Consider the following 144179-nt stretch of genomic DNA (forward strand, 5'->3'; position numbering starts at 1 on the left):
CGTTTTACAGATGTGTATGTAATATTATTAGTCACAAAAATTTTCCGTTGTTCCCATGTCATTTTCCAAAACTTGTTAAATATTTCTTTTCTCGTATCTTCTAAAAAGTTGGAACAAGCACGTGATTTACTTTTTATACACTGATTTGAATCACACCGTGGTCCCATTTTTTCACAGGTTTAGGAGCAATTTGTTTTTATACTTTTGTTTCAGGATCTTTTTGAAAACCAAGATACACTTTACCGCTTTCTCGTAGTCTTTTGTTTGCTTCTCTTTTCCAAGATTGCCTCTCCGGTTTCCTCTTTCTAATTTTACCCATTTGTGTGCCTTCAAAATCACTGGATACACTTCTTGCATGTTCTTTATTAGTAGTATTTTCATTGATGTTCAAATCTAATTCTTGATTTGATTTTGAAATTTTGTATTGTTCTTTATTCGGCAATTCTTGTGATATTTCTTCACTTATGCTGGCTGCGTTGGTGTCCGTTAAAATTTCGAAAACTTCTCCATGTTCTACACCTCTTACATTTTCTTGATCGATAGCATTTTCATAGATATGCAACTCTAATTTTTCACTTGACTCAGAAATTATGTATTGTTCTTTTTTCGTTGCTTCTTTTGGTATTTCTTCACTTGTGCTGGCTGCGTTGGTGTCCTTTAAAATTTCGAAAACCTCGTCATGTCCAGACATTTCAATCACTATATCATCAGGATTTTATACATTACTATTATGGACTATAGCTTGGTTGGCAGGCTGAATAGTTATAACTATAAGCGGGAAAATAGAATCAGAACTTGAACATTTTCCCTTTTGCTTAACATTTACATTAGAAGCAGCAGTTTGATCTAAAACAAACACGCTGCTTGAGTCCAACCCTGCGTTTAGTTGATAAGGTGCCGATTAAAATCTGCTCTTACTAAAACTAACTTTTCAGCGGTTTATAATCAAGAAACGTAAAATATTGTTAGCTAAATAGAGTATTTAAACAACAAAGTTTCTTCACACAAAAAATAAACTGTGAGTACTTTACCAATTTAATACAAATTCAATATTATTAAATATTATACATAACCCATAATTCAATACAACACATCAATTAATCCAGTTTCTGGTTTTTTGGCAACTTCCACAAGTCGAACTAATTAGCCGATACAGGACCGGCTCTAGAAAAATTTCATCAAATGAAGAAAACAAAAATTAAAAATGGATGATTCTGAAAATATTAGCATACCTACTACATCATCAACATCGACATACTCCAATGCAGTAAGCAACTTCAATTTTCCTTCAAAAGAACAAGCCATTATTCTGTCAGCTATCCAAGGTATTAAAATACATGAATACATAGTAGCCATAGGGTCTCTACTCACACCAAAAAATGTTATCTTTGCATCACGAATAGCTAGCAACAGAGTTTGTATTTACTTGAACAGTACTAGCATAGTAGATACCTTACTAAACAACCATAAAACAGTAGTCATTCAAAGCAATGAGATAGAAATTCGAAGACTTATTACACCAGCAAGGAGACTAGTAATATCAAACATCTGCCCCAGCATCCCGAACAGTATTCTAGAAGACGAACTGAAACAACTAGAAAAGTTGGCATGCCCGAGTCTGAGTATAGTCATGTCTTAAGCTTTAGGCGGCAAATATTTGTCTCTCCGATAATCACCAAACCAATTCCAAATACAATCCTAATAACCTATGACAACACTCCTTACAGAATCTTCCTATCCCTAGATGGTTTAAATTGCTCTAGATGTAATACTACTGGCTACAAAGACGAAAACTGCACATCAACATCAACTGGTACAGAAACACTTAAAGATCCATATACCTCAGAACTCGAACCCATGAAAGTAAATCAGAATAATTCAGCAACAAATATTTCAGATGATACAACCAACTGTTCCAACCCTATTTCTGCAGATATCCCAATGACAAATGATTCGCTTATAGTACACAGTATACCTTCAACTACAGCTAACAGCAATAATACTAAAACAACCAATCAAGCAAAAAGGCAAATTTCAACCTCTCCTGAAATCTCAGAAACTAAAAACCTAAACGAAACTTTCATAACTCCAAAAAAATCCGCACCCAAAAAAAAAAAAGAAAAAGGCTTTAGATGTCGAAGCCACATTAAAACCAATTGAAAACATTTTAATGACAGCATCTCCTTCATATACGCTAAATTTCTCTGAATTATGCGACTTCGTTATAAACGCAATAAGATCAAAATTTCCTGAAGTCACAGCTAAAAACTATACAGAAGATTTTGACGGCTTATACACCTTATTAAAAATGGTTCACTTAAAATTAAATGATAGACGCATGAAAAATAATATCACAAGAATTATAAAGAAAATAAATCCAACAAATGAATCTTCCCTCACTGAAGAAAGCGACTACGATTTATCTCAATAGTCCAGTTATATTCATTCTTCAATGGAACTTGAATGGCTATTATAGCCACATTGAAAACATTAAAATGCTAATCAATGAACTGTCACCACTAATAATATGTCTTCAAGAAACTCGTCTTTTCAACAATCAAGCAAAACTAAAAAATTATATGCCCTATACAAAAAATCGAGCAGTACAGCAAATATCCAGTGGTGGAGTCGGAATTTTTGTAGCTGGAAGCAGTAGCAGTTTCGATAATACATCATTTTAAAATCAACATATGCAACGTATATTTACCACATCCTGACGAAACTACTCTATTAGAACTTCAAAATGTAATTAAACAAATTCCATCTCCAAAATTAATTTTGGGTGAAACAAACTGTCACAAAATCGCATGGGGATCACAAAGAATAGATAAAAATGGACGAATATTATTAGAAGCAATTAATAACATAAAACTAGTTTTGTTAAACACAGGAACACCTACTAGATTCAATGCACATAATGGCACTTTTTCCTCCATAGACTTATCTATCAGTGATTCAACTTTAGCTCCATTTTTACAGTGGAATACATTGGACCACCTATACGACAGTGATCATTTTCCAATAATAATAATTACTCATGACAAAGATGAAAAAATCTGTACAACACCATATGAAACTTGGAAATTAAAGTCAGCTGATTGGGAAAAATACTCGAACTTAGTAAGCATACGTATACCAAATCTCGTTATATCAGATAATATAGACACTACTCTAGCATCTTTCAATGGTATAATTTTAGACGCAGCCAGAGATTCTATAGGAAAAACCAAAAATATCACAAAAGCTCCTCTTCCTTGGTGGAACACTAAAATCGCATTCGCTTTAAAGCAAACAAAACATGCTTTTAATATATACAAGAAGTTTAACACACCTAATAACTTAAACAATCTTAGATCTTTAAGGGCCAGATCTAGATTTTGAATAAAGCAAGCAAAAAAAGAGAGCTGGATCAATTACGTCTCGTCAATTGACTCGTCTACGCCCATAAGGGATATATGGCAAAAAATAAGGAAAATAAAAGGTTCAAAAACATTTAACCATATTGACACAATCACTACAAATGATCTAACAACTTCAGACAAACACGAAATCTCAGAAACTTTAGTAGAACACTATCAGTTGTATTCAAGCAATCAGCAGTACCACCCAAATTTCTTAGAACACAAAGAAAGAACAGAAGCATCAAAAATTAATATAGAAGATACTGCTGATCCACTAAACACTTCCATAACACTTGATGAATTAAATGAAAGTCTTAATAACCTCAAAAATACCTCACCTGGACCTGATGACATACCACCAATTTTCATAGAAAAACTACCTATAAGCGCGAAGGTTACTTTAGTAGAGATCTTCAACAAAATTTATTCGACCCATAAATTTCCATCTCTCTGGCGCGAAGCAATTATAATACCATTTTTAAAAGACAATAAACCAAAAAACTTATCTTCTTCGTATTGACCAATATCTCTTACCTGTAGCATCTGCAAAATAATGGAAAAGATTCTAAGCAAAAGATTAAAATGGTACTTAGAAAAGAAAAATCTCCTTACATCCATCCAAAGTGGGTACCGATCAGAACGGTCTACAATAGATAACATTATAGCATTAGAATCTGAAATACACGAAGCTTTTATACATAAACAAAAATTAATAGCAATTTTCTTTGACATCACAAAAGCATTTGACATCACGTGGACATATCACATCTTAAAAACAATGAAGAGTTGGAAAATAGATGGTAAATTCTTAGCCTTCGCCAAAAACTTCCTGGAGAACAGAAGTATAAAAGTTAAAACAAACGGTGTCATGTCAACTAAGAAATCACTGGAAAATGGTATCCTTCAAGGATCTGTATTAAGCCCCCTGCTATTCTTAATAGCAATCAACAACGTATCTAACCATTTTATGCTTCCAGTAAAAGCAAACCTTTACGCCGATGATCTTGTAATATATATGAGAAGTAAAAACCTAAAATCAGCTGCATCAATATTACAAAATACACTAAATAAATTAGAAGGGTGGTCTTTAGATATAGGCTTGATATTTTCAACCGAAAAAACTAAAGTAATAATATTTGACAAAAGGAAAACACAACACCACTTAAAATTAAAACTAAACGGAAATACTCTTATAACAATCAACGAAATCAAATTTTTGGGAATGACATTCGACTCTCAACTAAAATGGACATCGCACATAAATGAACTAATTAAATCATACCAACAGAGAATAAATCTTCTAAAAGTTCTTTCCAATCACAAATGGGGCGCAGACACAACTATTCTTCTGCGATTATATCAAGCTCTAATTAGAAGCAAACTAGATTATGGATGTATATGCTACGAAACTGCTACTAAAAGTCAAATCAACAAACTGGACATCATCCAATCCACAGCATTACGCATAGTTTTCGGAGCTTTCAGAACCACGCCAATTAGCAGCCTTCAAGTCCTAACAGGAGAACCGCCATTAACTCTCAGAAGACAATATTTTGCAATGTGTTGTGCTACTAAATATCGCAGTGCAAAGTAAAACCCGTTTATAACAAGCCTAATAAGGAGCAACCCTCCAAAGCTATACTCAAATTATTGCCCTAGAAACTTACCTTTCAATGAACGAATAAATCGATTTGAATTCGATATACATCAATTGAGAGCCACTTCTACAAACAGATGCCAGTCTCCTCCCTGGACAGTTCACATACCAAAAGTAGATTTTACCTTACTTAACTATCCCAAACATTCACACAATCCTTCTGAAATACAACAACAATTCCGGTCTACCATCTCCAGATACCCTGATTTCAAACTAATTTTTACTGATGCCTCTAAACGCAGTAATGGTGTAGCTGCTGCAGCTATTTTTAAAGACAACACCTCTGTCACCCGTCTAGCCAAGGAGTGTAGCATATATACTGGAGAACTGCAGGCAATCTTCAACGCACTGAACCAATGTACCAGCATTGATACAAACTTTCTTATTATATCAGATTCTCTAAGTGCCTTAAATGGTGTCAAGCAGATGTATCCTACTCATGCCAATTTAGCATTAATAAAAGACATGCTATACAATGCCCAAACATGTGGTAAAAACATAACATTTTTATGGGTACCATCCCATGTTGGGGTAAAGGGTAATGAAGCAGTTGATAAAGCAGCAACAGAAACTATCAATAACATGACAATTCCTATTATGCAAAACATACCAATTTCAGACAAAAAAACATTAATAAAAACTTACATGAACAAAACCTGACAAGTATAATGGAACCAAACAGAAGCAAAATTAAAAAGTATCAAACCAGATGTTACTTCTGCTTTACTACCGCTCCCAGCTAAAAGACATGACCAAGTAGTTATTAACAGACTGCGGCTAGGTCATACAAAATTTACACATGGATACATCATCTCCAAGGACCCTCAGCCGATTTGCCACACCTGTCAAATACCATTTTCAGTGCAACATAATATAATGATAGACTGTCCAGTGTACTCAACAGCAAGATCGACAGCAAAAATAAAACACAATTTGAAAGAAACTCTAAAAGAAGACATCAGCAATACAATAAATTTTATCAAAAATTGTAAACTGTATAACAAACTGCAACATAACAAAATGTTTGTATTTTCCAAAACTGTTACGTAAATTTTAATAATATACTAAGTGTAACTTTTCCTAAAATAAAGATATACCACCCCGCTAATAACCCTAGGGGTTGATGCGGTAAAAAAAACACGCTGCTTAAAATCGTTTGAATATATGTATTTGTAGAGAAATGCATATTATCGTGAATTTAAAACAATAGAATAGGTAAAAACCAAAGACCACGTTCAATGTATATATATATATATATATATATATATATATATATATATATATATATATATGGGCACAATGTAAAACTAAACATGATTTATCGTCATGATGAACTAAGCTTGATTAAATCGTTTTAAATAGTTAAAAGTTTTTAACTAAAAACCAATTGATAATAAACGTCTTGGATATGTGATATTATAACAGTAATCTAAAACGTTTAGAAACCTTAATATTGTCCATATTCATTTTAATTTGCACAAAGTTTGCTTTTCAGTACTGCGGTATTTAAGAAATAATTTTAAGTTTAGAAACATTTGAGTTAAGTAAAACAAGTATCCGATTCAAAAGCTTGTAAGCCATATGCGCACCATTGTATGCGGGTTATCAGGTTTTGCTTAGAACTGCAATACCTCATATTCCACATAGACTAGATGGGTATGTGGTTTACGAGATGTTGCAGTAAAATATGTGGGATGCGAGTTTTTTGCATCCTAAGCGATGATATGCTTCAGAAACAAGACGCGACAGAGCCACAACACAAAGGCTAATGGAAACGGTACAGATGGGAGTACTGAGCAGGATTACAGGAAGACATCCGAAGAAAATGTAACGTACAGTGTGTAAACAAATGGACACTAAATAGAAAAAGGGAATGGCATAACCACATAAGCAGAATGGGGAAGACTCGTGTCGTCAAAATAGTGAGAGATAGGTCACCAATCGGCAGAAGTATCGGAGGACCGGGCAAAATATGGAGTGCCAACTTTCCATAGAGGTATTAATCTTCCAGGGAATAAGCAGAATTGCTTATAAAGAAGAAATCACAAAAATCTAGAAAGGTCTAGTAATATAATTGCATATATGTCAATGACATCTGTACTGCTCAAGGATTAAGATAGGAAACCAAATACATTACATTCTCGTTAACAAAAGATTTAGAAATGGGATTAAACGCGTGAAAACGTCCTAGTGCTGTTTCAGACTCCGACCACAATTCACTTCCTGCCAACGTTAACATTAAACTGAGAAAACAACAAAAACGTAAAATTGGGACTATATTTGTCAAAACTTGAGGGTGAAAAATACAACAACAAATAAATAAAGCAATTGCACCAGCATTCACAGAAACTCCAAAAAAAGATAACAGATGCCTGGAAAGAAATGAAGGTGGCAGTACTTAACGCAGGCGAAACATTTGTGGATAGAAAAGAACCAAGTGCCAAAAAAGACTGGATGACACCAGATATTATAAAACTTATAGAAGTAAAACAAAAATCCAGAAATACAAATGAAGAAAAATACAAGTAAATGAAGAAGCTAGTAGAAACGCAGATCAAGGAAGCTTAAGATTACTGGATGGATTAAAGTTGCAAGGAAATAGCAAGAATTTGTTATGAAACACGACTCACATATCCTACATAAGAAACTGAAAGAAGTTACAGGTTATAATGGAGATCTCCAATTATCAGAAGAAGAAAAACAACAAACTTGGAAGAAATACATCAAGAACTTATCTATAGATAACATCAGAGGTGAAACAGGCAATTAAAAACTCAAAAGTGTTAAAGCGTCAGGTCCTAATGAAATTTCAGTAGAAATATTAACAATCCTGAACGACGAATATATTGATTATCTAACTAAATTATTTGAAATCAAATTCAAATTCTTGATGAATGATTAAAATCTATCTTTTTACCCCTACCCAAGAAAAATAATCCTAAATCATGCGATGAATAGCGATTAATTTGCCTCATGAGCCACACTATAAAAATGTACTCAAAGTTATTCAACAGCGTATATATAAAAATGTGAAGAACAGCACGGTCAGAATAAAGATGGAATGGGACAAAGAGAGGCATTGTGCACAATAATGGTACTATTACAAAAATGCAGGGAATATAATTAAAACTTATTCATATGTTATATAGATTTTCAAAAAGTGTTTGACAGAGTTCAACATGGTACACTCATACATGCATTGAAACCAAGACACATAGATCCCAAGGATATTAATTTAATCAAAAATCTATACTACAATCAAACAGCGGTAGTAAGGGTGGAAGATAGTGAGACAAACTAAGTAGAAATTCAAAGAAAAGTCAGACAGGGATATGTGCTATTGCCACAATTATTTAATGTATACTCCCAACTAATATTTCAGGAGGAACTGAGAAAGAACTGAAGGTGTAAGGATTGGAGGGAGCAGCATTAATAACATAATATTTGCAGACGATACAGCAACCATATCAGAAAATATAGAAGATTTACAAATTCTTATAGAAATCGTTAACAGAAAGCAAAAAGATGGTACTAACAATGAATATAGATAAAACCAAATACATGGTGATCTCGAAAACCCCCGTTGACAACATACATCTGACATTGGATGGTAAACCGTTAGAGAGAGTCGACAAGTATAAATACCTCTGAGCAATTATAAACTCACAGTTAGATCAAGATGAGATAAAGTTCAGATTTTTTTTTATTTAGTTTATTGTGTCTCAACTACAAGGTTATTGACACTGGGTCAATTTTGTTGATACATACACTATACATTTCACATTACATGAGGTATAATTTATAATAAAGAGACTACGTGAAAGAGAAAGTAATAAAAAAGAGTACACCAAATTTTATAATACAAGTTTGTTTCTCGAAGGAAATCTAGTACATTCTGAACAAGTTCTAATTGGCTTAGGATAACATTTGTAACAAATGTAAGAAACCAGATCGACTTCATTGCCATACCAGAAAGATTCAGAAACTCAATCACATCAGTGAAAACCTATCCCGGGGCTGACGCTCAATCGGATCACAACCCAGTGGTGGGTAAACTGGGAATCAAACTAAAACGTATAGAAGGGAAGCCTAACAAAACCAAGATAAACATTAGGAAATTAAAGGATCCCAACATTAAACAACAAGTACAGGAATCCTTAAGAAGAAACATTGGAAACTTGTGTGAACCCGCACAAGACGCAGTTGCTAAACGGGAAGAAATAAAAAGAGCTGTTGAAATGACAAACAAGACACTTTTGTTTCAGGAGCGCGTAAAGAAGAAAGAATGGATGACGGATGAAATCCTTGATATGATAGAAGAAAGAAGACAACACAAATGCAAAAATCAAGTGAAGTATTAAGAAACAAGTCACAATATAAAAACAAAGATAAAGGAAGCGAAGGAACGCTGGCTGAAGGAGAAATGCGATGAAATCGAAGAGTGCGACAGAACATATGACTACCACAACATGCACAAAAAGATCAAAGAATTAACAACTAAAAAGAAAACCAATAATCCCCACCCGACACTAATAGACGCAGACGGTAACCTTATATCAGATGACTTGAAGCTCATTGACACATGGAAAGATTACGTAGAACGACTTTTTAACGATAAACGCAGAGCGACAGTGGACCAAGATGACGACATGACTGGACCCGAAATACTAAGGTCTGAAGTGGAAAAAGCCATTTCATCGCTAAAAAACGACAAAACACCAGGTCCCGACAACTTACAGGGCGAGATCATAAAACTCCTATGCGAAACGGATGATCACTTCCTCGATTTTCTGACAGGCCTTTTTAACACCTTTTGCGACAAAGGGGAGATTCCGGAGGAATGGCTTCGATCGATCTTTGTAGCCATACCTCAAACACCAAATGCAAAACACTGTGATCAACACCGATTAATAAGCTTGATAAATCACATTACCAAAGTTTTCACCAAAATCATACACAATAGAATATATAACAAATGCGAAGCAAATATATCGGAGTCAAAGTTCGGATTCCGAAGCGCATTGGGCACAAGAGAGGCGATCTTCAGTCTGCAAGTTTTAATTCAAAGATGCAGAGACATGCACAAGGACGTCCACTTGTGCTTCATCGACTTCTCCAAGGCGTTTGACAAGGTCAAACATGATAAACTCATGGAAATGCTCAGGAAGATGCATATTGATGGCAAGGATCTGCGCATAATAACCAGTCTCTATTGGAACCAAAAGGCTGAGATAAAGATGGACAACTTACACAGTGGGAAGATAGATATTAAAAAGGGTGTACGATAGGGATCCGTCCTCTCGCCGCTCATGTTCAATATATACTCTGAACAAATCTTCAGAGAAGCACTGGGAGAAGTTTCGGAGGGTATCAAAGTAAACGGAGAGGTAATCAATAATATTAGATATGCTGACGACACAGTTATTATCGCAAATGACTGCAAAGAGCTTCAAAGACTCATGCAAAGCGTACACACAGCAAGTCAAGAATATGGTTTAGAACTCAATACAACCAAAACTAAATGCATGCTCATCAGCAGAACACAACAACCCCCGATGCAATTGACTAGAATCCTTTGAGCTGTGGATATATCGCCGTATTCTTCAGATATCCTGGACAGACCACATCACTAACGTAGAAGTAATGCAGAGAATAGGCAAAAGCAAAGAAATAATCTTCACCGTAAAGAAACGAAAGCTTGAGTACTTCGGACATGTCATGAGGCATACTAAGTACCGGCTGCTACAGTTAATAGTCCAAGGAAGAATCGACAGTAGGAGGGGACCGGGAAGAAGACGACACTCATGGATGCATAACCGGCGACAATGGTTGGGACAAACATCGACCGAACTGTTCAGAGGTGCCGTAAACAAAGTCAAAATAGCCTTGTTAATAGCCAACGTCCAAAACGGATAGGGCAAAGGAAGAAGAAGAACATTTGTAAGACCTTGTATAGAATATTTTGTTAGTTCTTGCTCGTATTTGATACACTGTGTAAGAATATGTTGAACGGTTAATAATTCACTACACTTTTCACAAACAGGTGATTTCTCCGAAGCCATTAGGTGTTCATGTGTCAGCCGTGTGTGACCAATTCTTATGGTCTGTTTTTTAACCAGGAGGAGTAATTCAAATTTTCCGCGCCGTAATGCTTGTTTGTAATTGGTCCAACCGCAGGCAAGTTTACTCCACTAAATTATGACATTTTGACACTAATGACATTTGTGAAATTTTAAAATTCAAAATTTATATCGACGATTTTTTGTTTTCTGCGTTATTCCTTACATTTTTAGATATTTCTTTTGTATTTATATAAAAAACAGTCCTTTTCAGAACTATTTAGCGATATATTAGTGTTATTAAGATAACAATATGGATTCGATGCCAAGTACTAGTGGTAATTATTCCTCTCCACTTAAAAGATGCCGTGTAGATTTGGGTCATTTATCTTCAAATGAGAAACAATGCATTATAACCATGTATAAACAAATCAAAATTGATAATTCTGGAATGAAAATAACAGCCACGGTAGCAAAAATAAAACAGGCAACAGGTTAGTTTTGCAGAATAGTTATTGTTAAAATCAAGACTTGTAGCTTGTATTAGAATATAAGCAGACTGGAAAAGTAATATTGTAAAATTCCATTGGATTTTAGATATCATTTTATCACGAATATATCGCTTTCGTATACGTTCCGGACGATTTTCTTCTATAATGTGATAAATAAACTCTAAAAATTCTTCAACTTCTTCATAACAGTCCAACATTTTTTTATTGTAATTAGAAATACTAAATAATATATATTGGAAGTTAATTCGAAAAATTATTATTCAACCATAAACAATCAAAGTTATGTTAGAATCAACGTGTGAAGGTGTCCGATACTGATTACTGGATTACCGCAAGGCCGAGATATTCAACAAAAAAAGAAGATGTATTTGGTGACTTTTCTAGTAACTTTCTTGGGTGTGAATCTGTCTTTTTAGTTTACTCCTCCTGGTTAAAAAACATAGTATAGTCTGCAAATGATTAATTTGTCTCTTCTACTTAAGTTAGGTAGCTGAAAGGTTTCTATGGTAGGTTGTAATTTGTGTAATTTCAAGGTTGAATTCTTCCATTGGTTTTGCCAGGACTTTTTGATTTGGGACCTGAAAAGTGGTTTTAGATCTGATGCTAGTTGAGCAGATTTAATGTCTGATTTGGTTGTAAGTAAGTTGTTCCAGAAGAAGTGAGACAGGTTGTTGCTTCATGTATGGCATGAACTAATGGATCTTCGGAATATATTTTTTTAATCGAGTCGATGGAAGACATCGAATATGTAGATATTACAGTGTTCTTGGCTTTAGTTTGGTTACAAAAGCCTTTTAATGCTTGTAGGATTTCACACTCCTGTATGGATAGAGGTGGATTGTGGATTAATGATTAAATTTGAGCCCGATCTAGTTGAGTATCAGGATGGTGTCTGTGTGCTACCAGCATTCTGAATACTTTAGTCACGGTGCTTTATGACCTAGTCTGCTCTTTAGAGCCTCTTGGTTTCTTAGCAACTCTGTTACGAGAGGGATGATGGTATACTCCCGAAGTCTCTTTTCATCCTCGAGTGTTGCTGATTTGTTTTTCTTGGGATTCGCTACGGCCCATTTCCCAGCAGCCATTTTTGCTTTTTTTCCCATCTTCGTTTGTTGAGCTCTAGTGAGGCGTTATTTGTTAATAAACAAAAAGTGTACTTCACAATTTCGAATTTTCAAATTGTAAAAAATAATTCTTTGAGAGAGAGTTTTAATTATATTATTTGTAGATTTGTACATATTTAAATTAAAAATTTGAATCATAATATTTTTTCTAAAAAGGTTCATTTATCAAAAGTTAAAATAATATTTTATTTTCTTAAAAAAATTTTATAAAACGCCAAAATTTAATGCTATTCTACGACCACGCGGCATCTACATATACTTCATCTAATTTACTTACCGTTGCACGTCATCCGCGTCATAGCCCGAAAGGTCACATGATAACACGAAATATTTAGGCGTTAGGTGTGTACTTTTTTAGAATCACTTTGCCGACTACACTGACATTACAGCCACTAGACATATTTTATTATATACGCGTAGAAATAATATTGATTTCTATTAATGTTAACTTAAAGAAATACACAATAATATGTTTAATTTAATTTGTATAAATGCATTATAAAGCGTTTTTATGAAGAATATTTGTTCGGAACACACTGTAACTGTAATCGAACGAAGGTGATATTTTGGCATAAATTGGTAACACTTATTTGACAGTTGCGGTGTTGACACTTTTTATTTTACATTTTACATAAAATAAAATAAATAACTATGTATTCCATTTTACTTCTTTTTACGACGCATACAAGCGGCTCAAATTGTTTTTAACAAGATTATTTTTTAATGTTTTGTTTCTATTTATTTACATTAAATATTAATTTGATTTGTTGTATAATCCATTTTTGTAATAATTATGTGACCTATTTGATTTAAAATATATTCAGAATTTTTTTATACCTTGGCAACTATGTCAACTTCGATCTCTATCAATGATAATGACGTGCAACGGTAAGTAAATTAGATGCACTGTATGTAAATGTATGCTTTGTATATTATTGTAGATGCTTAAAACATACATTCTTGTTTTAGCGTGTAGCTGCAGCTTTAAATTTACATATTTCAACTATGAGTTCTATTTCGCAGACCGTAAAAACTAATACACTTCTATCACAAGTATACAAGCGGCTCAAATTGTTTTTAACAAGACTGTTTTTAACTCTTGTTTTGTTTCTGTTTATTTACATTAATTGTTAATTTGTTTTGTTGTATAATCCACTTTTGCAATAATTATGTGACCAATTTGATTTAAAATGAATTCAGGATTTTTTTATACTTTGGCAACTATGTCAACTTCGATCTCTATCAATGATAATGACGTGCAACGGTATGTAAATTAGATAGACTGTATATAATTAAAAATATCTAAAGTTGCATTGTTGCCCCACTCTTTCTTATTTTAGAAGCAATAATAGCGCTGACATGATCGCTCCCTAGTGGTAAAAATAAGGAACTAAAATCATGATCAACTTCTGATTGTTTAGTGTATAACGGTATAACCAAAGAATATAAATATTTGGTCTATATTCTTTGGTATAACCTTTGCCGACGCTAAAAAATGACAGTAAAAGATTCTTCAACATGCGTCTATGTTCTTTGATATAATTATCATAACTATTCACGCTTCATTATTTTTGAACTACCTTAATCCTAAAAACAACTAAATAACCGACCCTACAAAACGATTTGTTAGTTTTATGATAACCTACAAATTATTTGCCATCTATTAGATTAGGTTTTATTTAAAACATGTAATGAGTTTTTCTTCGATAATAATTAGTCTGGAATTCAGCTAGTAGATGGCGCAATCATTTAATTGTTTTTTTAATTATTTAATCCTGAAATCAACTAAATAACCGACCCTGCAAACGATTTGTTTTATTTATAATAACCTACAAACGATTTTTTATCTATTATATTAATTTTTATATAAAAATAAGTAATTTGTGTCGGCCATGGACGTATAAACACATGGTGTCGGCTAACGTCATGGCAAAATTTCATGAATTATATGTGAACTTATTAATTGGCCTACAAAAAAGTGGACATATTACAATCATCTACAAACGATCTACAATCGAAATACTATGTAGTATTATTATTATTCTTATCCGAATATTTGCCCACCACATGCAGGTTGAAGAAAGGTTATTTACTACATACACAACAATGTCATCCACTATGTTACCATTCACAAACAAATGATTTTTGAAGTCACCATTTGCCAAAAACAAGATTTTTTCTGAAAATCTGAAAGTGTCTTTTGTGGTAATGACTAACCCCCATTATTTTTTAAATTTACTAACCTGCTAAATTCCCCAACAGAAGTATAAATAAGAATGATCGAATTGTGCTTTAAATAAACATTAAATACAATCTAAACACTTTAGGAACAATTTTTCTAATAATAAATCCATACTTGAATCCATGTCAGCTTTTATTTTATTATATGTAAAGAATATTATTTTCCCTCTTCTCCACTCTATTTGCAATACATTTTGCGCATTATCATTGTCATTTAGACTATTTCATACAATAAAATTGGAATCAGGATAGAAAGTTATATCATTATAATGTTAAAATAAACTCGTATAAGAAACAATTATTCTTTTTAAGGAAGGAGATTATCTTACTTAAAACCACTCACACAAAATTCCATATAATTATTATGGGAAACAAGTGAAATTTCAAATTTTTAAATTTTTTTTGCCCCCTTATTTGTGTCCACCTAGCGGAATACTCACGCCAAACTTTAAAAAATCGACTTTACTTATTGTCCTCCAGTTCTTCATCTACCATCTAGTTTATTACTGCATCTATATACCATACAAAGAACTAATAATTAGTTTTGTAATAACCTGCAAACGATTTCCTATCTATTCAAAGAAATCAAACTAATATCGGTTTAATATCTCTCTATATATTACATAGTTTTTAAAGAAAAATCTAATAAATTAATAATCGATTATTAAACAGTGAGATATACAATCGATTTTATATTCAGAATATTTTGTTTTCTATCACTAGAGCCATGATACTATGAATAACAAGATAGGATCTTCCCGTAGCACAAAATCGGTCGTGTTCGCGCATGCCGTCATTGGAGACCAGAATTTGAATTCTTGTTAAAGTTAAATGGGATTTTTATGCATTCTGTGATGAAATTATTCGATTAGCAAAATAATAATATTAAAAAAAGGTTTAATAATTACAATAATCGTACACAAAAGGATATTTCCAAACTATTTATTAAAGATTATTTATTGACACATACAAAAAACTGACATTACGAACGTGCAGGTCTCCAATTACGTCACGACTTATGCGCAATATCTTATCTTCTTAATCATAGTATCATGACTAGAGCCACAAACCATCATAGATCTGCTTTACTAAACTTTTTCTTTTAGCATTGGTGCCAATTTTATAATACGTACTCTCGCTGTGAGAGATGTTATAGCGTTATTCCTCGCCGACCAAGGTTAGTAAACGACCGCGCCGATGATAAAACAGGTAAAACAGCTATGTTTTAACTAAAAATAGGCATTATTTAGACAAGCTGGCAACATTGCCATTTGCCATAGTCACTCTCATGGTCGTTCTTCATTCAATTTCCGGTTTGATCTGATCTGATCTGAACGGCTTAACGATCGTAACCTTAGAACATAATACCAAATAATACTATCGTATAAAAAAGAATTAAAATGTGATAATACATAAAAAAATATATTCTGATCCTAGAATCAGAATGATCTGCTGAGTCTGAGGTGAGATCTTATTGGTTATTGGTATTGATGTCGTAAGAACATGCGCCGGCGTGCCGGAAATAGACCTACACGACAGTCGACAGGTCGACACGACACCCATTTTGTTTTTGGCAGGGTAGCTAGCTGGCCTCTGGCGTGGCGTCATGGTAAAGTGGATAATATGTTACATTTGTAGTCATTATTCTCTCTAAAAGATAAATCTATAATCGAACTCTTGAATTTATATTTAACCACATAAAATGTATCGTCGACGACAACTAAGGAATGTAAGTAATATGCTTAGTTCATAACTACGTTTTAATCCTAATCTTAATTTTTCTCTATACTTTTGCCATATATTTAGACAATCATAGCTAAAGTTATAGCGGACGCTTCTATGCGCTGTATTATAGTCGATGTATGAGAGAAAGTTTTCAAAATGATGAAATAACAAATAATAATATAAAATTTGTTATTTCATTACTTCGTAAACTTTTTCTCTCATACACCACATATAATACAACGCATAGAAGCCATCTCCCACCGGCATATTTAGAATCTGTGCACTGTAAATGATTTTGAAAATTTAAAAATAGTTGTAACTATTCTTGCTTAAACTTCAGTTGATATGTTATCGTAAAATGAATGGAAATCCTTGGATACACTTAGCTTTAGTTCTTAAAGGTGGTTAAACTTTTCTCCTGGTATCTTTTGTCTGGCTTTATATAATTGGGGAAGTTAAAGTTAGTAACATTATTACCTTCGTCAGAATCAGTTTTTAATTTACTTGAATTTGTAGTTGATTTCTTTTGAGCCTTATTTTTTCTATATAAGGCATAATAAGCTCTTTGTTGTTATCTTGGTAATTTAATTTGAAATAAATCTTGCCTTCAGTATTCCCAGGCCTTATAGATTTATACTTCATGCCCTTGCTGAAATCCTTAAAAAAAGAATAGTCTAAGTATTTCACTTCATAAGGTTTAGGATGTTTTCTAGCATTTTTACATATAGTGATATAATCTGCTGGAACATTGATATCTTTATTTTTAAGATGCCTTTCATAACGGAATATGTCACCTTATGTTTTATTGCAAGATGTAACAATGCATTTGATAATGTAGAACATCTGTTTTGATATCTACAATTGTCACTGTAAATTATAAATTTCTTAGGAATAATAGAGAGAACTTTGTTTTCAAGAAAATCGAAAAGTATGCTTAAAAATTTGTTTGATGATAGTTTACCTTCACTCTCGTTCCATAAAAATTAATAACCTTCGCTTTGCAAATTAAAAATACAAAAGTTGTGAACTAAAAGTTTGCATCTATAATAGAGTGCAGATGCATTTGACTTTGGACATAGTAGTAAATATTGAAGGTATATAGTAAAAACATGTTCTTCTGCTTTATCTTTTATCTTTTTCTCTCTGAGCCTCATCTTTTTTCTTTATGTGACATTGATAGTCTTCTTCACTTATATGTTTCATTGAATAGGCCCTACACAAATTGCACTGGTCCTTTTTGGGTTGAAATATAGCTAGATTTAAATCTTCAAAAGACTTTTGAAATGAGCATTGAGACAAAGATTCACTATTCTTTTCTTTGCACCATTTTGTAGTGTAGTGCTCGTAAATCCCACTTTTTGAAGGCCAAAAAGGTTCTAGGATAAAGTTTAGTTGACAATTTATGATAATAGTGTGATTATAGAATAGAATAGAAAAAAGCTTTATTCTCAGGATTCATAAGTTACACACAAATATAAATTATCAATAAAGAGAATGGTGTCAATTACAATTTATAATGGTTGCTGTAACAACCTATACATACCATAAAAGTAATATTAAAATATAAGGATAATAACAGTGACATTTAGATTCAGATAAGAGCCCTCAGTTTCCCTTAAGGTCACCTTGAAGGTATTCTTCCACTTTGTATAGTTCAAGGTGTATGAGCAACTGTTGAACAGACTTTCTATATTTATTTATGTCAGTTTCTATTTTGATGCTGTAAGGTAGTTTATTAAAGAATTTAATACAGGCATATTCTGTGATTTTCTCAGATGCTGTTAGTCTATGTATTGGTATATTATAGTTTGAGATTGTTTCGTGTATTAGTATGATGGTTTGTTAGGTGTTTCAAGAATTTATGTCTATTTTTAAAAATGAAAAGTAAGCATTCATATATGTATGTTCCAGCCATTGTTAGTATGTTTAGTTTTTTGAAATTACCTCTACATGAATCCCTGTATTTCAAGTTAAGTAGAGTTCTGATTGCTCTTTTTTGTAATATAAAAACCTGTTCAGTGTTACCACTTCCCCCCCAGAAGATTTGCTGTTATTCTGAAAGAGTAGCAGATATATGCTAACCTGTTACAGATCTCATTTATATGCACTCCAAAATCTAAATTTTGGTTAATATGTACCTCCAGAAATTTTGTGCTTTGGTTTAGAGTAACCATTTGTGATTGAATTGAGACAGTTTCTGGTAAGGTACTATTATTTGTTTTAGTGACGAAACAGATATAATTTGTTTTTTCTCTGTTCAGTATGAGTTTATTCATATTGAGCCATCTCTGTGCTGTATCTAATCAATTATTAGCGATATTCAATAAATTATTCAAGGATGACCCTATAGTTAAAATGTTAGTGTCATTTGCAAATTTCACAATAAGAGTATTCTGATTGTTATCTGTAATGTCCAAAGCTAAATCATTTACATAAAAAACAAAGAGAAGAGTACCCATAATACTTCCCTGAGGAATTCCTACCGAAATGAGTCCTTCATCAGAGAAGCAATTTCTTGTCTTGTACTCAAATTTTTCTTTCTTTTTTGTGTTTGATAGGTATAATTTTATCCAATTATAACCTGGCCCTCTAATACCATATCTGTAAAGCTTTTCCATTAGTATTTTGTGATTTAAAGTATCAAATGCCTTTGATAAATCTAAAAATATGCCCATGGATATATCTTTGTTTTCATAACCCTCATTTATCTTTGTTATAAAATCATAAATGGCAGTCTCTATAGATTTTCCCTTAAGGTACCCATGTTGTGCATGGCATAACAGTCCCTCAATATAAAAAAAAAACGAGAAGCCTGACACACATGACTGTTTCATTTGTTTACAACACTGTTTTATTATATTTGTAGGTATCCCATCATAACCTGAAGTGAATTTATTTTTCAATTTTCTAATTAATTCACTTACTTCATTTATAGTTACTGGTGTTAGAAAAAATGAGTTTTTGTTGAACTGTATTTTGGTGCTGAATTCTATTTTTGGTATATTTTCAAAAAGTTGTGTAGCAGCATTTAAAAAATATTCATTAAAATTATTACTTACCATGACTGGATCTCCTAGTATAGCTACATTATTATCGATACAATTTACCTGTGTGATTTCTTTAACGATTTTCCATAGACTTTTTGACTTATTTTGACTATTAGGTATTTCTTTCCCATACTGCATTTTCCGTGAATCCACAAGCATTTTTTTATACTGACCTTTTTTTTTGTTTGTACTCATCTTTGTAATGGTCATCTACTCTACTTAACATTAGCAGAAGGTCTAAACGACATTTATATTGATTTATTTCATTTGTATTATAGTATTTGATACATTTTCTGTTTATTTATATTTTTTTCTGGAAAGCATTGGTCAAATAACAAAGAAATGATTTTCATAAATACAACCCATTGCTTTTCTATATCCCAATTTGGTACTGAAAAAAGCTCCTCCCAGTCTTCATCTTGCAGCATTTACCTAAAATTTTCTTTACTGTGGGAATCAAAAATTCTTTTCCTAATTTTTATATTTTCTTTTTGTTTACATTAATACTGAAAGTTATTTTTTGACCAAGATGATCATAAATATGAGTATCTAATACTTCTGCTACATAAAGTTCACAGTTTGTAAAAATGCTATCAATGCACGTCTTTGTAGCTCTACATATGCGAGTATATTCAGAAACTGATGGCAATATATTAAATGTTTGTAATAAATAGAGAAAGTCTGTTTTATCTTTAGTTTGACTCCTCAAATCTATATTAAAATCACCTGCAATAAAAACTAGAGAGCTCTCACCTGAAATATACATTAAAACATTTTCTAGAATATCTAAAAATTCCTGCACATAAGACTTTGGAGTACGATATATACAAAGAATTCAAATTTTGCAATTTAAAAAACTTCTACACATGAACATTCAAAAACATATGTTTTTGCCTTAGCACTTACATCTTTTCTGATCCTCCATGATAAGCTTTCTTTTATATAGATTGCTGTGCCCCCATGTTCGCCTTCATCTCTACCGAAGGCAGAGACTAATTTGAAACCCATAAAATTGTGATTTTGTAATTGGGTATTTGATTTCCAATGTTCACTTAAACAAACTGCGATGCACTCTTTATGGTGTAAGATTTCTTCTTGTATTGTATCCATACAATTTCCCACTGATTGAGCATTTTGATGGATGATACTATAACTGAGGATCCTCCTATATTGGTGGCATCCTCTTTTTCATGAAAAACCTCGAGACTACTGCTCCATTTGGCCAAGCCTCTCGTTTCCATGCTTCTCTACAATCGTCTTGTCTGATGGTAACTTTCATTGAGGCATAATGTTCCGGGTGGGATGATGAATGCTCTTCACATTTTACGCCTGGGAAATTTGGCTCCAAAAAGGACTTCAGTTGCTCAGGTTTAGTTCCTGGAGTAAGCCTAGTGACATGAAATGATATAAATTTTGGAACTGCTTGAACCTGGGAAGTATTTTCATTTCGGCCCACCACAAAGCGACGGGTTTTACGTTTGGCTTCTTGCCACTTATTTTTATTAGGTGTGCGTACCTGATTCCCTAATTGTTGGATATCTTTCATGTTATTTGTAATCTGTGCCTGTAAAACTGGACTGTTTACTTCTTGCCGAATGAGAACTTTATTTTGATGGTTATGTTTATGTACTTTATGAGAAGAGGACGATGAGGATGGTAAGGTTTTAGGTTGTTGTACTGACTTAGCTTTGTAGCTATCATTTGCATCTATATTATCTGTAGCATTTACAACAGTTAAAGACTCTTTTGAGTTTGCACTTACGATTCCGGCCATCGTGGCAGTATTTACTCCTTTGTTTACAGTTTCATTTTTTTCCATAGTTTTAATCTTTTATTTTATTTTATTTTATTTCCATTTTGTATGATAATTTTGCCTCTTCCAAGTTCAGCACAACTTTTATGATAAATAGAAAAACATATTTTACAGACATATACTGCACACGATTTGTTACAGCATTTCATTACTACATTTTATATATGTTATTTTTAGATATATTATTGGTAATGACAAGACTCTTTTAAGCTGTTCTGTTTAGCATTAAGTTGTTTTTGTCTAGATGATCTATTCTTCTTCTGTTTCTTACCTGAGTTGCTTAATATAATATTATCCATTCCATTCCCATTTTCTTTCACTTCATTTAAATTATATTCATTTTTATAATTTTTTCCCTTGAGCCAACAGTTAACTTTCCAACCTTTTATATCAAGTGTATCAAGAAAAGTCTGTCTACACACCCTCATTTCCTTTTTATCAAAGCTTAGGTACAACTTGTAAGAAAACTTTCTTCTTGATATATTTTCTACCTTTCTATGTCGTGGTCTTGCTGGTAAATCTATTTGTGTTAGTCCTGCTACATAGATTTTTTTTTCGTTCCAGGTCATATTCCAAAACTTTATGAACTGCTGTTTCCTGTCATCTGACAAATGACTAGAACTAAAAGTTGGTAACTTACATTTACATTTAATGGGCAACATTTGTTTGGGAGGTCTATCTACCACAAATTTTGATTTACCATAAGTATTTGACCTTTGTACTGTTCACCCTTCTCTCTTAAAACTTTAGCTCGTTTATAGTCCCAATCATTATCTCTAACTTGGTGCCTCTTCCTCCTTATTGGATTTGGGATAAAATCAGTTTCATCTTGATTTTCTTCATTGAAGTTGATTGTTTTATTGACTTTAGCAGAATTAGAGGAATGGCCTGTCTGTTCTACTGATTCCAATTTTATTTCTCTCCTCAAGTCTATTTCAACATTAATTTGTTCTGTTATAGCCATGCGTTCTTTAATAATCTCAGATTGTTCTGAAGTTTTATCTCTTTCTGTGTCACATATTTGAAACATGTGTGTCATGTGGATCAATCCCACAAATACACATTTCATCAAAGTCATTACCACTAAATAGGTGTACTTCATTTGACAATATTGGTAAAGTTTTCTTATTTTCTACAAAGGTTTTAATTGGTGTCAACTCGCCACCTTTACTTACAATAAATATCAATGGTTCATCATCCGAATTGTTGAGATTAATACAAATATCTTGGTCAATGACATTTAAAGATGTTTCATATACTTCATTTGATACTTTGAAAGTGTTCTTACTCATTTCAGATATTTTGATATAGTTCCTGATGAATCTCCAAGAATATTATTATTAAAGGTTACAGTTGTTGAACCACAGGAAGTTGTTTTTTCAGGATCTTCAACCTTTGTTGAAGTGTTGCATTTTTCTGAACAATGTTTCATCAGACACATTTATTTTCATTTTACTTTTCACATCTTCAAGCCCTGTCTTTTGATTGTTTGTTGTTAGTCGAAGCTTCTCAAAAACGAGGTCTGCTCTCCGTCGCATTCTGGAATTAATACTTTTGTTTGATTAACTTTTAGCATGTTAGAAGAAAAATGATAAATATACTAAACACATAACTCCGAACTGAATAGGTACAAAACTAGAAAGCAAACCACCTACCTCCTAGTAACAAATCAGCTTACTCAGTAGCCTTATAAATACAAAAACCAATAACTCCCATATTAATTATTTTATTGAGATAAATCTATTATTTTATACTTGGTGGAGATGCTACAAAGATACAAAAAACGAGCATTAAACAACTTAAAAATTTATTATAATAATGTAACTATCAGTCAGTTTATAGCTATCTATTTTCAAAACACTTAACTCCCATTTCGTAACACATATAATAAAGAACTACAGTTATTCATAGCGAAACATTACAGTGTTTAACCATGTTGTCACGCAATGCAAATGGCTGGAGATAGCAGGTTTGCAAATATAAAAATCCCACCGAAAATATAGGTGATTTGTAAAATCCCATTTATCTCTCGAAATAATTTTTTTAGAGTTATGTATTTTTAATAGGTTGTACAAAGCTGGCCTCATAAAATGGAGAAAAAAAAACTAATTTCGAGTTTTTTTGAGTTAGTTGTTTTTACAATTAGGTCGACGATACAATATATATTATCATTGGCTGGACAATCCTTTGAGTTTTAATTTTTCTAGTTTTTTCCTCATTCTTCCAATATTTTCCTCAATTGTGATCTGTTTTGCTTCTTCCCATTATAATTTTTAAGGTACTCAGTCTTGCTCCATGCAAGTTTGGGTCTTCCATTTAATTTTTTCCTACTGGTGTCTGGCATATTTTCTTTGATGTTTCCTTCTGCACCCCTTGAACATTATACAAAGTAAAGGTCCAATAATCTTTATTCATGTTGTGATTTTATGTTCTTTGTATGCTGTATATAGTTCAGAATTAATCATCTGCACCATACATTATTTTCTTTTACTCCTCATGTAAGTAAATGACCAGTCATTGCCACTATAAGAAAGTTAAAGCCAAAAACCATATAAAGCCAAAAATCCAATAATTGCCACACAATTTTTCAAAATACCAATTATTGCCACCCAGTCATTGCCACACAGAAATAATTCTACATTTTACTGAAAAATCTTGTTTATTAATAGAAATTCCACAGGTTTTAGGCCTCAAATACATCCACTGGCAAAGTAAATTCATAACGGATCCGTTCACCATTGCTGAATAATTTCTTCATTTATCTGATTTAGTGACTTTTCAAAAACATAGCCAAAATGATATTTCTGAAGTTTATTGCCATCATTGTCCATTCTCCACTTTTGAACTTCATTTTATATGCCAATTTTAAGGGCCTAAACACGATATATCCATAGGTTGTAGCAGATGGGTCGAGTTGGGATACAAAGCTATCAGTTCTATTCCATTTTCTTTGCAAAAGTTGCAAAAGACACATGCAATGTAAGATGAGAAACATGCCCATCAGCAAAAAATAAAATAGGGTTTTTAATATTTTCTCTAATGAGCCACGGATTAAATATATTGGTGATGTATTCATAAAATGTACTAGAACACATCCATCCATTATCTGAAGTTCCCAGAGCCCAATCTTTTGGAATACTTTGTGATATAGCTGATGGAATTCTTTCATATGCCAACACAATCATTGGAGGGGCGATTTTTCCTGCAGCATTAGCTGTTACCAATACTGTTATATTTTCCTTGTCATCTCTAGCAGAGCGATAAATATTTTTATCACCTTTCTTAGCCAAAACCTTTCCCTCTTTAGGTGATAAATAAAATACACTCTCATCGGCATTAAAAACACGATTGGGTTCTTTTGTTATATCAAACAAATCTGTTGACTGAAGTATTCCTCAATTTGACTGAACCACTCTCTCAAATTGTATTCACTTACATTTTCCCAACTGGGAGTTAAATTGTGTGACACTCATTGAGATATTTCTGGATGTCTTCTCAAAAACAAGCGAAACCATTTGTCACTGGGACGTCTATGAATAAATGATTTCTCTCTTTCTGTAGAATTCATTATTTTCTGAACTGTATCCAAAAGCTGAACTTTTGAAACAGGAAAATGTCTTTCTGATAAATGTAAAATCCATTTCACTAAGACTGTTTCCTCTTCTTTGGTTAAAATTGTAGAAGGGCCCATAGAACAAACTAATGGTGACTTTCCATCCCTCTTATGCCTCAAAGTACTACGAGGAACTCCATGAATTTTTGCTGGTGTGGTTGCTGGGATTCCCTTTTTCATGTCCTCTAGGGCTTTGGCCAATTGCTTGTTCGAATAATTCCTTTTAGGTGCCATTTCTGGAATGAACAAAATACTTGTAATACCAAATATTAATGTAACCAATGATTGCCACTTTAAAACCAGTCATTGCCACCACTGGCAATAATTGGTAAAAGTAAAGTTTTTGCAATAAAAAAATAGTGGCAACACCGTAATTTTAAATAGTAAATTTACACATTATAATTAATTAAAAATAACCCAAACCAATAATGGCCACTTGTGGCAATGACTAGTATTCATAAAATATTTTGCAACCAGTCATTGTCAGGTACATTTCTTTAGAAATATGTACCCTTAACTGAATTTAAACAGCAAACAAATGTATTTTAGAGTATTTAAGAGGAGCACATGTGTAAATAAGTTTATAAAACAATAATTTACAAAAGTGAATAACAAAAAGAAAAATGTACTTACCTTAATTTTTTCATAAGAAATCACAAAAAATAGGAAGAAATTTTAGACAACACTACTCTAAGGGGTATACAACAAAAATGGATGAAGCTTGGGTATTGCACAACAGTACACAGTTGCCAAACTTAATAAGGTATTAGTACTTGCAAAAAATGTAATTTGATTTCAAGTCATTTTCTTATTTTCTTAGAATTTAAGGGTCAGTGGCAATAATTGGTAGAGTGGCAAGGACTGGTTGTTTACCTTATGCTGTGGTACCAGGATTTTTATTTGGTTTTTGTGTTATATCAGATCTTAAGTCATCAATGAGACCATTATATTTTTTTTTGTTTGCAATCTGTGCCTTTCTTTTAATCTCATCTGACATTACTTCGGCTGGTAACTAGTGAACCTACATCATGCAAATTGTTTTCACATTTTCAATGTTATAATCTCATGGTTATGTTCTGTAGATATTTCAATCATGTGGATTTGTCTACATTTATGTATTTTGTTTTCAAGTCATTAATTTTTGCATTAATTTTTAAATGCTTCTATCATATATTTCTTCTGTGTTTGGCTGTGATATGGATATCATCTGCAAATGATGTTTTGCAGCCTTGATTTTTTTAATTACATTTTTTAATATCCATGCCTCAGCTCTATAATCATCATTATGGCTCAACAAGCTTGTTTTGGTATTGGCCTATTTCAGGTTTCTTCTCCATTCTGGACTGTGTTATGTTTTTTTTTCTTCAATTTTTTATATCTAAGGTTGTTCTATAATTTTCTATCCCTACTCCTAGGGTAGAAGAGAATTGGAGGATTTCTTATTATTTTTCCTATTGGCACTTATTGGCTTATTTTTTCTTCCATTTTTCTTTCCACATGCCCTATTCCAATGCAGCTTTCCCATTTAAATAAATGTTATATCTGGATCCTGGTATATTTTCTACAGTTCAAAGTTATATCTTCTTTTCCAAACTCCATTTTCTTTTGTGCCTTTGTACATGTCGCAAGATTTTTCTTTCAAATGTAGCTATAATCTTTGCACACTTTTAGAGAGTGGACAGATTTCTGAACCAGTCTTAAAGGATTTTTTATATTTGGCATTTTGTTTTTCTTGTGACAATATCTGATCTGAGTTGCATAATTGAGCTATGGTAACATTTGTTGGCAATGGATATTCCCCTCTTCACTTCCCCTACAACATTGTTATCAGATGTAACTAAGGATGCTAAGTATTAAAGTTTTTTACCCCCTCAATCTTGTAATCTTATATTGTTAGAATATCTTCTAGCTGCCTTATTGCTGTGTTTTTACTTTCATGTATATATTTTGTTTTGGCCTAATTGATTTTAAGGCCACTATTTTGTGCATTTGATTGAGTGCATCTATTATTTCTCTTATTGTCCTTATAGTTAATATGCTAGTATTTGCACACTTTTATTAATTATTGTTCCTCAAGGAATGAGCCATTGCCTTCCTCAGCTAAGCATGGATTCCCATATTTCTCATAACTTCATTGTTGTTATCAAGGAACCTTGTTCTGGGTCTTTTTTCTTTTCTTCTCTGAAGAATTCTGTTTATATTGTCATATGTACTTTTGAAGTCATGATGTGTAGATGTTAAATTAACTTGTTTCTTGTTGTATATTGTTTTCTGCCTGCAGAAGACATATTGGTATTTGCCAACTATGTTTTCAGCGTTTCATCAATAAAGTTGGACATTTTTTTGTATGCTGCTTTCAATTGCATCATTGATATCACTCTGCTGGAAACTGTTTATTCAACCACACCTTTGTTAATTCTGTTCTAATCTCAGCTATCGTTGATGAACTATTTTCCCTGTTGTCTGCTTGATCTAGTTGCATCCTTTACAGTAGTACATCATTTGCTTCTGCCCTATCTGTTTCAAGGTTTTCCTTAAAATGTTCTGTCCATTTTCTGTGCATTTTTTGCTGTTCTGTCAATACATTACCCTCCTTATCTCTACACATCCTTGTTCTCATTTTGAATTATTTTCTGTTTACTTCTTTATTTATATTTTCTCTCTTCTTTCTTTAGTCAATTTTCTTCTTTACATAGTTGTTTATATTCCTCCTCTGCTTGTCAGTTTCAGTGCCCCTGTTGCATCAGTAAACAGGCTGTTTATCTTTCTGTTTGATGTTTTACTTTTTTTATAGTCTCTTTTTTTCTTCGTATCCTTCACTCCTAAGTCCATATAATAATATTGAAAATATATAGCCTCAAATGGTGTTCATTCTTTTCAAATTGAGATGCACATTAGCAGTGGCTTCAACACTCAATACTGTTTATTCATATAAAATCTTACGTATCTCAAATGTGTACAAAACATCAATTAAAATTAAAATTATTTTCTAAATATACATGAATTGAATAAAAGGAGTTTTTTATCAATATTTTTTTAATTTTACTTTCAAATTCCTTTTCAGGCAAGTTTCTGATATTTTCAGGCAGAACATTTTATTGCCCAATACTCTGGTCCATTTTGACACCTTTTTAAATGCCAATATGTGGGTATCATATTCTGTTTGTGTCTAGTATTGTAACCATGCTGATTCTTGTGACCTCTATAAGGATTGGTATTCCTCTTTATGAATTTTCTAAGTGCTGATACAGTAAGAATTCCCAATTTTTCATAAGCCTAACAGCAGGTTTCCCTAAATCCCAAACGAGCAAGGACCCTCACTGCCTTTCTTTGCAGACCAAACACCCTGTAAGTGTCAGCTACATGATCACAGACAAGGATAGAGTATGAAATATGTGAGTGGAATATGGAATGATACAGTGAGACGCATTTTGAAAGATTTCTCAAAATAAAGAGGCTTATTTCTTATTACTTTTGCATAAGTTAATAATATGTGGGCCCACTGTAATTTTGGGTCCAAAAAAACTCCTAAAATCCAATCTCGCTGACTGTTATTCAGAACCAACCTATTTTTAGTAAACCATTGCTGTCATCTGCCATGCCACCATAGAACCCCTCCAGCATATCTTCAATATTATCAAAAATAAAATAGGGCACAGTATTGAACCCTAGGGTACTAAAATATTTAACACACTCTCTGACGATAACACCCCACCAATCCTCACAACCTGCACCCTATCTTTTAGATATGATTTTATAAGCTCAATACTCTCGGAACAAAAGTTATATTTTTCTTATCTCTACAGTAGGATTTCATGACTGACCAAGTCAAAAGCCTTGCTCAAGTCACACAAAAGAGTTAAATTGAAGCTTATGAAATGACTCTGTAATATATAATATAAGGTTCAAAATATTGTATTTTTTATTCTTGCGAAAACTAAATTGACATTCAGAAAAAATACCATTGTCCTCAAAGAAACCTTCTATTTGTAGTGCCATGCACTTTTCCACAATTTTCGAAATAATTGGCAGTAGTGAGACTGGTCGATAATTTTCTGGCAGGTTTGAATCCCATTTGTTGAAGGTTGGACAAATTATTGCTTTTTTAAAGACATGAAAAACATGTTCTTTGATGCAGATACTGTATACGTCTCATAAGAAGATCCAACCTCACGCATGTGGCGTGTGCCGATGGTGTTCGAAGAGGTGGACAGTGGCGTGATTATGCTTTTTATATAATTACGGCACCGAACGGTTAACGCTGCGCTACTGAATTATGTAAACAAGGCACTCGGATCGAATCCGTACGAAAATAAGGAGTTGTGCTGGTTCTTCGTAACTGGCGCCTACTGTATTAGATTAGGAAGTGGAATTGTTATATGTTTTGTTTCTTTGATAAACTTTACATTAAATCCAAGATTTTAACGGCTGTTTTTATTTTTTAAATTATTTATAATATCTCGTACTGTATTGAAAGTCACTTCTGAGAAATAAGAGTGATTTAATATATTTACCTGAGTTATATCTATTTGATTTAGATTTGAAACTGTGATATTTTTGATCAAGTTGGATGCTATCTGTGAAAAGTAATCAAGAAAGATCTTTGGACTGATATTAAGAGGCTAGTATTTTTCTTATTACCATAATGTTCATTTGTGATTTTCCACATAGAGTTTGGATTACTGAAATTCCTGATGATGTTGTTATCTTGTTATTTGCCATGCTTTTTGCATTCTCTATTGCATTTTTAAGTCTTTAAATGTCCTCTCAATGTCTGGTGATAGATACTGGTTTTTAAGCTGTTGTAAAAAGTGCAAGTTTTAAGTTGATTACGCATAGCTGTTAAAAACCAATTAATTTTATTAGTTTGATTGCCCCTTACGTTATACTTCTTCTTTAGGAAAGATTCCAAATAAGCTTCTTCCAGAACATTCATAAATCTGTTAAACTTCTCATTCACATTAATTTCTCTCACATTCACAAAGTCAAAATTTATACCAAATAATTTAGTCCAAATACCCTTTCTGTGTAATTGTCAGAAAGTAATTTTTTCTTCCAATCTGTTGTTGTCCTTTGTGGTCAGAGAAACCAAGTTCACATACTCCGGACATCTCACACTGTATCTCAGAATACAGGGAAATGTTATCAAGAAAGATTTCTCCTCGAGTCGGCTCAAAAATGGATTGATTTAAATTGTAACCTTTAAGTACATCTCATATCCTAGTTGTATTGATCTCATTTGTACAAAATTTTACATTGAAGTCATCTGCCAAGACCAAAACTTTCCAAAAGTCCATCTAAACATGTTAAAAAAGTGTCAAAAGGACCAGATGGGCTTTGATATAAACATATATTACTTTTAGTTACCTTCTTTAACACAATCATACAGTATTCAATACACTTTCTAAATTAAAATTCACATTACAATTAAACACATTAAGATTTAAATTCTCCCTAACAAAAATACATGTTCCTCCTCCAACTGAATATAATGTGGCTAAAAAAGCTGCCAGTTTAATTCCCTGTAAGTGGACTGCTTGAATCTCCTCTTCCTTCAGCCAATGTTGTTATATAAAGAACATCAATTTTTTGTTATATAACACATCAATTTTCTTATCTGCCATAAAAGCCTTCAGTTCATCTACTTGATTCATTATGATTGCACATTTCCATGTAGAATCCTTAGGTTAACGTTTGTTTCATCAATCAATCCTAGATTTTTCTGAACGACTTTGTGAAAGTATTTCGACAGTATATTAATTTGTATTGGAAATAATCATTGGCATTGAAGTAGTCTATGGGATCATTTCCACTTGGATCTACTTTAAATCCGGCTACTAACAACAAATGTTATTTCACGATATTGTTTTAGTTCTGAAGACCATACAATGCCAGCTATTTCCGGTTCATTTTGATTTTGTTCTCCATAGGGTAGTTGAAAAAAATTTTGTATTTGCATCAAATCATCATCATCGGTTGCGGTAGTATCGCTATTATCTTGCCAATTAGTGTCACTTCCAATATTAAATCTACATCGTCCTTGTCAGATGCTTTTAACAATTATTGTATGGTCAGATATCTAGCCTTTTTAGATGTCGGGCAAATCTGGACACAAGAGGTTTGTTCCAACACAACAAAAAACAGTCACGTACCGGTTACGCTCCTGCGCACTAAACAAAATACGTTCCAACAAAAATATGATCGTTCATCTTATCGTCCTTCCGACCGTTCCAACAAAAATGATGATCGCCCAGTGACAGTTTCGTGACGATAATTTCAGTAATCTGGCAAATGCATAAACTGGATGGGATGACTTGCGCACTGGGATTTTATTCTACGTCTTTAACTTTGTTGGGCCTAGATTAACTTAGATTTTGTATTAAAACAGCAAATTTGTTCAGAAAAAAGAAGTTAGGTTCATGATTTTATCACGTGCTTATGATAAGACTTATTTTATATATTTGTTTCTCGTTATTTATAACTTTATAAATATGACTGACCACGAAGGAATTAGTGATTTTTCTGATTATTATAGTAGTGAGGATGATTTGGAGCTATTAGCCGAACCTAGGGTGAAAAACCAGAATTATTTAGGTAGATTGGTCTTTATTTTAAATTTGTGCAAACTACTGATTAATAATCAAATAAATAAAATAAAAAAATAAATTGTCACCAAATTATGTCAGTTGTCAGAAAATCGTTCCAACATCAGTTTCCAAATTACCGTCATCAGACGATACAAATGGTGAACATGCGCATTAAAAACGGTACCAGTAGTTTCGTGACGGTTTTCGGACCGTACAAAAATTGCGTGTTGGAACAAACCTGGTATCATTTCCGAATTACTTCTTTTTGGACCAAATAATAAAACCAACATTAAGTCCAAGTTTACGTAGGCATAAATTATATATTATTTTATGTGGCAGTTCATTTTTGTTCTGTTTTCTAGTGTACTGGCACCCAATAAAGCAAATAAATATAAAAGGGTAAAACGCGTTGTAACTAGTTACGGAGATGTTGAAGAAGTACGACAACAAAGCTTAAAAGCAAATAAAGCGACGAGATCTCTTAATGACACAATCTGGAAGAACAAACACCTAAGATAAGACACAAAAACAAGAATCTATAAAGCAGCAGAGCCTAATATTGAAGAAGACACAGGCTTTAAAGGAAGAATGTGTTATCTCGAATCTCGCAAGTTCTTCAACCATGAGGTTCTTCTTGCTCACTCACATTACTCACCTCAATCACTTTAATCACTCTTCTTCTTAAGGTGCCCTCTCTATTACTCAAGTTTGGCTATAACTACAGCAAATTGCTCTCTATCTTGAGCTGTTCTTAGTATCGAATGCGTGTCCATACCTCTCTAGTCTTACACTTTTCAGCCAGGAGCATTTTCTTCTTCCTGGACCTCCTCTTCCTTCCACTTTCCCTTCCATTATCAGTCGTAGGAAGTTGTATTTTTCTCCTCTGTAAACATGTCCTAGATAACTCGTTTTTTTGTTTTTTACCATATTTAGGAGTTCTCTCTCCGTCCCCATTCTTCTCAGTACCTCGTTGTTGGTTACCTGCTTTGTCCAAGATATCTTCAGCATCCTTCGGAAAAACCCACATCTCACAAGGTTTCTACACGTCTCATACTTGTAATTCCGAGAGTCCATGTTTCCACTCCGTATAGCAATATGGAATAAATAAATGTTTTTACAAATTGGTATCGGATATCCAACGATAAGGTAGAGTTTATTAAGAATTTTTTCATTCTTTGAAAAGCGGACCTAGCATACTCTATACTTATTTTACCCGTATTTCAACTTCGTAGTCAAGATTGTTTGTTATCCAGGAACCCAGATACTGGAATTTGTGTACGGGTTCTGTTTAAATTTAAATATGGTTGTATAAATTAATCAATACATTTGTCCTCCCTGTATTCCTACGATCCCTATAAGTACCGCCATCGGGCTCGTGGAATGCGTCCCTTTGAAAGAGAAGAGCACCAGTCGTTGAAAAGAAAAGACGCAACCCGGCACGGGAACCCATGCACGCATATTAAATTGATTTCGTTCGTTGTTTTGTAGTGCAACCCTGGTAATTAGACCCAGCGGTAAGTTTTTACCTAGTTTTACCTAAACCTATAAATTGTTTTTGATTGTTTATTGCAACCATTTAAATTTTAATAATTATTTGCACCAATGAGGAAAAGTCCATTTTTCTCGCCAGAGTTATCGAAGGAATAGTTCTGTTAATTTAAGTACTACTAATTCGTAATAGTACATTTGTTTGTTAATACACCCACATTGGCCTATCTAGCCGGATTTGAACTCATTTATTGAAAAAATATTTTTTGTTATATTTAAATTTGAATGGTTGGTTTCGTCTCGTCGTATTTTTTATCGTTTTGAGGGTTCTTATCTTAAGTTTGCGTCTCTTGTCGTGGCTCGAGAATAATTTATGACCTTTTTGTAAAGTCGACCATATGGGACTTTTTAGAAGGGAATTATCGTCGTTTTAATAAAGTATCGAATTACAAATCGGTAATTTCGGGGTTTTAGACCACATTTTTGTACATTTTCGTTTGTATAAATATTATTGGAACTTGTTAAAAATTTAAAATGGAAAAACTTGAAGAAAAGAATAGGAAGCTCAAATTTTTAAGAAAAACTGCTTTAAATGATATTCAGTTAATTTTCGATTTAGGTTTTAAGGCCCTTTCAGACGTTTCTATTCGCCCTTTATTTAAAATTAGACTGGAAGAATTAGATTCGATTCGCGAAGAGTTCTTAAAACATCACACTAATATTATTAGTAATATTCTTTCTGTACCAGACGCGGATACGAGGGTTGAAGAAAATGTTCGGGAATTATTTTTGGAACAATTTTATAAAATAAAACTATTTAGTGCGGAATTATTTGAGCCACAATTTGAAACTCCAGAACCATTTAGATCGGTAGTAGTTCCACAATCAAATATTCGCTTGCCTAAAATAGAGCTGCCTAAATTTAAGGGTGATTTTAAGGAGTTTAGTTCATTTTTAGATTTATATAATTCGGTTGTACATAATAACGCAGGCCTAGCAGACGTAGAAAAGTTTAAGTATTTGAAAGGATGTTTAGAAGGGACTCCACTTAGTTTGATTCGTAATTTGTCAATAAATAGCGATAATTATCAAATTGCTTACGATCTAATTGTTAAACGCTACACAAATGTTCGTCGTTGTGCGACCGCGCATTGGGATGCGATCTTGGGCGTACAGAAAATATCGGTAGTTAATTCGAAAAATCTGGCTAAATTAGTAGATACGTTTTTAGAAAATTTAGCCGCATTGAAAACATTAGGTCTTCCGACAGAACATTGGGATTTTATTATGTTTAATTTACTTTTGTCGAAATTAGACGCGGATTCAGTAAAGTTATTTGAGTTAGAAAATAAATCGAATAAAATCCCGTCATTTCAAAAATTGGTAGAGTTTATTGAAACTCAGTACATTGCTTACGATAATTTGAATAGTAGCTTAAGTGAATCTAAGAAATCGTCGAGGGCTCCAACTTATACGGAGCCAAAGTGTAATTATAAACATTCCAATGAGTCAAGGCATAATAGTAGTTCATCCTTTGTTACAAATTCGTCGTCAATATGTTGTGCTTTATGTAAACAAAGTCATTTTCTTAACCATTGCTCGTTGTTTTTGAAAAAATCTCCAAAAGAAAGATACCAATTTTGTAAAGAATCTTCCTCGTGTTTTAGGTGTCTTAATCAGGCTAATCATTCTGTCAAGTCGTGTCCAAAGGCCTTTAAATGTAGTAAATGTAATAGTCAGCTTCATAATAGTTTGTTGCACTTTGATAGAAATCTTTCCAATAATCAGTCGTCCACAGAAAATACTAATAATTCAGGGGCATCGGGAGTAGAACAAAATTCGCCTGAAATATCACATTGTGCTGCTAGTTTTGTAGGGAAGAAAAACGAGACAAAAAAGGAAATCTTGCTCGGTACTGTTTTAGTTCACGCGATTGATAGTAAGGGGTGTAAACAGCCCTTGAGATGTCTTTTAGATTCAGGTTCAATGAGTTCGTTCATTAGTCGCAAAGCTGCCAGTAGATTAGGCTGGCCTAAAACTCCTTGTTCATTTGAAGTTAACGGACTCAATTCGATGCAAACGAAACTGAATCAAGGTCAAATAAGTTTTTCTATCCAACCTCGTCATCAGGAGTCACCGGTGTTTCACTTGGAGGCTATTATTACAGATCGGGTTTGCTCGGATTTGCCGAGCACCAAAATTGACATATCGACGTGGAATTATATTAAAAATTTGAAGTTAGCCGATCCCGAATTTAACTGTAGTCAATCTATAGATTTGTTAATTGGTTGTAGCATATTTTCGAAGGTGTTGTTAGAAGGTAAAATTGAAGGTAAAGCGGGACAACCAGATGCCCTAAATACCGTTTTTGGTTATATTTTGTTAGGACCTACTAGCACACCTAACCTTTCGTCGACTTCGCTTGTTTGTCTTTCAAATATTGAAGACCCACTAAATTCTTCGTTAACGAAATTTTGGGAACTGGAAAACGTACCGGAAAAGCCAGTTTCAGAACCAGAAGACGTTCTGTGTGAGAACATTTATCTGGAAACGCATAATCGGGACGTCTCGGGTAAATATGTTGTATCTTTGCCTTTTCGTGAATCGCCGCCTTGTTTGCAAGATAGCTATGATATTGCTTTAAATAGATTGCTATCATTAGAACGACGCTTATCTCGTCAACCAAGTTTGAAAAAAGAATATTCTTTTCATATGCAGGAGTATCTTGATTTAGGTCATATGCAGTTAGTCTCTAATGCCGAAAAGAAAAGGGGAAAGTATTATATTCCACATCATTGCGTTGTGAAACCAGATAGTGTTTCAAGTAAAATTCGAGTTGTATATAATGCGTCTCAGAAAAGTTCCAGTCGCGGTAAATCTTTAAACGACTATTTACTGGTCGGTCCTAAGCTGCAACAGAACATAGTCTCACTGTTGTTGAATTTTAGACTTAATCGTTTTGCGCTGTGTGCGGACATTCGTCAGATGTATCGTAATATTTTAGTCGCTCCTGAACACACGGATTATCAACGCGTGTTATGGAGATTTTCTAGCGCTGAGGAAATTCAGGAATATCGTTTATTAACTGTTACTTTTGGAATAGTATCTTCGCCGTATCTCGCTTTAAGAGCTCTCCAACAATTAGCATTAGACGAAGGCTCTCGTTTTCCTAACGCCGTCTCGCTTATTCGTCACGCTTCGTATATTGATGATTTTGTTTTTGGTGCTTCGACTCTCGAAGAAGCACAAACTTTAGTTGACGAATTAGTCGCTTTGTTAAAGTTAGGAGGCTTTGAATTACGGAAATGGTGTTCGAATGAATCCAAATTGTTGTCGCAATTTCCTGAATCCCATATTAATCCTCACTCCATTAATTTTGATCCAGAAGCAAATGGTCCTTCATTAAAAATCCTTGGTTTGAAGTGGATTGCACAGTCCGACGTCTTTCAATTTTCAGTCAAATTGCAAGACGTCCCTTGTACTAAAAGATCGTTTTTGTCCGAATTAGCTCGAATTTATGATCCTTGTGGTTACTTAACACCTATTACCTTTTTTATTAAACATTTAATCCAACAGCTTTGGGCAACCGGTCTTAAATGGGATGATCGTCCTCCTTCGGAAATAATTCGGGTATGGGAACAATATAAGAGTGAACTATCTCTTATTTCACAGTTCAAAATTCCTCGTTTTTTGAATATTTCCTCATGTCCCATCTTAGAGCTTCATGGATTTGCCGATGCTAGTGAAAAGGGATATGCTTGTGTCGTTTATATTCGTAGTATTGATACTCGTAACCTAGTTCAAGTTAATTTACTGTGTGCCAAATCGAAAGTAGCTCCTATAAAACAGATTACTATACCTCGATTAGAATTGTTAGCTGCTGTTCATTTGGTAAAACTTATGTCGTTTGTGTTAGAGTCGTGGAAGCATATAATATTTCAAAATGTGTATACTTGGTTAGATTCTCAAATCGTATTGCACTGGATTAAAAGCTCCCACTCGAGATTCAAAACTTTCGTCGCAAATCGCATTTCGATAACCATGTCTCGTTACAGGGGAGTTAGAACTCAAAAGGCCTATTTGTGTCTATTTGTATGTTGCGCTACAAAGGCTTTAAATCTTGAATTAGCTAGTGATTTGACCGCGGAAGCTTTTTTGGCCGCTTTACAACGTTTTTATTAATTTTGTTTTGTTCGACTTTTGTCAATATAACCGCGACGAAACCACCATTTTAATTTTAATTTTTTTATTGTAGTTTAAGTTTTGAATATTTGTGTAAGATTTGTATAGGAATTGTTTGTATTAATTATCGTTTTAGTTGTTTAAGTAATTATAGTATTTGGAATTCGTTTTGTTTTTAAAGACCTTATGGCCTTTAAAGGGGGGAGAATGTTTAAATTTAAATATGGTTGTATAAATTAATCAATACATTTGTCCTCCCTGTATTCCTACGATCCCTATAAGTACCGCCATCGGGCTCGTGGAATGCGTCCCTTTGAAAGAGAAGAGCACCAGTCGTTGAAAAGAAAAGACGCAACCCGGCACGGGAACCCATGCACGCATATTAAATTGATTTCGTTCGTTGTTTTGTAGTGCAACCCTGGTAATTAGACCCAGCGGTAAGTTTTTACCTAGTTTTACCTAAACCTATAAATTGTTTTTGATTGTTTATTGCAACCATTTAAATTTTAATAATTATTTGCACCAATGAGGAAAAGTCCATTTTTCTCGCCAGAGTTATCGAAGGAATAGTTCTGTTAATTTAAGTACTACTAATTCGTAATAGTACATTTGTTTGTTAATACCCCACAGGTTCTATCTGTTTGTTTTAGATACGAATATTAATGTCGGCATTTGGTTCATATGTAACGGCCATTACTTTTGTTTTATTTGTGTTTATGTTCAGCCCCAAGCTATCTCCCTCTCTGGTTATGACATTTAAAAGTCTTTGCAAACCCTCAGCACTGTTCGCAATAATGACGTAGTATAATGACGTAATACGCAGACTGTGTCGTCTGCGTATCTTATTTTGGAAGATCTTTTCGGAATATATATTACACAATAGTGGAGAAAGTACACAGCCCTGACGAACTCCCATTTTTATTGACATTTCTGCTGTCATACGATTGTTTATTTTTATCGACGCCATTTGATCCCAATATAGGTTTTTACTAAGAGCCACCGTGTTATAGTCTATAGCATGATGTGTTAGGATTTCTATGAGTTCTGCGTGTTTTTCTCGAATCAAACGCTTTTTCGTAGTCGATAAAACAGATTTAATCACTCATTTTATTCATTCACTCATTCACGTTACTCACTAACTGCTAAATGACTATAGCTCCATCAATTTTGTCCCGATCACTCTGAAATTTTAATTGGATACTCTTGAAGAGTTATACTGCCGAACAAAAAATTCAAAGAAATCCTTTAACCCCTCTTAAAGTGAAATTACTGCTTAATATTGGCTTGGGGTGGGGGGGACAATGATGTTAAAAAATATTCATGTTATTCTTAATCTACACATTCGTTACTCCTTCCGCCAATGGTGCAGTTTAAAGCTTATTAAAGTTACGAAATGTTTTAAAAACTTTTATTGAAAGAATTGCACAAATCTGCTGATTATCAACGTTAAAAGTTCAGCCAGGTCATTTTATACTGATCTTCGTTTTTGTTAATATTTGAAACATAATAGATGTTGATTTACTCTAATTCTATTTTTTTTTTCAGGTTAACAGTAGAAGCCATGATGACTGTCTGAATACATATAAATGGATTTTTGGTGATTAAGGAATGCATACATCATGAAGTTATGTTTGCTGGTTACCACAAAAGCTTTTCACAAAAAAGAGACAACGGCAAATAGCATTCCAAATCTTGATCTAACATAGATATAGTAATATACTTGTTAATAATAAATGTTTTGTTGTGGTGTGTTTTTTTACAGCCAGTTTTCCTATATATCTAAATTGTATTATTTTTTCATAAGTATTAATATTTTACGTACTTTATCAACACAAATTTGTGTGAAATTACTTGACCAGACACAAATGTATGTATATAATCCAGATGTGGTGGGGAACTTCGACAGTCCACAGCAAAGTAGCTTTCGAATTAAGTAGAGAGCTGCAGAAGAGTTTGTTGTGGAACTCTGAGGACCTCATCGTCTTGTTTATATATTTTTGACTAAATGAGACTGGTTCAAGAACAATCTGCAAGTAAAACTATTTTACTAATATGTAATATATTTATTATGCTCATGGTGTAACGTAGCGATGATGCTCAACTAAGTCTGACTAATTGGTCGTAACCAAAGTCATTACTACCAGAAAAAACCTTTTTAGTTTATTCGTAATAATCATTACGTTAGTGTCTGCTTTATATTTAAAAAAAATCTGTGTATAATTACACAATGAGCAATAACTAAAATTCATACAAGATATTGACTGCATTTCTATGACGTGAAAAGTGGTAGATCAACATCAAGGATTTTCAACACTAAGTACGGCTTACTATACGTATATATTTGTTTATAATAATCATCAGCTTAGCATTGACTTTAAATTTTAAAAGTCGATTTATGATTATTATAAAACAAGAATTTGGAATTATATCTAGAAGCAAATCTAACGTCCTTTGTCCTCTAAATCAGAGGTAAAAAGAACAAATTATTTCATATCTCGTGGGCGTTCTGGGAAAATCAACTAACTCACAAAATTAAAGTTTTGAAGAAAACACATTTAACCCTTTAACGGGCAGAACTATTTTTTTTGTAAAAATATACTTAAATAGTAAAAGTAATTCATTATGCATCATTAAAAAGACAAAAAATGTTTGACAGGTTAAGAGGCCAACACGGACTCACATAAAAGTATATACGGGCCGCGTGATGCCAACGTGGACCCACGCACTAGTTCGTCAGAAAATGCTGACTCTCTCAACAGCGGCTTGTCGAACTCATTTAAAATACACGGGGACATTTCGAGCCTGGCCAGATGGTCTATAAACTATATGTTTAAATTCAAATATGGTTGTATAGATTAATCAATACATTTGTCCTCCCTGTATTCCTACGATCCCTATAAGTACCGCCATCGGGCTCGTGGAATGCGTCCCTTTGAAAAGAAGAGCACGAGTCGTTGAAAAGAAAAGACGCAACCCGGCACGTGAACCCATGCACGCATATTGAATTTATTTCGTTCGTTGTTTTGTAGTGCAAACCCTGGTAATTAGACCCAGCGGTAAGTTTTTACCTAGTTTTACCTAAACCCATAAATTGTCTTTGATTGTTTATTGCAACCATTTAAATTTTAATAATTATTTGCACCAATGAGGAAAAGTCCATTATTTTCTCGCCAGAGTTACCGAAGGAATAGTTCTGTTAATTAAGTACTATTAATTTGTAATAGTACATTTGTTTGTTAATACCCCACATTGGCCTATCTAGCCGGATTTGAACTCATTTTTGAAAAAATATTTTGTTTTATTTAAATTTTAATGGTTGGTTTCGTCGAATGTCGTACTCTTTTATCGTTTTGAGGGTTCTTATCTTAAGTTTGCGTCTCTTGTCGTGGCTCGAGAATAATTTATGACCTTTTTGTAAAGTCGACCATATGGGACTTTTTAGAAGGGAATTATCGTCGTTTTAATAAAGTATCGAATTACAAATCGGTAATTTCGGGGTTTTAGACCACATTTTGTACACTTTCGTTTGTGTAATATTATTGGAACTTGTTAAAAATTTAAAATGGAAAAACTTGAAGAAAAGAATAGGAAGCTCAAATTTTTAAGAAAAACTGTTTTAAATGATATTCAGTTAATTTTCGATTTAGGTTTTAAGGCCCGTTCAGACGTTTCTATTCGCCCTTTATTTAAAATTAGACTGGAAGAATTAGATTCGATTCGCGAAGAGTTCTTAAATCATCACACTAATATTATTAGTAATATTCTTTCTGTACCAGACGCGGATACGAGGGTTGAAGAAAATGTTCGGGAATTATTTTTGGAACAATTTTATAAAATAAAACTATTTAGTGCGGAATTATTTGAGCCACAATTTGAAACTCCAGAACCGTTTAGATCAGTAGTAGTTCCACAATCAAATATTCGCTTGCCTAAAATAGAGCTGCCTAAATTTAAGGGTGATTTTAAGGAGTTTAGTTCATTTTTAGACTTATATAATTCGGTTGTACATAATAACGCAGGCCTAGCAGACGTAGAAAAGTTTAAGTATTTGAAAGGATGTTTAGAAGGGACTCCACTTAGCTTGATTCGTAATTTGTCAATAAATAGCGATAATTATCAAATTGCTTACGATCTAATTGTTAAACGCTACACAAATGTTCGTCGTTGTGCGACCGCGCATTGGGATGCGATCTTGGGCGTACAGAAAATATCGGTAGTTAATTCGAAAAATCTGGCTAAATTAGTAGATACGTTTTTAGAAAATTTAGCCGCATTGAAAACATTAGGTCTTCCGACAGAACATTGGGATTTTATTATGTTTAATTTACTTTTGTCGAAATTAGACGCGGATTCAGTAAAGTTATTTGAGTTAGAAAATAAATCGAATAAAATCCCGTCATTTCAAAAATTGGTAGAGTTTATTGAAACTCAGTACATTGCTTACGATAATTTGAATAGTAGCTTAAGTGAATCTAAGAAATCGTCGAGGGCTCCAACTTATACGGAGCCAAAGTGTAATTATAAACATTCCAATGAGTCAAGGCATAATAGTAGTTCATCCTTTGTTACAAATTCGTCGTCAATATGTTGTGCTTTATGTAAACAAAGTCATTTTCTTAACCATTGCTCGTTGTTTTTGAAAAAATCTCCCAAAGGAAGATACCAATTTTGTAAAGAATCTTCCTCGTGTTTTAGGTGTCTTAATCAGTCTAATCATTCTGTCAAGTCGTGTCCAAAGGCCTTTAAATGTAGTAAATGTAATAGTCACCTTCATAATAGTTTGTTGCACTTTGATAGAAATCGTTCCAATAGTCAGTCGTCCATAGAAAATACTAATAATCCAGGGGCATCGGGAGTCGAACAAAATTCGCCTGAAATATCACATTGTGCTGCTAGTTTTATAGGGAAGAAAAACGAGACAAAAAAGGAAATTTTGCTCGGTACCGTTTTAGTTCACGCGATTGATAGTAAGGGGTGTAAACAGCCCTTGAGATGTCTGCTAGATTCAGGTTCAATGAGTTCGTTCATTAGTCGTAAAGCTGCCAGTAGATTAGGTTGGCCTAAAACTCCTTGTTCATTTGAAGTTAACGGACTCAATTCGATGCAAACGAAACTGAATCAAGGTCAAATAAGTTTTTCTATCCAACCTCGTCATCAGGAGTCACCGGTGTTTCACTTGGAGGCTATTATTACAGATCGGGTTTGCTCGGATTTGCCGAGCACCAAAATTGACATATCGACGTGGAATTATATTAAAAATTTGAAGTTAGCCGATCCCGAATTTAACTGTAGTCAATCTATAGATTTGTTAATTGGTTGTAGCATATTTTCGAAGGTGTTGTTAGAAGGTAAAATTGAAGGTAAAGCGGGACAACCAGATGCCCTAAATACCGTTTTTGGTTATATTTTGTTAGGACCTACTAGCACACCTAACCTTTCGTCGACTTCGCTTGTTTGTCTTTCAAATATTGAAGACCCACTAGATTCTTCGTTAACGAAATTTTGGGAACTGGAAAACGTACCGGAAAAGCCAGTTTCAGAACCAGAAGACGTTCTGTGTGAGAACATTTATCTGGAAACGCATAATCGGGACGTCTCGGGTAAATATGTTGTATCTTTGCCTTTTCGTGAATCGCCGCCTTGTTTGCAAGATAGCTATGATATTGCTTTAAATAGATTGCTATCATTAGAACGACGCTTATCTCGTCAACCAAGTTTGAAAAAAGAATATTCTTTTCATATGCAGGAGTATCTTGATTTAGGTCATATGCAGTTAGTCTCTAATGCCGAAAAGAAAAGGGGAAAGTATTATATTCCACATCATTGCGTTGTGAAACCAGATAGTGTTTCAAGTAAAATTCGAGTTGTATATAATGCGTCTCAGAAAAGTCCCAGTCGCGGTAAATCTTTAAACGACTATTTACTGGTCGGTCCTAAGCTGCAACAGAACATAGTCTCGCTGTTGTTGAATTTTAGACTTAATCGTTTTGCGCTGTGTGCGGACATTCGTCAGATGTATCGTAATATTTTAGTCGCTCCTGAACACACGGATTATCAACGCGTGTTATGGAGATTTTCTAGCGCTGAGGAAATTCAGGAATATCGTTTATTAACTGTTACTTTTGGAATAGTATCTTCGCCGTATCTCGCTTTAAGAACTCTCCAACAATTAGCATTAGACGAAGGCTCTCGTTTTCCTAAAGCCGTCTCGCTTATTCGTCATGCTTCGTATATTGATGATTTTGTTTTTGGTGCTTCGACTCTCGAAGAAGCACAAACTTTAGTTGACGAATTAGTCGCTTTGTTAAAGTTAGGAGGCTTTGAGTTACGGAAATGGTGTTCGAATGAACCCAAATTGTTGTCGCAGTTTCCTGAATCCCATATTAATCCTCACTCCATTAATTTTGATCCAGAAGCAAATGGTCCTTCATTAAAAATCCTTGGTTTGAAGTGGATTGCACAGTCCGACGTCTTTCAATTTTCAGTCAAATTGCAAGACGTCCCTTGTACCAAAAGATCGTTTTTGTCCGAATTAGCTCGAATTTATGATCCTTGTGGTTACTTAACACCTATTACCTTTTTCATTAAACATTTAATCCAACAACTTTGGGCAACCGGTCTTAAATGGGATGATCGTCCTCCTTCGGAAATAATTCGTGTATGGGAGCAATATAAGAGCGAACTATCTCTTATTTCACAGTTCAAAATTCCTCGTTTTTTGAATAATTCCTCATGTCCGATCTTAGAGCTTCATGGATTTGCCGATGCTAGTGAAAAGGGATATGCTTGTGTCGTTTATATTCGTAGTATTGATACTCGTAACCTAGTTCAAGTTAATTTACTGTGTGCCAAATCGAAAGTAGCTCCTATAAAACAAATTACTATACCTCGATTAGAATTGTTAGCTGCTGTTCATTTGGTAAAACTTATGTCGTTTGTGTTAGAGTCGTGGAAGCATATAATATTTCAAAATGTGTATGCTTGGTTAGATTCTCAAATCGTGTTGCACTGGATTAAAAGCTCCCACTCGAGATTCAAAACTTTCGTCGCAAATCGCATTTCGTATATCCAGTCCCATAGTCAAAATTATTCTTGGCATTATATCGAATCTCGAAATAATGCAGTCGATGCGCCTTCGCGAGGCATGCTACCGGCCGCTTTTCTATCAAAATTAGACTGGTTAACAGGTCCTTCGTTTTTGTATAATATTCCATTAATTTTTCCAGAGGTTCCTCCCTCATTGCAGGAAAAATCCTCTTTGGAAGAGATAAAGAAAGCTTTAGTGTTTGTTTCCACTCGTGAGGAACATTTTCTGTCTTGTTTGCTGAAAAATAAATCGTCTTTTACCTCGATCCAAAGAATTTTGGCTTTTATGTTGCGATTCGCGCACAACTCTCGTTATAAAAGGTCGAAACGGTCAGGACCCTTGACTTTCGTAGAATTAGAAGACTCGTTGATTATTCTTGTCAGATTTACACAAGAAAAGTATTTTGAAGAACATCTTCAATCAAATTCTTTTCCGAAACCATTTCGTAAGTTGGGAGTATTTTTAGATGATAGTACTCAGTGTTTAAGAGTAGGTGGTCGTCTATCTCAGTCTTCGTTATCGTATGAAGCAAAACACCCGTTTTTGTTACCAAAAAAATCTCGTCTTACTACTCTTCTAGTTAGTCATTATCATGAGAAGTATTTACATGCTGGATTTAAGAGTACTCAGTTTTTGGTTAGTCAAAGGTTTTGGATAATGTCTTCTAAACAAGCCATTAATTCGGTATTGTCCAAATGTATTAGATGTTGGAAACAATCTCCTAAAAACTTACAACCCCCTATGGGTAATTTGCCTAAATTTCGTCTCGGTGCCATTAAACCCTTTTCGATTTGTGGGTTAGATTATGGTGGACCGTTCTCGATAACCATGTCTCGTTACAGGGGAGTTAGAACTCAAAAGGCCTATTTGTGTCTATTTGTATGTTGCGGTACTAAGGCTTTAAATCTTGAATTAGCTAGTGATTTGACCGCGGAAGCTTTTTTGGCCGCTTTACAACGTTTTTATTAATTTTGTTTTGTTCGACTTTTGTCAATATAACCGCGACGAAACCACCATTTTAATTTTAATTTTTTTTATTGTAGTTTAAGTTTTGAATATTTGTGTAAGATTTGTATAGGAATTGTTTGTATTAATTATCGTTTTAGTTGTTTAAGTAATGATAGTATTTGGAATTCGTTTTGTTTTTTAAAGACCTTATGGCCTTTAAAGGGGGGAGAATGTTTAAATTCAAATATGGTTGTATAGATTAATCAATACATTTGTCCTCCCTGTATTCCTACGATCCCTATAAGTACCGCCATCGGGCTCGTGGAATGCGTCCCTTTGAAAAGAAGAGCACGAGTCGTTGAAAAGAAAAGACGCAACCCGGCACGTGAACCCATGCACGCATATTGAATTTATTTCGTTCGTTGTTTTGTAGTGCAAACCCTGGTAATTAGACCCAGCGGTAAGTTTTTACCTAGTTTTACCTAAACCCATAAATTGTCTTTGATTGTTTATTGCAACCATTTAAATTTTAATAATTATTTGCACCAATGAGGAAAAGTCCATTATTTTCTCGCCAGAGTTACCGAAGGAATAGTTCTGTTAATTAAGTACTATTAATTTGTAATAGTACATTTGTTTGTTAATACCCCACACTATATTTGGCTATTTTCCATAATGACTGGTGTGACAATAAAATCTCCTAATAGACCTCGAATTACCTCTTCCTTGAATTTGGTTATCGTCATGCTTTCATTGGCAATGCTTTGATGGGCGACATAGGCATTTATAAGTGCTGTTCCAGTCAAGAGCTCCATCGATAATTGTCTGTACCATTTTAGTCCTTTACGTAATGGCGAATTATAGCTTTTCATTTGATCTGATATATCAGTGAAGCTTTTGAATTTATTATATTCGATGACATTCTTTGGCTTTACAACATCACCGCGTGCCTTCTGCATTGCCACCATTTCGTCTGCGAATTTGGTACTAATCATCAGCACATCTCGCTTGTCCTTCCACTTCTGAATAACGACGCCCGAATTACTTTGTTCAGCTACATATTCGCCTACTTTTAATTTTTTGGAAATGACATTATTGGGATTATATTTGCGGTTTGCACGCAGCGTACCAATCATATAAGTTTTTCGGAGTAGGAGTTCATGTGCAAGTGTGACAGAACTGTAGTAGTTATCAATCGCAAGTGTTCGTCCTTTGTCAAGCAGTCCATCCATACGTTTCATCACTACATTTGTTGGTACGCTACTACCTTCAGCATATTCTTTTCCACAATATACGTTAAAATCGTAGGTATAACCACCTTCCAGACAAAGTTTGAATAATTTTATCCCAAATTTGTGCCTCTTGTTGGTTATATACTGCTTGAATTTTAGGCGCCCTTGAAAAGACACTAAAGTTTCGTCATTGCACACGTTTTCCTTTGGAATGACGGCAGCCTTGAATTTATCCTTTAGTCTGCTAACCAAGGGAACAATCTTCTGCAAAAGGTCATCTGTTACTGAATTGTCATTGAAGTGCAGCGTTTGCCACAATAACTGGAAGCGATTCCTTGACATTACTTTTTTGATATTCATATAAAGATCATTATTTGACCAGTAGGATTAAAAAGATGGAAAATGACATAATCCCATCCATATAACTATACCCAGGAATCGTTTTATCTCGGCGACGTCAGTGTTGTGCCACGCGGTAATACGTGCACTTTTTTTCTGATTATTTTCCTGACACTGCAGGGCATAACGATTTGTGTCTTCAACCTAAAAATTAAAAAAAAAATCAAAATCAGTTGAACAAAATAAATTGACATTTTTACCATCATGGATAAAAGATCATCGTCTACAAAATATTCGTAGAATTGAAAGGGCGATTTGTTGTAGAAGTTTTCGTATAATTTTTTTTTTATTTAAAGGCAGCCGCATCAAACATATTGGTTATTAGCGGATGAATTTAATACAAACAATAATGATTACAAATAACAAATAAATAACATACTTATATGTGGTTCAATATGTTACAGTCTCTTAAAAATTTCACAATATTTTCACTGGTACACTCACTAAAAATGTCCCTTATAACTGATGGGATTTTATTAGTTAGTCTTTCAGCACTATATTTGGGACACTCCGTTAATACGTGTTTCACTGTTAACGGCACGTCACAACTCGTACATTTTGGTTGAAGTTCCTTCTTCATGAGGTATTCATGGGTGAGTTTGCTGTGTCCTAATCGGAGCCTGGTTAATACAACCTGAAGGAAACGGCTAGGGGCGTTGTTAGTCCATCGTCCAAAATTTGGTTTAATTTCTTTTAACTTTGAGGATTTTTCTTCCCAACATTTAGTCCAATTACATATCAGCTTTTGTTTAAAGTACGGATTGAGATCTTTTGCTAATGGTTTTATTATCGGTCTGATATTTGGCGAATTTGCTATTTCCCGAGCATTTTTATCAGCTAGTTCGTTTCCTTTAATGCCTATATGTGATGGTACCCACACGAAGACTAATGTTTTGTTTTCCAGCTGCTGCATCTTGTTTTTAATTAATTTAGCTATCGGGTTGCAAGTGTACATTTTTGACAGTATATGAAGGGAATTGATTGAGTCAGTAATAATAAGGAATTTATCTGGTTTGACTGTTTGTATGTGAATTAGAGCTCTGTATATTGCATACAATTCTCCAGTTATCACAGTGGATTCTGTGGGCAATTTGAAACTTTTTATTATGTCTCTTATAACAAATGATGATCCTACACCAGAAGTTGTTTTAGATGCATCTGTGTAAACTTGGGTATATTCAGGGAAAGAAGAAAGTATTCTATTATAATTGCTTATAAATATTTGTGGATTAGTTTCAGATTTATGATATGATGATAGTTCTAAATTTAAAGTAGGCAAAGGTATTAACCAAGGAGGTGGCGTGTTTACGTTTGCTGAATGTGTTGAGGGAAAGTTAAAAATTTCAATAGAGTTTAAAATGTTTTTGATCCTTAATTGAAATGGTAAATGTGTTCTTATATTGATATTTGATAACGATGGCTGAGTAAGAAAATGGTTGTCAGGTTGTAGTGATGAGTGTTTTGAAGCGTAAGATAGACTAAGTAATTTACGTCGTTCATGTAATGATGGCTCTCTAAGCTCCCACTCGAGGCTTGCAACAGGAGTTGTTCTATAAGCTCCAGAGATTATGCGTAATGCATTGTTGTGTATAATGTCTAAGATTTTTAAATTTGACTTCGACGCTGAAGAATATGCAATGCATCCGTAATCCAATTTTGATCGAATTAGGCTTCTATACAACAGTAATAATGTATCTCCGTCAGCACCCCATTGTTTGTTGGCTAAACATTTAAGAAGATTTATACCATTTTGACATGATATCGCCAATTGTTTAATATGTGGTTTCCAACTTAAAGTTTCGTCGAATGTTATGCCTAAATATTTTATCTTTGTACTTCGTTTTAAAAACTTTGTGCCGAATTTTAAGGCAGGTATGTTAGTGTGAATAGGCTTTTTGGAAAAAATAATATATTGTGTCTTGTCAGCTGAAAAATAGAATCCACTCCTATTAGACCACCTTTCGATTTTATTTAGTTCTTCTTGTAAAAGTTTGACCATCGAGTTAATATTTTTTCCTTTGATAAACATTATCATATCATCAGCATATAATCTAGCCTGTGCAGGTCTCTTGAGATTTTTTATAACATCATTCATTGCAATTAAAAAAAGTGTAGGGCTAATTACAGATCCTTGTGGTGTTCCATTGTCTTGAGACTTCATACTAGAAATTTCTCCATTACTACGTACAGAAAATTTGCGTTCATGTAGAAAGTTATTCAAAAATGCCAACATGTTTCCTTGAATTCCCCAAGTCTGCAGCTTTGTTAATATTCTGTGTCGCCATGCTAAGTCAAATGCTTTGTGGATGTCAAAGTAAACAGCTACGCATTTCTGTTTGTTACAGAAGGCTTCATTAATTTGACTTTCTATAATCTATTTCTAATGAGTGTAGAGTAATAAAATCTCATGAAGTATTCAAAAGCGCTACAGGGTAATCCGTCAATAAATTCCGTCCGCATTGCAAAATTCTGTCGTTTCATAAAGAGCAGGTAGGTATCACCCTGTTTTAAGGGATTAGTCCATTGTTATCGACAGATAAACACTGAGCCAGAGGCGCGCTAGTGGGTTAATTGACAAAAGAATATGCATTCTTAAAAATCATATTAAAGGAAATAAAAATGTAATACAGCAGAACAGTGTTATTAAAAAAATATAAAATGTAACAATAAAATATATACGAACCGAAATCGGGAAATACTCACAAACACACACGAATGAACTTTACATATTGAAACACTTGTGGGGAGTTTAAATCAATTTATTCACAAAAACTTTACTGGATACGTTATTACAATTCTACATCACTATAGTCTTCATCCGAAGAACTGTCATCATCCCCTGGTGTTATAATTATAGGGTCAACCACCTGATCGACCAAGTTGTCCAGTTCCCACATTTTATCTTCCTCTTTTAAAACATGCTGGATTGCTTTTTGCCAGTTTTCTGATGTGATTTCCATAATGGCTTGATCAAACAATACCTTGACATCTTTCATTTTAAATGTGGTATTGTGCCTTGCAACATATCCTTTAACTTGTGCCCATATAAGTTCTATGGAATTTAATTCGCAATGATATGGCGGTAGGCGTAGCACAGTTACTTTATACTTTTCTGCTACATCTTCTACGGCATATTTTATGAAGCGAGATTTATGTTGTTTTACTACGGCTAGTAGTTCCTTCTTTATTGAATTCGTCTCAAACTGAATACCTTTATTTGACAGCCAGTTAATAATTTCTTGCTTTCTCCAAGCTGAAGTTGGTACCTTCTCTATGCGCCTTGAATGGTAGCTTGCATTATCCATAACCACGACCGAATCAGCTGGAAGAAATTTTAACATTTCCCCGAAGTAGTCTTCGAAGACATCCGAATTCATGTCCTCATGATAATCTCCCGTCCGACACGACTCAAAGCTTAACAAACCTTCTTTTAAAAATCCTTCTTCGCTTCCAATGTGAGCAATTATAAGCCACATTTCCCGAAGGCACTTTAATACCCGTCGAAAGGCCTTCTATGAAAGCTTGGCGAGCACTTGTTACATTTTTATCTTGCCACATTTTTTGGACTATATAACCTTCGTTTATCCACGTCTCATCAAGATAAAAAATTTTCTTGTGCTCTCTGCGGTACTGTTTTATAGTTCTCAAATATTTTCGTCTCCAGCAAATGATTTCATCACTTTCCAGTAATAGTGCCTTTCGATTGTGCTTTTCCCAGGAAAAATTCATACTTTTTAAAGTTTTCCATAAAAGTTTTCTGGATATCAAAGGAATATCGTTATCTTGGCTTATCTCCATTAGTATTTTGTCAAGGGTGGGTATTTCCTTTTTAAAATAAAACGAATGAACTTTTCTTCGAATGTCACGTTTGGTGTCTTCACCTAAGATTTTTATTGGTCTTCCTGATTTTCTCTTGCATGGACTTAACTGGCCTGATATCTTTCTTTCTCGCAATAATTTAAAAATCGTGGACTGTCCAATTCCAGTCATTCGGGCACATCGCTCAACACTTTCTTGCACAGACAAACTAGGGTGATCGTGTTTTATGCAATCATATACATTTAAAATTATAACTTTTTCACTAACAGATAGCGGAGAATTTTTTACACCTCTTTTCTTTGGAGTAAATGTCGCCATTTTATAACTTTTTCACTATTTCTATATCACAATATTACTGTACGTTTAATTGGTGTAGTAACAATTACTAACTCGAATGTCGAATGATAATAATAAAATAAAAGAGGGATTATAATGAAAGTGTAAGTAAAACCTCATTACGCGTTATTAGTCTTCATGTTGATTTATTTTAGTTCTTAGTAATATTAGGAGGTGCGTCATACCCTTATCAGTTTCTTCTAATGCTTTTATTCGTTCAGTAAGGAAGTGAATTTGTTTTTATAAATAAAAATGTAATTAGCTTTAATGACCATATAATGGAATACGAGTTTGAAGAATAAGTTAATCGAAAAATTAAATAAAATTGGTTATCACAAAATATCCAAAATATGATATTTTGAGGTACATCAATTTTTGACGACGAAGTTGACATCCGTCCATTTGCCTACGCCCATGACGACACCGAAATTCAGGCAAATTTTATGACACTTCATGATTTATTACTCTACACTCATTTGAAACCAATTATAAATGTAAAACATTATCTATAGTAGATCTCAAAGGACGAAATCCAGCTTGTTCCGGTATAAGTAAATTGTGATGTTCCAAATGCCACATAAGCCTATTATTTATTATTTTCTCTAGCAGTTTGCAAGTAGAACATGTAAGTGATATTGGCCTATATGATTCTGCCGCTGTAGCCGGTTTGTTAGGTTTTAGTATAGGGATGACAATAGCTTGTCTCCATAAGTCAGGAAATTTATGTTTACACCAGATTGTATTAAAAAGATTCAATAGAAAGTCTAAAGCTTCGTTAGGTAACTGTTTTAAGAATATTGCGGGTATGTCATCTGGACCTGGTGATGTGTCTTTTAACATTAGGATTGTTTCTAATAGTTCTGTTTTATTAATTGGAGTATTTATATCATCGTTATTGGCTATAATTTCTATTGGATTTGCTTCTTCTTCTTCCCGATATCGTAAAAAAGTATTGCTGTAATTTTCATTTGTAGATTCTTGTCTGTATGTTTCAGCTAATTCTTCTACAATTTTCTTGTTTTCATTAATTATGTTTCCATTTCGTTCTAGGTATTTTATTCCATTTTGTGTACTGACGCCAGAAATCTTCTTAACTTTTTTCCATGCTGATGACATGTTTGTATTCCTGTTAATACTTTGAACGTATTTTTTCCAGGACTCTTTTTTAGATCTGGTAGTAATTAATTTTGCATATGCACTTTTTTTCTTTAGCTCTATTAAGTTCTCATTGGTTTTATGTCTTTTGAAAGTATTTAAAGCTTTTTTACTTTGTTTTATTGCCAATTTACACTCTTCATTCCACCAGGGAACAACTTTGTTTTTTGTTATATACTTTGTTTTTCCCATTGCAATTGTGGCGGCTTCAGTGATTAATTATTAAAAAATTTTAAAGTTAAGTTTATGTCTTCTTCAATTATAGGGATATTCGGTATTTCTTCAGTAATTTTTGTTTTATAAATGTTCCAGTTGGCTTGCTTAATTTTCCACTTTTGCAAAGGATTGGTTTTTGTTGGGGGGTTGGAAATTTTTGTTACTATTATTGGATAATGATCACTTCCATATAAATCGTCTACGGTTTGCCATGTGTGATTTAGTAACGTCGATGGGTCAGAAATAGACAAGTCAATAGCTGAAAAATTTCCAGTAGCTGCGTCGAAACGAGTTTTAGCTCCATCGTTCATTATTGTTAAATTCATGCTATTAATTACGTTTGCTAATACCTTTCCATTTTTAGTTGTTTTTCCGGAACCCCATAGAAGATTATGGCTGTTAAAGTCCCCGAGAATTAATTTTGGTGATGGAATTTGCATAATTAAGTCGGAAAGTTCATTTCCTTGGATATTTTGGCTCGGGGGAATATAAACGTTACATATGTTCATTTTTTGATTAGTACCTATTGTTACTGTTACTGCTATTGCTTCTAAGTTTGTTTTAATTGTTATTCTGTTTACTTGTAAATCGGTTTTAGCATATATCGCAACACCGCCACTAGCGTGATTTGTTTGTCTATTTTGGTAGTAAACATTATATGACCTCAAGTTATACGCATTGTTGCCTTTAAAATTAGTTTCTTGAAGACATATAATATCAGGTGAATATTTCTTAATAAGGACCTGAAATAAGGGTAGGAGGGTGTAAAAACTGTTTAAGTTCCACTGTAAAATATTATTATACATGAATTTATTTTTATTTAAATAATTAGTTTTGAGATATATCGCTGTCTACGTCAGATGAGCCAACATGTTCGAGCAGTTGTTTGGTTAATTTTTTACTTAGTCTAGTACATTTAATTTTCATATTTCGATCTTCAGCCTGGGTATGTATTTCATTTATCATTTCTATAAGAGATGGAATATGTAGGGTATAGTCTTTAGCAATGCTTAATGCATCATTACTACCGTGAGTGTTCTCTAACAGATCAGTGAATTGTTTACTATCGAGTGGGAACTTGGGATTGTGATTGTCAATAAAATTGGTTATCTTTTGGGGCAATTCTGGAAATTCTAATGAGGGTTTATCTTTCGACTTCAACTTTTTCTTTGGAACTTTTGGAACAGGTGTTGGAAAGTAAGATTTTGGTTCTGAGGAAGTAGTAATATCTGGTGTATCTTCTGGGCTAGGTGTTGCAATTTCAGATAAATTTCGTTTGGAGGTCTTAGGTTTAGTTATCGGAGTTGTTTGAAATTCATTAGAAGCGGGTATGTCAGGATTGGGCTCATTAAATGTAGGAGTAATTGGTGTTGGTTCACATATCATTTCAGGGTTAGTAGTATTTGATATAGACTCACCTACATTATTGCTGTCTAAGGAATGGTTTAGAGAGGAACTTTCTTGTTGTGATCTAGTATATGAAGAAGTTGAAGTTTGGAGTTGAAGGCCGGCACATTGAGATGCAAAATGTCCTGGTTGCTTGCACTTATAGCATAATGAATCTGTTGTAAGAAATATGCGATATTTTAAGTCATCATGATTAATTTCTAGTGTATCGGGAATTTGGAAACTATCTTCTGGAGGAGATATGTACACCTGCCTTCGAAAACTAAGTATGTGACTATACGCTGGATCGGTTGCTCCAATTCGTAAGAATGTAAGGGGTGACATTAGCTGTAATCCAATGATTTTTAACTCTGTTTCCAATAAATTATGTGGAATTGTGGGACTTACGTTGGATAGAACAAGTCTTTGTGACGGGGTAACTAGCTTTCGTACTGGTATTACTGTGTTATTAATCTTAATAGAATTATGTTCTTTTAAAAATTTGTCTACAGCTGATTTACTTGATAAGTATACACAAACACGGTTGTTTGAAATTCTGGATGAAAAAATTATGTTTTTTGGATCTACAAGTGGTCCCAGTTCTAATAAATAATCTTGTAATTTGAGGCCCTCTATTGCAGAAAAGATAATTGCCTGATCTTTGCTAGGAAAAGTTGTTGGTGAGTGAATCAATGCTGTGGAGTATTTTTTAGTGTTTGGTGAGTTCTCAGTCTCAATAATAACATTGCCGTTATTACTATTCATTTTGGTCGTTTTCGATTTTTCGGTTTCATCAATTCGGCTGAGTACGGATCTGTTTTATTTAAAAGTTGACGAGCAACCAGATTTTGATAATTGCTCTTTTTATTTTAACCAAATTGTTAGGTTAGTTAGGACAATAATTTATTCAGTTTATTATCATGCAATCAAACAAAATCAAAGTTTTCTTTACTCACGTATGATTTCCTGCACTTAAACAATCACTATAACTACTTTAGTAATAATTTTAACTTGTTAATTATCGGTTTTTACTATTAATATTTCAGAGCTGTTTGTGAAACCAGTTGCTGGTAGCACGATCAGGTCAGGAATTTTTCGTATAATTTTGTATGAAAACCTGCAGAATCATAGTCCTCAAATGTAAATTTTCGCTGTTAACCGGCCCCCAGACTATAGCTGCATTCATTTCATTAGATACTATTGGTCCTTCTAAAATTTCCTCCTCAGAGACTTCAGAATGTTGGGCACTGACATTCTATAGCAGCATCAACATGTTCTCCGATACTCGTATATTCTTTTCCTTTACTGGTGGACGCCGATACATCTTGTCCCAACGGTTTGGTATTTCCGGCCACTCATTTTCTTTTTGGAGCACTCGATTCATTTTCACTATCACTAGAATCAGTTGGTTGGTACTCGTCCGAAAGATACTTGTCGCCAAACTCATCCAACTCTTCATCTGACAGAATTTCTTGCCAATATTTTTCAAGTTTTTGTTGCTCTTTCTCGTACGACTGTATCAAGTACTGACAATACCCGCAAGCCACGGCCCGGCGCCTTCGCTTGTTAGATTTGCCGATACGTTATCAACAGGAATAGACAAGTCAAGGCGTCACTCCACGTTGGACTCACACTGGCATTTTGTGAAAAAAGTCTTGCTGGCGGCCGCGAAACTCCAACGTGGAGTCACATTTTGAAAAATGAAATTTTGAGCAAAATTCGCATTTTAGAGTGTTAGTTTTTGATGTGAAAGTTAAAGAAAGTAATAGAAATACTTTTTAAAAAAAAAAGTGATTGGCCAATGGAGACCGTAAAATTTTTAATATGGTGGCACTTAACCTGTTAAAAAAATATTTTCTTTGTCAGAAGGGCTGGAATGGGTGGTAGATATAGCTAACAGTGTGCATTTTGACAAACGACTAATACTTATTGGGCAATGGTATATATAGCTACCGGTAAAAACAATTAGAACATTTTTGAAAAAATTCTTTATTTTTACAAAACAGTCTTTGCATAGAGCAACGTTACAAACTTGACAAATCAAATTGCTAACCAGCAATTTGGTAAGTGTGAACCAGCATTCAAAGTTGAGTTTGATGGAGGTCCAGACTTTTTTCTGAAAGTAAAAGTGCTAATCAAATTATCTGCTAGTTCACTGCGGAACTGTAATGCAGTCATAGGCTTAGCACTTGAGTTATTTTTTTTTTCAGAGTCTCCATATATAAAATATAGTATATAAAAATATAACTATAAATAGTCTCCATATATAAAAAGGTAGTAAAATATTTTTAGCCACCAACGTCTTAATTTCCATGCTGCCGAGTAGTTAGCATGATATTGATCAAATAGATCTACTCCACCCATGTATTTGTTATAACCGGCTATTGCCTGAGGACATGGTACTTGATCTCTGTTGCCGGTTTTATTTGTTCTCAAAACCTGAGTTTTTTCTTGAAAATTATGTAGATTGCTGACAACACTTTTAGGCCTCTATCTTTCCACTTTACACAGATATTTCCCCAGAACTAACCGAATCTGACTGATTTTGGGAAAGCTCTTTATCAACACATAATATTTGTTTTGGAAAATGTTTTCTTGTTTGCCTTATAGTGTCACAAGCAAAAGTTTTCTTTTCCAGTAGTTTCTGCATCAGTGGTATTTTGGTGAAAAAATTATCAACGTATATGCAATAACCACGATTTTGATATGTCGACGTAAGTTCTAAAACAACACGTTCTCCTAACATATCGGACGTTGATTCAGTGGCTTTTCCTTGATATATTTGAAAATTTAGAAGGTATCCCGTTTTAGCATATGCCAATGCCCAAATTTTAAAGCCTCTTTTTATTGGTTTCATTCTCATGTACTGTTTTAGTGATGTACGTCCTTTGAAAGCACACATGCTTTCGTCAATAGATAGGTGTCTATGCGGCGTAAAAGCATTTTGAAAGGTTTCTGTTGCGAACTTTGAAAAGTTGCGAATTCTTCTGGGTAGCGTAGAGGTTCGATTCTTTGCAAATTGTTTGACAGATACTCTCACTAAAGAAAACTCTGATGAAGTCGATTGGCTTACTTGAATTAATGTCAACATTGACGCTTGAAGACTCAGTGAAATTAAATGATTCGTAAAGGAGATTGGGGACGTTTTTCTTGGACCACACAAAAGATTGTTGCTTGAGGTAATATTAACAGTTGTTCATCCTCGCCTTCTTCACCAGAAAAAATGTTTTGAGGAAATAACCTAGCTAACTTATGTTTGAAACCAAAATCATCATCTGGATAAAAGTCAGCCAGTCAGATAAAAATTCCGCTAGAATTATTTGTCTTTCTTGTAAGATTACATTGCCGCACTCTTTTCAAGTTTTGTACAGAAGTACTGGAACATGACGGTTGGCTGTCGATACTAGTAGTCGAGGATTGTAATGGAGTTCTGGAAATTGAGCTTGTCTCAAGGAAATTGTCGTTCGCATCCTCATCACCATCAAATTCGGAAAGACAATACTCTTCATCACTTACATGGTCCACTATATACTGGAGTTCAGCTTCTGTAAGCGGTCGGTTTCGAGACATCTAAAAAAACAAATAATGTACTGAAAAATTTTTAATGACAAATAGGCCTAATTAATAATTTAAAGTCTTATAAAACATTGTCTAGCAAATCAATACTAAACTTTGCTTTAATGTATCCGTAAAAATTTTAGTACTGTGCGTAAACTACGGTCTCAACATTTTTTTGGTTTAGTATGTGAAAAATAACCTTTTATTTGGTGCAATCCTCAAAATGATTAAAAATATTTTCCTAGCGCTAATGTCAAACAAGATTTTTATAGAAATTTGTTGCCACACTATTGTGTAATAACTGGCATAAGTTTCATAGCTAAGAAATAAAAATTGTTTTTATGCCAGGATAAATAAAAATAATGAATTTTGGGGTTAGAATTCTTATAAAACATATTTCGTCGGGTTACAAGCAAAATGCACTAAGTCAAAAAAGTGGCTTTTGAGTTATTGCATTTTTAAATTTGACTCATCTTCTTATTCATAATTTAAGGATCCGCGTTAGTTTTTTTAATAAAATCTCCACTCTGTATATCTTCACACATGTTTTAAGAACAATCTTTTATAAAAAAAATATTAAATCTAATAAAGGAAGAACTATAATAAACTAGTTTTTGTTAACCTCGCAATGACTTAATGTGTTTTACCTGAAACTGAAAAATTAATGTATTTTGCTTGTAATTTTTAATCGCATTGTTGACTTATTCGTACTTTAAAGTTTGGTCTTATAGAAAGTACTTAAATAACCTCATAGAAAATTAGTGAAAAAAATTAAAAAACGATTTTTTATTAAGTAAAATATGATAGTATAAAATTATTTAAAATGTTGATATTTTAATTTATAGTATTTCTTCATCCTCTGAATCACTAAGAGATGATGGTTCGGCTGCATTGTCCCTTACTAAGGTTGAAGTTGGTAGACTCGTACCAACAGTGAAGAGCAGGAGGTACAATATTTTTTTTACAAAGTTTCACCAAGTCCCTTTTTTTTGCTTCAGAAATTGGCAACTGCTTAGTGTACAATTTAGGAATAGTTAGAATTTTTGAAACGTCCTCTTTAACATTTCTCTTGCTAAGGGTTCGTTTAAAATTAACATGTATACTTTTATACTCATCTGCAAAATTATATTTATAAGGGAAAGTAGCCTAATTTCGGATACCATTTACAATTAGTGTCATATTTTTCACCTAATAACACATTTTAAACTTTTATCTACTCAAGAGTACTTGCAGAGTAATATAGAAACTAATTTTATTATCATACACAATTTATTGAAAATCTTTTTTACAAAAAATATTGTTCAATAAAATTAGTGCTTTTGTATGTCAAAAATTTTAGGGCTCCTAATTTCGGATACCCTATCCGAAATTAAGACACCATTTTGTTCATCATAAGAATAGTTACACATCTTGACAAAAGTCGCAAATATAGGTTTTCTTCTTATCAGCATTGGCGCACATCTCATGACACCACTTGAAGCACTTTATACACCTTATCCACTTCTCACCGTGTGTATCTTCGGAATATAAACTGTCACAAAACATACATTCTGTGTCTCCATCTTCATCGTTTACATCCATATCAGAATCATCATCCAAAATAAGGTCATCACCAGGATGTGAAGTGTCACTACTACTCGATTCAATTTTTTTCTTTTGCTTTTTTTGGCGTGGAGTTTTTTTTCTGTTGACTTGATTTAATTCGTTGCTTATTTTTGGTTTCTTTTCTTTCAAAGACTTTTTTCTTTCTTGTTCGGCTACACTTCGTTCAAGTTCATCTTTATAAGGTGTACTAGTTATTATCCAACTAGAACCTTTTCGAGGATTTTTTTGTTTGTTTGTTTGTGAGGTATAACTGCAAGAAGGCAGTGGACTAATATCCTCAGCTCTTATCATAGTTGCCGTAGTTTCAGTTGCATTTCCATTGGATGATTTATTTGTTAAGTTATGTTTTGGAGGTGTTCTTTCGATAATGCTTTGTGGTTCTGGTCTTGACTGACCTCTTGTTGGTAATACTTCCCCATGATTTTGATTTATGGGTGGTGGTGTTCTTTCTCTTTGTCTCTCCATTATAAAATCGTGATCAGAAAAGTTATTTTTATTAAAAGGATATATTCTTTATTAAGTTAACTTTTTCCATTGACGTTTCTAAAAGATCATAGAATCTGCTGACATTTTCTGGGGTAAATCCCTTAATTCGGGCTTTCGAGATTCCTTGTGGTTTTCTAAGGGACAAAACTGCGTTTCGCCTCATAAATCCCCTTAACCATTTTTTACCGGCAGATTCGGCATGGGCAAATGGATGACGAAGACCATTTCGTAAAGCTATTTGATATGCAAGTCTCTTGATATCAGCGGTCCCAATTCCGTAAAATCGCCGGTCCATTTCTAGGCAATACGAGACTAAATCTGCTTCCATTTCTGCAGAAAGTACTGGTCTTCTTCCAATTTTAACAGCAACCAACTACTCCGGAGTTTTATTTTCTTGCTTAACATAATCTTCCAGAGTTTATTTCGGAACAGCAAATAACTTCGAGGCTTTAAGATACCCCATTTCCTTTCCCCTGACGGCACGGATAGCACGTATCATTCGGTCTGGATCCCATTGTTTATGTTTTTTACTTGTTTTTGTCATTTTCTTCTGAAAAGAAACAAAAGTTTTTATGCTAACATGATCATCAATTTAAGGTTCCTAATTTCGGATATCCGAAATTATGGGACTTGTACTATCCGAAATTAGGAATTTTTTATTTTTAAGGTTAGGGCTCTCTAATTTATATGTGATTAAAATCTGCTTTAAATTAGTAGCAAAATCAAATAAAACAGGTTTCTAGCTTACCCCTGCCAAAAGATCAAACTTCAAACAGGAATAAAAACACGAAAAAATAGGCTTTGAAATACGACCGAAAAAAAACTGCACAATAAGGTTTGGTGGTTTCGGCACTGCCATCTAACGGGGAGCAGCTCTACTACCTAAACAATTTAAGATAATGTTCTCTGTGGTATTCAGCGTGACATACGTATAGGTTTCTGTTCGCAAATAAAGAAACTTTTTTAGATACACCGCTATCCGAAATTAAGACACTATCCGAAATTAGGCTACTTTCCTCTATTGAATGACATTGGGCAACTGTTTTTGATACCTAAAACATTTCACGTTTAGCCAATTAACAGTATTTCCTTCAAAGTCTTTGTTTTTATTTATTATCATCATCTGAGCCAGTTTCTTCAAATCCAAAAATTCGTTATGTTCAATTTCTCTTGTTTTGTAAGCAGATTTATCACCTTTTCTGTTTTTTCTTGCCATTCTAAAGATATTCTCGTATTCATGTACACTAAAAATATCTATTTTGTGCTTGGCGGTTTCGATGGAACTATGCATAGAATCCACTTCCATGTAGGAATGCCCACTCTCCATAAACTTCTGTTCAATGACATCAAGGGTTGGGTGGCATTGGACAGTATGAAGCAATACAGCAGCTACTTGAATGTTCCGATTTTGGCCACCACACGTATCAGAGAAGATAGTTAAATGCATCACATTTTTTCTATTCTCTGTTAATGATTGTATATAAAGTGACAAACAGGTGCCAATTTCACAGCTACCCCTTTTTCCATTTACTTCTGTCCAAAAATAACAAAATGCGTCATTGGGTGGAGCAGATTCATAAATTGTAAAATTGTATAAGTTTAGTTTCCTTAAATAATAAAGCAAACTAATTTCAGATGTTGGAATATGTAACACACTTTGCATGTCACAGGAAATGGATATGAAACCATTTTCATCAGTTGCTCTCTGTTTGTCGGCTTCTTTTTCTTTCATAGCTGCATCCTTTCTTTCTAAATGCATCTGATACTTTTGTTCCAGCTTTGTCCTCTCCTCTGGAGCGGCCTTTTCATATTCGCTGCAAGTCATGCATTGATCCTTCTTTGGTTTGAAAAAGGAAAAATTATATTCCTTACAGAAGATTCGTCTGTAAGTAATGCTGCTTACTTTTGGCATATTATTTCTTTGGCAATCTTCTAAAAAGAGACCATGCATCTTTTTTATATTCAGATTTTTATCTAGGTAGAGTCTTTTGTTGACTTCCTTGTATAGTGACTTTCCATCACTGGGAAACTCTCAATATGATTTTTCACTCTTAATCTAATTTCATCCGATGTTTTGTTGCACGGAATATGTTTACCTCGATTGTCTTCACCTCCATATTCCCCACTCTGACTTTTATATTGAAATGCATTGATGATTGGTAAATTTGAAATACAGAGTGTTGCACAGAAAAACTTTTGGCATACTTGTATCTTATGATTGTTACTTAAAAAGTAGTTTTTAGCATTATTTCTTTGTTTGCTGTCATTGCCCTTTCTAGGTCTACGTGTTTTCACTTCTTTAGACAAAACGTTCATTAATATAAAATCTCTTTGCCTGTTAAATTCTAAATTCCAGTAAGTACGACATAATTCAGTACGATCCTCCGGTGAAAAATTGTTACTGCATTTATACCTGCAACGAGAGCAATCAACAGGTTTAGGTAGCTTTGGTGCCTGCGTTTTTTCTGTTCTGCTTTTATAAGGTAAACCTTCAATCTTCTTTTTTCTTTCTATGCTTCTTTTCCAAAGCGCTGGTTTCGCTTGGTTCCACCTTACTCGTTTCTCTTCTGTTATTGGGTTTTCTCTTTTTTGACCTGCAACGTTTTCATCTACTATCAAATTTTGTTCTTTCTTTAGACTCACCTCCCTTTCCGAACAATCACTTTCATTGTCTGACGAAACAGGCGGTATCCAGTCTCTATCTTTCATGGAATCATCGGAGTCGTACACATTCGCTACTTCTTCATCCAATTGGGACGACACTTCTACTCGTGATGTGCAAGGAATTGGTAAACTGTGACGTATATCTAAAACACAATTGAATTTTATTGACAACAATACTAAAACTTACATAGAAGTAAAAAACTTCAATTTGTATAATGGCATAAAATTTTATTAAAAACTTTTTAAAAGTGTCGTCCTTAACTATTTTTAATAACTCTATTACTGAATGAAAGGTGAAAGTATTAAAATAATTAAAATAAAATTTTGCAACTTGCAACTGAAGCTATGACATCATAATAAGTAGTAGGAAAAATAAATTTAATTATAAAACAAAATGAGTGAGTATTGTTTTAGAGTAATCGTAAGAATGTATATTGAAGGATGAACTATGAACGTAATAAAATGTTTTAAGAGAAATTAAAAAAAAAATAGTTTACCTTTTGTAGTGTTGACAAGTGATCCAGGATCCACAGGTGTTAAAGTTGCAAAAGTTTTTTGATTTTCATTTCCATTATCATTATTTGATGGTAATATTTGAAGTATTTCTAAAATAATTTATTTAACTAACATTAGAATAAACTTTTGTAATCAAATCTAAACTAACAATAATAAACTATGTGACTCACCGTTCTCCAATTTTTTAACGTTGGCAAATATTTTGTCAATACGTTTCATAATGAACTTTTCGTTTCAAGTTCTGGGACACAACTGACTCATCAATAACCACACATAAAGCGAGGAAGAAATATTTTGCAAGCTGAAACTTGTATAAAAATTTTATACTAAATACTAAATCGTTTTTAACGGGAGTTTTAAAACCAAATTTAACCAGTAAAATCCACTATGTCAAATAATTGCCTTCAGCAAAATACACTAAGTCACTTAATGGATTTTGCTAGTACATAAAGTAAACAAATTGCAATATCAATATGTAATTAAGTCAAAAATGACAAAAACTGACTTAGTGTATTTTGCTTGTAACCCGACGATTTATTCCTACAATAACTAATCCAGTGCTTTTAACCCTTTAAGGCGCAGAACTCATTTGTTATTTTTAAGACGAATGTTTTTTAATATTATGAAATCAAATAGAATGTAATAAGTAGACTTCGGCAAATATGCAAATAAAAATGTAGAAAATATGCGCATAAATATGCACGTGTTTACCCGAAAATATGCAAAAATTTTACAAAATATGCATACACATAAATGAAAAAATCGTAAAATAGTAACAATTTTATTTAAAAAAAAAGTGTACATAACTAAATATTTCCTACTATTCATTAAGATTTACATTTATTTTAAGTAACTACATCATTTTTAAGTATGAATAAACTTATTTAGAATTATGGTAACAATAAATGACCAAGTGGTGTTCAAAATTTTCTAACAAAAACTTGTGGCTTCTGTCTGAGTACATATATTTATATATGGAAAAACTTCGTTCAACATCAACTGATGTAACGGGAGCATTTTTCAAACTAACCAAAACATTTGGTTCTAAATTAATTGTTTCCGAAATATTTCCAGCTAGAACACTGACTACTTCAGAAAGAATATGGTAACCTTTATTTTTTTCCATAGTAGCTTCAAATTTTTTTAAAATATCTTTTCCAATATTTCCTCTAACGTTCCGACAACATGACGCAAATTCTTTTATTAATGCTGTACTTTCGAACAATGACAGTTTTGGTGATTCTAACTGAGTAATTGTTTTTTGGACAAAACTAAAATTTGATTTTATAAATGAAAGTTCTTGTTAAAGCAAGTTACTCTGAAAAGTTTGTTTAGAATCCAAAAGAGATTGGGAACTTTCATCTGTTTACGTATCAATTATGTTCTTTATTTTAACAAAATGATCTGCATAAAAATTAGCTGCTTCTAACCATGTTCCCCATCGCGTTAAAATAGGTTGTGGTGGAAGAGGAATGTTAGGTAACATTTCTTTATAAAGTTGAATTCTTATAGGAGATTTAAGAAATACTTTTTTGACACTGGATATCATGGTATTTACAAGAGGAAACTTTTTTCGTATTTCCTCTGCAACTCTGTTTAATCCATGCGCTACACAAGTAACATGTATTAAATCTGGGAAAAATATTTTTAAATTTTGTCCTGCTTTCACCATATAAGGAGCAGCATCCGATAAAATAAGCAGTAATTTATTAGAAGGAATAGTTGTCGGAAGAAAAAAAGTTGCTAATGTTAGTAGAGGGCAAATGAGAGTTCTAGCCGCACCGTTCGTATACCCCCCACCACCAACCCCCCACCATTATTATACCCCCCTCCAATGGTAAGGTAAGGGGTGAGATTTCTAGCCGCACCGTTCGCATACCCCCCACCACCGACCCCTACCCTTTTGTATACCCCCCACCACATCGCATACCCCCCACCACATCGCATACCCCCCACCACTGACGAGGTCAACGATCGGTCAAGGGGTCAACGAAAGGTCGAGGTCAAGGGGTCAACGACCGGTCAAGGGGTCAACGACCGGTTAATGGGTCAAAGACCGGTCAAGGGGTCAATAGCCGGTCAAGGGGTCAATAGCCGGTCAAGGGGTCAATAGCCGGTCAAGGGATCAACGACCGGTCAAGGGATCAACGATCGGTCAAGGGATCAAAGATCGGTCAAGGGATCAACGATTGGTCACGGGATCAACGATCGGTCAAGGGGTTAATGAACGTTACACACAAAGGATAAAAATATACATTATCAGTGAAAGTCAAACAGGTCAGGTATGTAAAAACAAGAATTAGCAATAGACAACTTTATTTTTATAAGGTAAAATAAGGAAAAAAACAAGAAGTAGGTTAATAGTGAAACAGAATAGTGAAGTACAATAGTGTTTTAAACACGGTAGCTTTATTTGGATAAATTCATTATATAGAATATGTGGTGGAAACAAGGTATATTTTACACTCACACCATATTAATAAATGCTAAATACGTAAATAAAACAATTATTATTAGTACAGAAATGCTTTTATTAAATACATTATACCGTTAATAAAATAAAGTCTAAATATAGGATTATTAAGTTGGTGATTTACGTGAACCATCTTCAACCATACCATCAATGTCTTTATCAATAACTTCATTACTGGAAGTATCATCTTCGTTATTTTCTTCTTTTTCGTATAAAACAGATGGAAGATAGTCTTTTATTCGAATTAAATAACCATCCAACTTTACAACTTTTAGTAACGATACAAATCCATATAAACATATTTGGTTTTTAAGATACAAGTCACAGATTTCAGCACCTTTTTCATATTTTTTAGCTAATTCTGTACAAAATTCTGGAGAATAAGATGATGGACGCACTGCACCATAAACGGCTTCATGAGAAGCATCAAACTCCAGATTTGAAAAAAGTTGGTGTAAGTTTTGAACACCACTTTTTAAATCCGTAACTTCAATTTCGGTAACGTAACACATCCACATTGTAAATACTAGCAGTAAAGCTGAAGAAGAACTGTAGGAATTAGCTCTACAACGTGTTATTAAACAAACACCCCACCAACAAACTCTCCCACTACGATAAAAAATCCATTTCAAAACTATCTACATAAAATTTATCCCCACCATCATTTTCTGCTTCTGGTAGAAGTAGTTTAGCTTGCTGGATTAAATAATCGAGATTTTTTTGTTGTTGGTTAGGTATAAACGTATCTATTTTGTAATGACCCCACGCTAATGTGTTAATAGTTCCGGGTATAACATATCTCTTATCATCGTGGGAAGTTAAAGCAACCTTATTTTTTAATTCAGTATACATTTCATGTAAATGTGACTTAAATGTATACATTTTACGATAAATCTTTGCATTAGTATTATCTACTACTTGTTTATAATCCGTAAATGTTAAAGATTTATTTATAACGTTTTTGGAAATTCCCTTAGCTTTTTTAAGGTTATCATTGTTACTTAATGTCACACAATAAGCTTTGGCACCAGTACCACAAAAATTTGTAATTGGTTTACCTTTAAACTCATCCTTTAATTTACCAACCACTGATGGTGTTTTTGGTATATTAAAGATATTATCGGCGGGGTAATTGGATGTATCAAATAAATGAAGGTTTTCTTTGATATCGCGGTAAACGTTTTCTGTTTGAATGTGTAAAATTAATGAATCAGTGTCGGTATACAAAAGTGCGACATTATCTACATATTTAGCTTTAATATAATTGTAGAAAAAATCATACATACGAATTTTGGATATTTCTAAAATTGAAAAACCGACATATACCGGTTTGTCGTAAATTATTTTTAGGATATTCATTTGAATTGCAACTAAATTATCAGAAAATATTGAAACAGTGAAAATTCGGCATACTAATAAACCCTTCAGCACCGACGCTCCCAGGCAAGTTTTCCCAGTGGGATAAAAGTTTAATATCAACCCTCTTATCAACGTTTTCCATAGTTTTCCCGTAAATAGAGTTTGTGTAATTTTTATATGTACTTTTATCAAATTCATTATTTGAAGAATTACGTAAATTTGTGTTTAATTCAATATAAGGTTTTAACCACGGTGATTGAGAAAATTCTAGAATTCGATGAATTTTAGTCACCTTTAAACCTTGTTCAGTACACTGTTTCAAATTTCTATAACGGATAATATATTTATTTTTCGGTAACAACGTTAATACAAGCTTGGGATCTTTACTATTAGGAGGAATCAGATTTTCAGGACAAAACGGTAAGTCGTTATGGAAATCATGTAATGTTTCAGGATAAGCTAAATCAACTTCTAAGACATACCCCTTTGGAGATTCATCATCGACTGATAAACAATCAAAATGAGTGATTTCTACATCATCTAACCATCGAAAATCACCATGCGGAAGGAATTGGCTCATAGCGTAACCACAAAGGGTTGTAGCATCTAAATAAAGAATATATGAAGTAGGTTTAGAACAATCATAATTCCCACAATACTGATTATTTGCAGCAGCAAATCTAGTGCTACACTGACTTATACCTCCACGTATACCCTTTTTAAAAAAATGGAGCATGTCTATATCCGTCAATAATTCAAGCTGAACATTAGTTTTACGTAACATAGCATCCCAGCTAAGTGATGGAGCTGTTAAATATTGAGCAGGATCTAGTTTATAGTTAAATAAACAATTATGTCGAAAGTTTTCGAACACATCAGCTAATAATAAAATATCTGATTTTAAATAAACATCTGAGTACTCTCCTAAAGTGTTACAATTAAAAACTTCCCAAACTCGCTTAGCTCGTAAGTACTTTTCATCGGAAATGCCTTCACCTTTTAAAACATCGAAAAATTCTTCTTGTGTGGGTAAAGATACCTCATCAAGTTTTGAAAAGTTATCCAGGTATGTGTTGCCGAGAGGGGGCATTTGGGCCTGTAGGACCCATCGCCGGCTCTGCGGACTTCTTCCTGTCCTCGGAATTAGACCGGGTGTTGACCATCTTTGCTTGTCACTGATAAAATGGTTTAATACTTCTGGTATAAAATAACGGTTACCGTGACAAGTATCTGTTATAGGTAACAGTTCCAAGGAGCAGTTACAAAATAACAGACCAAAAATAGAAAACAGAACAGGTAAAATAGTCTAAGTATTCCTTGACTTACGGAAGGAATAACTTAGTAAACAAGAAAAATAAAATGGTATAAAAGTACAATGCAAAGAAAATGTTTCTAAGTGTTTCTTGACTTACGGAAGAAACAACTTAGAATGGAAAAATAAAATACTCAAAATATAAAACGAGAAATGCAAAAATGAAACAGATTATAGAAATATGTCTAAGTGTTTCTTGACTTACGGAAGAAACAACTTAGAATAGAAAATAAACAAGAGAATCAAATATAGTAAAATAAATGCACAAATATTTATAAGTGTTTCTTGACTTACGGAAGAAACGACTTATAAAAGAAAATAAGAAAAATCAAATATAGAAAAGATGTGAAAATATTGCTAAGTGTTTCTTGACTTACGGAAGAAACAACTTAGCATAAAATAGAAAATGAAAGAAACAAATGTATTAAGTATTTTCTTAACTTAAGAAAAATATCTTAGATAAAATATCGGAAATAATAATGCAACAATAATTATGAAAATATTTCTAAGAGTTCTTTGACTTACCGGAAAAGAACGGCTTAGACAAACAATTAAAATAACAAGTCAAATATTCAGAGAAATATTTCTAAGAGTTCTTTGACTTACCGGAAAGAACTACTTAGACAAACTACAAATCAAAACATAAAATAGGAAAATCAAGATAAATATTTCTAAGTGTTCTTAACTTACAGAAGAACAACTTAGACACAAAATACAAGAAAAATAAACAATCAAAATATCAAACAATCAGTACATATGAACAAATATTCTAACCTGAAAAGGTCTGAATATACAATAATGCTAAAATAAAAAAAATGGTATATAGGAAATCAGAAATAAAACAATAACTTAGTTGGGACAATAATAGCACCGACTAGGTCTACAGTAGAAGAGGCAAGCTCGACTGATCGATGAGAGAAAATCTACCTGCTTTTATGTAAAACAAATCCTTTGTTTTACGTAGCGAAAGTGGAATTTCCCTGCATCGAATCAATTAGAAATTTGGATTTGGCCAACCTTGGAATTCCCAAGTATTTTAACCGATATCCAAATTCTTTGATGCGTCGAGGACATATGAATAAGGGAAAACACCTTTTTGTCGTAACAATCCGAACTCTTCATTTGATCGACAATATTTTTGTAACTCTAGACATTGATTATCATTTAGGGTTTTACTTAAATTATCCAGTGAATGAGGTAAAAATCTAAAAGAATCTACAAACCTTAATTTTAAATATACATTTCGCTCTAAATCACCACGATCAACTAAAAGTAGTTTGGTGAATGATATATATTTTTCTTTAGTTTGTGCAATAACATCAATTTTTTCGTTATTCTGAGCTAATTTTGTTATAAACAGATGCGAATCGTAATTGGTTAAATTATGCATGAAAACAGGTATGAACTTAGGTAATTTATAATTTAAATTACAAGCGTTATGAGCCGCGCCAGAAAACAACCCTGTTAGATGTGAATGATCTCTAACTTTAATTTCGTTAATATCGAACGGTTTATCACAAATGTGACAACACTTACTAGTAAAAAATTGTAATTCCTCTTCTGGTGTGAGTTTTTTCATAGGTTTAATATGTTTAAGATATTTATGATAAATAGTGTAAACTTTTTCTTCTAGTTTTTGAATAAACTTTTCAACCACGTTGTCACCGCGATAAATGATAAGTTGTGATAAACTGTCATCAAAATAACATTTAACATAAAAACCGAATGAATATGGTGTATGCTGATAGGTTTTGACAGTAAACGAGGAATTATCAGAAGGTGTTGCATATTGTATCGGTTGCAGTATACTTTCAAAATCAGCATATATAACAAACGGAACTTGCATTTGTTTCTGAAAGTTGGAAAACTGCAAGATATTTTCTTTTTGTAGATGTCCATATTTGGAAGCTTAGTATATACAAAGTTGCAATCGTTGTCTTCATGTTTGCGAAGACGTTCTAAGGATGAGAAAAATTGTAAGCAACCATTACATAGAAAAGTCTGACCATTATGGTGTGATTTTTGTTTTGATATTAACCGCGATAAATTTTTAATGTAACAATAATGACTATTCCCGTACTCATCAAAAATAATTAATAAGTTAACATGTGTAGCTTTTTTAGATTTTGTATGATACAACGGTCCAACGATTTCCAATTGTGTGATATTATGTTTAAAACATCCACTAATCTAAAAAACGTTAATCAAAATATTATTTAGTAATTCAAATTTTGGTATATCTGAGAGTTTCATAGGGAATTCTATATTATGGAACTTTAAGAGACTAGTATAATGCGGATAAGAAGTAGTAAGATTGGATTTACCTGTTGGGTCAAAAATTGATGCGTTTACCGCCCAACCAAAACATGCTTCATCTTTATTCATTATATTGATAATTGCTTTCTTAATCTCGATTTGTCGTGGTAACCTGATATATGAAGAAGATCGTAGAGGGTTGTACTTATTAATGTTAACTTCTAATGATTGGATTTGTAAAAGACTCCATCCAGATTCCTTTTCTTGTATTTCCGAAACCTTGGGTAATATCTCCCTAATAAAATCTTGATATGCTTGTTTCAAATTAGTAGAAATAGTAATAATCTGATTTTTTGTATTAAATGATTTTAAATCATAAGTATCTTTTTCAGGTATTGTGTACATAGAGCAAAGTTCGAAATTAACTTTTAACACTTTAAATTTATGTAAATAGTTATGTAGGAGCTTCAAAACGTTACCTTCAATTTCACTAAAAAATTCCAAGTGATCAGTATGATGTTTGTTGCTAGAAAGACGGTAACTACCGATACGATTTTTAAACGCACTTGATAGTTTCTCAACCCCACAATCATTACTAATAACACTTTTGTGTGAATTACTACGTAAATGTCCTGTTAGTCTTCTCCCAGAAATTTTTTTATAACAATCTTGACATTCGATAACATTGGATGTAGTGGTAACTGGATGAACAATAGATCTAAAGGGAGTTGCTTCTACAATGGTTGAATTGTAATTATTAGCGGATGTAACAACATCTAGGTCATCCTTAAGTTTCACCTTTTTCCCTTTATTGAATCGTTCCGGACAACTTTCCCGTTTATGCCTACTTACACTGCTTTTGTTGGATAAAACTTTTAAACCAAAGTTACACTGCATGGTTGTTGACTGAAGCTAGGTGACTGTACGACACGAAAATGAACAATAACGAAAGAAGTGTGGGGTATAAATATAAACTTGTTTTGATTACCGGTTTTAAACTGGAAATACCGGTTTTAAACTGGAAATACCGGTTTTAAACTGGAAATACCGGTTTTATGGTATTATTAGAGTAAATAATTACAAAAACTAACAATATATCCCAAATATAGATAATTACCGCATTTATAAGCGTGGTTAAAAGTAAAAGTAACAAAAAATAGTTTTTTTACCGCTTTACCGCTATATACGTAATTTTTTTAAAAAATAATAACATATTCGTATTCCTGGCGTCAATACCTTTCATTAGAGTGGTTGAAAGGTGATGTAGGACTAAAAATACGCTTTTTAGCGTTTTACCGCTTTACGCGTTAATTTTTTCTCAAAGTAATAACATATTCGTATTCCTGGCGTCAAGACCTTTTATTAGAGTGGTTGGAAGGTGGGTGTAGGACTAAAAATAAAGAAAAAAAAACCTCAAAAATAAAAAAAATGAAAAAAAAAAAAAAAAAAAAAAAAAAAAAAAAAAAAAAAAAAATGAAAAAAACTTGATGTGAAAAACCAACAATAAGCGCAAAGCTGTGCAGACATACATAAACTCAACCATAGCCGGTCAGTACCCTTTCTTTGTTGTCTATGTAGGTCATGTAAGAGTATTCACTTCATTTGCGAGAGCTTACATCGCCTTCGAGTATTCACCTTTCTTTGTTACAGCAAGTGTAGATCCTGTTTCACCCACCATTTCGCGTTGCTTGGCTTGGATTCGGTTTGTTGTATATAACCCCGTTTAAGTTATGCAATTTCAAATAGTCGCTTCTTTTCGCAATGAAAACCGTACAACGTTCTGCGCGTCGCGAGCCGGGGTTGTTGGCTAAAAAAAGAGTTTTATATAATAGTGTGCCAGATACTGAGTTTGAGGAACCGTTAGCTAAAAGACAATTAATTAACACGGTTCCTCCTTCAATCGAGTCGCCGCCGCCGGTGTGTGAAAATTCGATTCCGTCCGCGATCGCACCGTCGTCACCAAGATCGGTCCCGTCTTCGATCTCTTCTCCGGTCTGTAAAATAAGGGATAGGCAGCGTGCACCGTCGGAAGAGAGTGTTGTTTTTGTAAATTGTAGAAAAATTAGTGAGGCTCAGCGTCTTATTTTTAAAATAAACAACCAAAAAAAACTAAAAACTAAAGCGACGGTGCACTCCGCGGTTAATGAGAATGTCATTCAGTCATCCACATTTATTAAGGATGACATTCTTCATGCCGCCGAAGAGGCTGCATGCAAACATAAAATGGTGAAGGATCGAGAAGAAGGTTTCGAGGATATATCCGACTCTGAAGAGGAAACACCCTTAGGTGAAAACTTATCCTCTCTCGAGGATATAGTAGATATATCTAATTATGGATCACCACCAAGAGAGAAACCGTTGACGGAAACCCAAGTATGGGAAAAAAAATTATTATCGAATTCAGAGCCGTCATTGATTAATGTAGCCGCAAGCGCCCTACAAATCCCGAAAAAAGTAGAAACACACCATCAGGCGTTTTGCTTGAATTACAAGGGGGGAGTTGTGTCGGCTCTGGAGCAGCATGCGGAACGTCTCCAGGAAAGTTTGAACGAAAGTATAAAAAATAGTGAGCTGCTTAAGAAAGCCACCGAAAATATTTTAGCATATGCTGAAAAAATTATGGTGGCTTTCCACGAAGAACAAATCCGGTTGTCACAAGACATAAACAACACCAAAACTTTCCTGGCCAATACTGTAAGAACGGATTCTCGAGGTAAGAATTTTTATTACAATATGTTGCAACAATTTTACTAACAAAATTTTTCGTAATGCTATTAATGATAATTACAATACTGATAATGTTTTTTGTTTGTTACAGACTTTTTCAACAAAAATGCTGGTGGTGATATCCTGCGATGCTGGGGGATGAGTAAACCGTGAGTAATCCAATTTTTTACCTTAACTTTTACTTTTTACAATCATAATTAAAACAGTTTTCCACAAATTTTTACAAACAAAAATTTAATTTATTATTTATTACAGAACTTTAATTTATTCTTCATTAAGTACTACTTTTAATTTTGTACACTAACCTTTCCTTCTTTAGGATCATAATAAAACAGTTTTCCATGAATTTTTACAAACGAAAATTTAGTTTATTCTCTATTGTGAAATTTTAATTTTTTCTTCATTAAGTGTCACCTTTAATTTTATATATCATTATGATATTTTATGTAGTTCTACATTCTGCTATTTCTTTGTTACAGATCCCACCCCGACGACCCTGTTACGTAAATTTAGTTTTAGTCTATTTTTGTATATAATATTTAGTTTTAGTTGTGTATATAGGTATATATAGTCTATATAGTTTATTTTTAATTGTGTTTAGATATTTATATAAATATATTATTTATTTTTGAATAAAAAATATGTAAAAATTGTTGTTTCTATATTTTCTTCTTCTTCATTTTGTGTATATAAGTATATATAGTTTATTTTTAATTATGTTTATATTTGTATATATTGTTTATTTTTTAATAAAAAATATCTAAACATTGTTGTTTTTATATTTGTATATATTGTTTATTTTTTAATAAAAAATATCTAAAAATTGTTGTTTTTATATTTTCTTCTTCTTCATTTTGTGTATACATGATTTTTATTGTGATTTTCTATATCGTTTTTTAATAAAAAACATCTAAAAATTGTTATTTCTATATTTTTTTCTTCTTTCCGTTTTTCAATGCTCCTCCAGTAAGTTGTCGCTCCATCGTTTTCGCGGTCTTTCCGCTAATCGTCTCCTCATTAGGTGACAGTCTCTTACCATCTTTACTACTTAATTTGTTGTCATTAGACTCATATAATCATTCCATTCTACTCTTCTATTTCTACCCCATTTCTTGATGTTCTTTACCCTACATCTCCGTAGTATATCTATACTTCTAGCACTGTCCCATAGCGTCTTACCATCGATTTTTCTGAGGGTTTTTATCTATGTTTTTTCTAGCATTCTTTTCAACATTTAGACTTCTAGCTCTATCCCATAGTACCCTACCATCGATTTTTCTGAGGGTGTTCATCTCCGCTAACATTCTTTTTGTTCTCTCTGTGTCAGTTCGTGTTTCTACTGTGTATGTCATTATTAGCCTGATGACTGTTTTGTAAATCCTACCTTTCATTTCTTCCCTGATATTTTTTTCTCCATATTGTTTCATTCAGGTAACTTGCAGCTCTGCTCTATTAACTTGATCTCCCACTTCTGTTTTAAGCTTTCCATAGCTAGATAGTGTGTCGCCTAGATAGTAAAACTTCATCACTTGTTCTATTATCTAACCCTCCAGCTCTAATTTATAACTTAGTAGATTTGTTGTTATAACCATGTATTTTGTTTTTGTATGTAATAAAGGAGAAAACGGAAAAGCATTAAGGCATTTATTTTAAATTTTTAAATACAGTTATTAAAAAGAGATTTCAATAAAACTTCATGGTAAGCATATGGTTATAAGTATATAATTTGAGTACAAAAATAACTAATAAGGATTTGCAACATAATTGAATTACAAATATATTACCATAATAAAGTACTAATATTTAAACGATTAATAGATAATTATTGGTTCATTAATTAGTTCGAATGGTGTTATCTCTGCTCCGCAAAACATATTATTTCCCGATACATCCTCAATCAGTTCGGGTGGTGCTATCACAGGTCCCAAAAACACATCATCTTCCAAGACATCCTGAAATTCCACGTCACTATACAATAAACTATCATTTTCTATATCTGACATATCACTCTCCGACAAAGAACTAAACTCCTCTGATAGCTCGAGTGTTGACAAACTCCATACAGATAGATTACAATTCGTAGTAGAATCGCATGGACCATCATCACTAATGATGCTATAATTATCCCAATCTGTACTAGAGTCACACACACCACTCTCTACAATGATACTTGAAGAACCAACTTCCATGGTTGAATGTGTAAGGCTTACTGTCTAACAAATATTTTTGGATAGAACTCAACCGAAAGTAGCATCTTTAAGACTGAGCTAAACAGGTTTAACCACAATGGGGGTAATTGCCCCGTCAAGGTCTTGTTGGATTTTTTCTTTTTATTCTATAGTCCGACCATAGACAAGAAAAGGTGAATATGCGGTCACCAAACCGGTTCAAACAAAGATAGGTGAATAACCGGTCAAGGTTTTATTCTTTTTATCCTATGAACGTGGGTAACAAATGTGAACAAACGGTCAAGGTCTTATTGGTTTTTTATCTTGTTGTCAATCTTTTTTGTTAATATAAATTTTTTTTTTTATAGCGCGCAATTAGTGTTATTAATGTGATAATTGTTTAAAAATTTCAAGCTTATACCTCCCTCCAATATAAGTTTACATATATAGATTATTTTCCGAACTAACTTATTAGTTAAATATGTGTCTTGACGACGGTAACAATGATAGTATATCCCGTACTGGGTGGCAATTTGAAGACCGTTTACTTTCTTTTAAATATTGGAAGGGTACAGTTGAACCCCTGTTATTAAGCAAAGCTGGGTTTTACTATACAGGGGTTAGTGATATAGTTCGGTGTTTCTACTGTAATACTGAAATATATAAATGGGAACCTTCCGATATACCGATTGAAGAGCATTTAAAGTATAGCGACTGTTTTTTTGCAAAAATGTTGGTGACAAAATATCGAAGTTCAAAAAAAAAATGTGTTCAACGAAGTTTTAACAATATAATACCATATATTTTAATAATATGTATTATTAATTTTTTTATTTTGTTAATAAATAATTAAAATATTTTTATATATATTTCAATTAAAAATGTGTCTTGACGATGGTAACTTTGGTAGTATACATCTGTTTGAAGATCATTTACCATCCTTTAAATATTGGAAAGGTGCTGTTAACTCGTGTTGTTAAGCAAAGCAGGGTTCCAGCATATAGGGAATGTCGATGTCGTTAGCTGTTTCTACTGTAAGGTCGAAATACACAAATGGGAGCCATACGATATACCTATTGATGAGCGCATAAAGCATTCTACATGTCTGTTTGCAAGACTGATGAAATGTAATTCTATCTTTTTATATATAATTTGTAATAAATTATAAAATATTTTTGTACTACTTATTATAGAGTTGAATATATTATTGGTAACAAATAAAGGTGGGGATATTAGCGACACGAGCTTTAAAAACCGATTTCGATATGGTTTAGTGGGGGTCGCTGGTATATAACTTCGTTAATGTAATTCCAAAATCAGTTTAGACTATAATCATGTTTCAAGAAAATATTAAATTTACTATGGATAAAGTGAAATTACTTAGTGAAAAATCAACACCTAATTTAACATCTATTGGATATTATACCAACAAAAAAAAATTGAATAAAATTTGTGTAAACTGTTGGGTGGAGGCACTTTGTGAACTCGGTCAAAACAACATATTTGATGATGTGTGTCTACCCTTGAAATTACGTCTGTATATCAACGAATACCCGACAAAACGTTATCTGTTAGACACAGCTTTGGAAAGAATTTTCAAATTTTCCGACGTTTGGTTGTGGGTGGACCAATTCTTAAAAAAGACGTCAACTTTCGACACTCTTTTTCCAAAACTTGTCCAATACCAACAATTGGAATCTCTTAAGCCTATAGAAGACCTGCTACCACCAAGGATTCTGAAACGGTTGCAGTGTAAGGGGTATCAACATCCCTTCAAATGTGAAGGTTGTTTAGGTTCTGTAAGCTCATGGAACACCTGCTAGCACCAGGGATTCTGGGATGATTGAAGCGTGTCAACATTCCCAAGAGTATGAAGGTTGTTTGGCTGGAACCTGTAGGTGCAAGTAGGTTATAGATAGAACTTATTATTGTAGTTTGGATCAAAAAAATAAAAAAGTGAAAAATATATTGTTTTTATTCAAATTTACTCCATTACAAAATTTTCATAAATAAAAAATACATTTGAAAGGGCGCATATACATTTTTGTTTAGAGTGGTAAAAACATTTTGCTTCTGATATTGGTAGTGGTGGGAATTCGCCTACTTCAATTACAGGTGTGGAAGAATATTTTCTTATGTAATTCGCTTTTTCCATCCCTTTTACATAAACAATTTCAGCTTTATCTGTTAATTCCTTGATAATTTTTTTAAATTCGTATAAGGGGGTAAAACCTTCATTCCAAGAGATGCAGTGATGGTGTTTGCTTAACCATACAGCTTGCTGAATTAGATCAGGAGGTAACATTCGTAATGGGAAAGGTGGTTTAAAAATATATATTACAACTTTATCACCCGAGTAACACGCTAATTCTTTACAAATAAACCTATTATTCTCAATTTTAAAACCTTGGATATCAATAACAAGTTTCATATTTTTAACTGTTGGAGTTTTTGGAGAACTTGTTTGAATGCTTCGTATTGTTGAATTTGTTTTTTAAGTTCTTTTAAATTGTTTATAAATTTGTTTATCGTGTTTTCGTGTGAACGTTCCATCATCAACTAACGTTTGTAATTATTACTATTGAATAATATACAGTTAAAACGCATGCGTATTAATACTGTTTTACTATTTTTGTTAATGGATTATATGTAAATTCTTTCTCGTGTAAAATTAAACAATATGCGGATACATCAGTTGTTGATGGTGTTCACAAACTCCGACGGAAGCTGATAGCCCCAGCAACGGCCTACGTGGGTAGCTTTCTTACTGGACCACCCACTATGCCTACACTGTGACCAACAGAATCTCCGTGAGAGAGTGCAAAACGCCAAAAACCAACAGAAAACACAGCACTTACCTTATTTGCCTCCAAATGCGGCCACGTGGTGACCACGTGGTTGGTTTCACCAGGTTATATTCTCTTCGATACCGTTATCCAACGGTTTTTCTGCTTCTTGGCGGCTTCCAAGCGGTCAGAACTATGGCTTTGTCTAAGACAGCCGTCTGACCCTTTGCTATCGGAAACCTAAAAGCACCAAAACACTGCACAACGGACCGAGTTGCCTGTTACGGGCACGCGCCTTTTACATTATGCTAGAGAGGTGTTGCCAAACTGCATTGGAAATTTTCTAAATTTAAGGAATTGTTCATCATGCCCCGGTGCTCATTTTGCCCCGGCTTCCCCTACGTATTCTTTGTTAAAACTCTGGGACTTTACAATACTTAATAAATCTTTCTTTAAAAGGATTCTATTAGGAAGGCGTATTTTCTTATCGCTCAAAAAAGTTACAATATCATCTTTCTTAGTACTACTGTTGGGTATTTTTCTTAAGAGTCTTGAATGATAAGAAGCATTGTCCATGACAATTACAGAATTGGGCGGAATATTAGGTAGAAGTTGTTCCTTAAATCATTTTTCAAATAAATGAGCGGTCATGTCTTCATGATAATCGGCAGATGATTCGTTGATGTTTTTGACAGACAGTAACAATGCATTTTGTACAAATCCTTGTTCACTACCTGCCTGCAAGATTATTATGCGCTTTCCCCTTGAACATGGCGTATTTAAACTGCAGCTCTGAAACGACGTCGTGTGTGTCAAACCACGTCTCGTCTAGATATATTATTAATCTATTGGACTGTCGATATTCTTTGATTTATGATTTATTATTTATTTTCTTATATCTAAACACACAGTCTATCAAAATATTTCGCAATGTCGCTAAACATCGGTAGTCATAATCAGGGTATTCTCTTAGATCATCCTGGATCATATGCAGTGTAGGTACCTTGTTTTCCTTGTAAAAATTATAGATAGTCTTTCGAATAACATTCTTATCCATATCGTCTATTTTTCTGAATTTTTGATTCGTTCGTTTTCGTTTTAGACAGTGATTTATTACGTTTCCTTCCCTCACAATATTATAAATTGTTGATAGTGATAGTTTGGTAAGTTCACGTATTCTATTTATAATAGTTGTGTCAGAGTTTTGTTCATTTTCTATTTAAACACTCATATATGTTCAAAACAATACGTTGACACTGCATATGTAGTTCTTTGTTCTTAAGTTCTGAACTATTTTCAACACAATTCGATTCGGGGTTAATGTTTGCCGCATTTTCAAATGGTCGCCAAAAGGCCATATTTACAGTATAATAATTATTTAACACTTATAACAATAACAGGTCGCGTCGTAAAATACTAAACTAACATTTAGTTGCACAGCACTGGCATAATTCAATAGCTGTTTCTTATCTACCTGCATCATTGCCGGCGGTAGCAACCGGTACCGAACGTCCAAGCAGTATGTAAAATATTGGTGATTTTTGATAACATGTCAATGTCCAATATTTATTTGATGGGATGTAACTTTCATGCTGTTTTTTCCATCTCTCTTATACGGAGTACAGGGATTGTTCAAATACGTTCGAAACATTGACACGTGTTATTTATAACTTGATTTGATTACCGATAAATGTGATATTGAACTCCCCTTATAAATGGCATCCAAATAAAATGTTTCAACTGACTTTATAAATACTAACTTCATTTTTTAAGTTTTCGAATAAAGCAAGATAAAGTCTTGATTAGCGCAGACAATCAGGGGTTCTTATTTATTAAATTCTTTTTATTTATCCATTGTGTTTACCGTATTGTTCCATTTGTGCTTTTAAACATGTCAATTTTGTTTCTTTATTTTGATTTTGAATGAGTTTGTACAGTATTCGCTGGAAAAAAATCGGGAATATAAATAATAAATACCATCGTTCTGTGAAATTGTATTTATGATTAAAGTCTACATCGAAGTTAAATTACAAAATATTATAAACAAACGTTATTACAGTTCTTCGCCGTCACTGCTAGCAGTGATTTCATACTTTTCTGATGTATCAGAATGTAGACTTCTATAGAAGCCCTGATACATAGTAGGATTTTTCCAGTATCACAACGCCATAATAAGCCAGTTCACTTCTTATCTATTGGCAAAATATACTTTAGATCAGTTGTTCCCAAACTTTTAATCTCGCGTACCACACACGAAATTATAAAGTAGTAGCGTACCACTGAACTGTGGTAATCTTTAAAAAACCTTGAAAATGGTAAAGTAATAAAAACTGCAACAACTGTTTATGACAACATTATTATTTATTAATTATAGGAAAAAATACAATATACTCAGTGCGAAAAATGATGCTGCATGTTCGAGACAAGAGAGGAAATATCTGGCTCAGTTGTACTTAATTTCAGGCGCAAATTAGTGTCTATGTTAAGCTTGTTACGATATTTATTTTTTATTATCAACATAGCAGAAAATCCGCTCTCACAGAGATATGTGGTTGTAAATGGAATTAGAAACAGTAATGCTTTTCTGGACAGCGATGGATATTCATTTTTAACTTTTAGCCAAAATTCACACTGCTCTTCTTTGTTGAATTCCACTTGCAAAGCTCCATCGCAATATAACTCTATCAGAGATTCCTTTTCAGTTACACAAAGTATTCTTCAAATATTTCAACGATCATTTGGCTGTGATTTTTGATGTTATTGATAACAATTTCACTCACTGTAAGTTCATTTTTAGTTATAAAATTTTCTAAATTAGGAAAAGATGCTAGGTTCTCATTCGACAAGCTCTTTTCAATCATTTGAAATTTTTTGATAAATGCTTTTATTTTGTCATTTACTAAAAATCTATTTGTAGATCTACCTTGCAAACTTAGATTTAAGTCGTTGATGCGATTGAAAATGTCTGATAAGTAAGCCAATTATATAAGCCAGTGTTCGTCTGTCAGTCGATTGCGTAATTCAAAATCAGTCCCCATCAGGAACAGCTGCACCTCAGAACGTAACTGGAATAATCTGTTCAGCATTTTGCCTCGCGAAAGCCATCTAACCTCTGTATGTAGCAGCAACTGAATATGGTAACTGCCCATTTCGGAACACAAGTTTTAAAATAAACAAGAGTTAAGTGCCCGAGATTTAATAAAATTTACCACCTTGATTGCATCTTGGAGAACATTTTTAAATTGTTCGGGCATTCGTTTTACTGCTAACGCTTGTCTGTGTATACTGCAGTGCATAAAAGTACAATTCTAAGCAACAGATTTTACTTTTGTGTTTACACATCCGAATCTACCTGTCATAGCTCGAGCGCCATCAGAGCAGAAGCCAACGCAAGTCATCCAGTCAAGTCCATTTTCAGCAAAGAATTCATCCAGTTTGTTGAAAATTTCATCCGCTGTAGTTCGTGTTGATAACGGTTCACAGAATAAATAATCTTCCCTAATTGTTTTATTTTCATGTATATACCGAACACGTAAACCATAAGTTGAGCATAGTTCGTTACATCTGTACTCTCATCAAGTTGCATCGAAAAGAAATCGCTACTTTTTACATGATTGATGACTTTATTTTTAACATTTGATGCCATACTGTCGATCCTACGTTGATCGGTATTATTGGACAGTGATATCAGTTCTAGCTTTTTAGCTGACGCCTCACCCAACATACAGGTAACCATATCTTTTGCTGCAGGTAACAACTATTCGCCAATTGTGTGAGCTTTTCCTGACTTTGCAATTCTTAGGCTAACTAAGAATGATGCCTCTACTGATTTTTCGGTACTACCAGTAAATGAAGACATGACTTTGTTAGTGCTTTTCATTTCTGTTAATTTTCGGGTGAAAAAATCCTTCGGTTTGCTTACTAATTAATGTAGAATATTTTGTGTTAAAATGACGATTCAGTAATGAGGGTTTCATACTTTGATTTGATAAAATTTCAAAGCAGATGACACACTGAAGGCGTGGCTCATTATTTACATCCGTCACCGTAAATCCAATATTTATGTATTCTGGGTCATCTTTTCTAGTAATTTTTCGAATTTTAGTAGGTATTTTATCTTCTTAAATTACCGCACAATCTGGCTCCGAAGTGGAACTCGATGGTAAAGAATTTTTAACATCATCTTGAATCACTGCACAATTTAATTCTTGAGATGAACTTGGTGGTACATTATTTTGAGCACAAGGTCTTTTTACACTACTAAGCCACTTATCCATGTTAATTCAAATATATTAAACTTGACTTAAAACAAATTAGATAGGTAATTTGACGAATGCTAGCTGGTTGGACGTGCGTGCGGACGCTCGATAGCTTTGTCACTGTTTGACTCGCGTCGCGGCCGCCGAAAGATGCGCTGGCCATCAAAATAGGCGGAGCTTAATGCAAACTAGACGTGACGGCGCCCCTACGCGGCGTGGGGTTATTAACCCAGTAAATTTTACTGTGTATGTCCTATGGCTGCTTGCGTACCACTTTAATAATCGTCGCGTACCACAGTTAGGGAATCGCTGCTTTAGATGGAAATGGATCAATACGAGATGGACGTCTCCTTGTTGCTATAATAAGATCACACCTGATAGAATCAGAACTTAAATCATACTTAAAAAAAAAATAACATTTGGCGTGTTATACGAAGTACTGATTTCCTTTATTTTACTGATTTTGATCATTCCGTTTCCATTGTTAGTTTTCCAATTTTTGTTGCCAACAAGGCTTTTGAAATCTAGAAAGTCTTCTTGTGACATTTCTGTTACATTATATACTTTTCCGACAGTTTTGGCCATTCTTATCAAAGTGATCCATTGTTCAGGAACATACAAGACCGACTGACGTTTTTTCGCCGTTTTCAATTACAGCATGCATGCTGTCTCCCTCATTTTGGGTATGATCCTTTTCTAAAAATCTATGAATAATACTAACTTGGAAATAGACAGCTGCATAAGATAACACTTAAAAAGTTTCTGTTTTGCCCACCATAGTTATTCGAATATAAGATCAGTGATTTAATTGCTTTCTTAAGTTTGTATCATTTGTATATTATATAGAATAGTAGGTAATAAATGTAAATAAAATTTTAGTAAAAATCCTTTATAAAAGATATATTGATTTAAAAACCCTTTCAAGCTAAAGTACAGAACGTTAAATTGGCATTCGATTATATATTTGCTGCTAATTTTATAGGAGGTTTAAAGTAGGTACCCAAGATCCGAATGGACAATACATCTCTAGACTAGTAACTCATGTGGGAGTTTACGTTGCCATGAAGTGAATTTACTTAAAACTTATCCTTATTATTAAGATCCTATAAAATTATCAGCAATTATGTAATCTAAAACCAATTTAATAACATTTAAATCTATTTTGTGGTTTTAAACATGTATACCTTGTAGTAACACTGAACATAGAATATTTATTTAAAAAATGTTCTGTAATTTAGCCCAAAACATTTTTTAAATAATAAAACTCATATAAAAGATTTTCACTACAAATTGTTTGGGATATATAGTATATAGTCTATTACAGGAAATTAATTGTTCCTTGTGGATTTTAATAACGGTATTTCAAATGTGTTTTTACTAAATTTGTCAACTGAATTAAAACAATTCCTAAGTTATTTTTGTTTTACTTCTTTGAAAAATAATTCCTTCTCTAGTTTGTATATAAGACAATCTATATTGATAGTTTAATATCATTCGGACCAACCTCAAGTCCTAACAGAACTAGAAAGGGCTTATCTCCTATGCCATGCTCTACTTTTTTAAATATAGAAACAACCAGCTTATTGTAATTACTCAAATGTTTAGTTCGACATACATTGAACACTATTAGATATTAGCAACTATAGTATTGAGGTAAAATGATATTAAATCTTACCTTGGATACAATCAGAAGGGGTAGTATTAGCTGTTGCCCAATCCCTTATTTTTGGGGTTGACACATTATCTATAAGTAAAAATTATTAGACTGGCGTTTATAGTGCTTAAAATTATATTATTACCTCTCATTACGATATTGGGTAAGACACTGCAGGTGGAAGTGCAGGCAATCTCCTCAATACTGGATAGTGGTATTGCTGAGACACTATCTTCTTCGCAGTTGCTTATATCACCTGTAAGCAAAATAAGGATCAATGCATTTATATTATTAAAATCAATTTGTAATTGCAGAAACAATGTGAACATAATTGTGGCATGTATAGTGTTTAATTGGTTAGATGTTATTTAATCTTGACTATTTTATTTTCTCAAATAACATTAAATCTTACCTTGATAAATAACATCAGGTATTTTATTACTATCATATATGTTTTCAATTGGGACTAGTTAAAGCCCGATAATGGCAAGAATGCGTTCATCTTGCGGTTTTATAAGTGGTACATTCGTACCACCTCCTGTGATATATGTCTGAACATGTAAAAATTGCAATTTATTATCATATATAAACAACAAATAATTTTATACTACCTACCTTATCATCAGCTTTTTGTTTTTTAAGCTTCTTTTTCAATCCCTCACAGTTTTAACAGTTTTAACTGCGTTCCACGTCGAATGCCAGTTTTACATGTGCTGTTATATTCACTAGCAATTTTCTCCCATATTATATGCTTTTGTTTAGACCAAACACTGTCGTTTTTTTTTTGTTTTCAATAATATGCATGGTCTTTTCTATTATTGAAATTAAATTCTCTTTTTCCTCCTCCAAATAATTTTTGCTTTCCCTAAATGTTACCTTCTTCATTCTTTAGTAGATTGGGATACTTGTATATTAGTTCCAACGCTAAACTATAGGTAATAGGATTAACAAACTTTATAGGTTCCATAATACTAAGCGCTGCAGTAATTACATCTTCTACATTTTTAACTCCAAGTTCAATTATTTTGAAGGTACCGAAAAAGTGCTGCTCCTTCAGTGATTGTAGATTGTGGTTAATTATTGGAAGTAATCTCCACAGCTCTGAAATGGAATTGCCACCTAACCATACCGTAGCGTGACCACTTAATATTTTTAAGGCCTTAATGTCTTGAAACATTTCAAAACTAATCCAAAAATTTTTGACATCGATCAAGTCTTGATTTTCACCATTCACTATAAATTTATTGATTAAATCTTGATATGATAAAAACTCACTCCATTCTGCTTCACTAAATAAAATATAATGTCCTTTATTATCCAGTATTTTGACGCACGGCGCAAAATTTAACTCATTTGCTAAGCAGACTGATATAAACTTTGTGTTTGAAAAGTTCAGACTAAACTTTTTTTCACCTATGTATACATTTTGCTCTACACAAGACGACATTATGACTGTTAATGACTTTGTGACCATTGGTCCTGTGCAGTCTCGAGCTTAACTCGGCCCCAAAACCAGTGTATTGCACTGTAATTTTGTAACCAAGTGTGCTCGTGAGTGGAGGCGCCTCGGCTTTCGAGAGTTGACCTGTCGCATTTCGCTCTGTGTGAATGTGTGTGTAAATCAAACAGTGACGGCCGCTACCATTTCGATGTTACTGAGTCCGTCGAATCACCTAGATTTTCTCCGGCCACCCACAAACTCCGTGTAAAGTAACGGAGGCTGCAGATGGTCGGAGGTCCCGGTGATGAGGATGTTTCTGTAGCAGAAAGAGTGCCCCTTTCACTGTTTGATTTGTGTGTGTGTGTGTGTGTGTGTGTGTGTGTGTGTGTGTGTGTGTGTGTGTGTGTGTGTGTGTGTGTTATGTGAATTTGAGCTTAGTGTGCATGTGTACTAATCTGAATCGACAGAAACTAGAACCGTGATCTCTAGTGACCATTGTTCCTGCAGCCGTTTATGCGTTTGCAACCGACTTCAGAACTAGTGTATTGCACTATAATTCTGTTATCGGTTGCTCACGCTAACGGCCAGGCCTCGTCGGAGTTCGATAGACGGCTCCAGCAGCTGTCGATTCAGTTGAGAAAATAGTTGCGGCTATTTTCTCAGGGACGGACAGGTATCATTGAGTAGTGAGATTGGGAAACCGCAAAAAACGAATCTCCCCCTGTCCGGGGTAGGGAAAAGGATATGGCATGTTAGAAGGTTCTGTAGGCTATTGGAGTGGCCTCGAGAATGTCAGAATATTCATCCGGAAGTTCGTCTATGCATGTTTGCAATAGAATTGATGGTAGGCGAGGATGTTTGATTTTTGGCTTTCGGGTGGATATGTGACCTAGGAAGGAACAGGAACTTTTTAAGGTGTTTTGTGTTATTGAGAGGGGGCCGTTGATTGTTTTAAGGGTAACGTTCCTGTTGAGAGATTTTATTCTCTCGATAACGGGAGTGGTATTTGCTGTTTGGTGGATTTCACGGGAGGGGAAGTGCCAACGTTTTCTGCACGTTCTACGCAAGATTCCACGCTCCGCAGCAGACAGTTTGTTCCTTTGATAACTTTTAAGAAGGCAATATAAGCTTGACTTATACTCAATAACGGGTCGAATGAATGTTTTATAAGTGTGTGTGAGAGTTTTGTTATTAGTTTTGCCAAACGTCCCTGATAGTGGAACTAGGAGTCGGGCTCGGTTTCTGACCCTATCTAAAGTTGCCTTTAGATCAGGTTCCCAGTTAAGTGTTTTAGTGAATAAAACACCCAAGTAGGAAGCTGTCGGGCTGATAACGAGTCTTTTTCCCATTAAAAACAGGGGCGTTTGGTCGACGCGATTGCGTATGATGCCAGATGATGAATTTGGGCTGCGAAACACAATAGTTTGCGTTTTCGCAGCGTTTAGTGTAACTCTCCACTTATTACACCATTCTTCGACATAGCTTAAAAGAGTTTGTGCTCTTCTAAAAGTTGTCTCAGGGGCATATCTATTTGCTGTTGTTAGGAGGGCTGTGTCGTCTGCATAGAGGTACATTTGCATGTGCGGTAGGTTTGGGATGGGGATAGAACTGTTGTATGTGATGTACAACAGGGGTGCGAGTACTGAGCCTTGAGGTACTCCCGCTCGAGGAGTAAATGGGGTGGAAACTTTGTCGCTTATTCTCACTCTCACTGTTCTATTCGATAGGTAAGAATGAATGATTTTTGTGAATTGTAGAGGTAGCCCGATGTCCATTAGCCTCCGAATTAGTCCTTCATGCCAGACTTGATCGAAGGCTTTTTGTACATCAAGAAAAGTGGCTATGGCGATACCGTTGCTGTTTATTGACTGAATGACTTTAGAGGTGAAGTCTATTAATGCATTTTTTGTGGATCTATTAGGTTGGAATCCGTATTGAAATTTTGGGATGATATTGTGAGTGTCGAGAAAGTTGCTGAGCCTCTCTTTTAGGATTAGCTCAAGAACTTTCCCTAGTGAATTTATTAAGGAGATAGGTCGATATGATTCCACGTTAGTAAGGGGTTTACCCTTTTTGGGTAACATGATTGTGTTTGCTATTTTCCAAGGAGTAGGAAAATAGTAGTTTTTGAGACATGCATTAATAATTTTCGTGAGAAGTGGGATTATACTCTCAGGAAGTTGCTTTAGACACCTTCTACTGATATTGTCAGGTCCGGGAGAATTATTTTTGCCTATTTGGCAATAACTCTCCGTTTCTCTGTCAGTAATAGGGTCCATAATTGGGACGTGGTTAGGAGTTTGATGCAAGAGAGTATTTCTTACTGCAAATTCAGTTTCGAGTTTGAATAAGCGATCAAAGTTAGGGTTGTCTGGGGTGCGAAAATTTTCGTTGAGTGAGTTTTTGAATGCCTCAGCTTTTAGTTCGGGAGAACTAATAATTTGGTTGTTAATCAACGGATGAGATTGTTGTGATAATTTTTGTTTTGTTAGGACTTTAAATTTGTTCCAGAATCCACTCCCATCCCTGTAATCCAATTTCGAGGTAGTATCCTCCCACTGGCGAGCCTGTAGGATAGATATTTCTCTCTTAATTCGAGCAGAGATGCGATTGTATTCTGTTTTGACGAGGGGGTCTCTGTTGATTTTGTATTGGCGTAAAAGCCGCCTTTTTTGATGTATTTTGGCAATGATGTATTGTAGAAGTGCCGGTGAAAATGGTAGAATAGTTTTCATTGGAATTGAGTGATTGATTGCCTCGGTTCGGAGGTTTTCGATTTGGATTACACTCTGGTCGATGTTTTCGTTTGTGTTTAATTCGCCTAACTCAGGAATATTGTTGTTTATGAAATTTTGGAATTGTGGCCAGTTTGCGTGACGATAATCTCTTATTTGTCTGGGAGGAGGTGGGATTTGTGGAGACATGATATTAGAATTAACTAATATCGGGAGATGGTCGGACGTTATTGTATCGCCTATGTGGCACCGATCGTCGAACCTATGCATTACGCTACCTGTAACAATGATGTGGTCCACAATAGATGCCCCATTTGCGTTCAAAAACGTGTAATTAGTGTTGGTGATTCTTATAATTGGAAGGCCTAGAAGTATATCAGTTAGTCTGATGTCTTCCTGATTTGTAGAATGATCGCCGAATTGGGTGTGTCTACAGTTTAGGTCGCCCATGAGGATTGCTTTATTTAGAGTAGAGAAATACTCTAGGAGTTCTAGAGAAAGCGGTCTTGCTGGATGCCTGTAGTAAGAGATTATCGTAAGGGTTTGGTTGTTAGGGAGATGCAGATCAATTGCCAGGAAGTCCACGTTGGGTGGAGGGACGTTTTGTGGAAAAACGTGGGGGGAGTGTGGTAGTCCGTGTTTGATAAGGATACCATTCCCACGGGAAACCTGACAGCGGCTTCGGTAGATTGTTGTATATCCTGCAAAAGTCGGAGTATTTCGACAAAGTGTGTCAGTTATGGCGAGGATTTGGATGTTGTGATTTTACAGGATATGTTTGATTTGGGGTCTCTTGTTAGAGATCCCTTGGCAATTAACTGCACCGATTGTGAAATCCATTAACAGAGGGTTTAAAAGTTAGGATGGAAGGATATGTCGACGTTGTTACTGTGACCAGACAATACAATTGTGTGGTCGAATATTTTTTCAATCACAGAGCTCGTGATTGAAGTTATAAGGTCTCTTCTTTCAGGAAGGATATTTAGGAGCACAAGGGTGCTGAGTTTAATTGTGTTTTTAAGGTCGGTGGTTAGATCGAAGGGAGGAATTGATCTCTCGATCGACAAAGGTTGAGTTTGTCGGGAATCTGTGGGTTTTTCTTGCCTTTTCGGGCATTTATTGGAATATGCGGGGTGATCGCCGCCGCAGTTAGGACATTTGGGATTTGTTTGGGTAGGACACTCACTGGACTTGTGGCTTTGTCCGCAATTAGGGCAGACGAAGGTTCTGTGACGGCATTCGGAGAGTATGGCCGTTTGTGCAGCATTTGCTACAGTATTTTGCAGTTGGAATAACGGGATTTGCTCCGTGAAGGAGCTCAGTATAATGGATGAGTCCATCAATAGGGATGCCATAGTTGAGCACGTGTGAATATTTATCAGACGAGGGTGTCAGGACTTTTATGAGACGTGTGTCTTTTCCAGTCTGTAAAGATTTAACTCTCCACAGTCTGGAGACAGGAATTTCTTGCTCAGTTAAGATTTGTTTGATTTCTTCCTCAGTGTAATCGTGCGAAACGTTCACAATGAGGAATAGATAGTTGGTTGGTTTGGGGGCTTGATTTGTGGAGCTGTGATTTCTAGATGTAATTTTGATCTGGGTTTGTCCTGTTGCTTTGTGGACTTTTTGTTGCATTTCCTCGGAATTCAAGGAGTGTAAGCTTCTAAGGTGAGCGATGCCGTGGCTAAGAACTTTGAGAGAATGTATCTTTTGATACAAAAGAGGTATGCAGTTTAGGATTCTAAAAAAGGTGCGCTGGTTGCACAAATCTTGAGGGATGTCCTTAATGAGGTATTCGAAGGTTTTAGGATTATTTATGGAGTTTGTGATGTTAGGATTTGTTTTTGGTTTAAAAGTTGAGGGTGCCTTAATTGCGTTGGCGAATGATTTTGATGTAGTGGGTTGTGGTTGTGTATTAGAAGTATTAGGTTGGATTTGTAGTGATGAGGTGGACGTATTTTGAGGGACTGAGGATTGTTTTGATGAAGATTGTTGTAGAGATTGTGATTGAGGGACTGTCGATTGTTTGGTGGATTTGATTGATAGTTTTTTGTGCGAAGAGGGTAGAGGAGGGTATTCGGAGTCAAGTTTGCTGAGCATTGGATGGTTCGGATCATTTAATTCAATCTCCCTGCGCTTCATGTTGAAGCGAGTTTGAAGAATTAAAATCTCCGTCTGGAGGCTGGATAGTTCATGAGCGGATGCTACAGGATTGTAGCTAGATTGAGACGGTCCAGGTTCGGGATCGTTTTGTAATAATGGTGCATAGGGGTTGGCAGACAGTGCCGCGGTCTGTGATCTAGTCACAGACCGGGAGGAGATGGCTGACCTGGTTGAACCAGGCATTTTAGATGGGATTAAAAGAACGCAGAATGCAGACCGCTTAGCAGGCCCGCAGCCTCACGGAAGCCAGGGGGTGGTAAAACCCCCCGAAAAAAAGGCTTGTTCTACTAAACGTGCACTCTGTTGAAACTAGATGTTGGCCTTACTTACCGCGCGTTTTACCACGCTGCTATATGGTCCCTCGTTGAACGTCTTATAACGGAATATTATAATCGTCGTTCTCACCTATTCGCCCTGCGATTTTGCCAACAAAAGGACAATTTCCGGGGCGAGTATATTCTACTGAAACCCCGTACTATCGAACTTTATTGCCTACCACCAGGTTCCTAGGCTTGTCTAACGATTATTTCCAAGACAAACTGTGCTCTGCTATTTTCAGAGTATAATACTCTCTCAAACTTCCCGCCGACGTTGTTTAGAAGAAGGTGTGTTGCCAGTGACCTACTTCTTCAACGTCTCGTACAGGAATCGTTGACTTGTATAGCGGCTTAGATGTTTTTTATACAGTTTTAAAGTGGGGGGAAGGGGAATATTTATGTTTGTGATTTTCTTACTGATTTTTACTTATTACTTCTGTTTATTGATAAGTTCTTCACGGTTTTTCTTATCTTAGACTTCCATTCTTATCTAACGGATTTCTATTTTTAAACCTCTTATCTAACAGACTTCCTCCTTATCTAACGATTTTTTTATCTGAACGGCTTTTCTATTTACCAAATTTTCTATTAATAATGAGATCATCCCCATTTAAGATTTTTATACCTGCTTATTATTTTAAGTAGTTAATTTCAGAATTTTTTTTTGTGGCATAGACTTTCGTCATTCAGCCAGTCTCGAAAGGTTATAATATTTTCCTTAAAAAAGTATACACAGATAAGTACAGATTATTTCTCTTAGACAAATGCACAGCGATATCCCTAAAACGAAATAGACGAATAATTAATAGAAGAACACGTCGAAGGAAAATACAAGGACACTCGCTTCTCGTCTCGTCTAGGGGTCCGTCAAGACATTTATTTTAACAGACAAACAATACTGGACCACGAATTAGGTATTGTTACATATAGGATAAACAAAGGGTACAAGTCTAACCCTATACACGCTCATGAAAATTTTCATGAACGAGTACCAGATTTATAAAGCTATGCATGTGTCTGACAAAAATTCTATAATTAAATTATATATTGTTACAGAACCTATGGCTAACAACGACTGTATATTATATGGAGCGTATGTATTGCATTTAGTTAATTTTATATACAGGGAGTTTGAATGCTGAATAAATTTAGGACATTCAAAGAAGATGTGATCGAGGTCATCTAGCTTGCCGCAATGTTTGCAACTATCATCATCGATGACTTTAATTTTAAATAAATGGATGGGTAGCATGCATGTCCAAAGCGTATTCGATTTATAGTAGTAATATATTTACGAGGAGCTTTGAAATTCTGAAACCAGGTTGTTTGAGGTATAGTTGGTTGTAAAGAGGTATGCCTTTTATGGTTTGTAGAACAGTAATGTTTCCATTGCTCTTTCCGTCTAAGTTGCTGATTTTTTTTTTGAAAATCGTAGTAACATCTGATGTATTAAGCATATATTTCAACGTAGAGCCAGTTGTTACACTCATTTTAGCCAAATGATCTACATATTCATTATGTTTGAGACCAATATGTGCTTTGACCCAAATAAATTTTATGTTGACTCCAGTCGATGATAAATGATACAATCGGTCTTTTATTTTAAATATGTAGGGGTTGCTAAATGTTGAGGGCAATTCAATGTTTTTTATGCTCTGCAAAACTGAAAGGCAATCTGACAGAATTAAGATATGTCTATTGTAGGTGTTTTTAACATACTTTAGAGCTTCAAGTATAGCTATTGATTCCGCTGAAAAGATTGAAAATTCATATGGTAGTTTATACTTGAATTCTACGTTTGTAGCAGGTAAAAAGTATGCGCATCCAGTCCCTTCTGTTGTTTTTGATGCGTCCGTGTATATTACTGTGGCTTCCCTATAATCCTGCAGTAGAGATATTAGAAGATTGCTACTCATAATGGTGTTCTCACTATAAGTGGGTATTATAACCTGAGTTCTGTGGAATAAAAAATAGTAGTCTAAGCTTCTATCAACCGTGTCCAGTTTCTTGAAAAAAATAGGATTATTCTGTAATGCCATGCATAAATACGGGGAAGGTTTTTTCTCCCAATATTTGTTTGTAAGATCTGACTCGTTAAGTTGACAGACGCTTGAAAATAACTGGGAGTTAGTTAATAGAATTTTAAAGGCTTTTTTCATTTAAAAAGTTTCTTCTATTTTCCAGGGGTAGCTCAGCGGCTTCAACATATAAGGGTTGTATAGGAGTTGATCCTATATCAATCTATAGAATAGATCGTATATATGCGCGATAAAACAACAAGGATGTTACTACATCGCAACCCCACCACGTTTTAGTTGTCATTCTGAGGAAATTGCTGCCTTTGTTACATCTATCAAGCATGTACTCTATGTGTTGTCTCCAAGTTAACTTCTTATCCAAAATAAGGCCTAGATATTTGACATGATTTTGATGCTTAAAACATTGATCGTTCAGAATGGTATTTTCATTTGTAGGAATGTTATGTCTTGTAAAGATAGATACTACTGATTTTTCTATAGATAAATTGAGCCCATTCTCTAAGAACCATGAAAAAAGGGATTCACATATTTTGCTAAGGCTTTGTATACAGGTTTCATATTTTTTGTTTTCTGTATAAATGCAGAAATCGTCGGCATACTGTACGATTTTGAATGAACTGTTATTTATTTGGATGTTATGTATGTCAGAACTGTATATATTGAATAAGATTGGAGATAAAACTGAGCCTTGTGGTATACCTTGATAATTATATCGCGGTCCAATTAGCTTGTTATTATGATCTCTTACATAGATGATCCTCTTTGTGTAAAATCCAATTATTGCATCCACGAATGCGGTTGGTATATGAAATAAATTAACCAAGAATAGTCCTGTTAAATATCCAAGAATAGTCCTGTTAAATAGTTGGTTCTGGTTAAGGTATTTTGTACATCTACTACAATGGTTGTTAGAGCATCTAGTGTTCCAAAGCTTCTTTTATAACCAAACTGATTTTCTGGTAGCAAATTATTTTTTTGTAACCACCAATCCAGTTTAAATTTTATGAGTCTCTCTAGAGTTTTAAAAAACACGGGAAAGTAACGATGTTGGTCTGTATGAATTTGCAATATTTGGATCTTTACCAGACTTTAGGATAGGAACCACAATGGCGTTTTTAAATGAATCAATAACGATGTTATTTTGAATGATGTCATTAAATACCTGTAACAGCAGATCTTTAGCGGCTCTTGGTAGGTCGATTAACATAGGGTATTTGATTTGATCAATCCCTGGGGAGGTATTATTGCAATTTTTGAGAGCGAAATCTAATTCAGATTTAGTGAAAGGTTACAACAAAAAGTGATTGGATTGGTGACTTTGTTCGGATTGGTTAGAGAAATATTGAACCCAGGGAGGAGAAACTTTATTAAAGAAGTCATCTAAAACTTCATTGCTGAAAGGTTTTATAGTATTCTGCGGTTTACGATTCATTTTGTTGGCCTGTGACCATATTTGCTTAGAAGAGGTATTTTTGTTTAAATTGGAGCACCATTTGATCCAACTGGATTTAGCTTTTTGCTTCAACTGCTTTTTTGTTCGGGCAGTAACTTCCTGACATTTTAAGTAGTTATCAAAACTCGATGAAAGTTTGTAAGCTTTTAATGCCTTTTTTCTTTCATTAATTATTATATCACATTCAGGGTCCCACCATGGTGGTGGGGGACGATTTTTGAGTTTAAGAATTTTATATTGAGGGATAGATTTTGAAGCAGATTCATTAATACAATTAATAAGAATATTATAAGTTTTGTAAGTGTTTAAAGAGATACTATAGTTGACAAACATTTTTTCTATTAAGGATGTATAAAGTGACCAATTGGCTTTATTGATATTCCATTTGCTTTTTGGATAAATTGTTTCATGTGATGTGTTAGTTGTGAAAAGGTTCATGGTTATAGCAAAATGATTTGACCCTAAGGTATCTGAAGATACGGACCAGGAAACTTTACTGGCTAGATTAGCTGTACAGAGAGAAATGTCAATCATAGATTTCTGAGTACCATATTTGGAAAGATATGTGTGTTCCCCATTATTCAAAATAATAAGATCTAGGTCCTCGACACTGCTGACGATTTGATGACCTGCAGCATCATTGTGCAGTGAGCCCCATAAAGAGTTATGAGCATTCATATCCCCTCCAATTATACAAGGTGATGTAACTTGAGAGAAGATATTTTTCCAATCATCTTTAGAAGTATGGACTTTAGGTGGCCTATACACAGACAAGAAACTTAATTCTAAATTGTTAAATTTAACGGAGATGCCACAAACTAAAATTTTATCATTGAAATTTTTAGTAATATTCACTTGACAGAATGAGATATAAGTTTGAATCAAAATTGCTACTCCGGCATATCCATCGTATCTATCCTGGCGGATTATATTATAGTCTTTAAATATATAATTTTGATTTGGTTTGAACCATCTTTCACTTAACAACGCTATATCAATGTTTTCAGCTGTTAAAAAATGAACTAAACTATTTTTATTGGATGCAACGGACCTTCCGTTCCATAAAATTCTGAGTTGTTTGTCCTTGGAAAACCTTATTTACTGAAGATGTCCTCCAACATCTGATTCTAACGAATAAGTAAAAAGTGGTAAAATAAAATAAGTGAAAACATTTTTTGATTTATGATCTCATTATCTACAGATTTTAAATCCTCAAGTGTGTGAATATTTTTTAAAAAAATAATGACACACTCCGTCACTGCCTGCGCAATATCTTTATTATCACCTTCTGTGGGTTGAAAGGAAATTAGAAGGACTAAAAAGAATCGTCAGAGTCTTCTGAAGTCGAATCGTTCCCAGGTTGGATAACTATTGGTGCTATTGCCGGTAAAACAGGATCTTCGTTTTCTATTTTTACAACATGAGCTTCGCAATTTTTCCACACATCGCTATTAATGCCACTAATTACTTCTCGAATATTCTCAATGGCCACTGCGCTTAATGTTGGTGACTGATTATATTTTCGCAATCGTTTTTTTACGGTACCCCAAACCATTTCAATTGGATTAAAAATGCAATAGTATGGGGGTAATCGCAAAAGAGTATGACCGTGCCTGCTGCAAAGGGTGTCAGTAACGTATTCGTTTTTAAAATTCTGACTTTTGATCATTCTAATTAATTCTTTCTTTACTGGAATCTTTTTAGGAACAGTGATGTTTTTAAGTTGCATAAATTTTAAAATTTCGTCCTTTTTCGTGTTATTAGGTATTTTATTTAATATGCGGGAATGATACGACGCAATATCCATAACAATCACTGAATTCGGCGGAATATTGGGCAAGAGTTGTTCAACAAACCACTTTTCAAATAAATCGGCTGTCATATCTTCGTGATAATCGGCAGAAGACTTTGTTATATTTTTGGCCGACAATAGCAATGCATTAGATACAAAACCATCTTTGCTTCCGGCATGAAGAATAATAACACGTTTTCCTCGTGAACACGGTGTATTTAACGCACACTTGTTTGTGTTGTCAACCCAGTCGTACTTGACATCATGCGTATCGAACCAGGTTTCGTCTAAATAGATTATGTTTCTGTTTGAATTACGATACTGTTTTATTTTACTAAAATACTCTCGTCGAAGTTCAACAATACACCGAGATTCCATTATTACCATTCGATTATTTAATTTCTTATATTTAAATCCACAACTTATCAAAATCTCGCGCAATGTTTCCAAAGATGTATAATTATATTCAGGTAAATCTCTCAATTTTTCACGAATCAGTTCTAAAGTAGGCACTCTATTTTCTTTGTAAAAATTGTAAACTGTTCGCTGAATAACGTCTTTTGCAGCAGTGTCAATCCTGCCCAATTTTTTGTTTGGTCGCTTTCGTTTTAAGGAATGATCTGTAACTGTGCCTAATTTAATAATTGTATATATCGTCTTATACCCGATTTTTGTTAATACATGAATTCTCGAAACAATTGCATTATCAGCCATCCCAATATTTTCTTTTTTCAAACACTCATACATATTTAAAACTATTCTTTGGGATTGTACGTGCAAATCTATATTTTTTAATTCGGGGCTGTCATTAACATAATTGTCATTATTTATTGATAACAGATGTTGATGCATCTTGATCATTCGTATCAAATTGTCTCCAAAATGCCATCCTAGAAAAATATAATATTACTTACCTTATAATAAGCCTCCGCCTCTGATAGCTGGTTGCAAAATGAAATATTTTAGGGTGTCACATAGCGAGACAAACAGGTGTTCATTACGATTTATGGCTTTGCGCTTCGCTGTTGCCATAATGCATGAGTTTAAAATTAGTGAATGTAACTTTAATACCATATTAATATATCTGCAATTTTTCACGTTTCCAGGTAAGGTATAAAATCAATGTAATTTGGAAAAAAAAATAATACAATTCTTGAAACCGTTTTTGAGAACTTGGATTCTTAAAAGTTGTCTGATTTCTTAAAAGTCGATCATTATATATATATATATATATAAGAGTATTACCGCTAAATTCACCAACATGGTAACTTCGATATAGACCGAACGTCCAAATTCTCTCCAGACTACAATGTTGCCGATATTCGAAAATTACTTAGAGTATAAATAATATATACAAAGTTCACGGTTGCTTTAATTCATTAGTGAAGAGTCCATGGAAATATTAGTACCTAGTTAATTAATTTATAGATATATTTTTTGATAATATGTTCGTATTATTTTTTAAGAGTGTCGTTCGTTGACTAGCAATTGAATAATAACGAATAGAGAATAGAGAATATTTTTTAAATATAACCTTAGGAATTTTAGGAAATATGTCTGACAACCTTGATTTGAAAGGCGGTCTCTTTGATACCAGAATGAGGCATGTTTATGTTGGAAAATTATTAGTGGATGTACTCTACTTTTCAGTACTGGTAACGATTAGTTACTTTGTGTGTTAGGACTCGTTACTTTGTAACGGTTACTTCTACATAGTTACTTTTGTTAAAGTATTAGGTAATTAGGTATATATGTTTTAAAAAAATAGAAGTAAGCTCATAACTATAAAATTTAAGATAAAGGCACGATAGCCTGTTTTATGTGTAAGAGTATTATAAACAAAAAGACCAGAAATTTTTAATTATCAAAAAGTATATTCTAAATATAAAAAATAAAATAATTAACAATAGCAATGAAAAAAAAAAAAAAAAATAAAAAATCGGTTGCCTGTAAAGTCGGTTTTACGGGCGAAGATTTTACGTGACAACGTCTTTTTCTCGGTAGAATATTTATTGATATGAATATTATTAAATTGCACAATAGGAACAAGGAATTGAATGAAAATAAGAATTGCACAAATTTTAACTATAGAAATATATTTTGTTTACTAAAACATTGTACATGTAAACTTAAACTTAACTAATTTCTATTTGAGTGATTTTGTTGAGGATAGGACGATGATAGGAGAAATATGAAATGACACAGCTGACGATACTTTAACCACACGTGTGAACTTGTATTATGACGCTTTCTCGGTTTTCCAACGCCAAGAACGCTCGAGAAAGACAGAGACACAAGCACGCACCCATTCAACGCGCCTTATTCTCTAGTGCTGCGCGCGCAGCGGACCGATCATGTTTGAGTGGGAGAGAGACGCAAGGCATTCGGCGGGCCTCTCTCTCGTTCGGTGACTCATCGTAACAGACGTGAGCGGGCTTTACACTATTTCATGAGTGACTCCGAGCCACAACCTAATTTAAGACGTTGTCACGTCAAAAATTTTTAAAATGTACTTCACTTATTATAGGTTTTCATTGCAGTTTAAAAATAAAATAGTTTCAACATTTTTTGATTTCAAGCGGTTCCTTGGTTCCGTAATGACTTGGCCTGCCTTAGAAAAAACACTCTCACATGGAACGGATGTAGCAAGAACTGACAAATATTTCTGTGCTAATACCGCAAGCCATGGATATATCTTTTCTCCTTCCACCAGAGCAGATGATTTTGTTTTCTTTCTAAATTCGCCTCTTCTGAAAACATTTTTAGTTCAGCAATAGCCACTGCCGTTGGGCTTGTTACAGTGTTTGAAGATTTGATTAAGTTGTCAAAATCTTGCCAAATAATGTCGTCAATTTCTGTACTTGACTTCTCCGTCAACGGTAACTGATATGTATCATTGGAAGGCTCTGGGGCCGTATCTATCGTCTTGTTCACTTTTTTTAATTAGCCCAACTAATTCTTCTTGAAGTCTCTCTTTAACCTTTTTTAAACAATCATGGTTATTGAATCCCTTAGTTTTAAATCTTGGATCCAGAAAAGAGGATTTTCCCATTATTATATTATTTTCAGGGTTCCCAAAACGTGTAGTTATTGAGGCTAACAATGAATCTATTAACTCTCTTCCTAATTGACTTTTAATTTGAACTCTTATTCGCTCTAAAGATGATATTACCCCCTTAATAATAAGAATTACTTTGGACAGAGTTATTTGTTTTTCGGAACTCATTTCTACAGTAACAACCTCAAATGGTTTTAATATTTTACAGAATTTCTGTAATAGTAACCATTCTTTTTCCGTCGGTAAACTTACTGGATTATGCAAAACAGCAACTGTGGCAGCTAATGGGTTACATAATTTAATTACCCTGTCTAACATATAATATGTTGAATTACACCTTGTTTGTACATCATTAATTAGTTTTAAAGGAGTAGCAGTGGGATTCATTTGAGACTGAGTTTCAAAAAATTTAGCGGTGGCTTGAGAACTCCTATGAAAATGTTCGACTATTTTAACTTTTTTTGCAGCTCCTCTATGTGCACCAATCCATTCCTAACGATCAGATTGATAGAGTGTGCAAAACAAGGAATATGCACCCAACCAGTTATTTTTACTGCCGCATTGTCGGTAGTTATAGCTTATACTTTGTCAGAAATACTCCATTCATCTGCAACTCGCCGTAATTCACGAGCTATATTTTCAGCAGTATGCCTCCCATCATATTTAAAACATGACAGTAAACACCCATAGTACTGCCAATCAGTTGTTATAAAATATGCTGTAACTGCTACATATCCTTCTGTATTAATAGAAGTCCAACTGTCGGTACTTAATGTGATATATTCAGCAGTTTTTAGGAGAGCTTTAACTTCGAGAACTTTTCTTTCATATTTAGCTGGCATTAAAGATTTGCTAAATGTTGTATCTGTGTGGTAAAACATAAGACGGTTCAAGTTCATTTAAAAGCTTACGAAAACCCCGATCCTCGACAACTGAAAAAGGTTGGAGATCGTTTACGATCATATTTAATATTAAATCACTAATTTTTGTTGACGTGATAATGAAATTGGTCGTGATACATATCATTCATTGCAGACTTGACTGTTTTTGTTTTTTAAAAATCGAATTTTTTTACTTACAGGTGTTGTATGCTTCTCCTCTTCAGTGTACATCGTCGGTGTTACTATATTTTGTTCCAACCTTGAAGTTGCAATTGATATAGATGGACCTAAATAAAAAATATACGTATGTATTAAAATAAATTGTGCACCTAAAATAAACATTACCTGCTTGCATTACTTCTATGTTCAAAGGATTAGTGCTTTCAGGATGACTGCTTCTTTTTTCGAGAAATTTGATACATTTCCGCCTTTATAAGAATACATACCGTTGCAAAAATTGCATTTCGCCTTTATCATTAGAAGTGATAGCAAAGTGTATCCAGATAGCGCTTCTTTTTTGACTTAAAATAAATCCATAATTAGACAATTATTGTGCTAACTACTATAAAATAACTTTCACAAAATTAACGGACCAGTATCTAAACAAAATTGCACCGAATGAACATCAACGAACTTATCTGTGGATTGTCGAAGCGGGGGAAGTGCACTGTGCACTATGGGCGTGGTACGAGGTAGTAAAGTTATTTTAGTTACTTTGGTTACAGTTTCCGTTCCGCTGACCGTTCAGTTACACACTGGCTCAGGATATACTACAGAACAATGTAACGAAATCATGAAGTAACTAGTAACGAGTCTTTTTTCAATTTAATCATCGTTACTTAGATATTCTAAAAGTAACTGTTAACGATTACTTACTTTTTTCGCATTACTAGCCATAAGACTCACTATAGGGTGAATCTAAATAATGCTTTGTTTTTTTTTTTTGACGTTGGTTTTATACAATTTTTAAACTTCCTGTAAAATTACAGCACATCTCTATTAGGCGTTGTGAAGCGCGCAGAGTTGGGAGCGAGTTTAGTTACTAATGAATAGAGTATATCAAGTTTTGTTTAAGGTTGTAGAAAAAGTAGTTGGATAATAATGGAACATTATCTCGACCCTGAAGAATAAATAATGTGTCCTTATGACAGTGCTGATCTAATACGAAGAAAACTATTTAATTCGCATCTGGTAAAGTGCCAGAAGACGAATCTAGACATCAAATTGGTTTGATGTGACTTTATGATACCATATGATAGAAGAACCATACCTACAACATCATCATGAAAATTGCCTTGATCGAAAGAAAATTGAAACAGCCTTTTACATAAATGCTGGTATGGCTCATTTCATGTAACTTCTAAGTAACCGATGTAGAGCCATACGGTGCCATGTTACCAATTCCAACGGTAACTTAGACATCTTAATTTTTAATAGTATATAATGTAACATAATTGTAAATTTATATCATTTAAAGGGTTTTTACCCATATATTTTAGTGACTCACAGCATGTGCACTTTGTTACACTGATGATGGAATTTACATTCCGAAAACTTTCTGTATTTATGTTATAGCCCGTTTGGGTTTTTTATTTATACCTTTTACTAAAAATTTTGAAATAAAAATTTTTTTGTGATACATGGTATATAGCCAGCTCCAGTGGGCGTGAAAAAGAATTCATTGAAAGAATAATAAATACTCAAGAAGCTGATGATCACATTCAAGTAATAGACAATACTGGCTAGGGAATCATACGAGGACTTCTTTATAAAAAACAATATTGTAGTTAAATATGAAGACGGCAAGGAAGTGTTAGTCATTCCGGAAAGAATGCAAACAGAAGTTATTGGAAACTTACACGAGGTAGGACATTTTGCTGTTACAAATTTTTTTGTTGCTTTTCAAATTTTTTTGTCGCATATATTTTTATTTTATCAGATGAATTACCAGCTTTTTGTTTTCCTTTAAGAATTTTGTTAATATTTTTTATCCAAACAAAGAAATGAAATTTGGAAACATAATTTAGAAATAGATCTCGTAAATTATGATCCTCACAAAGAAAAATATTTCCTTTAAATTCATTTTTTAGCATTAATTTCATTACAGAGGTAATGCTTGAAAAGTGACAAATCTGAGGGAACATATTGCTTAACAGGTTAATTTGTGTCCGGTGCCGACTAATTTTTTTTAAAGATATGTATGTATTTTGTATACATAAATATATAAATATAAATAAAGTTATATGAGGCGCTCCGTGGACAAACGGCGAATACGCCAAATGGACATTTTGAGAAAAACGCGATTAAAGTTGAAAAAGTGTTTTTAATTCAATAAGGGCGAATATACACGTCATCAAAATTTTGTAATGCGGTTAGGTAAAAACTATTTTTTTTATAAAAAGTTTTGCTTGTTAAGCAAATAAGATCACCCCATCTAAACCAAAATTATAATTCAGGATATTGAAAAAAGTTTTATTCAAAGGATATGATATGAAAAACATTTTTTAATTAAAAATTGTTCTGTTTAAGCTAAATCAAAAACTAAAAAAACACCAAACAATAAATTATTAATTCAAGCAAAAATCCATAACATCATCCTGACTTTCTCCAGTTAGCGTTGCCAAATTGGTTTGTGATTCTTGGAGAGAGATCAGCTCATCAAAGAAACTCCTATGATGAAGCAGTATGTATGGAAGAAGTGACTTGATGTCTTTTATTTTTTCCTCTGAAAGTTTTATAGGCTGTTGGTATTTAGGAGACAAAACTGCGGCAGATAAATCAAACAAATGGCGTTGATATTCTCCTACTTTTCCTTTCTGCAAAACAACTTGTTCGGACAAAACATTTTGGTACGTTGGTTGTATGGAAAACCCTTGTTTGAACAACTTGGAGTAAAGAAATACTTTACCATCTTTAAAACTAGCAGTTGATTTTCTTTTTGTACTTAACTTCTGAAGAGCAGTGAAATCAAAAAACATTGATGATGTCATTTTTACTACTTTGAATGGTCTAACCTTCCTTGATGAACGAATTAAGTCAATATAGTGGTCTTAGGAATAAACATCAATATTTCGAAGCCTTAACTCAATGTGACCAAAATCCCTGTCACAAGGTAAATATGAATGTCCAGGAAACATAAAGTAATGTTCTATGAAATCAAATTTTAATTCATGAATTTTTTTCAAACAAGCTAAAACAATGTTCATATTTTTGTTCTGGCCGCCACAATTGTCACTAAATAGCACAACTTTTTTGACTTGATGATCCATAGAATCAAAGTAATGGGACAAGCAGCTTGCTATTTCACATGAACCACGACCTCCAGTACTTTCATTCCACATGTACATAACACATTTTCCAGATTTAACATCATGGACTGCAAAATTGTAGGTCCAAAGCTTCCTTTTGTAATACTGTACAGATGTCGTCAGTTTAGGGGTAGAGAGAGTTTGCTGCAGATCTATACAAATTGCTGAAACTGAGTCTTCATTATTACTTTTATAACTTTTAAGTATTTTTTGAACTGCTTTGGCTCGTCTTAAATGAAGTTCCTTGGCAACTTCAAATTGGTTACGTTGTAAATCATCACAATTTGAAAGTTCCATATCTGTTTTGTCACAAAAATTACAAGTATCCGACTTAGGAGGGTTGAAACCAATATTGAATTTTTTATTAAATGTGTCACGATAGAACCGTGAGCTGACAGGTTCAATTAAAGGGTGATTTTCTGTCATCCACTCACAGTACAGGTCATACAACTTGTTTATGTTTAAGTCTGTGGAAAGGTACTTTCGGTAAGGGCTTTTTGCTCTGCTGTAATGGCTTGAACATTTGAGTAAACTATTTACATGTAACATTACAGTTTCTTTCATTTCTACACTTACTTTGTTAACTGGATTTTTATTTCCTCTTCTGTCCAATTCTACAGTGCCACTTGTGGATACTTTATTCAAAACAGTTCGAACCCTCTTTTCAGTGACACCATGAATCGCATAGAATGCTTTTCTGCAGACTTTAAATTCATTGCTTTCAAAAAGTACACTGTACTCAATACTACGTAACTTTCGACTAGGTCGATTTTTAATGCGACAACGGTTGACAGAAACAGATTTCACTCTTTTAGATAAGTAAGTGTTTTGTAGGTTATACTCAGATAATTCCCAAAAGTTTTTAAAAATTATACGAATTTTCTCCAAACCTACTTTCTCAAAACATCCACAGGAACAGGGACTTCCCACAGTCCGCTTAGGCACAAGTTTTCTGTTTTTAATGGTGCTGTATTCTTCACCTGAGTTTCTTTTAACTTTATTCACATTCTTTTGCCACGTGTCTTCAGTTTTCGACCTTTTTCTAGTGTAGCCTTTGTTTTGGTCTTCTGTAAACTCGCTTTCTGACATTGTAGCAGTAAAATTTTAACTTTATTAGTAAAGTAACTCAAACTATTCAAACTAATCAAAATAAAAACTACTTGTTTTGACAAGCAAAACAACACTGTAGCTTAAAACGGTAAAAATAAGACGGAAATCACGGAAATTATATTCAGAAATTTGGCAAGACAGAAGTGGGAGGGCTAGCTGTGTACCGACGTAGCGGTGGCGTATTCGCCGTTGTTCCACGGAACATTTACCATACTTTTTAAGATCCATACAGTTTGCTTCCGTTAAGTCAACCTATTATAGTTCTGAATAGAAAGGACGAATAAACCATGTTATGGTGGTACATTGTTCGAATAATGATCAGGCTATCCATTGCATTAAAAAAAAAAACAGTAACTGGCGTATTCGCCCTTTTTCCTCGGAGCGCCTCATATGAAGGTTTGGTGATAAGAATTACACAAAAAAAAACTAAAACACCTATAGGTGTAATTGGCATCGGATACGGAAATCAGTTGCTCGGTGCCAGAATGCACCTATAAGGTGTGTTACAATATTCTATTGTCGTGGTAAAATACAGACATTTATTTATTTGCAAAAGTCATAAGTGGTTAAAATAAAAACTAACAAAATTGTTTTCAAAAAAGTTATGAAAAGGTAAAACAATAAAAAATGAACAGTAAAATCACCAGTTTTTGTGAAACTCATCAAAACATACTACACATAGACCAGGATATTCCGGGCATGCTTTACATTCAAAACTAGTCATCTTTCTCCTCTTGCTCCTTCTACATAATCTGCATTCTTTTCGAGCAATTCTGGTAAATTCTTTGGCTCCTTACATTTGTTGTATCGTTTTCTCTATTTTACTAATTTTATAGATCTTTTGTAAAGATACTGATTTTTATTTACTGCCACATGTATCCAACAAGCTTTTTATAATCTCTAAACGAAAATCATACAATGACAACCTTTCTCTTCCAGAGTACTTGTTATAGAGATGATGAGCATTTAGTAAACTCATTTGCAGTATATGAAAAAATATTTTTTTTATACCATCTGATGGTTTTTAGATTGCAGGGATAGTAAGCCAACATTTGATCCTGCCTGTCAATTCCACTCATAAAGGTATTGTACGCAATAATACTTTTAGGCTTGTTACTTACTGCTCCTCTTTTATTTTTTAATTCTCCCATTATATTTCCAAACTCTGTGGTAATGTAGGTAACGTCTCTCTTATCTCGCCATTTTCCACAGTGTACTACATCTTTGAACATCGATTTATTTTCACCCTTTTTCAGCTTGGCGGTTACTACTTCTTTAGGATTATTTTGTCTGTCTATTCTCAAGGTTCCAGTACAATACGTTTAATATCTAATAGTTTTCTCGCCAACTGTACACTATTATAAAAATTGTCTAAGTAAACAGCATGCCCATTGCCTAATTTCTCCTCCAACAAAAATAAGACCATCTTCTCTGTATGTCCTGATCCGCCATAAATATCGGAGGCACCTTCATAAATGCATGTACAATTTAATGCCATATTTATAACGTTTATTCTTTATGTACTGTTTAAATTGTAATCTGCCTCGCCGCAAAACCATAGCTTCGTCTAAAGAAAGTTCCCTGTTTGGATAGTACACTTCACACATTTTTTTTATTGAAGTAGTCGACCACTGGTCTTATTTTATGAAGACGATCGTTTGTATTTCGATTAGGGGAAGTACAATGAAGACATCTCAAGATGATGAGAAATCAATTTTTTGACATGTATCTTCTAAACAATGGTAAGTTAAATAAGGGGTCAGTTTTCCAATAATCGCTTAGTCGCGAAAGTGATATTGTACCAGTATGGAGAAATAAACCTAAAAATACTTTAAATTCATCTAAACTCAGGGTTTTCCACTCTGTAATGCGAGATTTCACACGTGTGCCTGGACAAACTAAAACTTCCACAGCATAATTATTACTTTAATCTATAATAGTTTGCAAGAAATCATTTGTAATCAGCATATTGAAGAAATCTATTGGTTTGCCTTCCCTTGGTACTGGTACTAGTAATTCTTGACGTTTAGCGAACTCAATATTTTCTATGATACCTTCAATACACCATTTTCTTTCTGTCTCTTGTAGATTATTATCTGGTAACGATGTTTGGCTTCTCCCTTGCATCTCAGACAGTATTGCCTCTATTGTTTCTTTTTCGTCATCTGAACTGGAGCCTAATGTATCTTCAATTAAATAGTCCTCATCACTACTACAGTTGTTAGTCAAATGTTGATAAAGTTCTTCTTTAGACATAATTCTTCTTCTTTTTTCTGCTACACTTTTCCCATAAGTAGGCCGTTTTTGTAAGCCAGAAGTCCCAGCTTGATCGTCCATATTGATGTAAAAAAAATTAACACCAACTTTTTACAACAAGTTCAAAAAAACAACATTAAAATGTTTGTAAAGAAGCTTATATAAATAATGCAGTAGTATAGACACTTGATAATAACTGATGACAGTTACAACCACGGCACACCTCTACTTATAAAAAAAATTTGACAACCAACACGAGAAACTGATATAAACTGAGCAACAAAAATACACATCTACACACGCTGCCAGCTTTGCAACAACTGATAAAAATGATCGATACATAATACACGTATAGGTGCGTTCGACATCGCAGCATGACACCAGAACACACCTATAGGTGTGTTCGGCAGTCAAACTGTTAACACCTTAAGCGCCATTTGTATCCTATTAGATACAAATGACATTGATCATTTTTGGCCACCTGCATCCAAAAAAGGTTGTTTGCAATGGAACTAGGGAAGTTAACATACGTTTTAAATTGTCCAATGTAAGAATGGCTAGACAAAAAATTATTCACAATTAATGATTTAAATGAGTTTACAAAGGAAGCTGCATTGGGATTTATAACTCGAAGACCATGACTTCTAATGGATCCAAAATTTGAAGTTGATCCCAAAGGTACAAAAATCCTTTTAGTGTGTGTACCCAATTTTTTAAAGTAGGAGGAACAATTTTACCTTTCGTGGTAGTAAAAAACTCCATAGTTGGAAGAACTTTTATGGCTTCAACCCAAAATTTTCGATGGGCTGATTTTGACGAAACAGCACATTTTAAATTTTCTGGATGTTTAAAACCCGTCCCACTTACACTGTCAAAAACTTTATCCATAAATAATAAAAATTCAGCAGTGCTTTCTGCCTCTCTTGGCATGTCCTGGTCATTATTTTTATTACCTATGGCCATTCTCTTCATTACAGCTGCTACATTGTTACTGAAAACTTGGGCAGCTACTGACACCTTCATTTTTTTTTGTATTCTGTATGTGGTGCCGTTAATTTTTTACACAGCTTGTAATCGTCATCTTTAGAGTTTTCAATTTCAAATAATTTTGTGAGATGTTTCCATTTTGCTGTTTCAGCACCAACTTTTCGCCACTTAAACCTTAAGAAATATTTAAAAAAATTATTTCTCACGCCTTTTAGTAAATGGGGAGGATCATAAAGAGGGACCACCTCTTTACCTCCAATAGTGATGCCAAATAATCGATTTTCTTCCCCCTTTCGGATAAAATACTCGTTAGTTTGGGCATACAACTTATTAATGGCTGCAACATTAGCAGCACCTTGGTCACAAATTATAGATTTTACAATTCAATCAGCATTCTGACATGAAATGACGACCTCTTTGATTGTTTTCACAAGCATATCAGTTTTCATCGCTCCTTCATTAAAATAATATGCTAATGGTTGTTTCCACTTCCTGCAAATTCCTCGTGCCATAAAAACCATTACTTTATCAGCAATAACTGACTGCCTTCCTTCTTCACCACCATTGTCTTGAAAGCCATCCACAACATCTGTTTTTTTTTGTTGTATTGGAGAGTTGGATCCATAGATTAGCTATATATACAGGATACTACAGGATTTAGTATAGTAGGAGGTGACAGAAATGAACCAGAATATTTTATAACAAATGCTAGAGCATATTCTAACCTATAACCTAACCCTCTTATCTATGGAAACATACTAAAATTATAAAATTCTAACGACTTTGCCTAGGGCTGATGTTGCCGAGAGGCGTCGATGGGGTTGGAATGGCCCACATCTGGCTCTGCGGTCTTCCTACGATCCTGGGAGTTGGATCTGGAGGTGGTACGGGTGTCTACCATCTTTATTCGAACGATTCGTATTGGTGTGGGACGTATCGTAAGAGATACACAGGTTTTTGTATGTTTCGACCGGAAACTATCACAAAACGGCTGTGTCTACAGGCCTTTAGCTCCTTTTACCACCTAAAGCTCTTACAGTGCACAAATAGATATATATATATATATATATATATATATATATATATATATATATATATATATATAGCAAAAGAAGCAAGTATTGATAATATACAAGGGTGCAAACGTATCTGTGCTTAATCTGCGTAGCGGAAGTTCCACGTTATACGTTTTCTGCACTACAAAACACAATAAAAGTCTGATAACTGAGTTTCCTTAACTTACGGAAGGAATACTCAGAAAAAAACTTGTGACTCCTTGACCTACGGAAGGAGGCGACAAGTGCAGAAAAGAATATAAATATTTCGTAACGTATGATCTCCGATCATATCGTATCGAATATATTTAAACAATAAAATGCGATAATAAAATGTAGCAAACAATAAATGCAAGTATTTCAAGCGTGTGATCTATTAGAGAAATGTCGCAACGAAAATACTCAATAAATAGCAATAATAAAATAGCCAAAAAAATCAAAGAAATGAGAATATACCTGGGCGTTTATCGTAAATAAAAGTGTTGGCAAAATAAAGGAGGGAAACTTATCAGTAGTTACGAGTTTGGAGTCGAAACTTAATGCAAGCAGTGCAGTTACGAGGTTGACATGATAGATTTTATACCATTAAAGGCTAATAATAGCAATTACAAGGTATTTCTAGGCACGCAGATTATCGTTTACAACAATATTATTAATTCAACGACAAAAATGAAAAAAGTGTACATACGAGGTTGACGCAGAAACGGGACGAAATAGTATATTATAGTCTACACAATATAGAATAATTAGTCTGATGAGTAGTAAAGGTAATATTAGAAATCACAAAGCAATGTAGGTTATTTGAGTTAAAGTAAATATTGCCGTGGGAGCCGCCATAAGACTCACTATAGGGTGAATCTAAATAATGCTTTGGTTTTTTTTACGTTGGTTTTATACAATTTTTAAACTTCGTGTAAAATCACAGCACATCTCTATTGGGCGTTGTAAAGCGCGCAGAGTTGGGAGCGAGTTTAGTTACTAGTGAATAGAGTATATAGTACATATCAAAGTTATATACTACATATCAAGTTTTGTTTAAGGTTGTAGAAAAAGTAGTTGGATAATAATGGAACATTATCTCGACCCTGAAGAATAAATAATGTGTCCTTATGACAGTGCTCATCTAATACGAAGAAAACTATTTAATTCGCATCTGGTAAAGTGCGAGAAGACGAATCTAGACATCAAATTGGTTTGATGTGACTTTATGATAGCATATGATAGAAGAACTATGCCTACAACATCATCATGAAAATTGCCTTGATCGAAAGAAAATTGAAACAGCCTTTTACATAAATGCTGGTATGAGATCTTAAATTCGGAGTCCCAAGATTTAATTTTAATAATGGACTTAGTCAAGAGAAATAATTAAAATCGTAAAATTTGTTTTAAGCAGTTTTTACTGTCAGACCACATGTTTAACGATATGGCCAAAAAATTTTTCCCTATGATTAACAACAGAAAGCACTTAGAGAAAAATAAGTTGGAAGTGCTATGGGAAATTTAGAGGTAATAATTCCGAATGTTAGATTGGTGATTTAATTACACATTGGAGATTGCACACTGGAAAAAACATTGAAAGTGTAAAAGTTTGTTTGAAAGTGTAACAGTTTACTTAAAAAAATCTTTGGCTAGCCATTCGAAAATTCACACTGAAGAAAAACCTTAAAAATGTGAAATTTATTTAAAATATTTCATTAATTCATTAATATGTGTTTACACTTCACAAATTTTTCAATTACGTGAGAATGTCAGTGGCATCATTTAATGATTTATTGAGCTTATGTCGGGATGATCTGACTAAACAAGATACTGTGTTAAGAAAATCCGTGAGTCCAGAAGAAAAACTCTTTGTAACATTGAGGTTAGTAAACATTTATTTCTAGTATTGTTACATTTAAACTATTACACATTAAATAAAATAAGTAGAAAATTTAAATTGGTAAATATTTACATTAAACGGATTTGCCAAAAATCGCGGTTTTTTTTTGACTTAGCCTAAAAATGCGAAAAAATGCCAAATTTCAATAATTGCAATGCAGAAAGTTAATAAAAGTATGAAAAAAAATTAAAAGTGGAATAAAAGGCGGTAGATCATTAAAAATGGACAGTACTAACAACTAATAAAATAGTAAATTATAATAATATGACATGTAATAAAACAATTGTAATTATCAACAGGATTTTGATGTTAAATCAGGTAAAAATGCATATTATTATTGTTAAATAGTCCAAATTCATTTAAGTTGCACATCAAAATTACCGTTATACGCACTAGTTGAGTTTTTGTAGACCTGCACATTGTTGCCATATTTAAAATTTATTTTTACGGAACAAACAAAGATATATATTGTTAAATCAAAAGAAGTCAAATATATATGTATTATTATGATTGTTTTATTTTGACTTTAATCTTAGTTTATTGAGCCAATCAAAAAAAATTATAACTTATTTGTTATCAAAAGTAAAATAATCCTTATATTACCTGTGTTCGATGGATTCAAAAGATTTTCTAGTTGTCTTTTGTCGGGGTAGAGAAGAAAGGATAAGAATACAAATATATTATATTACAAATATTTACGTTTCTTTATTTTATATGAACGAATAAAACAATTATTAAATTCTGTCGTTATCTTATCAATCAGCATACAAGAAAATAAATCAAATTATTATGATAATAAGATTATAAAGCTACATACATTTATATTACGTGAAAAACCAATTTTACTTAAAGTTTTCTTTACTTGAAACAAGAAACCACAAAACTTTAAACTTTTGATTAGCCTAACAAAACCTCAGTTCTTAAATTTGAATGCTAATGACCATGATGTCGAAACGATCCTTCACAGATATAAAATTCAATTGTACAAACACTTACAGCTTATTTTCTTCTTGAGTTGTATGTTGGAAAATACCCAGAAAAGTCCAGTCTCCTCAACGATGTGATCTCTCCTCTTTGGCACCTCGGCTCTTTCTTAACGTCTCTGCAAACCTCCTGCAGACTACACAAAAAACACCTGATTCACTTCTCCAAAGTCAGCTATTTATTTATGACACCAGGACCTCCTTTTGTCAACTTGATGCCGTAAGAATACTTTCACATATACTTTATAAAATGCCCACGGTAGATACAAAGACCTCTTTTAATCTACTTGTTATCTCCTTCTTCAAATTATTCACTTCTTTTCGTTACGCCGGTATCCAAACTCACGAACCACACCCTGTCTTGAGACAAACGACTGTTTCCTTTCGATGACCAAAATATGACTAACTTCTCCTGTCTCATGATCGACTCACAAAAAAAAATTCCCATTTAAAGACGACCGTCCAATCAATAGCTCAAATTGTGTTTACCATGATTTTGGAAAAGCCTAATTTCGGTTTCAGAGAAAAACTAAATAGCTTACTTTAAAATTGGTTTTTTTAATACATCATTTATACATATTTCAAAAGATTAAAATATGGTCATTTAATACTCGACTATACAAACAATGAAAAGATTAACTTACAGGTAAAATGTCTTCTAATTCTAAACAAAGGATTTTTGATAATTTTGTTTGAAACGGAAAAAGGTCGTTTGCCAAACAAATTTCTATTCTTATCTACACTAAATCTTATCTTAAATTACTATATACAATTTGTTTATATTGATATCTTAAAATTTTATTTCGATGGATTTTTTTATTTATTTTTCTTTGGTTGGGAAAGAAGAAACATAACAGTATATTAACCTACCTTAGTATGCCGGTGGATATAATTCTGCCGCAGCTTTAAAAAAATGGTACAGCCTCTCCATGCGGTCAGGATATCTCCTCTTGAAGTAAAATTCGGCGAGATATCCAATAAAATGTTCCTGCCTGACGCCATATTTGGGAATACTACTGCGAACTTCCCGCCACAACCTCTCAATGTTATTGGTGTGTGTGCCAGTATCAGGGTCGACAAAATGCTTGGAATGATTCACAGTTTGATGTTTAAATCCTTCATGGGCCAAACAATTATATGATTTCCAACAATCGCTATAAATGGTTGTCCCAGGAAGAATCCATTCGCGAATTATTCCGAGCAAAGTATCGGGATCCTTCCTATCAACAGGAATAACGAAAAAGTTCCCAGTGTTTCGCTCGTATCCTCCAAATATCCATTGGCCAGTGTACAGACGTCCTCTATTGTACTTCCTCCTTCCAAATTTTGCCTCGTCAATCTCTACAACAGTATTATTTCCGCCCAGCTTTGCAGAGTTGTTTTTAGCGAAACTAATAAACACTTCTCTACAATAACTGTACCAATTTACCATTGTAGAAGAAGATATCCCTAATTCACTCTCCACAAGAGATTGCCGTGGAGGCTTAAGATGCAATAAAGCCGACACCAGAAGAAAAATTTTGTCCAACGGCAATCTAGCATGTTCAAAAAACGTACCTTTTCTTGCCGAGATACAAAATCCACACTTTTTAGGAGCTTTTTTCTTCATTATGACTTTTTTATTGCATCTAAAAGTCATTTTGCTGTCCATTTTTAAGGTATTTCCGCACCGACACACTATCACCTCCTTCAAAACACCGTGTTTGAAGTAAAAATCCATAAGTCTGCCTTCATTTTTAGCCACAAAACCACTTTCAAAGATTCCCACGCTTTCACGTTTTCGCAACGACAATTTTTAAAGAAATGCTACTTTTGCGCATCCCTTAGTTAAGGGTGGAAACATGATTGTCAAGTTTCGATGTTCGCAGAAATATTTCCATACCATATAATTTGTTTAGACATATATTTACGTACAAATCTATAAACATGTTAAAAACAAAACATTTACATTAATTTCAGTTCAAAATCCAACCATAAATCAATTTTCGCTAATATATTTGATACATATTAATAAAAAAAATATTGGTATTTCCTTATTTATGATTGTTTGATGATTTACATGGCAACAGCGCGAAGAGCAAATTGAAGTTAGCTACACAATAATAATTATATTGTAATTTTCTGAAATTGTCCAATATAAATTATGCCAACCAAATCACTTAATAACTTTAAAAAACAACAAACCTAACCCAACCTAACCACTTAATAAACAATATTTATATTTAATTAACAAATTCCGTATTTTCCAACAATGTAAGACTTTTACAACTAAGGCATGCCAGCTAAGGCTAAGCACATTGAATGAAAAAAAAAAGAAAGAAATCAGACAAAAATAAGCAATATGTTTCATTAATTATATATTAGAAATAAATATTAAGTAAATACAACAAATAATCATAACTGAAATAACAAATTCTCTATTTCCATAAAAAATAATTATATTTTTTAAATGAGGCAACATTGTGCAATGAAATGCGCGTAATCTACGTGCGCATTCTGTCATGGAGGCCATATTTTGAAATTTACGTGAAAATATTACATTTTTAAATGAGACAAACAGAAAAATTAAAGCCGTGCCCCACAATTTGTGAATTTTAAGTTGCTAAGGAAGTAACACAGAATCCATATATACAATTTATACATCTGAATAGCTGTGAGTTAAACTGAAATAAATACCTTTAAATTATTTATGTCATATATATCAAGAATTGATGATTCTTCGGAAAAATTGGATACGGATGCGGGTGACTGGTAGGAAGACCAGACAGATCCTCCAGGCCGAGAAGATTATCCAAAGTGATGAGTAGAATTATGCACTTGTTGTGATTGGGACCATGAACTTTGCTGATATGGGTGTCCATAAGTCCCCTGGTGCCCATAACTGCCCGGAGACTCAATATTACGGGTGGCATTGTCAAGCAAGGTCATCATTTGAATCCTCGTAACCATTTTTTTTTCTTGAGTTACTTTTAATAGGCTACCTAACAAAGATAGCAAAAATAGTCTATCTTCGTCCTCACTATTGGCCTTATGTTTTTCTCTCATTTGAATACTTCTGTTAAGTGTTTCAAGGAATTTATTCTTCTCAGGTTCTGTAGTGGTATCTTTTGTTTTTTTTTCCTTTTGGGACATCGTACCACCCCCCTGTCTGTTTCAATATTCTCCAAATATTCGTCACCAGCAACGTGCTCTGGTTCCTTAATAGCTACCACAGGTTTTAAAAATTGCAGTTGCTGTAAGAATACATATTGACTTTTTCGTGATCCACCACCGGATCCAGACTTTAAATTTTTTTGTCGACTAACTTCCCTTGTATAACACCCTCGTATACTTTTCCACTTTTTCTGTAAAGCAACACCTGAAACAAATAAAAATTTATATACAGTGATGAGTGCCTTAAGAACCGGCAAAATAACGCAAAAGATAGAAAATATAATACGTTGTGAAATAAAAAGAGATGAAAATAGTAGAGGTGGGAAATAATCGGTAGAAACCTATAATTAGCATTATAAATCGATAGTCTCACACCTTTAGACGTTAGCTTCGAGCTAAATCACCTCGGTCATAATTATTATGTGTGACGTATTTCCATTTTTTAATTTCACATAAAGTAAAAACTGATTGACCACAATAAAGCAAAAATGTGAATAAAATAATTTAATTAATAGTAATTATTTAATCTAAAGTTTTAAATTATTAATCAAGAATAATTAGAATAATTTCTACTGTGACGATTTAATACACTCTTGTCACGGAGTAACCTGTATCCTTCGTGGATTAGTGGTAAGAACTCGACACAGACGTCGCAGACGTTTAGAGTTCAAAACCCACATGTGGTTTTTTTTTTTTTTAATAATTTGAAATTATGCAGAGATCGTTTTGCTTAAGTAAAAATTCTACAAAATTAAAAAAAAAATTGTAAATAAACGTATTTACAATATGTTCAAATAAGTCTTCATTAGCAGCAGAACAATAACCCAAACTGTCACTAAAGAAATATAAAAGTTTGATAGATCAGAGTTCAAGTCACGATGTTCTCATGCAGGCGCTCAGGGTTCAAATCCCACAAGAAGGTTTTACTTTTTTAAAAATTTGAAATTATGCAGATATTATATCGTTTTGCTTTAAATCACTAGACATTTATTTCAGTTTTTATTAGAAGTGTTTATAGTAAAACATGAAAATCTTATTAAAAAAAACAATGTCGTACTATCGAAAATAAAGTAATAATTCTTCAAACATAAAAGAACGTTCTAAATAAATGTACTTCCAAAAATAGTTAAATAGGTAGAAATTCTATAAAAATAAAAAAAATTATTCTAGTGAAATGTATTTACAATAAATGTTCGAATAAGCCTCCATTAGCAGCAGAACAATAACCCAATCTATTATAAAAGTTTCGTCTAACATTAGTTAATGTTTCTGGACTAATACCTCTCATTGAATCAGAGATCTTTTCTCTTAATTCTTGGAGAGAATTAGGCCTATCGTCTTCAATTCCATATAGCTTGGACTTGATATATCCCCACATAAAAAAATCACAAGGTGCAAGATCAGGTGATCTTGCAGGCCAAAAAATATCTCCGTGGCCACTAATCAATCGATTAGGAAAAGTCGCACTGAGATATTCACTGACGATGCGAGAATTATGTGCGGGACAACCATCGTGTTGAAACCATATGGAATTGAAAGGTATTGGTAAATTACGAAGGGCTGGGACAATTTGATTTTGCAGAAGTTCCAAGTATTTCCGCCCAGTCAACATACCGTCTATAAAAAATGGACCAATGACATGATTCCCTATTATGCCTCCCCAAACATTTACTTTTCGAGGACGCTGGGTACGAGCGACATAAATCTGACGAGGATTTCCTCGAGACCAATACCGAGCATTCATTGAATTGTGACGGCCCTGCAATGAAAACGTACATTCATCGGTGAACAAAACGTTCTCTAAAAAATGTTCATCTTGATGTGACATTTCCATTGCAGTTTGACAAAATTCTAAACGTCTATATTGATCCCCAGGGAATTGTTCGTTGGATTTATGAAGTTTATAGGGACGGTATCCATGTCTTTTCAAAATTTTACCTACTCTAAATCTTGAAATTCCATATTGTTCTCCGAGACGAGATGTTGATTGGGTAGGATTTTGCTCAATACTTGCACAAATTAAAGTGTCCCTTAGTTCCAAATCTGGATTTACCTCCCTTCGTCTACGAACTCCTCTTGGAGTGAACACAGATCCATAAGTAAAAAAATTACGTATAATAGACTGAATTGTTGATCGTGCTGGAGCCGGCCTATTTGGAAACATATTTACAAATTGTTGTCTAATCATGTCTGATAATCCATTCACATGCCAGACAACAATTTGCACTTTTTCCTCGACCATTAAAACCATTTTCACGAATTGTTTTTTTAATAAAAAGTTTCTGTTTACCGTGCAAAAACACTTCTCGGTATGATATTATTTTTGATGGCTTGATGATTTGGTTAGCTGTAAAGCAGGCAGCTGTTCGCGCGCATCCATTACAATGTTGTTAATTGTTTTAAAAATCATTACCTGTACAGAGGAATTAATATTAACACTGAGAATTTAGTGATGGATTTGGCATTAAACAGTCTTAACCGGATTATTTTGCAATCACAACTGAAGACTGTAAAACTGAAATTGAATTTGAATTATTTTGTATTTCTATTTTTTAACATTGGAATAAGAATAAACTGTAAATAATGAGTTTTTCGAAAACTTTTTACCCAATATGTATCATATTTTCTATTATTTTTTGATTGAATAAAACAAAAATTTTATCCTTGGTGTGAATTGAACCTCCAATCTTCTTGTCAGTAGACCCCGTCTCTACCTATTACGCCAATTCTACACACAATCATTGTTTTGGATTGAACATACCTAGCTTTAGTTTCATCAAATATTTCAGTTAAGTTATTTTTATTATTAAATAAACTTAAAGATTTATAATTTAAAATCGCTAATACTTAATGTTTTTTACTATAATATATCTTAATTTATTCAATCATTTATTCTAACATCAGAAATTATTAAAATAAAATATTTTCGAGGTCATCCGTATAATTATGACTGAAGTGAAATAGCCACGTCAATAACTAGCCTTATCTCGTACTATCTCACAACTTAATCTGTCTTCTATCCTTTCCGCTATTTTGCCGGGTGGTAAGGCACTCATCACTGTATAATAAATATAGATGATAATATATTTATAATATACATAATAGATAAAAATAAATTGACGGGATAATTTAATTATTTTTTTTATTCTAGGTATCTTGCATCAGGAGGTACGTTCAAAGAACTCTATTACAACTACAGACTTGGTTATACAATGATTTGTACTATAATTAGAGAAGTGTGCGACATAATATGCCAACATTAAGAAAAATTTATAATTATGCCAAACACAGAAAACGATTGGGAAACAATTGCAAATGGATTTGAAAAAAACTCGAATTTTCCACATTGCATCGGTGCTATCGACGAAAACATATCAGACTAATTCAACCGATAAATTCCTGATCGCTGTACCATAACTATAAACATTACCTTTCCATTGTTTTACTTGCAATATGTGATGCTTATTATAATTTCACATATGTAGATATCGGAGCGTATGGAAAAAGCAGTGATTCGGGAATTTTCAAAGAAACTTCTTTTTACCAGAACCTTGTTAGCAATTTTCTAAATATTCCTGAAGCCAAACCACTAGGAAATGGTATCTACAATGCATATACGGTAGTAGGAGATGAAGCCTTTGGTTAACACGAAAATCTTATGAGACCATATGGAGGACACAATCTTAGTTACAAGCAAAAAATTTTCAACTATCGTTTATCCAGGGCGCGCCGTTTCATTGAATGCACATTTGGTATATTATCCAATAAGTGGAGAATATTTCACAGACCGTTGAATGTACATATAGAATTAGCAAAAAAAATAGTAAAGACATGTTGCATTTTGCACAATTTTGTACGGTCAAGAGATGGCTATTCTGTAACGATAAGACTACCAAAGAGAATTGAAGTACTATTGTAAAAAATAATACCTCAATCAACCATGGGAGCTTATCGTCTATACCTTGCCTAGCTCAGTATCTCAAGGGTGAGTTCGTCTTGTCTTAACTAGGGATTGAACCTGAGTTCTCAGTTGATAGCAAATAAGACAAATTTTAACCAATTATATTTATTTAAATCAATAAAAAAAAACAATAATTAACCCTGCCAAAGCTTAACAGTTATAAGTGTTACTTATTGTTTCGATGGGCGGCTTGTGTGTTCTAGCTGTTGGGTCCTCCAATTAGAATTTGTGGCTTCTGGAGAGCTGCAGTCACACGTGGCTATATGTCCTGACTAAGTTTTGGTGTCCAATAAACCGATAAATTCAATAAATCCAATGAAATGTCCAATAAAAATAAACTGTCCAGTAAACCAATAAGGTTTTGATATGTCCAATAAACCCAAGAGAATTTGTAGACTATACAAATGAGTCTTATAATAATTTTTGCCTTCTTTTATAAATTTCAAAAAGAGGCAAAAAATAATCCCACTACAGAAAAGTTGTTTTGACAGAAAGTGGGAGACTGTGAATGAAGTTAGCACAGATGTCATAGGATATTGCTATAGATATCATGAAACTAGCTTGTCAGTCAACACGGAACAGAATAGTCTGCCGAACAAAAGTGAGAGGGCGAATATTTATTCTACGGGACAGAAAGAGAAAGAAAATAAAGACAGAGGAAGAAGAGAAAAACAGGGGCGCCAACTATTTTTATAAATAAAAAAATAGTAAAAATTAAACTGAAGATAAAGAAATTAATAAATTAATAAAGAAATTAAAATGAAATAATTATTAAAATATAAATTAATAGAGATGTGACGTTTATAACGTTACACACTCCTACCACCCATCAGAAAAATTTCGAACACAACTGAGAAATTTTTCTCAAAGAAAACAAGAACACAATGTTCTACCTAGGAATAAATATATGCAGTAGTAATCTGTAGTAACAAATCAAAAATAAATACTTTATAATAAAGCAATCAAGTTAATGAATATAATAACAAAAGAATGATCATAAAAAAAAATTTAGAGTATTACTCAGGGAAATTGAATACTTCCCAACGAATTGTAGTATCAGTCAAACTAAAATTTGTTATATGTTATTTAAAAAATATATATAACAAAATAATTAAATTAATGAATATAAGTAATTAAGTATACATTACTATTCATAAAAAATTTAAAGTATAACTCAAATTTGCTATATTTAAAAAAAAATAGCAAAATAATTTTCAGATGTTAATCTGGGGAAAATAAAAAAAATTACCCAATGAATTGTAGTATTCATCACACTAAAATTATTAATCTAATATTAATAAACTACTACAGAGAATATCTCTGGAAAAATAAAAAAAATTACTCAATGAATTTCAGTATTCATTAAACTGAAATTAAATAGGTACTGTTATAAAGTAAGCAGTAAGATGGTGTAGCATACAGTTTATAATAAAAATTTAATAATTATAATATACAGTTTTTGAGGGGAATGCTCAGGGGAATATGAATGCATATTACCCAATGAATTTTAGTATTCATCAGACTAAAAATGAATAGAGAATATTAATTTAAATTAATCGGGTATCTGTAGACTTTGGTACTGTACATGGACCCTACCAAAGGATCAATTGAAACCATGTTGGTATGAACGCAGTAGCCCATAGCCCACGGTTAAACCACGACAGCGCTCCTCGGAGACGACAGCCCTATGTGCCATGAACCCCCCGACGCCATACCCTGGAGACAACCCACCATTTAAGGAAGATCCAGTGGTACGAATGTACATCTGCATCAAAGCTCAGGCCCACAATAACAAAAATAATAATAACAAAGGGGCAATGCATCTGATATATTCAGATATACATTGTTGAAGAATTCTGTCTTCAGAAATTCTTCTTCGGAAGTACAACAACTTCCTTTGCAAAATAGCATTCTATACACATAGTATGAAGTCTAGTTAATAATCAAAGTCAAAGGTAAGTATACAAAAATAAAGACAAATAAGCAAAGTCAGGTAAATACATAATATAGAGATCATATCTCACAAAAATGAATAGTTAATGGATACTGCTAATGAATGAACCTCAAAAAAAATTAGTACTCAGGATAACTGAGTACCTAAAGTAAGGTAACAATAATATCAAAATTATAAAATGAGTAAAAGCATGTAGACATTGATATGCAAATGTAATTATTGATAAACAACTCAAAAATACATATAAACTTTACTTGATATGTCAAATAAGAGAAAGTTCTACACAAAAGAGATATAGTAACTGCATAAAACAAGTCTTAGAAGACTAAGAGTAAGTTAATAATGAAAATAAGATAATGATACATAAGAAATGTTATTCTCACTAAATATAAACCAGGGATCTACACAAAAGAATAAAGTACTGCATAAATATAGTTTATAAAAATAGAAGAAAACAAGTGAAAGTAGGTATACTACAATCAAATTTCAAAGCGCCATAATTCTACACCAGATTTCTAAAAGTAGATGCATAGAATTATTTTAACTCCAAAAGAAATAAAAAAAAACACATCATCCAAAAAATATATATATACCTACTACGGTATATTAATTGTCTCTAAAAGACCAAAAAGGAAAACAGATTCATATAATCTGGTCCAAAATCTCCTTAGGATATATGTATCCTAGGAAAACTAAAACACCATGTATGCAACTAACCATGTTGTCATACATAAAGTGCTGGATGAGGCTTTTAATTGTATCAAAATCAAAAACAATTACCCAAAGTAAAATAATAGGAATATATAAACAGTTAGGGTAATGTCAAATAAATAAGATTAATATGTTTATCATAACTACAGAAATATCAAAATATAAAGAGATAAAAGATAATGCTTTACTATATTATACAACATTATTGAGACTCATCATCACTAGAATCAGTAACATCTAACTTAATATCTTGCACATGAAAATTACCAAGGTCTTTACCATGTAGATCCTTAAGATTATATACTAAAGGAGATAAAACTTTATGTATAATACAGGGAATAAATTTGGGAGCTAATTTAGCAGAAAAATCATCCACAGCATTTGAAAGGATGTTATTTTTCTTCCGGACTTTAGCACCTACATGAAATTTTACATCATGTCTACATAAATTGTAGCATTTAGTGTTAGTATTGTAAGAGTGACCTATTCTCTTCTGAACTTCATTAAAGACAGGAGAAATATTCTCTAAAGGCTTGCAAGAAGCACAAACTTTACATTTATGAACATAGTTCACAACAAAAGATCTCATTTTAGGCCAGTAATACAATTCTGAAATCCTAGAAAGGGTTTTAAAGACACCTAAATGAGCAGCTGTAGGATCATCATGATAAATTTGCAAAATTTCCTTCCTATGTGGAGAAGGAACAAAAATTTGCAAAATTTCCTTCCTATGTGGAGAAGGAACAAAAATTTTCCATTCTGGAGAAGAATCAGAAAACTTTGAGCTAGAAAAAACATATTTATAAAGAACATCATCCTGAACCTTAAAAGCAGGATATAAGTTAGGGTTTACTGTAACTTTCCCTATCATATTCCTATACCAAGCATCTGTTTTTAAATTAGATAAATTCAAGAGAGAAACTTGAGATACTTCAGGAATTCTTGAAAGAGAGTCAGTTACTACATTTACAGAATCACTACGATGAACAGAGTTAAGTTGTGACTGTTGAATGTCAGAAAGATTTTCAGCACTGCTAACAGTATTTACTACACAAGTAGATAAATCTGTAGCCTTAAATGAAAAATTTGAGAAATCCAAACAAAGTTGAAACAAACGAATAAAATCCATACCTAATATCATCTTATGTGAAATAGAAGGAACTATTAACACTTTAAGTGATTGAGTTTTACTCAATAAAGTAACAGGTAACCAAACATATCCTAAAATACTCTGAATGTTTCCATCAGCAGTAGTGAGTTGACTTGAAACATCATAATTAAGTGCTAATTTGAGTTTTTTAAGTAAAAATAAAGAAGGAAAACCAATAATACTAACATTACTGCCAGTATCAAGAAGTGCAGAGATTGTTTCACTACCTACAGAAATAGAAATATATGGTCTATTATCATTAGTATGAACATCTAATAATGAAGTAGGATTTAAATGTACCTTAGAATTTAAAGGACCACTAGAAAGAACAGAAGTACTAGAAGAAGGTAAAGTTTCAGATTGTACTGAAGAAAAAGTGCTTAAATTATCATTAGATATAAAAGAAGTAGTTTTAGGTATAACTTTCTTAGACACATTCACTGACTTGGGTTGTTTGAATGTCTTCGAAAAGTTTTCCCTGGAATGTTGTTTCAAACCGTTTTTTGAACATCTGCTACATTCATTTGTGGTGATATTCTTAAACCCACAACCATGACAAAACTTTCTCTTGGGTTTATTACATACTTGAAAAGTATGGCCTGTCATGTTGCAGTTCCAACATGTAGCAGAAGAAGAAAGAGACTCAACAGAAAATTTACTGCGAGAAGAAATAGTAAGAGCGGCTTCAAATCTCTTACAATACTTTGTAAGGTCTGCAACTGATTCCACATCCTGGAAAGCAAGAGCCTTGACATAATCAGGAAGAAGACCATTAATGATTTCATCTACTTTTTCACACTCAGGAATAGATTTTGAAGACCGGAGCATCAAAGACTCCATATAAGAAATATATGCAGAGACAGGTTGTTTGAAAGACTGTTTTGTAGAACGTATTTGTTCCCACAAATTTCTTTCATAATTGTAAGGTAAATAAGTTTCCTTTAAGGAAGCAACTAATTCAGACCAAGAATTAAAAGACTTTTTTGTAAAGTGATTATGCCACCAAGTAAAAGCAGCACCTTCAAATAGGTCTCCTGCAGAGATGAATAAATCTTCATCAGTGCAGTTCCTAGAAAACTTTAAAGTTTCAAACTGTTCGAGAAATGGAATTAGAGGTTCTTTACCAGAAAATTTTTTAATACCCCATTTATAAACAGGAACAGACTTAACAGGTGAGGCTGAAGATTGAGAATAATTAAGGTTTACTCTATCAGGAGTAGAAGCAACAGGTTGGTCTACCATATCAGGTTGATCTACAATGTCAGACAAAGTACCTTCTAATTTCAACAAATCATAGCGGATAGCTTTTTTTAATTTTTCTTCGTCTACAGAAGTTGGCTGTAGACGGGAGATTCTACCAGACAAATGAGTTAAACGAGAACTGAAAGCTTTGAATCTACTATCAGATTTTGTACCTGAATAATCAGATATAAGACTTAATAGGTCAGAATAGGAAGCTAAAGCTTGTTGGTAATCAACATCAAAAGATAAATTAACAGAAACATCAGAAAAACTACGGTTACTGGCTTCCTGAGAACGAAGTCCAGCAAGGATCTTTCGTTTTTCCTCAACTGTATTTGGGACAGAGACATTCCTAATAAGAATTTCATATGATAATTCATCTGTCTTTAAATGTTTAGGTAGCATCTTGAAGAAATAATTTAAAAAATTAAGAAAGTAATTAAAATACACTATCCACAAAAACTGGTTAAGTTAATAAGAAACAAACCACTTACAACAGTATAAAAGTACCTACCATCAAAAAAAAAACATATAAAAATATCTGAGTATAAAATATATGCTGAAATATATAAAAAAATGGTAATACTTTTTAACCCAACATGTGAAAATATATAAAAACAGTCAAAAATATGGAAATATTAAAATTAACTGCAAATAATGATAATATGAACACACAAAAAAAATAAATAATTAAGTATTTATTAAAGTTTGTTATTTGCCACCAAACCAAAAACCCAGAGCACAACTCCTCGAATAAAACAAGTACGGTTGGGCGCCAATGTGTAACGATAAGACTACCAAAGAGAATTGAAGTACTATTGTAAAAAATAATACCTCAATCAACCATGGGAGCTTATCGTCTATACCTTGCCTAGCTCAGTATCTCAAGGGTGAGTTCGTCTTGTCTTAACTAGGGATTGAACCTGAGTTCTCAGTTGATAGCAAATAAGACAAATTTTAACCAATCATATTTATTTAAATCAATAAAAAAAACAATAATTAACCCTGCCAAAGCTTAACAGTTATAAGTGTTACTTATTGCTTCGATGGGCGGCTTGTGTGTTCTAGCTGTTGGGTCCTCCAATTAGAATTTGTGGCTTCTGGAGAGCTGCAGTCACACGTGGCTATATGTCCTGACTAAGTTTTGGTGTCCAATAAACCGATAAATTCAATAAATCCAATGAAATGTCCAATAAAAATAAACTGTCCAGTAAACCAATAAGGTTTTGATATGTCCAATAAACCCAAGAGAATTTGTAGACTATACAAATGAGTCTTATAATAATTTTTGCCTTCTTTTATAAATTTCAAAAAGAGGCAAAAAATAATCCCACTACAGAAAAGTTGTTTTGACAGAAAGTGGGAGACTGTGAATGAAGTTAGCACAGATGTCATAGGATATTGCTATAGATATGAAACTAGCTTGTCAGTCAACACGGAACAGAATAGTCTGCCGAACAAAAGTGAGAGGGCGAATATTTATTCTACGGGACAGAAAGAGAAAGAAAATAAAGACAGAGGAAGAAGAGAAAAACAGGGGCGCCAACTATTTTTATAAATAAAAAAATAGTAAAAATTAAACTGAAGATAAAGAAATTAATAAATTAATAAAGAAATTAAAATGAAATAATTATTAAAATATAAATTAATAGAGATGTGACGTTTATAACGTTACAATTCATACGACGATACTTTGACGATACCGGGGTTCCAAACTGGTCCAGATCAAGAACGAAATAGAGGAGGTAGAACAGCACTTACATTTCGAGACAAACCAGCAGAATATTTTGTTAATCACCCACTACCACAGCAAGAAAGAAATGTATAATAGGTATATAGGACTCAGAAACGAATAACTACCTATTAACTTTTTTGAATTTTTCTAATATCTGGCTAGGAAAATATTTAATAACTTAAGAATCCGTCCTCTAATTATATTATATTTTTTATTATTACAGATTATACCTAATATAAATAGAATTATATTATACCTAATATACCAGAAATATATAATTAGAGCACGGATTCTTAGGTTAGGAAATTTTTTTCTTGGGTTATTACATTATAATTAACATATTATAAATAATTAACATATATTTTATGTTACAAAATGGTAATAAATCATTGTACTTACATAGTTGTTTTTTCTCTTGGTTGCTCATTTCTTCTTTATCTTGAAAAATATAAACTAATTCCTCCCAACATTTAATTTTTAAGTTGCGATCTGAGTAATCATTTGACGCACTGTTCCACAAACATGGTCGATTTTCGATTTCTACAATAAATCTTTCTGTATCAAAACTCATTTTGCTTCCTAGTTTTCAAATTAGCGACTGGTTGGCGACTGAATGAGTGACGGTATCATCATACAATGTTTATTCTCGATAGTATAGGATAGGGAGCTTTATTTCGATAGGAGAGAGAATGTTTGTTGTACCCGTTTAGGGTCGGTTGACCCTCTTCATGCTAGAGTTTGAATTTGATTTTTAAAAGTGTACTCAGCAAACAGTCCCAAAAACCGTCGGTGTTTTAGCACTTTTCTTCTTCTGTGGGGTTTGTCAGTCGCTATTGTCAGCCAGTGAGCCAGGGGCGAAAGGGTTTGTCTGGATTGACGTTCTTTCCAGATTGAATGTGTTGGTTTTCGAGCTAGATGCGACTAGGCCAGGTCTCTAGTGACCATTGGTCCTGTGCAGTCTCGAGCTTAACTCGGCGGCAAAACCAGTGTATTGTACTGTAATTTTGTAACCAAGTGTGCTCGTGAGTGGAGGCGCCTCGGCTTTAGAGAGTTGACCTGTCGCATTTCGCTCTGTGTGAATGTGTGTGTAAATCAAACAGTGACGGCCGCTACCATTTCGATGTTACTGAGTCCGTCGAATCACCTAGATTTTCTCCGGCCACCCACAAACTCCGTGTAAAGTAACGGAGGCTGCAGATGGTCGGAGGTCCCGGTGATGAGGATGTTTCTGTAGCAGAAAGAGTGCCCCTTTCACTGTTTGATTTGTGTGTGTGTGTGTGTGTGTGTGTGTGTGTGTGTGTGTGTGTGTGTTATGTGAATTTGTGCTTAGTATGCATGTGTGCGAGTCTGAATCGACAGAAACCGGAACCGTGTTCTCTAGTAACCATTGTTCCTGCAGCCGTTTTTGCGTTTGCAATCGACTTCAGAACTAGTGAATTGCACTATAATTCTGTTATCGGTCGCTCACGCTAACGGCCAGGCCTCGTCGGAGTTCGATAGACGGTTTCAGCAGCTGTCGATTTAGTTGAGAAAATAGTTGCGGCTATTTTCTCAGGGACGGACAGGTATCGTTGAGTAGTGAGATCAGGAAACTGCAAAAACCAATCTCCCCCTGTCCGGGGTAGGGAAAAGGATTTGATAAGTTAGGTTTGGGAGCGATAGGCTAATGGGGTGGCCTCCAGGATGTCAGCGTATTGCTGCCTATGATGCGAGAAGAGCATTCTGTGTTTTGAAAAAACCTCCTACACGTAGTTCCATCATTACTATTTCCATAGCCTGCTTTAGGAATATCAACAAGTAGACCCATTTCAGTTCTAAGACATTTTTGTTTATTTCAACAATTTCAACAAAAGAGAAAACAATTTTCTCTTTTGTTTCCATAATAATTTTTTTGTCTTCTGTTGTACGGGCCTGCCACTTTTTTATGAGTTCTTTATATGCTAAATGCAATAACAATTCGAAAAAGCGTATTCGGGCATGGAGTACTGAGAGCCCAAACTGTAAAGATTCTTTAATAATGGCACATTTTTCTAATTTATTAAAATCTTTTGATGTCTGACCACATATATAACATCGCATAGTTGATGCAGTGTCCGTTGCGGAGTTACAAACCTTTCCGTCTACCATTGTTAGCAAAATATTGTGACTGATTTTCACTGATGTTGCACTGTTTTTAGTCTCTATCAGATATTGTGCCTGATTTTCGATGTATATATTTCTTCTTTAGTGACATCTTTCGTTTCGTGGAAAAATCGAACTCTGATACGTTTGCAAAATCTCACCGAAGAAGGAGTAGGATTCTGCCAAATGATTTTTATTGCTTTGCCATCAATATAAACAACCAATTTCACTGGAACAATCGAGCTCATAAATTATATTTGAATCATCATCTGCGACATTTTCAAATTTTTGCTTAAATTGAGTTTGGTGAGACCCATCACATCCCCATTTTGATATTAAAAGTAGGTGTTACTTTTCAGTATCATTTAATGTATCTAAGACTTCTTTTAAATATTGGATGAAGCGCAAAGCCGTATGATCCAGCAAAGCTTGTAGTTCAACATCAAAACTAGTCTCCGTAACAGTTATTTTGTCTTAATCTGGGTAGCACTCTTTTTTTTTGCCTTTTGCAGCAAAGAGTAACAAGGGTAGATGTACTTCCGTCCGACTTGTAATAAGGACCACTGTCTTCTTGTGAAGTTACCTTCTACAAATAACGATAACGCTTTCTATGGGGTATATTTCATCTCTACGTGGTCTTTTTTAGACAAAATTATCTTTCTGATCTTCTTGGCTTTCGTCGGTGTTGAAGTTATTTCTTTAATCAACTTTGAAGCATGTTTATTCCCAGAACTACCCAGACTTACACGCGCAGCGAAAATCAACTCCTCGACAGGTACGCAAGAACGTATTTCTTCAGTTCTCCGCCGCTCGCTCCTTTTACTTACTTCGTGGAACTATTTAACTGTACGACCGGGCTTAAGTGATGACCACGAAGGAAGTTCTAATGATGTTTTAAGCCATTCTGCATTATGTTTTAGAAATCGTTCATCAGTATTACGAGCTGCCGCCCATTTCTGCTTAAAAATTGCCTTGAAATACTTCAGAGAACTAGACAAAATATTCCTATCCTCCCTTGGACATGACGTCATCTAAGCAAGTCTATCTTCCAATAGGGTAAATTTTTCGTCAATTTTATTTCCTTTGAATTCCATATAGTTCTCGTTTGGTGATAGTTTTTACCTTTTCCGGAGTATCTACAAAAAAAATTATAAATATTTATTATAAAAATATATTTTTTTAATTGCACCTATAAACTGTAAAAATATGCCTTGGGGTGAGATTTTATTACTATTTCGGTTAGGCAAATATTCAAACTTCATTACCATAACTTAAATGTAGTGCGACAAAGCGCGACACATAAACAAAAACACTAATGTTTTAAAATTTTAGTCAAAATACAACATTATTTAAATGTAAATTTAAAACATAAGTTTAAATGCTGAAACTTAAGGAGAAATTAAGTGTAATATAATATAAAACAAAGTACATACCTTCAACTTCCATATTCAGTAAGAAATTTTCTGATAATCCACCACACGACGACATACTAACAAAGACAAATATATAAAATAATCGAGAGCGCTGTCAACAAAGACATGCATTACACACAAGTGCAGTGTTTTGACTAATTTCCAGGCGCGAGCGCTGATTAAATGGGGGAAGTGGGGTGCGCCCTGTATGAAGCGGTTAATGAACTTTATAAAATGTTCATTACTTGTCTCATTTGGTGAATTTTAGAAAAACTACTTATGACCGGTTTTTAGCCTCAAATACCCCTTAGTGCAGCGTTACACTTCAGTCTCGAAGTTTAGTTCACACTGTCTTGATTTCTACATGTTTCTTAGTGCGCGCGTAAACGACTGTGGTACTTTGCTATGTTGCAAAGTATTTTTTTTTACAAATTTTGTAACCTTTACAGTGGGCAAAGTTGAACCCACTGGGCAAAGTAGGCCATGTTTACGGTATTATTATACCTGTTTAAGTCTCTACATTTAGTAACTACCGATATTTATAAACACAAATAATAAATTCTTTTGAAATAAATGCAATTTTGTAGAAGATTTATGCAATCAACATTTTAATCATTTAAACCTATTTTTCGTTATTACTCCTTAATCAATAAAATAAAAGTTGTTTTGTATAAAACTTAAGAGGTAGCTGGTTATGGTATTAGATAAATAATTATAAAGTAAAAATGTAATATTGGGTTTGTAAATAAATTAGCGACAAATAGCAAACACAACTGTAAGTAAATTAAGAAATTAACTGGTCCTACTCATTATTGATGTTTGTACAAAGAATATAGACTTACCTCTTGAAATATTGATGTGTTCTTAGCCAGGGAAATCTCGTTGATACCGCGTCGGGGCGCCCGCCGACGCTCGATAGCGAGAACCTATAACACACTAGGTCCGTTTGGTTCGCTGTCTGGGGATGAAGTGTCGTCTTGAAATCTTCAGAAACCACCCTCTGACCACGCTTCGAGATGGTCGGTAGCAAGAGGGCAAACCCATAAATCACTCTATTGTATTGCGATTTTGAGTGGCGATAATTTAAGTTAGAGGCTCCCCCAAACCAACGCGAATTATTCGCAGCGGATTCGTGACGGAAAGTTCGCAGTCGAATTCCTGACGGAATTCGTAAAGAACTTCATATTGAAGCGAATATATTCGCGTCATACTCGTATGTGTCTAGTATTGAGAAGAGTTGGTGACAACGAAAAACAAAGAATACTACTCAGTGATCTCAATTCTTCACAAAAATGTATACATCATCAGATGAAGAAGAAGCTCTTGTAATGTTAGCAATGGAGGACGACAATTTAAGGTAAAATTATTATCTATAGTTATCCTAAAACAACAATATGGACTATATTATGAATTTAATCTTAGGAAAAGAAGAAAATGGGTTCATGATATCAATCTAGAAAGACTGAAATGTGGGGAATATCACACGCTGATGCCTCAATTACGAAAAGACGATAAAAGATGCTACATTTATTTTAGAATGACAATAGATTGTTTCGATGAACTGTTGCACCTTGTAGAAAATGATATTAGAAAATCAGACACGAATGACCGAGAAGCTATTTCTCCCGAAGAACGGTTGGCCATAACATTAACCCATTAACGCCGAGAAAATTTTTTTTTTTGAATTTACGATTTTTTTATTTGAACTTTCATAAAGAAAGGTGTAAAATTAACCTACGTTTGTAAAAAAATAAATTTTTATTTCAAAATATACAAAAAACATGCTGTCACCATATGGGCCCTGTAGGCGTTCCAGGGTATACACAAAATATTATCTGAATTAAGTGTTTGTGTGAAATTTCATAAAACATTCTAAACATAAACCAACATCGCACTTGATACACATTGTACGCCCTTTGCTTATACAATTGAATCCGGCACATCTTCTTCTTTTTCCTTCTGGCACTACTACTACGTAATGGTTTAACCCATCAAATCTGACATCGTCTCCAACACGACTGTTACTTCCAGCAGCTTTAGGCATTCGACCTGGACCTTTAGCTGTCGTTTTGTAATTTGCCAAATATGTCTAAAAATCACAGTAACATGTAAGACTACGTAAATATGTAGTAAATTATAACATTACCTGAGCAATACTTCGCCTAAACTCCAACTGGCTGATATTTCTGCCACTTTTGCGGTAGAGAATCCAAGCATTTTGTATAGATACATCAATAAGATAGGTGAATATCGACCAGTACCACTTTTTTGATCTTACACCAATACGATAACTGAAACAATGTATGTTATTATATTATTATAATCAATATACTTTACCTACCAAGATACATTTGCATCCATCAGATCGGTGCCTCCCATGTTTTTATTGTATTTGGAAATTACATCCGGACGTGGTATAGGTACGTTTCTTTTATCTTTTCTTGAAAATCTCTCTACAGATTTCACTGGAGTAACCCCAAAACACGTACTGGCCTCTGTTACCACATTATTGTCCATCCACCTCACATAAAGAATACCATGGAATACCATCAGTACTGAATTTGCTTTAGAGTCACTTTGTACCACAGTATGTAATTGCTCATTTGCTAAATCTTCAGATGTGTCCTCCACTCTCGTACCATTTGAAAATACAACTTCAGCTGGAGCTAACAGTTGACGACTACTCAAATTTTCAACAGTTCCACCCTCATCTTCATCCCCTGAATCCTTATCGGTCAGATCCTGACAGTCAGGTGGCTGTATGTATATATCAGTGACTTCGTTATCAGATTAGTAGGCGATATCTAACGCTTCTTGAAGAGTATTTCTCTGAAACTAAAATTATCGTACAAAAATAATGGTTAATACATATTGTCTGTAGTACGCCTACTGGTCCCATATGGTGACAGTGACGTTTACGAGGAAATTATGAAAAACTAGAACCATATATTTAGAAAATCAACAAACAGTATTGCAAAAATACGTTTTTTAAATAAAATCGATAGCCTAGATATACAATAAAATAAATAAGATCCACATAATTTAACTTACCGTAACGGGATGTCCATATTTTCGTCGTCGAAAATAATCTGTCCAATAAAAAATAGCACAACCTCTCACTCGGGAGTACAACAAGCAACTGATCTTGTCAGGCGCACCCGATAAGCATTTTGGACGATTAGTTCTCAGTCAGTGGCTTTCAAATTAAATTTGTCAGTTAGTACACGCACATAAATAGAGGGCGGTTTTGTGTCCCCATATGGGACCCGTAGGCGTTAATGGGTTAAGGTAAGAAAATGAAAAAAAAAAACTGCAGGCATTATTTATATCATTAATTTACTACAGTAAAAGAGAATAAGGATCAAAATAACTCTAAAATATACTTTATGTATTGTAAGGGTCAAAGGAATTGACATAGTTGGAAACTGATGGATTATGAGAAGCTGCTTGGTTGCAACTCTGCGCCAAGTTGTGTAGTGTAACATAATTATTTTCACAATTCACTTCATAGAGCCCAGAAGTATTCGATTGTTTAGGTAATGCAGTGTCATTTGGTGAAGGTAGGGATACAACCGAAATACTTCCGACGGAAGAGGGGTTTTGATAGGTGTTTGTACTTTCAGCTCTAGATTGATGGCTATTCAAAGAACTTTCCTCCAATTGAAGCAACTCCTGCTCCATGATAACTTGCGCAATCTTCATTTTTGTTTCAATTTGCCTTCTAGGAGAGAAAGATTTTACCGTAGAAGCATGAGCCAAAAACAGTTGATCGGTACCATCATGCACTACTCTCTTTTTGCTCTCAAAATAACTGATCATATCTTTCACAGATGTGGATGGCTCAGAATTGCGTTTTCTGTTTGTTCTGCCTGTAGAAGGAGTTTCAATTGAAAGAGTAACCCTAGGAGCTTCATTTCGAGTAGGTTTCGATGAGGAGGGTTGAATCTTATTCTGGGAATCATCTGTCTGAGTTGTTAGTAGATTTTTACTACACGTTGGTTTCTGTACTGCGGAATTTTCATCCGTTAATATATTTTCGGGTGATTCTATATTTGGGAATGCTTCAGATTCTTGTGTATCAACATCTGTGACATTGGATGCAGTCTTAGCAAAATTTAGGAACGGTTTGAACGATTCCATATGATCTGCCCATATCCATTTTTTTTATCGCTTGCCGCTTGTCCAGTTCTAGTTTTATTAGTTCTTATGTACTTAGCGTACGTATCGCGCAGATTCCTCCATTTTTTTTAATATCATCCCCTGAAACAAAATACTCTTTTTTAGGTATCTGGCTACCGGAGATACATTTTATACAATAGGCCATAGTTTTAGAGTCGGGTTTTCGACTGTAAGTGCCATAGTTGTAGAAGTTTGTGAAGCTTTATGTAGAAATTTGCAACATATTTACTTGCCCGAACCAACTACAGAAATATGGAAAAAATCTGAAGAAGGTTTTAGAAATACCTGGCGATTCCCAAATTGTATTGGTAGCATCGATGGCAAGCATGTTACTATCAAGTGTCCAGACAAAACAGGATCTAATTATTGGTGTTATTTGAATAAGTTTTCTACAGTATTAATGGCTATTGTTGGCCCAGATTATAGATTCATTTCAGTTGATATTGGCGGTTTTGGTAAAAACAGCGACGGTGGAATATTCGAAGCTTCCAACGTGGGAAGAAGATTTGAAACAAATCAGATGGGTATACCTGAGCCGAAAAATCTCCCAGGCCAGAATGAACTTTCCCCCCATGTCTTAATTGGAGACGAAGCCTTTGCACTAAAACCATACTTGTTGAGGCCCTTTCCATAAAGTCAAAGCAGAACAGATATTTTCAAGGAAAATTATAATGTGAGGCTCTGTAAAGCGAGAAGAGTAGTAGAAAACGCTTTCGGAATATTGGCACAAAAATGGCGTATATTCTACAGACCAATGGAAACAAAAATTGATACTAGTATTCTCATTGTGAAAACTGCATGTATTTTGCATAATTTTCTAAGGACAAAAAAATGTGATGATAGATTCATAGAACTTTTAGATCCACCAGAGCCTGAACTTGGAGCATTTCAAAATTTGGACAATGACCCAAGGAGAGCTGCAAGACTGGAATTTTCTGTCCGAGAAAAATTTGCCACGTATTTTAATTCAGGACTATGAATAGATTGTTCACGATGAAAATAATGGACTCTTCTTGCAGTAAATATAGTATTGTTTAGGCCTCTGCTTTTCTTTAGTCTTAGATGTAGAAAAATAAACCAATACAAATCGTAAAACTACTCACCATTTTCGCCTATTTCTTCTCCTATTCTAGTCCAAATCTTGTCCTTTTTCCTTACATTTTTATAATCTTCATGAGAAAGGTCATAGAGAATAGGATACTTTCGAACCAACTCAATAATTATCTCCATTTTCAATTTTTTCACATGCGAAACCACTGCGAAACTGATAAAAACGCTGTCGAGTGCGAACAAAGATTCCGGACGAATAAATGACAGACAAAACGCATGCCCGAACGACGAAAATCGTATTTGTCTGAACTTGTATACTTACCACAGTGGAAACAATTCAATGCGAATCGTATGCGGTACGGAATTCCGCAGGTAATGCGAATTTTCCGCGTTGGTTTGGGGGAGCCTTAATTGTGACCGTAAACTTGTGTGCATTTTCGACACAAGACAAAATTAACAAAGGAAGTCAAATTCTCCGTACTTAAAACATAATAAATGAGACAACCAGTTTAGCAATTTTACAGGAAGCAATATATTTTACCAAAGTCGTTAGAATACATAGCATTGAATTAGATCACATTACAGTACCGTAACAGAAAAATATTAAATGTAAAAATATGAAAACAAATAGTATATACTTTCCCAAACAAAAGTTATACGTAGAAATATAAATTTATTTTATAAAACTTATAAACTAAGATACACACTACTATTATAAACATATCTATTACTAATATATACATAAATAAAAGTATCAATTTTAATTATTTATTATAACAACTATAAATTTTTAACATATTCTGTTTTGCATTTGTAAAGGTTAGAATATGTTCTTGTTTTTTTTTGAATTAAGAACTTTTAATTCTTCCTCCAATTTTTTTTCTTTTTTTTTTTCCAATTCATGTATTTCTATTTCACTAGACTTTACCTTTTCTTTTAAAATACTTCAGGATTTGAATTGGCTATATATGTTGGTATATTTTTCCTCCAGTATTTTTGTAAAGGAGTCAATATTAATATTATTTAAATTAACACTCCTGGTACTTGTGGAAGCTGGAGGGTTTGGCATTCGGTATATCCATTGTGTTAAATAATTCAATAAATAGACTTTTCATCATCTAATGTTAGGTCAATCTAAAACAAAGAAGTATATCAGAATAATAATAATAATAATTTATTAAAAAAATTCCACCAATATAGAATGTTTAAACAATTTAATATAGCTCCTAAACGTATTTTAAGGGAGGTAATGAGTTAAAAAATAACATTCAAAACCATAAGATCTTGTTTGCAAAAAGATAGAATACAGAATTTTTAAAACAATTTAAGCTTCTAAACACATTTTAAGCGAACTAATTCATTAGAAAATAACATCCAAACAATAAATAATTTATTGTTTGATATATGATTGATAATGATTTAGAAATATGATTGACAATTTCTTCGATTTTAGCATCATTTAATTTGTTGTGACATCCAGCATTTCCTCGGCCATCTATCACAGAATTCTGGAAAATGTCGTCCAGTAAGTCGAGCGTGCGTGTCAGGATTTAACCTTCTGCGCTGGTGGAAATTGCTGTCGATGAACCATATTTCTCAAAAACTCTATTTATAACATCAAGTCTAAAATACATATGTGACAATTGTCCACCTAGTTTTTTGTATAAAACAAAGGCATTGAACATTGCTACATCTACTAAATGCCTGAATATTTTTTGATAGTATTTTTTTTAACCTTTTTCTTGCCATGCTATATGTGACTAAATATTGATCTGATAGATCGACTCCCCCTCCCATTCCTTTATTGTAGTGTACTATGACCTCTGGTTTTTGCAATAATTGCCCTCTTTTATTTGGTACTTGTATCATATTAGCGTCATGGGTTGTACTTAGCATGGTTATATCTTTCTTATCTCTCCTTTTAAGACACAGAAGTTTTTTTTCTATATGCAGCAACAGTTTCACCTTTTTTGGGCTTCTTTTTTGTTACTTGTACTGGAAGATTTTTTCTATTTATGCGTACAGTTCCTAGGGCATCGATGTTGAAATCGCACAAAATGTCAAATAACTCTGGTGAGGAACAATAATTGTCAGTAACGATCCTGTGACCTTTTCCTAGTAAATCATTGGCCAAAGACAACACAATTTTTGTGGGTTTTGTCGAACGTGATATATCACGTCCGTGAATTTCTGAGAGCAGATCCGTATCATTTCCGGTATACATAAGTATTTTATAAACATACCCCGAACTTGCCTCGCAAAGCCTGTATGACTCCATACCAAACTACCATCTACAGAGACATCCTGTTCAAGATCACAAGCTGTTGAAATCAATCAAATTTTGAAATACCCCCCATAGTCATTGGTGTATCCAAACCGTCAACATTTAAAACTGTTGCATAATGTGGATATGAAGCAGTACGACTGATATTACCTTCGGGCGGATAAAACGCTGAAACTATGCTCCAAAAAAAGCATGCTTCATCTGCATTTTGAATATTGATACATGCATTTGTATGTTTTAACCAATTATCGGCTTCTCGCGGTGTATAGTGTTTAAACAAAATATTTAGGGTCTTAACTAATTGTTATACAATGTCACTACTCAGGTCACCAATGTCACTCATGATTTTTGAACGATAAAATAGTAATAATGTTAAAAATAAATGAAAAACTCACCTAGGTGCTTCTTATATTTTGTTAAGCGTAAAATTAGGTGTTGTTTGGCATCCGCTTCCAAATTTCTCCACTCCCAGCAGTGTTAAACAATACTTTTCTGTTCAAAGTTTTCTAGATTAGACTGGATGACCTCCGTGCATCTCTATGGTAGAAAAACACGAAATTCAGGTGTTTATGCGACAATTCGATTTCCATACCTGGTTTTGACTAGTTTTAGTTTTAACACAAGGTAGCTCTCACCAAAAGACAAGTCAACCAACCGCTTGGTGATTTTGTTCGAGACACTTGTGGTTGAATTAATAGCTGAAAGATCCATTCTGCAATTAATAAATAATAATTACTTACAGAAAATAATTAGAAAAATTTATTATTTTAAATAAAACGTTGGACTAAACAGTGCGGTATTCGCAAGAGTGAAACAAAAAATAAAAAAAAAACAGCAGAATTAACAACAGGTAAAATTTATTATTTTGAATAAAACGTTGGACTAGACAGTGCGGTATTTGCAAGAGTAAAATATTTTACTTTAAAATATTACAAGGTTTAAGCAGAGTAAAAACTCTGCTTAAACCATTATAGTCAACATGTCTTTATGATATATATATCTGATGATCTTGTCCCTGCTGTGGGACCAGGGGTGTCTCAGTCTCAGCAACCGTAGTCGGTTACCGCATGTCTGAGGTTCCTGGTTCCGTAGAGGTATCCTGCACTTTGCTTGTGCTTGTTTTTAGATACAATGAGGTGAACGTGCAGCTCAGCCTCATTGCCCTTTTCCTAAGGACAACCATGTCATCGTCTCCGATTCCGAAGACAAACAGGTGTCCTTTAGGATCCTTTTTTACCTCATGGTGGAAGGTGCACCATCTCGCAACTGCCATGTCTGGATTTTGCGCCGCTAACCTCCGCAGCACTCTTTCTGGGCCATCAGAGGTGCTAATAGCATCCTCCGAGATCCATAGAGAGGCTTTGGTAAGTTTTGGAAGCTTACCCTGACTGACAACAGACAGTGATGCTTCCTCCCACGGTTTGAGGTCAGATGTAGCCTTTTCCAGCCATGCAAGCGCCTCATCGTCATCACAGACTACTTTGATGATCTCACCCGAGTAAGTCCACGACTTGAACGTGGGTGCTTTTATCTGGCTGCTCGAGGGTGACAAGATTGTTCTGTCCAACTCCTCGATTAGGCTGTGTTTAATAAGGTTTGCCCGGTCGGCGTGACCTTTCCATACGGGTTTACCTTATCTATAATAGCAACCTTGAGATGTCTCAAGGTAGCTTCCGCGAAGCTTTGGGAAGGCGCAGCGGTGTTTTCACCACCGCGTGACTTCTTGTGCTTCCTCGGCGTGCCCTCTGTGGAGGTACTTGGGCGAAGGCGCTTCACACCGGGGGCTGTTGGTTTCTGTCTTCTTTTGGAGGTGGAACCGTTGTCAGCCTCCGATGTGGGCATCTTCGCCTTTGTTTTGGGAGGGGCTGGAGAGGGATGAGCAGCTCCCGTGGGTGCTTTTCCCATCGCCTCACTGGCCTTCTTCCTTCTTTTTGCCTCGGCGCCGCTAATTCTGTGGCGTTTTGGCCGGTTTTCCCGAGGTGGTCCTTGTCCATCCTCCACTTGGGCCGAAGCTTGAGGTGAACATTGCTGTTCATCCTTAGCTCCGGCTTCAGACTGAGGTGAACGTTTTGGTCCAGCCTCCGGTTGGGCCGAGATTAGAGGTGAACATTGCTGTCCATCCTTATCTGCGGCTTCAGACTGAGGTGAACGTTTTGGTCCAACCTCGAGCGTTTGGTAAATAAAACTATGTATTTAAATCGGATCTACCCATATGCCTAAAGGCAAATCTTTGACCAATGTGTGTTACCTGGTAACACACATTGTACTACTAATACTCTCTGAGAGACCGAATCCCAAACGAAGGAATACGTCGTAGAACAAAAACAACAGTCATCGAAAAAATCGCGTCTCTAAAATGTAATTGGACAGGACAGGTCGCCAGATTATCAGACAACCGATGGACAAAACGTACTTTCGAGTGGAGACCAAGATAAGAAACATAACGGAGCAGCGGACGCCCACCAACTAGATGGACTGACGATCTGAAGCGTGTTAGAATAACTGGATGCATGCCGGAGATAACTGGAGACCTATATCCAGCAGTGGACATAGTACGGAGATTACCTGGTACGATAGCTTTTTTAGTGTTAGTTATTTAGTCTTACATATGCGTTGCTAAGATTTGTCAAGTTTCTTGGTGAGTCGTTGTGTTTATTGGCTGTATGAGTATGGAAATCACAATCTAATTAGTGTTGGTTTTGTTCCGATGGTCCGTCTTGTTTTTGGCTTTCTTCCGACATTTTTTTGTGTAATTAGTTTTGTTAGAGACAAGGTTCTTATAAAACGAGCCATCAATTAGTAATCAGCACAAAGTAGGAAAAAGTAAAAATGAGTGGTGCTGTGTCAAAGAATGAACAATAGAAAGCTAAAAATAGAAGAAGAAGAAAAAGGCCAATCGGATCACAATCTCCTAATCGTAAATGTAAGGCTTCGATTGGCAAAGATTAAAAATCCAGCTAACAATAAATACATAAAAACGAGAGAAATAATGAGAAATGAATAGCTTAGAACCACATACGTAATGACGTCAATTGAAAATTGCATAGAGGAATGCTTTGAGAAAATAATGATGGCTATAGCCAAGGCTGACGAAGCAATCGCCAATCAAATAAAAAGAAATCACAAAAACGAGTGGATGACGAAAGAAATACTTGATCTAATGGAGCAACGCAGACAGTACAAAATACTTCAGAACCAACATAAATACAAAAAAACCAATGTAAGATAAGATAAAAAACTGCAAAATAAAGCTGGATGAAAGAACGTTGTGAAGCCTTGGAATCACTACAAGAAAAGGTAGACAGCTTTGAGCTACATAAGAAAGCTAAAGCAATTTCCAGTTTATACAGAAAACATCATAATTCTAGCCTTAAAAATAATCAAGGAGACTAGCCATACATAACTAGAAAAAACTAGCTAAAATCTGACCAGACTACGTTTCATCTCTCTTTAAGGATAATAAATCGAATTTCCCAACTATACTAACTTACCCACGAAAAATTTATCCGAAAATCTCATTATTTGTGCCAAGGTAGATTACGCTATAAAAGTAGCAAATTTGCTCAAGGCTTCTGGACCAGATGCCATTACTACAAAAGCCATAAAACTGTTGGAAGATGACAACATCGTAATAATTTTTAATGACATATATAACACCGGCCATATTAAATCGATTTTATCTTATTCAACATTTCTAAGCTGACCACCGACTGGTCAGCTTATAGAGTTGCATGTGCTTAAAGTATTCACATGCTCGACACAAGAATATTCAGAAAACTGGAGGAACTAAGGGGCGAGGCACAATTTGGGTTTAAGAGCGGAATGAGTACACGTAAAGCAGCTTTCTGCTTGTATACGCTTATACAAAACTACACGGACTAACGAAAGTCCCGACGCAATGATAAAAATGCGATAAAAATGATAAAAACGTCAACATTAACGAAAATATATAACATTTACCAATCTCTATTGGAACAAAGCATGATTGAGGCTGAACAAGTGAACAAACACAGAGGAATTTAAAATTTTAAGAGGGGTACGAAAGGGCTGTATTTTGTCTCCTGCGCTGTTCAACCTCTATGTGGAGAAAATTCAAGGAGTACCCGATATTCAACATTTCCTACGCCGACGACACCAGACTAATCACAAATAACCAACATGATATGCAGTTGCTGCTACATAAAATAAATAATGTAGGAAAAACATATGGCTTACAAATAAATACAGGAAAAACTAAATACATTACAATAAGAAAAAACACACTTTTAAAAGCACAGCTGCCAATAGATAATGCTCCAAGCGAGCAAGTGAGACTATTCAAATACTTAGGAATAATGGTCAATGAACATGAACATAAAATAAAATGCCGTACCGAACAAACAAGATAAGATTTTATTAAATTGTAACCGTCATCTTTATTTTCATCTCCGCTACAGGTTGGTTAAATACTATGTGTGGTCCATATTGTTGTACGGTTTAGAGACATAGACGTTGAAAAATATTCTACATTAAAAGGTTTTTGAAATATGGACCCTGCGAAGAATGTTGCGCATACCATGGACGGATAGGGTGAGAAAGGAGGAAGTCTTAAAGAGTACAATTATTTAAGAAGAATTATTTGATCAACTTGATCATGTACCTACCTGAAAAATGTAATACCTGGGCCACATCCTGAGAAGGAAAAGATATGCAATCTCTCAACTAATTATCCAAGGAAAGATTAAGGGCAAGGTGTGGCTACGGAATATAAAGAACTGGACAGGCATATATAACACAAGCGAGCTATGTCATGCCAAGAAGGATAGACAATCAGACAATACACTATAGGCGTACAGCACTATAACAAGCAGAAAAAAGTACTAGATAATGCTTAATAACACACACCGATAAAGCACGATAGTTTTTGGCTTGGATACTTAGCATACCTCGACAGTTAGCATAAAATGAAGCTCTATTAAAAAATTGTTATACTTTGAACATTTAAAAAAATGTGATCCAGTTCACAAAATGTGATCTTTATTCGGCTTGTTCTGCAATGTTGAGACTCACAAGCATATCCAAATTTTTTCTATCTTTCCCTCCAATGGCGCTACAGCCAAATCGAGCCTTGGTCTTCTCCAAACTATGTGTCTAACTTGCCGATCCCGCGCCGATCTTCTACAGGTTCTAATGTCCATCAAATTTTGCGCGTCCACTGCCACTTCATCCTCCCACCTTTTACATGGCCTTTCTTTTGGTCTTGCACCCTGCATTTCACTATCTAGGGCTCTTTTTAGCAACCTTTTGGTCTCCATTCTCACTAAATGACCAGTCCATTGAAGTTTCGGAAGTTTAACGAATTCTGAGATCGGTGCTTCGTTGAACAGTTGGCAGAGTTTATGGTTTTACCTGGATCTCCATATTCCGTTTTCGTTACAGCATACGTTATACTATTTCGTTATATTCGTTATGTATCTAAACTTTAGTCGACTAATAATTACTCACACCATATTTACACATAAAGTTAAAATCAGCGCGCGAATATGACTTTGGAACACTTGTTTGAAGCACTGTATATTTTAACTGATTAGTCAATGAAAACTCTCTCCAGTCATTGTTTCACAGTTTTAACCAAAGGTCATGGTAAAGGTATACCTTTGCCCATAAAAATCGAATTTCGCCCAAGGAGACCACTTGCCACCATCGCTGTACAATTTTGTCTTGAAACACACAATAAGTAAAATATCGTCAGAGCTGACAGATGCCAATTGCCAACCAAAATTTAAAACCGATGTGTGACTTTGGTGATAATATAGATACAATGTATTAATTCTACAAAAGACGTGCGAAAGCTGTTTTCACGACTTGAGGAGGAAGCAGGTATTCTGGGTCTCCAAGTAAATGAAAAAAATACGAAATACATGGTAGTAACCAAAACTCGAAGGGCTAGAATTAGGCAGAACATCACAGACACAGCTATTAATGATTACGACTTCGAAGTAGTAACGGAGTTTAAATATCTGGGGTAGTAATCATAAATTACTACCAAGAAGAAAAAAGAGATCACAGCAAGAATATCTGCTGGGAAAAGAGCATACTTTCTTTCAACATTATTAAGATTTACGCTGTTTAAAAGACAATTTTAACTAACACTGTACAAGTCAATTATTTTTAAAGTTGCTGCAAGCTGCTGCTATTTTAAAGAAAGGTTATTAGAATGATGTTTGGCCTTCAAGTAGACGAAATAACAAGACTGTATGGTGGTGAAATCATAATGAGACATAAAACACAACCTGATAATACAGGTACGTCGTGTGGTAAGATCAGAGGACAACAGAGTATTAAAAACAACATTTTTTTAAAGACCAGGTGGTAGACCAGGAACAGATGGAAGGACCATGTCAAAGCACATTTGTCTAAGATCGAGGTACAACGATGGGAAATTGAAGCACAAGATCGTAGAAAATGAAGGGTGATGGCGGATAAGACTCATCCGGAGTGTGAGGCCAGACAAAAAGAGAGAAGTAATTTAAAATACATTTATCTATATTATTAAGTAAAAAATGACTAACAGTAGTATTACAGTAGTAATAAAATATACATCCATAATCCAAAAAATTATTGGCCGTGGAGATAAGCTCAAAAAAAAAACAAAAGTGCTGTCTCAATATCTGTATTATATATGTATACTGGGTAAAAACTAAGATGCTCAGAACATATCCTCGAGGAAGATCTTGTTTGTGTGTCGTAAATTATCCTTTTACGGCAAAGAGGTAAACAGTTGAATATCTAGTGCGCTCCCTCAATGTCCACGAAAAAGGGATTTAAACAGTTATTGCTGATAAAATTTAATTGTATAACATTTACAATAGTAGATAGATATGTAAGAACGTGAAAAATAAACAAAAGCTAAGATAATTGTTAAGGAATAAAAAATTAAACTTAACCAAGTGTCATTTTTACATTTATTTAATAATTTTTACTTAAAATAACAGACAATATTTTGTTTTACACAAAAAATTAAAATTTAAATAAAAAAGTTAACATTTATGTTAAAATTTTGCACAAGTAAATAATATACCTTCACAAATTGCTTTAAAATGATGGGAAACATTTACCAGAAATCTTAAAACAGTTTTCTTTTATTAGGAACACAAGTATAAAGAATTCGCTGATATTATGAAATTAGATAAGCTTTTTGTCAGTTATGTTGGAACTTTTTGACGAGATATTAATAACGGTTATATAATCTATGACGCAGTGTGAACGATTAACACAAAACAATGTGAAGGTGCGAAACAACTTCACTTTTTTATTGTCTTTTTCTATGATTTTTATATTAGAAAATTTATATAATTGTTTTTTATTGACATACTTATTCAGACTCTTAAGATATGTTTATTTTATTCTTGATACTAACTAGTATTGGATCCTAAATAAACATAAAAACTTAAGAAGCTCCTATATAAATGAATTTTAATCTTTTTAGTAACGCTTCTAATGAGACTGATAAGCTACGTGTTTAAATTTACTTTTTTTATTAATTACTATTTAAATGGGAATAAGCCACAATTAAAGGTTAAAGTTTATTGACGTTTCAGTTTCCACTTCGGAAATCGTTCTCAAAATACAAACATTAGTAAATTAAACAAATTTTACTTTTTTTAAATTAACATTATAGTCGTTAGAAATTTGACCACTAAAAGTCACTCAAAATCAAACTTTTTTTTTCGTCTTTGTAGAGGGGGGCCTAGAATCTTCAAAAGACATCTCAGTCCAGGACGCCGCCTGACTGACCTTAGTGCAGCATTCGTTCTTCGTACTCCCAGCAATACGCCTACTTGCTAAACCAGACCCTCCTCTGTCATCCAGCGATCCAGAAGCAGAATGGCCGCTGTAAGGCCGGCATCACTTCCGAAGCACTACCTTCATTCATTC

At 33.9% G+C, this 144179-nt stretch overlaps 3 protein-coding genes and 1 long non-coding RNA gene across 4 annotated transcripts; 3 read left to right on the forward strand and 1 right to left on the reverse strand.

Annotated features, from left to right (window-relative positions):
* Positions 1-16323: 16323 nt before the first annotated feature.
* On the forward strand, positions 16324-39196 carry LOC140449494 (uncharacterized). Its single transcript, XR_011951808.1, has 2 exons — positions 16324-16723; positions 38995-39196. It is a non-coding gene; the product is annotated as an uncharacterized lncRNA (long non-coding RNA).
* A 648-nt stretch (positions 39197-39844) lies between these two features.
* LOC140450653 (uncharacterized) lies at positions 39845-101143 on the forward strand. The gene is made up of 3 exons (XM_072544315.1): positions 39845-39918; positions 42772-45944; positions 99930-101143. The coding sequence occupies exons 1-2, from the start codon at positions 39845-39847 to the stop codon at positions 45503-45505; spliced, it is 2808 nt and encodes a 935-aa protein (XP_072400416.1). The 3' UTR covers positions 45506-45944; positions 99930-101143.
* On the reverse strand, positions 60627-64702 carry LOC140450065 (uncharacterized). Its single transcript, XM_072543494.1, has 2 exons — positions 63027-64702; positions 60627-62945 (listed from the first exon to the last, which is right to left on the reverse strand). The coding sequence occupies exon 2, from the start codon at positions 61625-61627 to the stop codon at positions 60695-60697; it is 933 nt and encodes a 310-aa protein (XP_072399595.1). The 5' UTR covers positions 61628-62945; positions 63027-64702; the 3' UTR covers positions 60627-60694.
* LOC140450066 (uncharacterized) lies at positions 72018-73653 on the forward strand. Its single transcript, XM_072543495.1, has 3 exons — positions 72018-72969; positions 73075-73132; positions 73463-73653. The coding sequence occupies exons 1-3, from the start codon at positions 72018-72020 to the stop codon at positions 73488-73490; spliced, it is 1038 nt and encodes a 345-aa protein (XP_072399596.1). The 3' UTR covers positions 73491-73653.
* Positions 101144-144179: the final 43036 nt, after the last annotated feature.

The sequence above is a fragment of the Diabrotica undecimpunctata genome, chromosome 9 (genome assembly GCF_040954645.1).
Source record: "Diabrotica undecimpunctata isolate CICGRU chromosome 9, icDiaUnde3, whole genome shotgun sequence".
Classification (NCBI taxonomy): Eukaryota; Metazoa; Arthropoda; class Insecta; order Coleoptera; family Chrysomelidae; genus Diabrotica; species Diabrotica undecimpunctata.

Bases quoted from the DNA above. Each gene is read 5' to 3' on its own strand.
- LOC140450065 (XM_072543494.1), bottom strand. From the start codon at position 61,627: ATGCATGGTCTCTTTTTAGAAGATTGCCAAAGAAATAATATGCCAAAA.
- LOC140450653 (XM_072544315.1), top strand. From the start codon at position 39,845: ATGATTATTATAAAACAAGAATTTGGAATTATATCTAGAAGCAAATCT. The intron at 39,919-42,771 runs GTAAAAAGAACA...AATTGGTTGTAG, and splicing joins CTTTGTCCTCTAAATCAGAG to CATATTTTCGAAGGTGTTGT.
- LOC140450066 (XM_072543495.1), top strand. From the start codon at position 72,018: ATGAAAACCGTACAACGTTCTGCGCGTCGCGAGCCGGGGTTGTTGGCT. The intron at 72,970-73,074 runs GTAAGAATTTTT...TGTTTGTTACAG, and splicing joins TGTAAGAACGGATTCTCGAG to ACTTTTTCAACAAAAATGCT. The intron at 73,133-73,462 runs GTGAGTAATCCA...TCTTTGTTACAG, and splicing joins TGCTGGGGGATGAGTAAACC to ATCCCACCCCGACGACCCTG.